Source organism: Lontra canadensis, unplaced genomic scaffold (genome assembly GCF_010015895.1).
Source record: "Lontra canadensis isolate GAN:19392208 unplaced genomic scaffold, GSC_riverotter_1.0 scaffold11, whole genome shotgun sequence".
In the NCBI taxonomy this organism is placed as follows: Eukaryota; Metazoa; Chordata; class Mammalia; order Carnivora; family Mustelidae; genus Lontra; species Lontra canadensis.
Window position 1 is genome coordinate 4,104,889 of NW_022631005.1, and position 144,179 is coordinate 4,249,067.

General features: G+C 36.1%; 1 protein-coding gene across 2 annotated transcripts; it reads right to left on the reverse strand.

Annotated features, from left to right (window-relative positions):
* Positions 1-8,713: 8,713 nt before the first annotated feature.
* On the reverse strand, positions 8,714-103,058 carry SESTD1 (SEC14 and spectrin domain containing 1). 2 transcript variants are annotated; one of them, XM_032856025.1, is made up of 17 exons: positions 102,979-103,058; positions 99,083-99,191; positions 77,499-77,589; positions 72,806-72,919; positions 58,707-58,820; positions 57,000-57,097; positions 54,710-54,765; positions 52,195-52,406; positions 39,102-39,224; positions 29,025-29,219; positions 28,383-28,497; positions 26,755-26,914; positions 18,928-19,009; positions 17,952-18,074; positions 17,002-17,193; positions 13,683-13,804; positions 8,714-10,905 (listed from the first exon to the last, which is right to left on the reverse strand). In XM_032856025.1, the coding sequence occupies exons 1-17, from the start codon at positions 103,031-103,033 to the stop codon at positions 10,773-10,775; spliced, it is 2,094 nt and encodes a 697-aa protein (XP_032711916.1). In that variant the 5' UTR covers positions 103,034-103,058; the 3' UTR covers positions 8,714-10,772. The 2 variants fall into 2 exon arrangements, with proteins under 2 accessions (XP_032711916.1, XP_032711917.1); XM_032856026.1 differs by lacking the exon at positions 72,806-72,919.
* Positions 103,059-144,179: the final 41,121 nt, after the last annotated feature.

Below are 144,179 nucleotides of genomic sequence, written 5' to 3' on the forward strand. Positions count from 1 at the left end.
AAATGAAATGCATCAAATATTAACTATATTATCTGTGTTGATGAATTATGGACAGTTTTTGCTTTATGTATTGTTCTCTATTTCCTAGGGTACTTTTTAAATATAATAGCTGTACTTCTTTCTTAAGTTTAAAAAGAATGTTTTTTTGAAAGAGGGAGAGAGAGAGATAGGCATAGGGAGAGGGAGAGAATCTTAAGAGGGCTCCATGTCCAGTATAGAATCTGACATTGGGCTCTGAGTCAAAATCAAGAATCAGATGTTTAAATGACTGAGCCTCCTAGAAACATAATTTTAAATAATAAAGCAAAAAGGCACAGTGGGGGAGCACCTGGCTGGCTCAGTGGGTTAAAGCCTCTGCCTTCGGCTCAGGTCATGATCTCGGGGTCCTGGGATTGAGCCCCGCAATGGGCTCTCCGCTCAGCGGGGAGCCTGCTTCCCTTCCTCTCTCTCTGCCTGCCTCTCTGCCTACTTGTGATCTCTGTCAAATAAATAAATAAAATCTTTAAAAAAAAGAAAGAAAGAAATAGACCTGAAGAGAGGGATATTAGCAAATTTCAGTGCACATTGTTTTCATGAGGTATTTAAACCATGATGTTATAGTCTCCATATTTCAGACATTTATGACTTCAATTGAGATTTACTTTCTATAACAGTTTAAAAATAAAAAAGGTACATTGATTTATACTTTTAAAATTGCATTGCCCCAGATTTTCTTATATATTATTTCACCTTGAGAATTCTTGTTGCAACAGGTATTTCAGGATAAGAATATACTTGGTAGGGCGCCTGGGTGGCTCAGTGAATTAAAGCCTCTGCCTTCAGCTCAGGTCATGATCCCAGGGTCCTGGGATCAAGCGCCACATCGGGCTCTCTGCTCAGCAGGGAGCCTGCTTCTCCCCTCTCACTCTGCCTGCCTCTCTGCCTACTTGTGATCTCTCTCTGTCAAATAAATAAATAAAATCTTAAAAAAAAAAAAAAAGAATATACTTGATAGGCATTTTATACTTACGAGTGTTTTTAAAACACCGATTTTAATAGGAAATTTAGAAAATAAAACAAACATAAGAAAATTACAATGATCTATTAATTCTGTATCTCAAAGGTAACTTACTAAAGTTCTGCAAATAGCTAGTTTTATCTTTAAAAATGGGTCATACAGATGCTGGTGAGGATGCGGAGAAAGGGGAAACCTCCTACACTGTTGGTGGGAATGCAAGCTGGTGCAACCATTCTGGAAAACAGCATGGAGGTTCCTCAAAATGTTGAAAATAGAACTACCCTATGACCCAGCAATTGCACTACTGGGTATTTACCCTAAAGATACAATGGTAGTGATCCGAAGGGGCACGTGCACCCGAATGTTTATAGCAGCAATGTCTACAATAGCCAAACTATGGAAAGAACCTAGATGTCCATCAACAGATGAATGGATAAAGAAGATGTGGTATATATACACAATGGAATACTATGCAGCCATCAAAAGAAATGAAATCTTGCCATTTGCGACGACGTGGATGGAACTAGAGGGTATCATGCTTAGCAAAATAAGTCAATCGGAGAAAGACAACTGTCATATGATCTCCCTTATATGAGGGAGAGGAGATGCAACATGGGGGTTTAAGGGGGTAGGAGAAGAGTAAATGAAACAAGATGGGATTGGGAGGGAGACAAACCATAAGTGACTCTTAATCTCACAAAACAAACTGAGGCTTGCTGGGGGGAGAGGTGTTGGGGGGGTGGGGTTATGGACATTGGGGAGGGTACGTGCTATGGTGAGTGCTGTGAAGTGTGTAAACCTGGCGATTCACAGACCTGTACCCCTGGGGATAAAAATATATGTTTATAACCTCGCGATTCACAGACCTGTACCCCTGGGGGAAAAAATATATATGTTTATAAAAAATAAAATTAAAAAAAAATATATATATATGTTTATAAAAAATAAAAAATATATAAAAAAAATAAAAATGGGTCATACTATCCCTATGGTTGTGAAAACTGTTTTTCACTCAACAATGTATCATGAATATCTTTTTAGTAGACTTCTACCAACTTCAATAAATAAAGTTCTATAACATTTTCAATGGTATAGTATTCTTACAGAGTATGTTTTTAAAACATTTGGGTTATTTTCAATTTTTTGTTCTTATAAACATTCAAAACTAAATCCTTTCAAGACTAGACCTTTTTTTGTTAAATAATCAAAGTAAAGTGGAAGGTAAACTTCCTATGATGTGTTGTAGTGCAAGGCTATTTAATAAGGGAATATGGCTTGTTAACCACTACATTTTATTTAATAATGGTCACAGATGAGCTTTTATGCTTATTGTTCACTTCTTTTCCAGTTTTTCCACCTTTTTTTTTGTTGTTGTTGTTAGATTCCTTTTGACTCCTATATCACGGTAATTCTTTTCCTTCTGGACTTGGCAAAAACTGGGGTATTTCTTGTGCACATATTGACTTTCACATAAGAATTTATGATTATGGGGGCACCTGGGTGGCTCAATCAGTTAAGCGTAGGACTTCAGTTCGGGTCATGATCCCAGGTTCTGAGATTGAGCCCAGTATTAAGCTCCCTGCATAGTGGAGAGCCTTTTTCTCCCTTTGCTACTTTCCATGCTTGTTCTGTGTCAAATATATATATATTTTTAAAAAGGGTTTATGATTATCAGAATACTTTTGGGTAGACTTTACACATTAGATGGAATAGCTTTGTGGATACACTAAGTCTCTAATGGGAAATCTAAAGATGTGGGTGAATAGTGCAACTAGTAAAATGAAAATATTGAAAATAAAGGTATATTCTTTTTTATATACATATTTTGATCATATGTTGAACTGTCACCCAAATGTACTTAACTTCATTGGGCAAGATACAAGGCTCACCAATTTCCAAACTTTGGCAATTTCCAATTCTAAATTCCTGGCAGCCATTCTGGAGCTGATATTATTTATAGCATAGTATGATTAATTTTGTTATCTTAAATATAGCTAAATTTGTTCCAATATGCTTTCCCCAGTCCAAATACATATTCACCTTTTAAGTCTTAATAATGGACTTCTTGGTAGGGAAAAGAGGAATTTAACCACTATCTGTTGTGGTAAGAACCTAACAATTTCACACAATGTAGGATTTAAAGGAAACCCTGAATTTCTGTGCCAAACCTGTGGGTGGGATGAGGGGCTGTTGACAGAGAATGAGAAGCACAAGGGAAGGGGTATTTAGCCTCTGTCTTCTAGGACTCCAGATTTCAGAATAAAGAGGTCACATTTTGTTTTAATCATTTTAGAAAATAATGTTAGAATAAATTTAAAGCTTTAGAGAATATAATTCAAATAGATTCAAAGATACAGAACTCATCAGATTATGTTATAGAAACCAATATGACTTAATTCTCCTTAGATTTTATGAACGATCTTTATTAACAGAAACCAAAATTATTGTCCAAAGTGATAACATATCAAAGAAATACATATCAAAATATGCTGCCATTATTAATAGTTTTTAACATCTTTATTGCATTTACAATGTGTGGAACATTATAGGGATTTACAATAGAGGCCAAATATCCCAGCCCTTAAAAACTGAATAGGAAAGACTGGGTAAACCATACATAAGTATCTTTGAACATAAGCATTAGAAACATACATATGATCATAATTTCACAGGCTTATACAAGTAATTGCTACATGTAATATAACAGGCAGGAAGGGTAAAACACAGTGAATAAGAAAGTCACTGGGGTGTGAAATAACTATAACTACATGGTAGTAAACAAAAAGACAACACAGGAAATATGATTTGTAAAGGCTAAAATGTCCTGCAAAAACATAGATATCCCCTATCACAACTGTGAGGTAGAATTCTTCCAACCCCATTTTCTGGTTTCTTGACCACTAGTTGGGGGCCTTTCCCATCCAGATGGCGTTTTCTCACATTGCTGCACTCAGGACAGACTAGTAGTACACATTTTTTACTACCCCTTCTACCCCAATTGAACAGAAGTAATCTTTTGTTTAATTGGTCTTACTTCACCTACTGAAAACGGGTGGCAAAAGTTAGTAAAATAAACCAGTGCTGTTTCTTCTAGCTAAGATATCACCATGCTTGGGAAATGCTTTAATCCTTCAAGAAGTGAAACTAATGCTAAAATTGCAGGTATAGAAACCTGTTGGGTGCTGTTTAGGGCAGACAGGTATTTCTTTCCTCAAAGAACACCAACTGCCAAGTGTTAATGCCATTTCTATCACAAACCCACTTCTAATATTTCAAATATGAATCATAAAAATAGTTTACACCTTTCTACACATCTAAAATATAGTGAAAATCCAGGACACAGTATAACCACATTGGAAAAAGTATAGCAGTGTCTTTTAAAACTACCCTATGACACAGAAACTCTAATCCTAGGTACTCACCCAAGAGAAACAAAAGCCTATCTTTACATAAGACTTACATTAAGAATAATCATAGCAGCTTTATTTATAACTACTAATGCTGGAAACAGCCCAGGTATTCATAAATAGAAAAATGGATAAATTGCAATATAGTCATACAATAGAATACTACTTGGCAATAAAAAGTAATGAACTACTGAAACACCTGACAATGTGGATATATTTTCAAACCATGGTAAGTGAAGAGGCTTCTACAAAGAGTACATGCCGTGTGGCCCTATTTACATAAAGATCTAGAAGAGAGAAATTTGATTCGTGGTAGACAAAAGAACAGTGGTTGCCTTTGGGAGGGTAGAGTGGGGTCAAGGATTGACTAGAAAGGGCCAAAGGGGAATTTTCTGATTATATATTTTGATAGCACTGTATACATTTTCCAAAACTAAGAGATGCACACTTAAGATTTATGCACTTCATTGTATGCTAATGTTACATAAAAAAAAGTGGCTAAGCACATACTGAGCTCTAGAGTTAATGACATGTATGCTGAAGTTATTAGTAGGAAGAGTGAAGATGCCTGCACTTGGATGAACTGTTGGATGGCGATGATAATGCAAGCATAGTTAATGCTAACTAGCGTACGGGTGGCTGATACACTGTAAAATTTTAACTTTTTTGTATGTTTGCAAGTTTTCATAAAATGTTGGAAGAAAAATTCCACGGTGCAACACTTACCAAGTAATGCCACTGAGAATTACATTATTGATCTCATGGCAAGATAATCATCAAATTCTTCCAATCAGTTAATTCAGAAATTTAAGAGCTTGTTTTAGATATTCCTGAGTGTGAAGGGACAAGTCAGCTCTCAAATCTATACTGGCTCAAAACTGTCAGTTACATTTGATCCCCTTACACTTTCAATATATATATATCGAATATATATGTATATATTCAATAAATTTGTTGGCTGTGTAGACTAATGTAAGAGTTAAGGTGAAGAAACATTCTTAAGAGTAAAATCTAGCACAGAAATGTTTACCTGACTTCTAAACTAAAAAAGAACTACGGCAACTATAATAAAAGATGTGTAGACCCGAAACACAGTGTAAGGTTTGGTCATACAGACAGGCCCCTATGTTTTGAGTGGAAGGACATCTGAATTATCCTGTCTCTCAAAGGAGGGACTCATTTGGGGGTGCCCTGAAGTGATGGCATGTAACTTATAAATACTTCTAAGGCTACTCCTTGAGATTCACGAAGACTGGCTCCAGACTTCATTAGCCTTTTGTCAGAAGTAGTTTTCCACATACCTGACTTAAAATCCATTAACAATACTGTGCTTATTATTTAGTGGCTGCTATCTATCTTTAGGTGTTTGCTAAGAATTTCTATAGAACTGTATAAGGTGTATACATACATACACACACACACACACACACACACACACACACAGCCTAAGGGTTCTCTAACAAAAATAATCAAATAATCTTGGTTTTTTAAAAAATTTACTCATTGCTTTCAAAATGTTTAGTCACAGTTCTCACTTTCCTTTGATCTCTAAGTGCTTCATGTTCTAGTACAGGCTCTGCTTTTCTTGAAGCACATGGACTGGTGCAGTCAAGCTTTCAAGTTTGCTTCAAAATACTGCAGTCATGTTATCCAGGATCATATCTACGAATGTTTTTAGTCTTAAAACCTTCCCCTGCATTTATGCTATTTCATGGAGCATCCCTAGTTCTAGCAGTCGACGACAGGACCAGTCTTTTTCATTATCACGGCTCAAGTTTATCAAGATTGCTCTTTTCTAACCATAACAGTACTAATGGTGGTCTCAAGCCATGCTTGTTGATTATTAGGATACTTTTTTAACAGCTTTGTGCTTTTGTTGTTTCCACTGGCTGGTGTTGACTCTCTGAAATCCACTCTGAGTATGATTTTTACTTACTTATTAATGCCACTGTGTCATGTCCTGTCACCCTCAAAGTAGATGATACTCCTCACTTGTCTTCATTTTCGCTGGTCTATCATCCTGTCATAAAAGAGTTAAATCTTTCAGATTTAAAAGTCTTGTTACTTACTGATGAGCTCATCGACTCCACCCTTAGTATTTCCAGTACGTAATTCTGAATGTAAGGGAAATGGAGCTCAGAGAGGTAAGCATAGTGCCATTTCCCTCATGACCCCATGCTCGTCATCAGAGATAAGAGCAACATTAAAGATGCTCTATTTTCTATTCTGAGAAGATAATTATATTAATAATTCCTTCCACTTTGGATAATATTGTAGTTGTCAATTTATTTTTTTAATATGATTATATTTACAGACCCAGAGAAGTTTAGCCATTTTTACAAGGGTGAGTAAATGGCAAAGCCAGATTTTGAGCCAGATATTCGAACTCCAAACTCATTCCATTATATTCACTACAGTTCTTACTTTGGCTTTTTTATGATCTTTAATATGTTTGCCATTACTTATGCTTCTTAGCTAAACATAGAGGTTTCCATAGCACACACTGAGGCCGCGTAATGTCAGATGTTAAATCAATACTTAATTTTGCCTTATCAAGGTATTTGTTGCCCTCCACAGCAGAAGTGTATTTCCCTTCTAACTGAAGATTTTTATTTTCAGAACTGAAAGTTAACAGTGCTAAGTCTACTAATTGGGTTAATTGGCTAGGTATGTTCTAGCCTATCTCCTTAATTAGGGAATTCTTCCTTTGGGGGGTTAACCAAAGATACCTCAACCATGTAACTCTTGTCACTGATGATACTTATGTTAGTTTCCCATGCCATTTTCAGTAAACTAAAGATATGGAGGACTTTCACAACCAGAGCATGTTTAGTTCTTAGGAACCATAGGATAGGAAGAGTAACACAGCAATATCCAATCTCTCTGGCAAAGAACATTACAATGCAGTAGAGAATTCTGAGTTCTCTGACTGTAGACTGTACAGTGAGTTCCGTTCAGTTAATCTCAACAGTCGTGCTGTTGGTTACAAGAGGCTTACAACAGAGAGTATGGTTAGCTCACCACTATCAGAATGTAATCGTCATGTTCACCTTAAGAGTATGCCACCAACAATAACAATGAACTCAACAGCACACCCCGTATTTCAACTGACAGGGTAATGAAACAACACATTAATACTAGTAACACTCAGGAGCACTGGCCAATTTAAATGCCTACAAAGTGATAGCAGTATTCAATCTTCCACACAGTAATGAAGCCTAGACCTGCCATCAACATCCTGGCTGGGCAGGCTGAGCAGTTTCATCACCATCATCAATGAGTCACCTTAGCAGAATAAGGTCACCAACAATGAGGACTGGGAATGAAGTTAATTATATCTGAAATAAAGTTACCATCTTTGCATCTTAGCTCTGCTGGGCGAGACGTGTGAAGAACAGATGTCAAAACTGTTATATACTAAGCCTATAGAGGAGCAAATATATAGTAAGAAGGCAAGAGAAAAAAAAATCCCCCAAACCGAAACAAACAAAAAACAAAACAAAACTAGCCCAATTAACACTTCAAGAATTCCCTGAGATGAGCCAAAGTAATGTGGAAAGTTGTGGCATATACCAACAATGGCATATACAAATGATGGTTCTTTCTCCATTTGTGGGCCAACATTAATTCATGATGAACAAAGAACTCATGCTTTCAAACAGACTTCTGTCACTTCCTTCACATGTACTCTAAGTAAATGCTATGAAAAAAAAAAACAACATTAGGACACTGTTGGGTTTTTAATCATCACTGTATGTATACATACAGATACACATATAGAAAGTAGCAGCAAATTTACAAATGAAGAGCAACAGTATTGTGTCAAAAGCATATTCAGTTTCATCTGAAATCCTCAAATTACAAATAATATTTCCAGATGATGCCTTATTTTACTCTTGCTGTAGGCTGGATAGCTTAAGGCATATTAAAAATTAACTTACTGGACAGTAAGTAGTCGAGTTGATGATAAAACTAAGAGTCTCATTACTTACAGTGCAGTTCCTTTCTAGCAAAGTCTTAATAAAAACATTCTTACTACTCTTATATTCAGTAGGATATTGAGTGTAACTAAATATCTATATTACCTAATACATAAGTATCTAAAATACCAAATGACTTCCTGATGAGTCGATTAATTCATAAGTCAGTCATAATTTTAGGAAGTATATTTAAAACACACTTCAGACTATATATATAGAGGGGACTATTACTAATGCCTACAACAGACCATTCACATACAGAGGAAGTGAGCAATTATTACATATGAGTAAAAGCCTGGGAAGAGGAAAATCCCGGGAAGAGGAAAATCCCACAAAATCCCTTCCCTCAACACAGATTATGATGCAGGAGGCAAAGGCATCAATAAATAATTGTAGCATGTGGTTAGCACCATTATGAAGACTGAAATGAAGAATCACAAAAGTTCACACTCAGAAGTTAAGTCCTAAAAGACTGAGAAGATATCAAATATAGAAGGAATTTCTAGAATGTTCTCAGAAGCAGTGGCAGCATAAGAAAAAAGGGAGCAATTAGGCATTGCTCCCAGATTTTCTGGCATGTCTGATTAGAAAAAAATTAACCAAATTGCTCAGAGAGAACAAAAGTGAAAAACAGGATGACTTCCTCCAGGCTGAAATGTCAAGTAGGTAGTTGAAAGTATGGGTCTGAAATTTTGGACCAGATATGGACCACAAAACATGGATTACACAGAAACCTAAGGATGAGATCGTTCCAGAAGCATTCTGAAAACAGAATCTGAGAGTCTATTTTAGTAGATACACTTTAAGTAGAAGTTATGTGACTGCACTCAAAGTTATGGCAGAGGATGACATCTTCAAGGGACACCATCTAGGAAAGGCTGCTCAATGGTGTAAATATTACAGAGACAGAGAAGGATAAGTAATCCAGACTGAAAGAAACAATCATTCAATTCTGTAACTGAGAGTCCACTGAGAACAGTTTCACTGAAGTGTGTAAAACCAGACTGTAAGGTGTTGAACAGTGAGTGATGAGGATGCAGAGGGAATGATACGGATTTCTCCAGGAGGTCTGGCAGTGAAGAAGGCTGGAGAAACCAGCAGGCTGAGAGGGAGTTTTTTGCTTTGGAGGATACATGAACATTTTTGTGGACATGAAAAAGGAACCAGCATACAATTCTTTGCATAATTCTGTATTGATCACAGCTAAAAAATTATTTTTAATCTTTTTCAAAAACATTTTCTGAAAAAAAAAATTAACACAAAAATACGTATTTTACCATTTAAACTTAATATAAACTTAAAAGCACTAACATTTTATAAATTTTATTTCTCTAAAAGACTTGTACAATTTTTGTTATTAGACTGCTCCAGAATTTTGCTTCATCTATCATGAGAAATTAAACTTTATTAACAATTGCTATATTCATTCCAGAAAGATTCCTCTGATATACAGGATTATACTTAAGTAATTATGTATGCCTTCTTCCCCAGCCCTCCTCCCCAAAGACAAAAGTATCTTCAGGGTTGTTAATAATTTGGATATTTTCAACTTCAAGAGAAGAACAATTAGAAATAGTATTCCATTATTTTTTAGTTAAGATCTAAATTGCTCTTCACAATTATTTTTCAGTATTAAACATGCTTATTTATTATATACACATGCTTACATATGAATTTCCTGGCTAAAACACATGCAACCAACATGAAAGAACAAATATTAAACCATCCTCACAATCCTAAGAATGCCCTTTTAAATAAGGCACTCATGTTTAGAAACAGGATATAACCACCAAATTAAATAAGATGTTTAAAAGAAGCCTTTTATTAAGCACAAACAACTTTTAATACATTATCAATACAAATAGGAAAATGTCCTTTAATGAATATGATATATCAAAGATCTGAAAGTTTTCTTCATACTGACACAATAAAAATAATCAATTTTGAAGAAGAATTACAAAGTAAAATTTTTGAGTACACCACTGTCTACTAATAACAATTTAACTACAGTCTAAATTTACTACATCACCTGGGGAGGAAGGTCAACCATTTTTTATATAGAGAATTCTTAAACTCTTATTAGCACCATTCAACGCTTATTATCAGTTGTTCATCTACAAATTGACAGGTCAGGTAAAGCTTTAAAGCAAGTTTTCAGTGCAATGTCTACAGTTCCTTCTCTTAAGATACTTGGAGTCTATGGTCTCAAAGCAAGTTAAGTAATGATGCCTTGTAGTTGCAAGGTGTTAACGTGTAGAATGAAATATAAAATGGAAAGAAATGAGGCTTATCCTGGCTGTGAAATGTATCTTAATGTATTGCGGCTAATGCTGTAGTACGCCAACAACATGCGGGACTATGAACTGCAGATTTGTGGGAAGCTGGTAGCTATGAGCTCTCTGTGGCCATGATTTCGGGATGTCTCAGCTGCTGCCTTTTGAGACTAACCAGTTTCATCCTGTCTCTGATGTGTTCTGCAGTGGAAGCCATGTCACTTGGGCTCCCAAAATATTGTTCAGTTCTAAAAATCAAAACAAACAGAAAAACCGCAATCAGATTCATACAAATCCACGGACTACAGCAAATGCAAAAGGGAGCAAAGATTACCATAAATATTATACACGTGATAAGACAGTTCACTTGCAGACCATACTGTTTACCTTTGAATAGTAATTCAGTGAGAGAAATATTTTTAAATGGCATTAAATATATTAAGACATGTTGAGAGAAAAAGCCTAGTGGCATTAAATGTTGTATCATATGTACTTATAATAATCTCAAAAAATCAAACAATGCAACCAAACAATGAAACAATAAAGGAAACAATGCAACATTGGAGATATTCTGCCTTTCAGTTTTGGGTGCATATGCATATACAAATATAAAATCTGTATGTGTTCTTCAAGGATAAGGGCTATGTACACCAAATGTGTGTCTAATATATGTCTAATATAGCTGGCAAGCGAAATATCTGTTTAATGTTAAGGGATCGTTTGAGACTTTAAAAGATAAAATCATTTAATGTTATCCTACTTAAAAAGGTACTGTATTCAGAGTCACAGAATCTTTTAGAGCTAGAAGAGTTCTTAGAAATTATTTGGTTAAGGTCTGTATTTTTTAAGATCAGAAAACTAAGGCCTAGAAAATTAAATGATTTAACTAGGATCACACAGTGGGAAAACCAACATTTGAACTGGCGTCTTCAAGCAGTGAATCCAGACAGATCATCTAATTTCTTTTATTTTTCCAGGACAGTGTTACGAAAGATACATCTGAATACGCTTGCTGTCAAACAAACTATACAGTGTCAACAAGTTATCCATTTTTATGACAGATTAACAATTTCAAATATTAAAGATGGTGGTTGTGAAATGTGAATACACAGTACTAACTTATTCCTCAATCTTAAAAACATGAGGAAATGCTATAGACTATTTGTAGAACACAGGAGGAGGAGGAGAAGGCCAAGCAAAAATCCTAGTTATAAAGGCTCCCAGGCTGACCTGAGTAGAAGAGAGATAGTGTTAACAACCGGTTGTGAAGCACAGAAATGGGGATGGGGACTCCCTGGAATAGAATAACCAGAAGGCATCCCTCCAATACTGTTGCAAGCTAAATTTATAAATTTTTAGATTTTATTCTTTTACACTGCATTGCAGATATCTAATACGAATTTAGGCTACTTCTGATGGTTTAATTTTGGCTATGACCAAAATTATTTAAATATAGACTATGAATTATATGCTTTCAAGGGAATAAAACTGTATCCTCCCAAAATCAATTTCAAAGAATCACTTGAAGTTCATGACACAGTAGTAGTGGCACTTACTATGTGTCAGATTTGGGGTTTTGTTTTTCTTTTTTTTTTTTTTTAAAGATTTTATTTATTTATTTGAGAGCGAGACAGTGAGAGAGAACATGAGCGAGGAGAAGGTCAGAGGGAGAAGCAGACTCCCCATGGAGCTGGGAGCCCGATGTGGGACTTGATCCCGGGACCCCGGGATCATGACCTGAGCCGAAGGCAGTCGTCCAACCAACTGAGCCACCCAGGCGTCCCATCTTTTTTTTTTTTAAGATTTTATTTATTATAGAGAGAACATGCAAGCAGGGGAAGGGAGAGTGGGGGAGAGAATATCTCAAACAAGCTGTGTGCCCAGCACAGACTCTGGGCTGGATCCCACAACCCCTGAAATCATGACCTGGCTGAAATGAAGAGTAAGACACTCAGTTGAATGAGCCATCCAGGAGCCCCTGTGCCAGGTTCATTGTAAGTAATTTATATACATTTAGCTCATGTAATTCCCTTGCCCCTGTAACCTGAAAAGGTTTGAATAATATATCCCTAATTTTTAGATGACAGAATTGAGGCACAGAAAGGCTGAGTGGCTTCCCCAAGGTGTTACAGCTAGTAAGTGGTGGAGCTGAAATTTAAACCCACGAAACCTGATTCCAAAGTTCACAATCCTATCAATTACTCTACACTACAGAGTAAAGATAAATACATTCAATGATGTGGTTGCTCTGTCATTTGAAGTAAATATCCTCTGGATTACCTCTAAATTATTTTCACTGAGGTCGAGAACCTCAGGGATGAAGTTCCTTCAGATTCATTTAATGGCCCATTTATTTGCATGAGATCACTTCTTTCTTTTATTAACTTTCAAAATGCAAAGCAATGTGGGAAGCAGGACCCATCATTTTACAAGTGAAGAAATTCAGATTCCATATAGCATAGAGAAAAGAGAATGTGTTCAGAGTTGGACCAACATGAGACTGTATTCAAATTCTACTTAGAAGCTGTGAAATCCTGAGCACTTCACTTAATTTTTCTAAGCTTCAGGTTTCTACATCTGTAAATCAGGACTAACCATACTGGTCTAGTACTGTTTGGTCAAAAATAACGAAGTGAAGTGTTTAACTTGATGTTTAATATATTATCAGCTAACTGAACATTACGGCCCTGCACTCCCCTTCCCTGCACTCCCCTTCCCTGCGCCAGACGCTGCCCAGAGGCATCCTACTCCCTCTCATCAGGGCCATGGCTAGAACCCAGGTTATCAGCCTTCTGCAATAAGCTGTCAAGAAGCACCACATTTGATAGTGTCGAGTACCAACTGCTACTGTTGCTAAGAGCTAAGTTTATATTTCTTTTCATTACAAACCAATTTATTGTGAAACAGAACGTATGAGCCAAAGCTAATTTACTTGGCTTTTTAAAAAACAGATATTCCTCTCTTGATGATTTCACTTTAAGACTTCACCAATAAAAAGACAAAATTATAAGAACATGTATCATACCCATCAGGATAAACTACAGGAACAGTTAATCTATCCAAAAGTGATTTCCCAACTGCTTCAATCTCATCAAATTGCTCCTCATCATTAATAGCTTCAGGCTCTTCTGGACAGTCTTGCAAAATCTGTAACAAGTAAAATGGCAACCTCGATCAAGAGATAGAGAAAGGCAATCAAGCTCATGTGAATTCAGTAGATTGAAGCTGTTTTTGTTTCGTTCTTAGCATCCCCATGTACAACGCCATTGCGCAAGACTGATTACTAGCGAAGTTGGCTCAAAAAATTCAAATAAAATGAAACACATAATCCTTAATCATAATAAATAATTGGAGTAAAAAAAGTCTATAGTGATTTCTAAGAAAAAAATAATACTAGACTATTATTCGGAAAGTAAGTTTAAACTGTGCTTGAGAAATACCCTTCATTCATTCATTACTTATTGTACTAAATGTTTATTTAGCAGCTTTGGATGTGACTGAAATACAGATTGTGACCTCAAATAGCTTACAGACTTCGAAAATGAGAGGAAAATATAAATCCAAAACAACATACGCTTACACTACAAATAACTGATGGGATGACCTACATAGGCACAGTTATTTTAAAAACTGATCTGCTGACTTACCTGATATAAACTGGTAAGGTTATGATTCAAATACAGGAAGTTCTACAGTTCTTGATAAAATACTATTTTCCTTAACTATTAACATTTAAATTTAACAAGGGGAGAAGAAGAAGGAAGAAACTGCTATAATTTATAATAGCTAAGTCTATAGGTACTGATCCACACTAGTCAATCCATTAGCAAAAAGCCTAGTGAACACTTGAACAGTGGCTAGTCCAAACTGAGATGTGTTGTAAGTCCAAGATATACACTACATTATAAGAAAAAACTGCAAAATGTGGGGAAGAGAGAAGAAAAAGAAGTATTCATTTTTGCAACTGTTTTTGCATTATACTTAATCTAATCTGTTTATTTCAGCACTACTCATAAATAACTTTATATAAAATCCTAGATTCAACTTAAAATATCTTTGCAGTCATTATACTATACAAGTTGTTTATAGTTATGGTTATATTTATGCTTACCAGTATAAAATAAAACACAGTCAAGAAGAAAATTATACCTGATAACAAAAAGCTTTACAAAGGTTTGAGTAGTAAAGAACCTTAAATTGTGCTTGCTTTAAGTATGATAAAGGCAATGGAAGAGAATAGTCTATGCAAAAAAATCTCTCAACCATTTACATTCTTATATTGCCTCATAAAGAAGTCTAGATCTTCATGTCCTTGCAGATACATTTTAAGTTTTTAATGAAATTCCATTCAGTTAACATAGAATGTTATTAGTTTCAAGTGTACAATACAGTGGTTCATCACTTACATATAACACCTGGTGCTCAAAAGTGCCCTCCCTAATCCAATCACCTATTAACCCATCGCCCACTCACCTCCCCTGTGATAACATCTCTGTTCTCTATAGTTGAGTCTGTTTTCTTGGTTTGCCTCTCTTTTTTTCCCCTTTCCTCATTTGTTTGGTTTCTTAAATTCCACATGAGTGAAATCATATGGTATGTGTCTTTCTCTGACTTCTTTCGCTTAGCATAATCCTCTCTAATTCCATCCACGTAGTGGCAAAGGGCAAGATTTCATTCTCGGCTAAGTGATACTCCATTGTGTGTACACTCCACATCCTCTTAACCTATTCATCTATGAATGAATACTTGGGCTGCTTCTATAACTTGGGTTATTGCAGATAACGCTGTTATTAACATCACGGTACATGTATACTTTAAATTAGTATTTTTGTATATTGTATTCTTTGGGTAAATCCCTAACAGTGGGATTGCTGGGTTGAAGGGCCGTTCTATTTTTAACTTTCTGAGGAACCTTGTACTGTTTTCCGGAGTGGCCTTGCAGATAACTTTTTAAGATACTGCTTTCAAAATGTATCAGTAGTGTTAGATATTGGGCCAGTAGTCACCCTTGGACAGGAGGCAGGGGCAGCGGGAACAATGTGACTAAAAGAACTTCTGAGGTGCTGGTAATGTCTGTTGTTTGAATAGTGCAGTGATTTCACAGGCATGCTCACTTTGTGAAAATTCATTGAACAGACTGAATTCAACAAACATTTATGATCTGTACACTTTTCTGTGTTAATATACTTAAATAAAAACTTTTCATTAAAACAATCAGTAGGGGCACCTGGGTGGCTCAGGTTGTTAAGCATGTGCCTTTGGCTCAAGCCCTGCATCAGGCTCCCTGCTCAGCGGGGAGTCTGCTTCTCCCTCTCCTTTTGCCCCTCCCCCAGCTTGTGTGCATTCTCTCTAATAAATAAATAAAATCTTTTTTAAAAAATGAAATAATCAGTAGATAAATAGGTGAAGCCATTTATATACTTTCACCTTCATTATTGTTAGGCCTATTTTAAACCAAAACACTGACCTGTGGAGTTCTGTGACCAGCTCAGCAAGAGTTAACTATAAACACTTCCCTACAGAGGTACAGTAGAACACTGCGCAATTCCTGAATTCCTGGTCACATCTCTTCTGTTCTACAGACTAGGCTATATCACATTTACGCCTTCAGTTTCTCACGTTTCATATTGTACTGAACATCCCCTACACATAAACTTCCATTGTGAGAGATCAAAACAAAGTTAACTACATAACAAAGCTCCTCTTCAGAGTGGAGATGTAAGGGTTGAGTGCTATAAAGTTTCTCTGCGCAGAGTTATGAGAAGGGCTCTAATGAAAATCTGCCCAACTAACACTACATATTGCATTTCTGGTTTCCAGGACTAATGAATTCATGAAATAATAAATTCTAGAATGAATCTTTAAAGATAACAAATGAAGAAAAGGTTTTATTTTTATCTTTATTCTCATTATTTTTAGCTGGGTAGTCTATACTTTAAACCTTATAAAATTACAAAGTGCCCTTTTAAAAAATTTATGACAATTAGTTGTAGTTGCTGAGGCAAAATGTCCTTTCCTTGCATAATGAAAGCAATGGGAGTTGTGACACCCTAAAGCTAGCTCATTTTGGGGGTCAAATTTGGTAAGAAGAGAAGCACTGCTGAGAGAAGACTCTAGATGGTTTTGGATTTCTCAAACCACAGTAAGCCAGCATTGGTATAGATTATACTACAAGAATTTGATTTGAACTCTCTAAGACAATATATTATATCTAAAACTTTAAACAATGGGATTAAAACAAGGTGGAAAAAAAACAAAGGCTAATCACATAATTATAATATTACAATTAATGTATTTTAAACATACAAAGTATTACTGAGACTACAATTTTTAAAAAAGCGAACCTTTTCAGCATTTGAGTGAAATGCAATAGCCATTTCCAGCCTATGCACTCTCTCTTCAGATGCTATTGTAAATTGTTTCCATACTCTGTTCAGTCGAGGAAGTGTGTCTCCAGATGACCGAGATGTGCAGCGCAGAGACTGACACAACACCACCGTGGCCTGTAGCAACTGTCTGCCGTAGTCATAAGTACTCTAGAAAAGAAAAAGTAAACGTGAACTTATAGTATAAGAATTCTGAAAAGAGAGACAGGGAAGTGTGCAGGAAGGATTGTGGTTGCAAATAATAACACTACTGGGAATCAGTACTGAATGACTCCACTGACACTTACTACTACAAATTAACTGCAGGCATAAAAAAGGATGGGAAGACAATACTTTGAATTTTTAGTAAGTTTCTTTCTTGTTAGCTTTTGCTCTCTTCTTATGTTTTCCCCATCTCATTCTTATCAATTCCACAATCCAAAAATAATGGCTGATCTCATTAACCAAAACAAATGGGTAAAGATGGGCTCTTCATAGGGCACTTTATATCCCATACAGAAAACTCAATTATTAGGGAAAATAAATAAAGATACTTTTAACACACACACAAAATCTGCATTTTTATACTAACACTGGTGAAATAGAGAAACTGGGGTTTCTACTATACCGCTATTAACTCTTCTATTTCTTATTCACTTTCGTGAGTGAACAGATGGATTGCCTAAAAAATGGCATAATCTAAAACAAATCAGAGGGAGCATACATAACCTGTATTCAGGAAAACATAAACCCTCTCAAGTTTATGCAGCCTACTTTTGATGCACCAGCTGACATTTTCTTAGTTCTGTGATATTTCTGGAATAATATAACTAACCTTCTTGGGCTTGGAGGGTTAAGTTACATTATAATCATGCAGAAAGCTATTCAAACACTGAGTTTGTAGAAAAGGAAGATAACCAGTTCTGCACCTGTGCAACATCAACAAATTTTCTATGCTTTTCTAGTAAAACTTTCGTTTCCTGAGCATCATCACCCAATCTGATGTGGGTCTTAAGCAGGGCATCCAGAAGTTCGCTTAGCCATTCTACTGCCTAAATAAAAAAATAAAGAAGAGTGACGCTGGATCCATAACTCTTATTATATCAAAACAACATGTTTATCAAAAGAAAAATTACTACCATATGATTAATTAATCTATTAGTTATAACCCAAGTCCTTAATAGCTTATTTCATTTAAGAAAGCTATATGAATTAATGATCTTTCCACCCCCTCAAAATTTTTAAAATCTAAGGACAAGATATATTAAAGAGAAGCACTTTTTAAAAATTAATAGCACATGATTCATATTAATAGATTGTGTGTTTTCCTTAATGTCCAAGCACTGGTATTACAGAAGACTGATGAATCACTGAACTCTACCTCTGAAACTAATAATATACTATATATTAATTAATTGAATTTAAATTAAAAAAAAAAGATAGTGTGTTTATGTAATATGGATCTTACCAGAATCTCATTACAGATTTATGTTGTTACTTAAAATCATAAAGTTCCTCTAGGTCAAGCTGCAATGATATTCTCTGATGCTAATTACACAAGGACAGCATATAGTTTTTCTAGTTGAAAAACCCTCTTGCAAGTTAAAAAAGCCATGTGCTAAACCAGCCTTAATCTTAGCATGTAACTAACAAGTCAATAATAATAAATAATAAATAATCCCAATTTCTCACTTAATAGAGAATTTCATTAAGAAGATAAGTCATATGAGACCAGTAAAATAACTGGAAACTAAAAAACACTTTGTTATTTTAATAAGATAAACTAGAATTTGACTTAACACATTTACTTTCTTAGGACCATGAAAAGTACACTTTTTTAACAGTTAGGTGAAATCAATCTTTTAAGAAAAGACAACTACATCATGTGTCTGACTGATCTTTTACCTGGGCAGCATCTTCTTCACATTTAAACAACTGCACCATTTGAAGCATCTTTAACCTTCGCACATCCACCATGTCTTCACATCTAATAAACACAAACATAAGGCAGAACATCATTTCAGTTTCATTAATAATTATTTTAACATCATCTGGCATGGATGTTTTATAGTATACTAAAATACTTAATCCTATACACCACGGAGACTTCCAACTACTTTGTATTGATTTGTAAGAATTTTAAGGATATCTATGTTACATCAAAATACTTCAAAACTTCAAAATACCTGAAAGATTCCTAATTACAAACCCCTGAGGACAGAATGGATTCTGTGAAATACTGAAGCAAAGCATCAACAAAGTAGTACACTAAAACCCAAAGAAATCTCCACTGCCAGTTAGCATAAACAAGCCTCAAAGATAAACATATGAAGTTTCTTAAATAATAATTTTGACAATGATACACCAAGGAAATAAAATAAAAACATTCTGAGGAAAGATACTATATCATAATTAAAGGATTTATACAACAAGAATATCTAACAATTATATAAGTATTTATGCTACTAACTTGAGAGCAGCTAATTACATAAACCAATAACAAAATTAAAGAAACACATTGATAATAATACAATAATATTAGGGGACTTCAACAGCCCACTCATTGCAATGGACAGATTATTTAAGCAGAAGATCAACAAGGAAACAAGGGCTTTGAATGACACACTGGAACAGGTGGATTCACAGATATATTTAGAACATTCCATCCTAAAGCAACAACTTACACATTCTTCTCGAGTGCACATGGAACATTCTCCAGAACAGATCACATCCTGGGTCACAAATCAGGTCTCAACAGGTACCAAAAGACTGGGATTATTCTCTGCATATTTTCAGACCATAATGCTTTGAAACTTGAACTCAATTACAAGAGGAAATTTAGAAAGAATTCAAATACACAGAGGTTAAAGAGCATCCTACTAAAGAATGAATGGGTCAACCAGGATTGAAGAATTCAAAAAATTCATGGAAATAAATGAAAATGAAAACACTACTGTTTAAAACCTTTGGGATGCAGCAAAGGCTGTCCTAAGAGAAATATATAGCAATACAAGCCCTTCTCAAGAAACAAGAAAGGTCTCAAAACACAACCTAACCTTACAATTAAAGAGCTGGAGAAATAACAGCAAATAAAGCCTAAACCCAACAGGAGAAGAAAATTAATAAAGATTAGAGTAGAAATCAATGAAATAGAAACCAAAAGAATAGTAGGACAGAGCAACAAAACTAGGAGCTGGTACTTTGAAAGAATTAGTAGGATCAATAAGCCCCTGGCCAGACTTATCAAAAAGAAAAAAGACCCAAATTAATAAAATCATGAATGAAAGAGGAGAGATCACAACCTACACCAAAGAAATACAAACAATTATAAGAACATATTATGAGCAACTATACGACAACAAATTGGGCATTCCGGAAGAAACAGATGTATTCCTAAATGTATAAACTACCAAAACTGAAACAGTAAGAAAGAGAAAACCTGAACAGACCCATAACCAGCAAGGAAATTGAAGCAATAATCAAAAATCTCCCAACAAACAGGAGTCCAGGGCTGGATGGTTTCCCTGGGGAATTCTACCAAACTTTTAAAGAAAAATACTTACTCTTCTGAAGTTGTTTCAAAAAACAGCAATGGAAGGAAAACTTCCAAACTCTTTCTATGAGGCCGGCAACCTTGATCCTAAAACCAGACAAAGAGTCCACCAAAAAGGAGAATTACAGACCAATGTCCCTGATGAACATGGATGCCAAAATTCTCACCAAGATACTAGCCAATAGGATCCAACAGTACATTAAAAGGATCATTCCAGGCTATCTGGGTGGCTCAGCAGGTTAAGTGTCTGCCTTCAGCTCACGTAATGATCCCAGGAACCTGGAATTGAGCCCCACGTTTGGTTCCCTGCCCAACAGGGAGTCTGCCTCTTCCCAGCTCATGCTCTCTCTCATGCGTACTCTCTCTTGCAAAAATAAATAAACAAAATCTTTAAAAAAATAAAAGAATCATTCACCACAACCAAGTGGAATTTATTCCTGGGCTGCAAGTTGGTTCAACGTCCACAAATCAATCAACGTGATACACTACATTAATAAAAGAAAGGACAGGAACCATATGAGCCTCTCAATAGAGGCAGAAAAAGTATTTGAATAAATACAATATTTTTTCTTGATTAAAACTCTTCACAGTGTAGAGATAGTGGCAACATACTAAATATCATAAAAGCCATCTATGAAAAGCCCATAGTGAATATCATCCTAAACAGGGAAAAACTGAGAGCCTTTCCCTTAAGGTCAGGAACACAATTGGGATGTCCACTCTCACCACTGCTGTTCAACATAGTACTAGAAGTTCTAGCCTCAGCAATCAGACAACAAAAAGAAATAAAAGGCTTCTGACACGGCAAAGAAGTCAAACTCTGACTCTGCAGATGACATGATACTCTATGTGGAAAACCCTAGACTCCATCCCCCAAATTGCTAGAACTCATATAGGAATTCAGCAAAGTGGCAAGATATAAAACCAATGCACAGAAATCAGTTGTATTTCTATACACTAACAATGAGACAGAAGAAAGAGAATTAAGGAGTCAATCCCATTTAAAATTGCACCAAAAACCATAAGACGTAGGAATAAACCAAAGAGGCAAAGGATCTATACTAAGAAAACTATAGAAATGTCATGAAAAAAATTGAGGAAGACTCAAAGAAATGGAAAAACATACCATGTTCATGGATTGGAAGAAAAAATATTGTTAAAATGTCTATCCTACCTAGAAGAATGTATATATCCAAAGCAATCACTATCAAAATACCATCAACATTTTTCACAGAGCGGGAACAAATAATCCTAAAATTTGTATGGAACCAGAAAAGACCCCAAATGGCCAAAGAAACACTGAAAAAGAAAACCAAAGCTGGCGGCATCACAATTCCACTTCAACCTCTATTACAAAGTTATAGTCATCAAGATAGTATGATATTGGCACAAAAGCAGACACATAGATCATTGGAAAGAATAGATAACCCAGAAATGGACCCTCAACTCTATGGTCAATTCATCTTCAACAAAGCAGGAAAGAATGTCCAATGGAAAAAAGACAGTCTCTTCAACAAATGGTGCTGGGAAAATTGGAAAGCCACATGCAGAAGAATGAAACTGGACCATTTCTTTAAACCATACACAAAAATAGACTCAAAATGGATGAAAGACCTAAATGTGAGACAGGAATCCATTAAAAATCCTAAAGAACACAGGTAGCAACCTTTTCGACCTTGGCTGCAGCAACTTCTTGCTAGTCACCTCTCCAAAGGCAAGGGAAACAAAAGCAAAAATGAACTTTTGGGACTTTATTAAGATAAAAAGCTTCTGTACAGGAAAGAAAACAGTTGACAAAACCAAAAGGCAACCTATGGAATGGGAGAAGATAAATGCAAAAGACAGATCAGATAAAGGGCTATATCCAAAATCTATAAAGAACTTAGCAAACTCAACACCCAAAGAACATATAATCCAGTTAAGAAATGGGCAGAATCAGCGGTGAGCCTGCTTCCTCCTCTCTCTGCCTGCCTCTCTGCCTACTTTTGATCTCTCTCTCTCTCTCTGTCAAATAAATAAAATCTTTAAAAAAAACAAAAAAAAAGAAATGGGCAGAAGACATTAATAGGCATTTCTCCAAAGAAGACATCCAAATGTCCAACAGACACGTGAAAAGATGCTCAACATCACTCATCATCAGGGAAATACAAATCAAAACCACAATGAGATACCACCCTCACACTGGTAGAATGGCTAAAATTAACAAGTCAGGAAATGACTGATGTTGTCCAGGATGCGGAGAAAGGGGAGCCCTCTTACACAGCTGGTAGGGATGCAAGCTGGTATAGCCACTTTGGAGAATAGTATGGAGGTTCCTCAAAAAGTTGAAAATAGATCTACCCTATGACCCAGCAACTATACTACTAGGTACTTACCCCAAAGATACAAATGTAGTGATATGAAGGGACACCTGCACTTCAATATTTATTGAAGCAGCAATGTGCACAATAGCCAAACTATGGAAAGAGCCCAAATGTCCATTGACAGTTGAATGGATAAATAGGATATGGTATCTATATAGAATGGACAATGAATCTTGGAACACCGCGTCAAAAACTAATGATGTACTTTATGGTGACTAACCTAACACAATTAAAAAAAAAAAGAATACAAAAAAAGGAATGGACTACTACTTAGCCATCAAAAAATGAAATCTTGCCATTTAGAATGATGTAAATGGAACTAAAGGGCATTATGCTAAGCAAAATAAGTCAGTCAGAGAAAGACAAGTGTCATATGACCTCACTCATATGTGGAACTTAAGAAACAAAACAGAGGATCATAGGAGAGGGAAGGGAAAAATTAAGATGAAATCAGGGAGGGAGATAAGCTAGAAGAGAGTCTTAATCATAGGAAACAAAATGAGAGTTCGCTGGAGGATGGGAGGTGATGGGATGGCATAATTGGGTGTTAAGGAAGGCACAGGATATAATAAGCACTTGGTATTATATATGTTGGATGAATCACTGACCTCTACCTCTCAAACTAATAATACCCCATGTTAATTAACTGAATTTAAATTTTAAAAAGACAGCCAACAATGTAAGTGTACAATAGAAAAATAAAAAATTATGGAATATTCATGGAAAACATATCTTTTATAGCAGTGTAAAGACTGACCTGCAATACATGAATTATTGGTATTGAATCTCTCAAACATAATCTGAGTTTTTTATGAAAGGGCATTTTAATAAATCTTGAAAATAAGAAAAAAAAGTTAACACTTTTCATTATATTTCATCACCCAAAGTAATATCTAATTTTGAATTAAAAACAAACAAACAAACAAACAAACAAGAAAAAACCACCACTCCATCTATGTTCCAAAGAAGAAAAAAAAACCTCTTGATCTCTGGGTATAGAGAGACACAATTCAGAGTACTTAAAAATTTTAGTGTTGTCTGTCCTATATAATATACGACTGAACTTTCAAGGTGACTTTAGCTACCTCAGTTCTGATCTATTCGCTTTGTCCTCATGCAATTTCATGTATTTTTAGAGGAAGAGTGAACTCACTACAATCTCAAACACTAATGGCCAGTTACCCAGAAGGCACTGAGCTCCATGACGGTCAGTGTTCTTAAAGAAGGTGAATAATAATACAGAAACCATTGTCACAAGGCTATTTTTTATAAAGAACGCCCTTTATAAAAGCTTATAACATAGTACTAAAATGAATCTGGTTACAGTTATCCTACAAGGGACTAAAAGGAAGTGATGATTAGAAGTATTTTTAAAATCTGAAGCTAAACAATGTAAGACATTTTAATGATGAAGATGATATCATAGATATATTTAATGCATACTGTCAGGTGTCAGATAATGTGCTCCATGGTCTCAACTATTATGTTGGTCCCATTTTGGGCAGCAGAGTTCTAAACAAACAATGTGGTGAGGGCTACTGTGGAGCTATGTAAAGAGTTCTATGGGAGCAGAGAGGAACAAGTAACTAATATGTCCTACGAATCTAAAAAGCCTTCCAAAAATAAGTATCCCCAAGTCTTTAAGAATCCAGCAAGTAGAAAATGAAGAAGTAGTCTAAATCATAGATTCATGAAACAGCACGATGCATTCAAGAAAGTGAACAACTGTGTCTGTAAAAGTTGCAGGAGATAAGATTATACAGGACTGAATTATGAAGAATCTCCTACACTATTTCAAGGAGACTGAACTTCATCTGAGAAAACAGGAAATCACGGAGTGGGGTCTTATGATTAGATATGCACTTTACAATGATGATTCTCATGTACAACAGACTAGAGAGGATCAAGACCAGAGGCAGATAAAAGAGAAGATTTTAAATAGAAAATTTCAGGACTCAGAGATAGCAGAACTTAAAATATTTGATCGGGCTATACGGGGTGAGGAAGAGTATGGATTTTAGGATAAATCCCAAATTTGGTAACTGATACTAACTTTAACCTAGATAAGATATTAAAAGAGAAGATCAAGGGGCCCCTGGGTGGCTCAGTGGGTTAAAGCCTCTGCTTTCGGCTCAGGTCATGATCCCAGGGTCCTGGGATTGAGCCCCGTATCAGGCTCTCTGCTTAGCGGGGAGCCTGCTTTCCCCTCTCTCTCTGCCTGCCTCTCTGCCTACTTGTGATCTCTGTCTGACTTGTGATCTCTGTGAAATAAATGAATAAAAGAGAAGATCAAGTACCTGGACATACTAGGTTTGAGGAATGTGTGTAGCACCTACCTAGAGATACTAAGTAGGCCAAGTATAGTTATGGGTCCAAAGCATAGAACAGGAGTCTGGGTCAGAACCATAGATACTCAATCACAATCAAATAAAAGAAAGTCATTCAAGTAGTGAAACCATCCAGGGAGAACACATAGAATAAGACAACTGGGCCTCAAACCCTGAAAGCAGAGAAATTAAATTAGCTAGAGGACAAGAAACCAGTGAAGAAGACTAAGAAGAAACAGATTGTTGGGATCATGAGGGTGTTTTCAGAAGACGACAAGGCTGTCAGAAAGTTTCAAGAAGAAAAAAGTCAGCTGTGTCCAATGCTATTCAGCGTGATCAAGCAATGTGAAGACCAAAAATACTCCCTGGATTTTGAGCAAGATCAAGCATTTATTACATGATAATTACAAAGTCACTGGTGATATCAGTAAGAGCAAGTTCAGTGAAATAGTGAGGGTAGAAGTCAGACTGAGGAGGGTTGAAAAGTTAATGGGAGGCAGTTAGGAAATAGTATGAGTGTAGATTATACCTTCAAATGACTTAGCTGTCAGGAAGGAGAATTCTAGGGCTAGAAGAGACAAAGAAAGAGTTGAGGAGGAAAGTATATGCATGTGTGTGATTTTTTTTTTTTTTAATGAGAGATTTAAGCATTTAAATGAGAGGCAGAGATCAGAGTAGAGAATGAGTAGACAGGGAAGACATGAGGGTACGTGACCTATTAAATACAGAGCTACAGCATCCTTTGTGATTAGAATAAAATAATGAAATGGATAAGTTTGCATGTGAGGCTAGAAGGAATTCCTCACTAATGAGTATTTTCTCTGTAATGTAGAAATAGTTTCTGTGAGGTTTTGTTGATATCCTAAAATTTTTAAGTGTCCAAAAATTTCATAAACCATGCTACACCGTATATATTTTCATATATTAATTTAATCCTTTACTTTGTAATGTTCTCTCAGGTGCTACTGCAAATTGAATATTCAAAGAATCCTTTAAATTCCTGCCTTTATATGAAATAAAACTAAATAGCCTCTTGCCCAGAGTCCAATATCTAATCCTTTCAGAGCACATCTGAGTACAATGGTAGTGTGACAATTTGTGAGAACTGTAGATGAAGAAACTGATGAAAGTAGATGACATATTTAATAGCAACTCTAAACCAAATAAAAACAGAAAATCAAAATTCTCCAAAAAGGGTTTTCTTAAAAGATGAAAAGGTCATAGGCTATATTAGAGATATGGAATGCAAAGTACTTGGGTGTAACTAAAATTTTACCACTGAATTAAAAAGGGGAAAAGTACCATTAGTTGAACAAATTGTCACAATTTGTTATTACAATTATATACAACAATTACATTCACCAAAACTTACTACATGCCTTCTATATTAACAGGTTAGAACTTCTATTTTGTATGGAAAATAAATTATATCACTTCTCTTTTTATTATGTCATTTTAGCAAAAATTAACATTAACAGTCAAACTTTGCCTTTGTTTCCTAAGCTGCATATCTTCCATCACTCCTTGTATGTGGTCCACATTTTCTTTATTTTCAATGGTTACATCCTTTCCATAGGCCCAGGATGCCTGATTGGAGATCTGATCCAGAAGTCCTTGACCTTTTTCACGCAAACCTTGTAATCCTACATCTAAAACAAAAGTTCCTAGATTTAATCTCTTAAACAAAGGAGGTGCTTTCCCTCCCTCAAGGAAATCCCCTCAGCAGATACTGTACTCGGATTCTATGCACTGATAGCTTTGTATGTTAAACTACCTTGGGAGGGGGTTCTCTGAACACTTCAAGGAATAAACCCATTTAAAGGTGGTTCAAATTGAGCTCCCTCTCATGCCAAATTCTGCCTAAAGATAATTTCCAAAAGGTAAATTTGATACTTATTTTTGAAAACTGAAAGCAGGAAGAAAATGTGAGAAGTTCTATTTTGATTAGTAATATTTTTCAATTTGTTTCCTTTGTGCTTCTATGTAGTCCAATTTTTAAGAGAACATGCCAAACATTTTGTTCAAGATGATGTTTAAGAGTTACAAGACTTCAAAGCATTCAAGCAATGCAATATCACTGAAAAAGGATGCTGAATATTTTGAGTTCAGGCATCTTCCAGCTTACATCTAATGAAAGGGAACATTTAGGATAGCTTACACCTAATGAGAGGGAACATTTAGGATAGATTTACAGTACTCCAAACCAACAAGCACACAGGAATTCCTTTCTTTTTTAAAGGAGAAGTATGGTTCTAGAAAGCTTCTGATCCTTTGAAATAAATTGCATTTGGCAAATTAAATACAAAATATGTATTATGCCTATCATGTGTTAAAATAACAAAGGCTGCAAACAAATGCCCATACAAACATGATTTTTCAAACGCATTCCCTCAAATCCTTTTCAATAATTAATTAATTTGGTTCAATCATGTGTCACCATTTTCTACTAAGTCTGTCTTAGGTTTCTGCTTCCTCACCTCCATTCATTCCCCTTTGCTCTCCTATCCCACCCAGAACAACCCTTTCTTCCCTTTTGTACATCCACTATCTCCTCTCCAGTCATGACCTAGGGAAATTCACTGTACTTCCTTCCTACTGTAGTAAAATGTAAAGTGTCAAGTGAAATGGGATCATCCTCCCCTTGGGAGAGTAGGTAACCTTGGCAATATTCCCAATTTGGAGAAACAAATGCACAGAACCAAACCAACTATTTATTCACAAGGTTAGGATATAGCAACAACCAAAATCATTGCATAAAACACAGTTTTGGGGCATACAGGATTTACCACAGAACACTTCACAGCTAATTACAGCTTATGCATGCACTACAAATTAACTGTTCGTAGTATATGCAAGACATAGCACCTATAGATATAGCTGGGTAAAGAATAAAGGCTAAAGGCCCAATGAAGGAAGGGTGACAGACCATCAATGAAAAATAGGGATTTTAGCATGTATTACACCCTTCAAGGGAATAAAACCTATTTTATACTAATTTTTCCTGTGTTTCCTATAAATAATTATAATTAGCTCAGTGTAAGTTGACTTCTCTAACCATAGTAATGATATTTCTTAAAAAAAGAACCTTATGTTTCAGCATTTTTAAAATCTGCTTACCAACACTTTTCAGCTTCTCTTCAAGCAGTTTTAAAGTCTGCTGAATCGATGCTCCATCAGCTGGTGCTACATCTACGCACAACATCCCTAATAAGCCATCCAACTGCTGAGACAACTAAAGCAGAGGGACACCAAAGAGATAACCCTGATGTGATCAGCATCTAAAGTGTTTAATGATTAATGAGGTTTATATCTAATGAGGTTATCACAATTACACTTGAAAAAGTCTATGCTGTTAAAAGACAAGGATGAATAATTAGAATACATGTTATCTGAAAAGACAGAACACACAGAGGCATGCACCAGGAAGACAAAGATTTATATCCAGGTAAGCAGAATGTAGGAAAGTACCCAAACGTCCATTGCAATCTATGTTATAAAGCATAAGCAGAGAAATGATCAAAATGAAATATATCTAAGTTCAAACAGTATTTAGACAAAAGATGTTTAGTTGCATGCAAAATGACTTAAAAATGAAAAGAAAATTTTTAAAAAATCAAAGACTTTTATCATCAACCCACGACTAAATTATCTTATTTTTCCAGAAAAATAATTAGGAGACATGCAAACCTGCAAAATTTATGTGCAGATAAGTGTTCAGATCATTTGAAGAACAGAAAAGCAATCAGAGTAGACACTTACATCTTGGGCAACACCATGAAATTCAAGAGCTGCTTGTAAGAGATTCTGCCTAAATTCCAGTTGACTGGCCTGTCGATAGCAAACATCACTAAGTTGTTGCTGCAGTGACTTCAGTTCCACAAGATCTTCCTCGTCCCCAGCATTTAAGAGTGCTGCAATTTGCTGATTAAGTTCCACATACACTGCAAACCATTCCTGTAACACACATGTTGTAAATTAAGGATCAAATTGGTCCCTAAAGAACCACACCACATTTTATAATTCTTCCAGATAAACTAAGTAACATATATGATAATTCTGTAAGGCAGAATTACTTAAAGTGAGGATGAGAAGTCCCCAACCCCCAAATCCTTCCACATGACTCCCGGAATTCACTCTTATCAACGTCAGTATCTATCCTGTATCTTCATCCTTGTATCTAAATGGTTCCTTTGTTGTTCTACCTGAAACCTGTCCATCCTCAGAGAAAATTATTACCAGACCATTTCTTCTCTCTTTCTCTTAAAACCTACATCTCCTTTAAAGTGCATGCTGTTGGATAACATCCTTCCAAACCTTTCCCATTAAGCACCTTCTTCCAGGGAATTTGGCAATGGTCACGGCCCTCCGCTCTGGGTCAGCGTTTCGACGGACTCCCACCATGTACAATCCATGCAGCACTCTTAACTCTGTCTCCTGATTCCCTCCCTCACTTGCAGCCATCCTGTCCCTACCCCAAATCAGCTACCTACTCCAACACATGTAAATTCTTGTCGTAATCATATATTACCATACAGCTCCCAAAGCTTCAAGAATCTCATTCTCTAACCACCAGCTACTGACTCTCTTGGTCACACTCTTTAGGACACTCACTCCTACAGCTCCATGAGACTGCCCAATCCACTGACCTACTTGTTTCATGGCCCAGCACGAAAGAGTCTCACATCCTCACTTCTGTTTTTGGTCAGAGGCTATAATCACCTCCCGAAGCATAACCCATACTCATGCCCTGCTCTCTTCCTTCCTTCCAATCCACCTGTCAAGACCTCAGACCTGGTATGTCTGCCTACTGTATACCTACACCAGAGCAGCAATATGGCTGGATAATAACAATGATGTGAACAGGTGTCTTTTTAAAGTTATAGTGTATATAAATATATAGACTCTCTCCATATAAAAATATATAAAGTATATAAATAACCTCAAATAGACCTTCAGCAATCCTATTACATTTCTCTAGTCAATGCATTTCCCCACTCTCATGATTATTTGCTTTTTTCACTCCCTTAAATCTCCAACTCCCTTTCCCCCTCTTCGTTCCCAGCCAAAATTCTAACTTCATTTTCTCTCCGACAAACCTATGACCCTCCCTCTTTTCTGCAGCCCTATGCTTAGCCCTCCCCACTAAAATAGCAGATGAACTGTCCCTGGTTCTAAAGAAGCCACTTAACCTGAACTCTCTGTCCTCTATTGCCTATACAAGGCTTTGCCCTTGCACTTATCTTTTCCCTCCCATCATCAATTCATTCTTCTTAATTGGATTATTTCTACCAGCATACAAATAAGGTGCAGTATCTTATATTTAAAAACAGAATTGCACTCAAGACCAAGGCTGTCCCTTAAAGGAATACTCTATACTCATTCTATCTCCTATTTCCCATTCCCTTTTTAACCCATTCTCATCAGGATTTTGTCCTTCCTGCTCTTAGCAAATTCTCAGTCTTTATCTAATTTGGGTCACTCAGTTGCATTTTACATAGGCAACCACTTCCTTCTTGAAATGCCTTTTTCTATTCTTTCCTCAGACACAACAGTTCTGCTGCCCTCCTTCTGCCTCTTGCTCTCTAAATTCAGTAGTGACCTGGGGTTCAGTTTTCCAAAGGCTCTTTTCTTCTAAATTAGTACTCTTTGGGCTTGGATGAGTTCGTCTGGTCCCATGCCTTTAAATAACATCTATATGCTGATAATTCCCACATTAATATCCTCACCTTGTCCCCTTCCCTGAACCCGACAGCGATCCTCAAGTGTCCACCAACTATCTCCATTTGGATGAGTATTAGACATCTAAAATTTAACCTGCCCCTGAAGCTACTAATTCTGTAGAATCCCAACCTGCTTCTCTCACAGTCTTCCCCAACTTAAGAGTAGCTAAGGCCAAACACCTAATTCTTCCAAGAGCAAGACTTGCTGGCTCAACCTCAGCAATGTGACAACTGCTTACTACATCTACTGCCTCCATGCTATTAGTCTCCAGTCTATTAGTCTCCAGTCTTCCTGTTTTGTTGTTTGTTCCTAGTCCTTATTTTCCACATGTTAGCCAGAGATCTTTTTATTTATTTATTTTTAAATATTTTATTTATTTATCTGACAGACAGAAATCACAAGTAAGCAGAGAGGCAGGCAGAGAGAGAGGCGGGGAAGCAAGCTCCCTGTTGAGCAGAAAGCCCGATGCGGGGCTTGATCCCAAGATCCTAGGATCATGACCTGAGCCGAAAGTAGAGGCTTTAACCTACTGAGCCACCCAGGTGCCCCCAGAGATCTTTTTTTTTTTTTCTTTAAAGATTTTTGTTTATTTATTTGACAGACAGAGGCAGAGAGGCAGGCAGAAAGAGAGGAAGGGAAGCAGGCTCCCTACTGAGCAGAGAGCCTGTGCGGGGCTCGATCCCAGAACCCTGGGATCATGACTTGAGCTGAAGGCAGAGGCTTTAACCCACTGAGGCACCAGGTGCCCCTCCCAGAGATCTTTTTAAAAACATGTATCACACAGACCTGTACCCCTGGGGCTAATAATACATTATATGTTAATAAAAAAGAAAAGAAAAAAAAAAACATGTATCAGTTCTCTGCTCAAAAATCCCTCCAATGATTTCATGTAACATTTAAAATAAATGTCAAGGGGCGCCTGGGTGGCTCAGTGGGTTAAAGCCTCTGCCTTCGGCTCAGGTCATGATCCCAGCGGCCTGGGATCGAGCCCCGCGTCGGGCTCTCTGCTTAGCGGGGAGCCTGCTTCCTCCTCTCTCTCTCTCTCTGTCTGCTTCTCTGCCTACTTGTGATCTGTCTGTCAAATAAATAAATGAAATATTTAAAAAAATAAAATAAAATAAAATAAAATAAAATAAAATAAAATAAAATAAATGTCAAGGGGCACTTGGGTGACTCAGTGGGTCCTGGGATCGAGCCCTGCATCAGGCTCTCTGCTCAGCAGGGAGCCTGCTTCCCTTCCTCTCTCTCTGCCTGCCTCTCTGCCTACTTGTGATCTCTGTCAAATAAATAAAATCTTAAAAAATAAAATAAATGACAAGGGGTGCACGGGTGGCTTAGTCGTTTAAGCATCTGCCCCAGCTCAGGTCATGATACTAGGGTCGTGGGATCAAGCTCCATGTCCGGCTCTCTGCTCAGTGGGGAGTCTGCTTCTCCCTCTCCCTCTGCCTGCTGCTCCCCCTGCTTGTGTTCTCTCCCTCCCCCTCAAATAAATAAATAAAATCCTTAAAAAGAAATAAAATAAATGTCAAGTTCCCTTTTGTGGGCGAAATGGACATGATTTGGCTCCGGACTCCCTTAGAAACATTGTTTTGTGTGACTCCTTACCTTGCTCACTGCACTGCAACACCACCAACATAACTTGCTGTTCCATTACAATGTAAGGAAGCACCTACCTACAGTATTTTTACTTCTGTGTCCTCAATCTGAACTGCCTTTTGCTTGAATTACTCCTCACATCATTTCAAGGTTTCTGATTAAATGTGATCTCAGAGAGGCCTTTCCTAAAAGCCTTGCCTTACCTTCTCTCCATTCCCTTTTTTCCAATATGAATTTAAATTCCATATTATAAGACAGTGCTATATAGCCAAGAGTCTAGAACATGTGACATTTACTATGTGTTCAGTTAACATGTAGTGAATGAACATATAAAGCACTTCATATCAGATACTGTAGATTAGCTGACATTAAATTAAGTAGGTAATAGGTACTGCTCTAAATGTGGTCTACTCTTGTGCCCTGTACCTAAAACTTGGGTTTCTCTATTTTTTCGTGTTGTTTTATTGCTTGAACTACTATGAAATTTCTGAATATTATTATATAGACAATGTAGTCAGATGTAGAGAAAAGAACAATGGATCTGAAAGACAAACTCAAGGTCTTTTTTCCTTATAAAGGGTATCATCTTCATTAACTCACTTATCTCTCAGAACCTGTTTTTTTGTTTGTTTTTCCTTTCGAGCAGTGATTTTCAACTGGGGGCTATTTTGCTTCAGAGGGAATATTTTGCAATATCCAGAGACATTTTTGGCTGTCACAACGGAGAGGGCGCAATGCTGATGCATCCAGTGAGTACAGGCCAGTGATGCGGCTAAATGACCCGATAATGCACAGGATAGCCACTACAACAAAGATCCATCTGCCCAAAGTGTCATAGGGCCAAGACTGAGAAACCCTATTCTGTACAACAGTGATGATATCATCTGTCTTACCTACCATATTGGTTATTGTATAAATTAATTACATAATACTATGTGTAAAATACTTTTGGAACCATAGAGTGATTATAAAGGCTAACAGAGGTGGATTAAAGCAGAAAATACAACTTGAGAAAAATATCACAGTAGTGTTCTAAAATAAAAAGGGATTTCACAGTATTCTCTATAGTACTTGTAAATTTAGTTAATATTCTAAACAAATAATCCAATTCTTTGAAGATGTAAGGGTCATGATTCAAAGAAAAATAGTAAGCTAAAGGATTAGCATCCTGGGTCACCATGTCTTACAGTGAGAACTATCTATACCATATTACCAGGGTGCTACTAAAAATACCAAAGTTCCACCCCTGTCCTACTAAGTCAGAGTCTGTGGGCATATGGCTCTCTGACAGGCAGTTTAACAGTCACTTCAGGTGACTCCTAGGACCACTAAGGTTTAAGAACAACCATCCTGGTTCTCAGACTTTTTTCCTAGTCTGAACCTATAAAATAAAGGCCCTAATAACTAGAACAAGGAGGTAAACAATTTAAGAACTAGTATTTTTCTTGAAATTAACACTTGAAATTAAAGAAACTCACATTAGGAACTGAGGTTTCCCTAAAGAAATAATCAGTCTCTCTGGGATGTAAGGGAATAAAATCTAGAATGCACAGGCACACACACACTCTCTCTCTTCAAATTAATCAAAATGTTTTTTCCTAGGAAATAGGAGAATATAAAATGTATAGAACCTTAGCTGAACAGGCTGCATTCAGTTCAGCTTTGGCCATCCTCTGGCCTACCTTTTATGAACATTTAACTGCGCAGGAAAAAAATCAATTCCAAGACATGCAGTTTGTATTTAGACGGTAGGTAAGAAATGAGCTTGAATGCTCACATAGTAGGACAGAGGTAGTCATCAGGATTGACACTAGAATTGTGCAGGAACTGGTGATGATGCACAGCTGCTGAAATAATGGGTATTTATGCTTAAACCAAGACACAGGAATTCTAATCTAGAAGAAACACTGCCAGCTCACTTGATTAAGGTCAGTATGTTCATGAGAGATGGGTGTTGACCCTTCATGCACATCTGTTTTGCTGCTTCCTATTAGGCATGACACAACAATGTTCTCTTTGAAGACCAAAAGTCAGCATTGTGAGATGGGAGATACGAACGGAATCCTAAAGCTTCAGAGATGTGCTTTCCCTAACAACCACCTACCTTAGCCCAAAAGATAAAATCTGATTACTGAACTAAAACATGTTAAAATGTATTTTAAGTTACTATTATCATTTTTCTTATATCTTGTTATATTTTGTTGTGCTTACCTACTTCATATTAAAAAAGCAAACTTCCTTTTGACACTCCTTGACAAAGAACTACATATTTGTAATATTTTCATTTTCTGTATATTAAAACTAAATATTCTAATAAATTTGGGTTTATTTTTAGCTTTAAGATTACGCTTTTATAAGAATCTAAAATTTAATACTCAACAGAGTGATTTAACACAAAATGGTATGTAATTTCTATCCCTATTAACCAATCAATATACCAGAAATTTGTCATAATTTCATTAAGACCTGAACAACTCCAACATATGCTCTAAAGTGTTCCTCTTATTACAAAGAGAAAAGCTTTTAATAAAAATACTGGAACATCATAAGCTAATGTACTCATCCTGAATCAACCTATTCTTAAGGTGATAATGTAGTGCCACCTATTGGTTAAAACAGTGCAGTTCTCATTTGTAAACCTTGGAGAATGAAAAATTTCAAACTATTCAAAAGTGGAAAGAACAGTATAATGAACCCCATGTGCCATCCATCTTCAATAACTATCAACTCCTGACCAATTCTGTTTCTTTTACACTCCCAGTCAATTTGTCCCCATCTCCCAGTTTTGAAACTGACATACATCATTTAAAGAAATGAAATCCATAAACCATCAGTGTTTCTTTTCTCTGAGCATCAGGTCCATGAATGCAAACAACAATATATGTGCATATGTCCTCAAATACTAAGAGTATAGGAATGAAAAAAAAAATGCTATTATCTTAAGCACGTCCATGAGTAGCTTTCATTGCGAGCTAGCCAGTAAGCAAGTGAGAGAGACCGACAGAGACAGAAAAATATAGAAAGGGAGAAAGAGAGAGAGAAATACAGAGAAACAGAGAGAGGAAAAAGAACTTCATGAGTATGAAGAGACTGGTGTTTCAACCGAGTCTAGCTACCCAGTGATTAAAAAATGTTCTCTCCCAGTTTATCCATATAAAAATAAGGTGATGACATTAGAAGAATCTGTAAGATCCTCTCCAATTCAAAAGTTCTGAAATTTTATTCACATTATAAGTAAACCTGAACACACAGAGCTATCCATAAGCAATTTTTTCATTTAAATTAATTTTTAGGGGCACCTGGGTGGCCCAGTTGGTTAAGTGTCAGCCTTTGGCTGCAGGCATGATTTTGGGGTACGGGGATGGAGCTCCACATCGAGCAGGGAGTCTACTTCTCCCTCTCCCTCTGTCCCATCCCCAGCTCATGCTGTATTTCTCTCTTACAGAGATCTCTCTCAAATAAATAAAATCTTTTAAAAAAATAAGTAAAATAAATTGATTTTTAAACTTTATAAATAAAAATACAAAAATAAAAATCTAAACATAAGAATCTCTATGTATACTATTTATAATTTCATCCATACTGTATGCAACATAAAATGTGTTTTTCAATTCCTTTTGTGAACTTCTTTATAATAGGTACATAATCTAACTTCAAAGTATAATTATTCCTCTTGCATCTTTAAAAAAATAATAAAATATAGATAAATCCTGTCTTTAGGGCCCTCAAGTGTCACGTATCTTTACATAAAGGACTCTGGGGATACTTTCATAACCAAATCCTCTAGATGAAGTCTACAATGTTTTACAGCAAATACTGTTTTCAAGAACCAAAAATGGTGGGATGCCTGGGTATCCTCAGTCGGTTAAGTGTGGGCCTTCAGCTCAGGTCATGATCCCAGGGTCCTGGAATCGAGTTCTGCATCAGTGTCCTTGCTCAGCATGGAGCCTGCTTCTCCCTCTGCCTGCCACTCCCATTCTTGTGCACACATGCTCATGCTCTCTCTCTCTGATAAATAATTAAATACATACAATCTTTTAAGAAAGGGAGGGGTACAAACTATAGGATATAGTTACCCTATAGTAACATGCTCCAGAACAATCCACAGGGTTCAAATAAGTCACGGTCAGTATCAAAAATATCAAAAGAATTACATTATTTAGAAAGTACCAAGAGAGGCGCCTGGGTTAAGCTCCAGCTCTCAGTTTGGGGTCAGGTTATGATCTCAGGATTGTGAAATCCGGCCCTGTGGCAGGCTGAGTGTGGGGTCCGCTTAAGATCCTTTCCCTCTGCTCCTCTCTACTCACCTTGTGAGCATGTGTGTGCACTCTCTCTCAAATAAGTACAATCTTTAAAGATTTTTTTAAAATTTATTTGACACAGAGAGAGAGACAGAGAGAGAGGGGCAAGCAGAAGAAGAAGCAGGCTCCCCACTCAGCAGAGAGCCTGACATGGGGCTCAATCCCATGACCTGAGCTCACGGCAGACGTTTAACCGAATGAGCCACCCAGGCATCACTTAAATAAAATCTTAAAAATAAATAAAATTTTAAAAAATAATTAAAAAAGTACCAAGAACATTAAAAGATTATAACCTCAGGAACAGGAGTTATAAGTTAAATACAAACTACTCAGTATATTTTATTAGCATAAAAGGAAAAAGCATTATGTTGGACCCTGTGAAGTGAATAAAATATAAGGATTTTTTTCAATTATAGGATAAGATTTCATTTCAATCTTTTATAAGTACTGGGGTGAGCGGGTGGCTCAGTCAGTTAAACACCTGACTCTTAATTTTTGGCTCGGGTTAGGGTTGTGAAATCAAGAACGGCATAGGGCTCTGCAGTCGGCATGGAGCCTGCTTAAGATTCTCTCTCCCTTTCCCTTTTCCCTTCCCCCTTCCCCTTCCCTCTCTATCCATTAATCAATCTCTTAAGAATACTAATTAGGAAAACTGCAGACAATATACAATCTTTAGAGGATTCCAAATCCAAATCTTGTGATATCTTTTCCATATTATTCTCTCAGCTAGATTACAAATCCTACAGAGTACAGTACATATTTTATCTGCCAATACAATAGATTATTAAAGCTGATTTGGGGAATATTACAAAGAAAACAATATAAAGAACTAAACAGAACTGTATATATTAAAGAGGAAAATAATGTCAAATATTGTTAAAATACATCTTTAGTAAACAGTACAAGACACATGGTCAACAATTCAAATTTATTCCTGAGAAACAGAGGTTCAACATTTCTTCTTTAATCTCATTTAGTTAAAATATACATTTATTAATACTACTCAACTTTTAACTACCACTTCAATTGGGGAAGTTAAAGGGAAAAGAAAAACTTAGATGTTCACATAATCCATAAATTTCATCTGGGCCCAGAACTTAAAATTGTTATTGAACAATTTTTTTTAGTTCTCTATTATTGTGCATTTAGAGCCTAGTGATCGGGATGCATGTTATATTCATCCCTGAACACATGACTTTTTTTCCCAATTAACACATAAATCCAATCAGAGTGTCTTCTGAGCATTTGGATTTGTTTTTGCTTTTGTTTTGGAGGGGAAGGCTAACTTCTTTTATTACCTATTTATGGGAAAGATGTTTTATTCTTCATATTAAATGCAAGGTTGAATGGTGTGTGTGTGTGTGTGTGTGTGTGTGTGTGTGTGTGTGTGTAAACTGATCAATTTTTTTAAGCCAGATAATCTAAGGAGATAGAAATTAATGAATCTGTTTATTTTTCTACTTTTCTAGTCAACTTATTTAAATTGCTATCAGAAATAATATGACTGGGGGGAGAAAAAGGATGAACTAATTGATCCACAAAGCAGATGATCACTTTCTCAATAATGAAGAGTTAACTTTAACAGAGCAAGAGCTTAATCTATATCAACTTCCTCCATACACAAGTTGTTAAATTTTAAGCCCTCCTGAATGATTATCTATAATCTGCCTATAGATCATTTTCTAATTTCATAACTGATTTGTTTGATCATCTCCTTCAGAATTACAAGTGGGAGCCCCTAAATGCACAAAGAATGGAAAGATATCCTGCACCCTCTGCACTCACTCTCCATTAGTTGTGATTAATGCACCAGTTCTGCAATTATTCTCAGGCATTAACTGTATGTACTCTCCCTAATAAAGCAGGGACATCCCAGGCCTCCCTCTGAGGATTTAAGGATTATAATTTCTGTCTCTGGACTGCAGACGAAGGTTCTATTTTTGCACTATCACTCTTTATTCTGTCATGGTAATTTTTAAAAATTTCATATGGATTTGTTTCTATAGAATTTATAAACTATACTGGAGGCAAAGCAAAACCAAACTTCCAATAAATACATACTAAATGGTCAAAATGTTCTTTATGGTCTCTAAATATTAAACATACTATACTTTATGTCCTATTCCAAAGTTTATAGCACCTTATCCCTTAGCACCACACAGGCTCCTAATTATGCCCAGTAACAACAGCCTATAACCTGCAGAGGAGAGGGACTCACACTGTGCTGGCTCTCAATCTCTTCATGCTTCTGCTGTAGGGCCTGGGAGGCTCGGATGGAGTCTCCAATCCCCCACTGGGCTCGTAGCTGTTCTGATCCAGGACCTTCAAGCCAGTTCACAACCTATAAATGAAAGTTGAGACCAAAATCTTAAAATAATCAAAAGCTTTTCAAACATTCAATGTTTTCTCCTCCCAAAGCTCCTCAAATATTTTTTTTAATTTTTATGTTTATTTATTTGAAAGAAAGAAAGCACAAGTAGGGGAGCAGCAGGCAGAAGGAGAAAGAGAAGCAGGCCTGCTGCCTTTGACTCAGGTCATGATCTCAGGGTTCTGGGATCGAGTCCCACATCAGGCTCTCTGATCAATTTTTTTAAGCCGAGGGAGTCTGCTTCCCTCTCTCTCTCCCCGCCTGCATCTCTGCCTACTTGAGTCAAAGGCAGATGCTTAACCGACTGAGCCATCCAGGCACCCCCGTTCCTCAAGTATTTTTAAATTCTTTAAATTCTACTGTAAAGGCAGTAAATGTTTCTTTTCTAATTACGTGGCTATAATCTGACAACTTTTCCAAAAGCAAAATTTGAAAGAATGCACATTGAGGCACCTTAGGCTTTCAGCTCTCTGATCATCTGCCAGGCTAAAAGAAATCTGGAATGCTCTCCATAAAAGAAGATTAAAAATTAACTTACAATGAAAGAAAGTAAAAGAACTATAGGATTTTGCATTGGAAGAGACACCAGAAAGGACATTGGTCAAATTTCTTACCTAACACTTAAGAAAATTTAATTTCAGAGATTAACTGACCTGCCCAAGGTAATATAATCCATTATTAAAAACCTAGGACTAAAATCCCTGTCTCCAGACTCGTAGTCAAATGTTCTTCTCAAAGTACTGATAAAACTAAATGAACTAAGTAATTAACTAATATGAAGTTAAAATGCTACTTTTGTCACTTTGAAAATTACAAACTAACTGTAGAATTACACTACAGCAATACCCTCTAGGGGTCTTAGGATGAACTAAAACCTGCAGACCCACATACCGTCTGAGGTCCCACTGGCACCACTCAGCAGGATGTGAGGTAAGGAGCTACAGTTTGCGAAAGCAGCATGAGGCATTCTTCTTCTGCCAAGTCAGTTTAGGCATGAGTTGATGAGATCCATATGGGAGAAATTTGGGGAAGACTCTGGTATCAAAACTCCAGAGCCCACAGTGCTCATGCATGCTACAGAAGTTCTGAATTCAAGGATGCTCAAAATTATGCCTTCCATCAAGTACTAACAGTTCTCCCAGTCCAGACCCAGAATAATTTTTACTGTAAAAGCAGTAGTTGACATTCCAAGTTTTATAGGTTTTCAAGGAAACAGAGCTAGACATCTAAGCAAAGATCAAAGTCTCATGCAGAAAGAGTTTTTCTAACTCTTTACACACACACACACACATACACACACACACACTACAAAACTACATGGACACAGTGAAGTAATTTTAACAGAAAAAAATATTATCAAATTTTACTTGTTACTGAATAAAAATAAGGAATTCAACAACAGATGTATGGTTATGCCCTAAAATGTAAACTTAGGATAGCTGGTAAGAAGCGAATGAGGGTGTGTCCATAGCATAATGTTATAACCCAGTGGATACACAGGCTTACCTCAGAACTTTATAACAGACCCATGCTGCATTTTTTATTATTATCAGGTTAAAATATATTCCTTTAAAAATCTAATAGTTATGGAATTTTTAGTAGTTATATAAAAGTACCACATCATAGGGAAAAATCATGTCTATTTCTTTCCATTATTTTTTCACATGCGTTGCATTTTCACATTACTCCAGATTTAAGCACTACAGCCAATTCTTAGAGTACAGTTATTTCTATCCTGTGTTTTTCACTTAACATTACACTATAAAACTATAATGATTTTCTATGTGGCTACAGTTATAATTTATAATAGTTACAAACCTCTTTTTTAAGAAGGCAGAACTTGGCTGCCTTCTTCTCTCCCTCTCATCTGTCTAACCAACTAATCAACCAACCTATATACATATATATTCATATATGTACATATATATTTGTATATCTACAGCAGCTACTTTATATATACAATATATATACATATATACAAATACAACCACACACACCCTAAATATAAACTTAGGATATACAGAGAGACAGAGAAGTTCATATGTAGTTTTTTTTTTTTCTCTAATTCTGTATTGTTTCCCTAGGAAAGATTTTCAATAGAGATCTTGAATTCAATGACAATATAATGTTAGTATATATAAAAAAATTGCTCTCTAAAACACCTTTTTCGGGACGCCTGGGTGGCTCAGTGGGTTAAAGCCTCTGCCTTCAGCTCAGGCCATGATCCCAGGGTCCTGGGATCGAGCCCCACATCAGGCTCTCTGCTCAGCAGGGAGCCTGCTTTCCCCCCACCCCCGCCGCCCGCCTCTCTGCCTACTTGTGATCTCTGTCAAATAAATAAATAAAATCTTTAAAAAAAAAAAGATTAAAAAAAAAAAACACCTTTTTCTATATGAACATCCAAGCAATGAAAGTTTTAACTGAGAAACCTCTGCAAAGTATACAAACTGCCTACTGCTTTTAAAAAACTTCTGCCAAAGGGATGGAGTAAGATAAATAAAGCTAATATGGAATGTAATATGATATTTTGTTTGGAATCATGAAAAGAAAAATAGCATTAAGTAAAAACTAAGGAAGTCTGAATAAAGTATAAAGACTGTTTAAAAAAATAAAAAACCACCTTCTGCCAAATTGAAAAACAGAAACCTCTGCAGGTGGTTTTCAATATTAGTATACCGAATGCATTGCAAATGTTTAGTTACTGAAAGTATAAGATCTTTCGTAAATTATCCCTTCAAGTTAGTTCCCCACTTATCTTCTACGTTCTTAACTATTAATATATTCTCAGCTTCCACTTTCTCTTTACAAGGTTTTAATAATACAGTGCAAAAACTTAAAAACAAAAAGTTTTTAAGTATTATTTTGGATTCACTGGAATAGACTTAAGTGCTTTAATTTTCTTGGCTGTTTTCACAGTCCTAAATTAATCTGCAACCCCTTGTTGTCAAGTGTTCTTTGAAATACAAAGGTTGGCTCCTCAACATCTCTAGTCTTCCCCTTTAAACTTTGTATTAGCTATCTTTGGAGGGGCAGAGTGCTAGGATTCTGTTTCTGTTAGCCCGTGGAAAGGATCACTCTTTCACAGTCATGAGAAAGCACTGGGCATGAGTCCCAATTCTAAATTCTGGTTCTGCTCCTACCAGTTGAAAGACTGGTCTGTCCATCTTTAAAATGGTATTAACGCTACCTACCACACAAAGGTGCTGGGAGGATTATACCAGTCATTATATGTAAGACACTTAGCACAGTAGATAAATACTAGTATTTGTTAGTCTCTTTGCTTTTCCCACTTTCTTGAAGAGAAAATCATAGCTCCTTCTATCTATTCACTCAGTATTAAGCTTTTTATTTTAATTCCAGTATAGTTAACATGCAGTGTCATATTAGTTACAAGTGAACAATCTAGTGATTAAACACTTCTATACATTACTCACTGCTCATCATGATAAGTATGCCACTTAATTCCCATCAACTATTTTACCCACCCACCTCCCTTCTCCCTTCTGGTAACCATCGGTTTGTTCTTTATAGTTAAGAGTCTGTTTCTTGACTTGTCTTTTTTCTCCTATGTTCATTTGTTTTATTTCTTAAATTTCACATATAAGTGAAATCATATCATATTTGTCTTTCTCTGACTTATTGCACTTAGCATTACACTCTCTAGCTCTATCCATGTTGTTGCAAATGTCAAGAGTTCATTTTTTTGATGGATGACTAATAGTCTATTGTATATATATATATACACCCCACACCTTCTTTATACATTCATCAGTTGATGTACATTGGGTTCTTTCCATAATTTGGCTATTGTAAATAAAGCTGCAATAAACATAGGGATGTATGTATCGCTCTGAATTAGCATTTTCATATTCTTTGGATAAATACCCAATAGTCTGATTGTTGGACCATTGGGGTTTCTGATCTTAGGGGAAAAGCACTCATACTTAACTATGATGTTTACTGTTGAGTTTTTGATATGCAGCCTTTATTATGTTGAGGTATGTTTCCTCTAGACCTACTTTGTTGAGGATTTTTATCATGAATGGATACTGTACTTTGTCAAATGCTTTTTCTGCATCTACTTAAATGACCATTTGGTTTTTATTCTTTTTCTTACTGATGTGTGTCCATTCATTCTTTATAAAGTTTGTCTCACACCTGCATTTTACAGTAAGATCCTGAGCTTCTTAAGGAAGTCCCTGGACTGTTTTATTCAACATTTTTTCAAATGGAAATAGAAAGTGGGGGCTCCCATGTGGCTCAGGTTGGGATCCCTGCTCAGGTTGTGATCTTGGGGTCCTGGAATTGAGCCCCTTGTCAAGCTCACTGGGGAATGTGCTTCTCCCTCTCCCTCTGCCCCTGCCCACTCTGGCTTATGCTCTCTCTCTTTCTCTGTCTCTCAAATAAATAAGATCTTTAAGGGGAAAAATGGAAATAAAAAGTGTAAGTTTTAAGGAAGCTTATGTAAACATTTTGAAACCATTTTCCATTTCCTTTATGCAACTCAAGCCTCATCTATTGCTATTTATTATGACTACAGATATAAAGACAAATATACAATGGCTTTCAAGAGTTCTATTTCTTTTAAAGATTTACTGATTTACATATTTGAGAGAGAGAGCATGACCGTTTGTGGGGAGGGGCGGGGGACAAGGTAGAGAAAGTCTTAAGCAGACACTGGCTCAGCATGGTGCCTGACATCTCACAAACCGAAGATCAGGACCTGAGCTGAAAGCAAGAGTCAGAAACTTAACAGACTGCGCCACCAAGGAGTGCTGGCTTGTAAGTATTTTAAATAATATAATTATTTCACTAGAAATATCTAAATTCTAAAACTAAGGATGAATAAGAGCATCTCAAAAGTTTTTTAATTAATTAATAATGTGTTATATGTTATTTTTTAAAACCTAAAATGCTATTTAAACATTTAAGCTTTGACTTCAGAATATTCTACAAGCAAAAGAAGCAGGCTAATATAAATCATGATACCTGAGGAAAAACAACTCATTAGCATGGAACTTTCAAAGAGCCATAAATTTAAAAATAAACTTTCAATAAAGCAAAGGCATACTCTTGGTGCAAAAAACCACTCTCATAGTCAAGTACACATATAGTTTTAATGTATGCTGAAAGTAATTTTTCCTTAGTGTGCAACATCAGTAATGTAGATACAGTAAATGTATGACTATTTCTAACAAAAATGATGCAAATTGAGGTTGACGCCCCAGTAAACAAGTCTATTTAAATGCATTAATGATGGTAGTTTGCCAAACTCGGCTATAAAACTTAATTTTAATCAGGACATCTTGCTCAGTCAATCTGAATATTAACTTACAGCAAGAGCAGTTTCATGCCCAATCCATATCAATGTGACCCCTCAAATGCCTACATTTATATGCAAAGTATAACCTTGGAGATGTGCTATTAAAATCTACCATGACAAATATTTGCAGAGGCCAAAAATGCATGTGACTATACAACATTCTTTCCTAGCCAGGCTAATTTCTAAAGACTTCATGAGAGAATATCTGGAAGAATGTTGGGTCAAACAAGGCAGAAGGGCATGTTAAGCAATGTCAAGCATCTGAGCTGAAGAAAGAATTGGGGGAACTAGAAGCATAGCCTCCAGCTGTATTCTTATGCAGCTATTAGTGTATCCTATTTTGCATCTATGATTCCTTTCTACAAAGGAAGAAAAGCACATGGGTGACTCTAGAAATAACATTTGTAATGCTGGCTATAATTACTGCCTCAGTAAATAATGAGAATAACAACGGCATATTTCATTGAAGTAGCATCGTCTCCCACTTAAAAGTTGATGAAAATCTAATTTTTTTTAAATATAGCAGCAGCAGCATGGAGAACCTCTGCATACCACATAAACTCTAATACCACTGATTTAAACTGTGGGAAATAAATGATAATTTTAACGGTTATTACTTATCATATAGCTTATCTATTAGAGCTATTGATTTCTTTTTTTTTTTTTTTCCTAACATTTATTTCTTTAAGACAAAGAGAGAGAAAATGGAAGCAGAGAGCAGGAGCAGATGGAGAGAGAGAATCCTCAAGGAGACTCCCCACTGAGTATGGAGCCCAACTCGGGGATCTATCCCAGGACCCTGAGATCATGACCTGAACTGAAATCAAGAGTGTGATGCCTAAGTGAATGAGCCACCCAGACACATCTGATTTCTTTCATTATGCTTTCAGTGATAAGACAGTAAAGAAGAAATATGGAAAAATTCAGTTTTCACTAATTTAACATAAGTCGTGATAATCAACTTCATGATTATCTTTATATAAACAATTTTTTTTATTTTCCCCAAATTTGTAAGACGAAAGATGAAAAATAGTACATTTTATGCTCTGTGGATGCTGACATGATCAATACACATTTACTATATAGGGAAGTTTAAGTAATCATTCTGGCAAGGGAAAGAGATCTTTGCCTAAAAAGTGACCTGTGAAAAAGAGAGGAGGAACCATTACATGATGCAGATTAATGTTCTAACCAACTAATGTGAAACACTCAGACAATAACCTTATAATAAAGGTTATTTGTTTTAACAATAATCTCGTTACCATCATCACCATCATAAATATCATCATCATCACCTCCCTTCTCTAGTTTCTTTATTCAACTGAGCTGGTCTATCATTTCAAAAATGCATTTGCCCATATATTAACTCTTTTGCCAATTTTTTTTTTTTTTCTAAATCATACCCACTGATCCCATTTAGCAAGGCACAAATGCTGAATGAATCCCATCACCCACATTCTCTGTACCTGCACTTCAACATCCAGCCATGAATTGATAAGGTCACACAACAAACCAGAAAGGTTCCACCATAAATGCAAGATCAATACTACCTAAAAATACAACTACATGTCTGTGGTATTTTACACGTCCAATCCCCACAGAGAAAACATTGAAACCTCTTATTCATTGTAACATCATCCTCTTCAACCACCACCACCCACCTCACCTTCAAATCTGTACCACTAAGCAGATGACCTTTTCTCTTATGTTATTGAAAAAAAGAACACATTGCATTGGAACCCCTTCATCTTCACATCTGACTCACACATGGAGACATCTCTGGATACATCCTACCCATCATTCCTCCTGTTACAATGGAGTTCTCCCTATTCCATGCGAACACTAATCCTTTCAACACTGTCTTTTGGAAATGATTCACTTCTACCTTGTAAGGAACTTGATAGTACTAAATATCTTTTCTCTTCTGTATATTCAACACCTCTTTCCACATAGATACTCCCCACTGGTCTTTACAGCTTTGAGAGTTTTCCATATTACTTTAAAAAGAAAAACAGAACAAAATTATATCTGACCCCTGTTGTGGACTAAGTTTTGTTGTCCTCCCCCAAATCCATATGTTAAAATGCTAATAAGCCTCAGTACTCCAGAATGTACCCCTATTTATCTGAAGATAGGGTCTTTTAAGAGGCAATTAAATTGAAGTTGAAAATACATACATACTTACTTACATACATAAAATGAGGTTGTTAAGCTGGTGCAGCCACTCTGGAAAACAGTACAGAGGTTCCACATGTAGTGATCCAAAGGGGCACATGCACCCCAATGCTTACAGCAGCAATGTCCACAATAGCCAAACTATGGAAAGAGCCTAGATGTCCATCAACAGATGAATGGATAAAGAAGATGTAATATATATATATGTATGTGTGTATATATATATACACACATACATATATATAATGGAATATTATAGAACCATCAAAAAGGGAAATCTAATCATTTGCATGACATGGATGGAACTAGAGGGTATTATGCTAAGCAAAATAAGTCAATCAGAAAAAGATAATTATCATATGATCTCTCTGCTATGAGGAATTTGTGAGGCAGGGCAGGGGTTAGTCGAGGGCAGGGCAGGGGTTGGGGAGGGACGGGCAATGAAACAAGATGGGACCGGGGAAGGAGATAAACCATAAGAGAGTCAATCTCAGGAAACAAACAGGATTCTTAGAGGGGAAGTGGGAAGAAGGGATGGGGTGGCTGAGGGATGGACAATGGGGAGGGTATGTGCTATGGTGAGTGCTGTGAATTACGTAAGACTGATGATGCAAAGACCGTACCCCTAAAATAAATAATACACTATATGTTAATTTAAAAAAAGAGGTTGTTACAGTGGACCCTAATCTGGTGTCCTTAAAAGGAGAGGAAATTTGGACACAGGAAGGTACAGAGTTAAGATAATGTAAAGATACAGAAATAAGACAGAGCATCAACAAGCCAAGAGTCTGGAACAGATTCTTTCCTCAATGCCTTTAGAAGGAATCAACCTTCCCAACACCCTGATCTTAGACTTTTACCCTTTAGAACCATGGGGAAATAAGTTTCTGTTGTTTAAGCCACCCAGGTTGTGGTACTTGGTTACAGCAGACTTAGTAACTAATACCACCCTTTTTCTACCGCTTTTAGGCATCACTATTTCTCATCTTTCCTTCAGAGACAAATTCTCAATGAGTTGCCCATACTCTGTGTCTCCCTCACTACACTTCACTGTCATTCCAAAATCACTCCAGTGTGCTTTACTCCATGTTCAAGGGTCACCAAGTGGCCTCAATCTTATACATTATAATGGACATGTTAAGTTGTCCTTTTATTTGATCTTTCAGCAGCATTCTACAAGGATCCCAATTCCATCCTGAAATGCTTCCCCTGGCTTCCATGACACAGAACTCTTCACACTTTTCTCCTCCATCTCTGGCCAATCCTTCCCTTCTTTTCAGAAGTATGCTCCTCTATCTTGTCATCAAATGCTGGAGTTTCTCAAAGCTCAGTCAGAAAGCCCTCTTTTCACAAACTCTTAGGACTTTCCTTGATCAACTCTCACCCACATCAATGCTTTTAATTGCCATTCATACACGACAAACAACTAAGTCACCAGCCCAGACCTCTATGGGGCTACCCTTCCATATTTTCTCTTAGTGTCTCAAAGTCACCTCAAATTCAACAAGTCTAAGCAACATCAAAAGAATGAAACTAGACCATTTTCTTATACCATACACAAAAATAAATTCAAAATGGATGAAAAACCTTAATGTGACACAGGAAACCATCAAAATCCTAGAGAACACAGGCAGAAACCTCTTTGACCTTGGACATAGAAATTTCTTACCAGACTTATCACCACAGGCAAGGCATACAAAAGCAAAAATGAACTACTGGGACTTCATCAAGATAAAAGGCTTCTATAGCAAAGGAAACAACAAATCTAAAAGGTGGTCTACAGAATGGGAGAAGATATTCACAAATGACATATCTGATAAAGTGTTAGTATCCAAAATTTACAAAGAACTTAGCAAACTCAACACCCAAAGAACAAATAATCCAATCAAGAAATGGGCAGAAGACATGAATAGACACTTTTCCAAAAAAGGTAATAGACACATGAAAAGACGCTCGACACCACTCATCATCAGGGAAATACAAAACAAAACCATGATGAGATACAATCTCACACCCCTTAGAAATACAAAACAAAACCATGATGAGATACCATCTCACACCCCTTATATTAATTATAACCACCCCTTAGGATGGTTATAATTAATATAAGAAATAACAGGTGTTGGCAACGATGCAGAGAAAGGGGAACCCTCTTGCACTGTTGGTGGGAATGAAAACTGGTACAGCCACTCTGAAGAACAGTATGGAGGTTCCTCAAAAAGTTAAAAATAGAACTACCCTATGAGCAAGCAACTGCCCTACTAGGTATTTACCCAAAGGATACAGTGATCTGAAGGGGTACACACACACCAATGTTTATAGAAGCATTATCAACAATAGCCAACTATGAAGAGAGCCCAAATGTCCATCCACAGATGAATAGATAAAGAAGATATCGTATAGGGGTGTCTGGGTGGCTCAGTTCAATTAAGTGTCTGTCTTTGTCTCAGGTCATGATCCCAGGGTCCTCAGCAGGGAATCTGCTTCTTCCTCTCCCTCCAGCCTTCCCCTGCCCCCATCCCCCTGCTGCTCATGCTCCCACATGCTCTCTCTCTCTCTGCTCTCTCTTAAATAAATAAAATCTTAAAAAAAAAAGATGTGGTATATATATATATATATATTATGTATATATATACATTATATATACATAATATATATATATGGAGTATTATTCAGTCATCAAAAAGAATGAAATCTTGCCATTTGCAACAACATGGATGGAACTAGAGTGTATTGTGCTAAGTGAAAGAAGTCAGAGAAAGACAAATACTCATATATGGAATTTAAGAAACAAAACAGATGAACATATTGGAAGGCAGAGGGGAAAGGAGAGAAGGATACAAGCCATAAGAGACTCTTAACCATAGAGAACAAACTAAGGGTTGATGAAGGGAAGTAGGGTATGGGATGGACTAGACGGGTAATGGTTATTAAGGCAGGCACTCATTATAATGAGCAATGGGTGTTGTATGTAAGAGATGAATCACTGAATTCTACTCCAGAAACCAAAATGGCACTGTATGTTCATTACTTAAAATTAAAAAAAATAAAAAAATAAAAAACCAACATGTCTAAAACCAAACTTATGATTCTCTATACCCTTTTTCACCCACACCTAAACCCAAATCCTGTCCAGTGTTTTCTAACTGAACAACAAGACCACCCATCAAGTCTTACAAATCAGAAAAATGATTCATCTCTGATATTTTCTTCTTACCATTACTCCCACCACTTTCCTTATTGGGACTTGGCACAATTACAATTTTACAACTATTTGTGTAATTATGTAATCATGCACCATAAAAGTGGGAATGCAGTCTATTCTTACTCACCATTATATTCTACCTAGCATGAAGTCACACTATTGTAGACATTCATTTTTTGAATGAGTGAGCAAATATCAGGTATTATTTATAGAAAATTCATTATATGATAAGTACTAAATATTTTATAAATATTATTTTCTTTAATCTTTGTAGCAGTCCTATTAAGTTGGTATCATTACTGTTGTTGTCGCTGTCATCCTCAGTTTACTGAGGAGGAAGCTAGGGCACTGAGAAGTTACATTTCTTTCCTGAGAAAGTAAATAACTTGGAAGTAGTAGAAAAAGGTGGACCCAGATCATGTGAGAGATTTGTACACCATTACATTATTCTGTATTTATGGTTTTCAAAGATACTCTCAAGCTACTTGGCTGAAGTTTATCTACCTATACTATCTATACTATCTGTAAGCTATAAATCCTATCTATAAGTTATAAATATATTACAAAGAAAAAGCTATCTACAATTAATGTATGCTTGGAAATCTTCAGTGTATACATGGCTATCACAAGAAAGATTAAATCTCTTTGCCTGGAATTCAAGATCTTCCATGATCATCTTCTTCCTTTCAAGCCTTTTCTACTCTAACACCCTGATGTTCTAGTCAGGGGTCAGCAAACTACTGCCTGCAGGCCAATTCTGACTACCCATTATGTTTGTAAATAAAATGTTATTTTAGCACAGACAACACATTTGTTTATATGATGTCTACACACTACAACAGCAGGGCTTCACAGCCATAGCTCTAAGAACTGTACAGTCCACACAGCATAAACATTTACTATTTGGCCCTATTTTATAGGAAAAGTTTGCCAACAATGGGACCAGACTTACAGACTAGAGCCTCGTACGATGGAAATAAATGTAATAGATACCATTAATCCAGCACTGGATTCTTTCAACAAACCTTTCAAAAGAGGTCTTGTTACCCTTGTTTCAGTTAATGAAAGAAGGAAGGAAGGGAAAGAAGAGAGGGATGTTAAAAAAGAAGGAAGTCTGAGTTTGAGGCACAAGTTGGTGAATAATGTGACCATGATCACATTAAGTACATGGAGGAACTGGGATTTAAATCATACTTGCTGACCATGCTTTATGATTCAAAGGCCAAAAACTTCCCACGGTGCCTGACTGCTTGCTTTTTCCTCCACAGAACTTGGGATTTCATGCACTGGTGTTTATTTATGCTATGCTTTCTCTTGCATATAATGCCAATTCTTCTTTAAAACTTAAAGGAGATGCCTAGCGAAATCTTTACACATTCTTGGAGAAAAAGCTCAACTACTACCTCCTCTGCTAAATCTTCCCAGATCCCCTGCAGTCAGGGGAATAGTCCCTCTTATAGATGCCCACAACACTTCTGTCTTCAGCTTTAACACTTAAGATTTTATCCCTTTAGCTTAATTTTAGCAAAAACCAAAACTATCTCTATATTCTATAGAAAACCCAGCACAATGTCTTCTACATTTCATTGCTGGATTTTTCAGGTAAAACATTTAACATTTATTTCTTAATTCAACAGAGGAAAATCAGAATGTGGTCTAAGTAACAGAAATGTCTTAGTATTGAGTTTCAGTATTTTTAACCTACTGTTTTTATAAAAATCAACTCTCAAAGAAACTAATAAAAATTCCTAAGTATTAAATACATTAAAGGTTTCTAGCAGCATCAAAAAATAATGAAATCTATTATTAAAATTCCTTACATTTTATGTCATCATTTTGCTAGGAAAGAAAACCTCTTCATAATGCCTAAATTAAAAAAATAACACTAACAAGTCATTAGAAATTAAGGATAACTTGATCATCATTAATAAAGTGTTACTTATTGCAAGAATGTAGAGATCATAGGTGATATTTTCCAACAACCAGTTACTTTTAAAGTTTATAATGATAGAGTAAAATGAATATTCAATGTCATCACTGTAGAAATAATATAGTTTTAATGCAAATATTATTTGTAAAAATGTACACAAAATAGTTTTAGTCTGTTTGATAGGATTCAGGTTCTCTACACAGTATAATAAGACCTAATATAAAATCAGTCACACAGTAGAAATTGTTTTTTAAAAACCTTAACATTTAGATTTTTAAAAATTAAATATATTCACAAATCAGACACTTACCTGCATCACCTTCTGCTGAATCTCCTCTAACTGTGTACGCTTACTACGTTGTCTACAAACTTCCTGGTATCGAGTATATTGTTCTCTCAGAGAATCTAATAATTTCATAACCTGTGGCTGGGCCAGCAGTTCATCATCCATCGGAGACCATGAGACCCCTCCATCTGAGCCATTAAATCGACGCTGCTGTAATTCGGACAACAATTCATGCCCTTTACAAATGAAAGATACTTATAATTAATATCCTAAAGAAATACAATTCTTACTTCTCAATCTCCTCAATTTTAGGCCCTTATTTTTAGAATCTATCTGCCTATATGTCTGCCTAACTAATAGGTCATAATTACTGAAATGCAATTTTTAAATTTATATAGAAATGGGAAATAGCATATTTTAGTATATAACTACATAGTATATTTATGTGCTATATATCATATATATCATGAAGTATACACTATATATGCTACACTATTTAGTAAATATATGGCTTTTTTTTTTTCTATATCTATCTGTCATCACATTCTTGTTATTGGTGGACTCATTATTCAGGAAACTGTGCCAACCAATCCTCTTCCTCTGTAGAGCACAATTACATTCTGGGATTTCTGTCTAGTATGGTACTAACTAGTATGTTCTATTTGATAGTACTAATCAATACTAAGCAATATGTTGTAGGATTTCAGTATCAATCCATACCTTTAATCCTACTATCTAAAATAAAAGTTGACAGGGTAACAAATAAATATATGATTAAAGGGAGAAAGATTTATTACTGGTACAAAATAAAATTTAAATAGTTTCTATTTAAGGAATCTCTACAACATATTAACTGTGAATCATGAGGGACTATACTAGTATAAGAAATTCATTCAATGTTATCCAATTATATCAATTTCATGTAAAAATCCATTCATGCATGAGAAATTAAAATTGCAGAATATCCAACATCAAAATTAGAATTTTAAAAGTGAATAAATCGCAAACTGTTTTTCCAGGTTAACACTATTCCAATTATTACTTAAGGACCAAAAATAAATGCAAATACTTAAATTCTCTTCATCTTTATTCAGAAAAATGTCCTATATTTAAATGGCTTTCAATACTTAGAAAAAGAATTTTTATCATGATTTGAAGGTATTACCAATTTCTAAAAAATACCCCAAATTGTTCTAAACCTCTCCATTTGTATATTCTCTTTTTATCCCTACTCTAAGAGTCAAAAGCATCTAAAAAAAGATCTTAGTGGCATATAAAGCTAATTTCAAAACACAAATTTGAAAAGCTTCTTAATTCAAGGGCTTCAGTAGCTTTCAAAACATTAAATATAACAGTGGAATTAAAATTTAAACCTAAAGCAAGCCATATTTTTATTAACAGTCTACTGTACCTGCTCAACATGTAGGAATTCATAGATTACAATTATTTCCTTATTCTCTAAGGAAGATCAGTATCATACTGAAAACACTTGCCTCAATGGTATCAATACAATGAAGATACTCAATTTACTTTCTTTACTCTTCATTACAGGTTATAATTAGAAAAACAACTGTTTTAAAGACTTTTAAACAAAGTCTCTATATATATTCACATACATTTTTATATACATATACACACACACATATAAAGCCATTAAGATCAGAAGCCATTTATTTTTTTCTTTTACAATTGTTATTACTCTTAATGTTTTCCATATAGAAACATTTCCATCAGAGAAGCAGCACCGTATAATGATTTCAAAGACCATACTTTGAAACCAAACTGCCTTCGTTCAAGTCCCAACTCTAGCATTACTAGTTGTGTAACTTGCATAAGTTACTGAGCTTTTTTTGGCCTCAGTTTCCCCATCTTAAACTTGGGATGATAATAGTACCTGTTTTTAGTAGTATGGTGACAGAGTTTAATAATTACTCCATCATGAGCAAGTTTTTTCATTATCTCTAAGCTTGAGCTTCCTCAAGTACAAAATAGGGAAAGTGATACTATGTCAAGAGGTCATTAAGGAGGTACCTGGGTGGCTCAGTGGGTTAAAGCCTCTGCCTTTGGCTCAGGTTATGATCCCAGGGAGCCTGCTTCCCCCTCTCTCTCTCTCTGCCTGCCTCTCTGCCTACTTGTGATGTCTCTCTCTCTGTCAAATAAATAAATAAAATCTTAAAAAAAAAAAGAGGTCATTAAGGAGAATGGAATATAAAAACACAATCTTAGAACCCAAGGAGTATTCAATAATCCTCATAGCGATCCAATGAAATTGAAACTTATCTCCATTTCATAGACAAGGAAACAAATACAAATATTTCAAGGGAGAAATAATTTAACAATTTGTCATTATTAATACTTTCTAAAAATATTGTAAGGTATATTAACACACTGTTAGGTTAAACCAAAGGCCAGTTTTTAAATTCCCCTTGAGTTTTTGTCACATAATATATGCTTAATCAATGTTTATTTCATGAACCAATCAATATATGATTGGTTTATTGGATTTGACTATCACCAATAAACACATTTTTTATCTTACCTGTCTGAAGAACTGTTTCAGGATCAACTGATGGAAGAAAGTTTAAATCCACAGACCTGGCAAACACCATAAGAATAACTTTTAAAAACTTTATTTTTATCTATACGACCAAAGAAAATCCTTTATGTATGCATATCAAACAGAAGTATATGGTGTTGAAATCTGAAGTATACTATTCTTCCAGGCTAATGCTCTTAAGCATTAAGAAACCAATTAGAGATAATTAAATACTAGTAGCAAAAAAAACCAAAAACAAAAACAAAAAACTGTGTGATAAATCATAGAATATACTACTTGAAAAAAAGTTTATTATCATTATAGTATTATTTCAAATACATCGAAGGAATGCATTTTAGTATTTTCCCAATGCATATTTATTCCAAAATGAAATGTGTAACTATATAACAACCCAGAAATGTGAACATTAAAAATGCATGAAGCCATCTTCCAATTGAGCATTTACTTATCTACAGCAACCTTTGAGAGCTACAAAGAGTCTCTGATATTCATGTGCATGTGCATCCCCCAAGCGGTTGAACTCTCTTCCCTGTACTAATAGTGCTTAATTTGCAATTGGACCATGCTCTGTATTTTCTTAAACACATATAGGAAGTAGAAGTTGAAGGAAATATAGGATACACAGAAAATCAAAGCCTAGGACCTTGCTGCTGTAAATGACAGGTCCTACTTTAAATCTTCCACTTTTGTCAATTAATCTGGGCCCTTGCCTCTTGTGTAGCCTGGACGTTTCTGGAGTAATAACATTAAAAAGGTGATGAAAATTTCAAGTGGAGGGACTATATTATCTGGGATTTAGTGGAGGTACTTTATTATCGAGATTTAAAAAAGACTATGTAGCAACACTTGAGTTCCTTGGGGAGGAAATGGAAATACAAGATTTTATTTGATACTTCATGTAGTCACGCAAACTAGCACTTCCCAAAGTGTTTCCCAAAACACTGAACAAGATATTATTAGATGGAGAAAAGGGGGTCCCACTGGCATGTAAGTACAGGAAACAGGTTTCTTTACTGCAATGCTTTCTCAGGACCTGTAATCTATAAATGTTCACAGTCATTCTCAGAGAGGGAATACGGTAAACAGCATTAAGTTGTGACCATGAACTTGTTTTCTACAGGGACCCTCTTAGGACATCTTTCCTGAGGAAAATGACTTTAAGAAGCATCAAACTTACTCTGCTGGGCTACTCAGAAAGCAAAAAGTTTGGCTAATTTTTGTCAACCAACTTATGCGATGTTTTCAATTCCTAAGCCATAGCATGGAGTGTATGTGTTATCTATATACACACATTTATGTGTATGTCAAAATTTTACATTTTATACTTTTATATGATATCTACAGGACAATAATGTTCCTAAATGCTTCCTGTGACTTTAACTACATTTCCATTCAAACCATTTGTTTTCACATTTTCACTTTGTTTTAATCAAGAATGGGTGTTAAACTCTGACCTTCTCACATCCCACCTCCCTTATTATCTCAGTTAACTGGTATGTTGACTATATTTGTAGTCAAGGAATAATAAGATTCATATTATCAAGGTTTCATTACATTTTTAAGATCAGATTCAAAAGACATAGACAAGGATGAATGTTGATCCTTTCCAATTTCCTAATGAAAAATTATTGTTCTAGTAACCACTTTGTTGAGAGACCAGAAAGAATTAATTTGCTTCCTAAAAAGCTTTTAAGCTGGGGAGAGGAATTTGGCTTATCAACAAAAAAATGAAAATTGTTAAGCCTATAAAATTCAATGGAAATCTGTTAAAATGATAAATCTAGATAGTTATATTTAGATAATACAGCTGAACAATTACTTCATCCAGAGTCAAAAACACTAAATTCTTCAAACTGAACTTATAAATACCACATATTTTATAAGGACCTAGGAGTTCTAGAAGGTAGGCATTTAAGAGGTATTTAAATAAGGTTATAATAAATTTACTTCAAGCCACAACCTTTTCCTTTATAAGCAAAGTAGAACTCAGAAAATGGTTTCATTTTGAGAACATGTTCTTGCAGATGAATTTTTAAGGTAAATACATTTTATTCATCAAAAAGCCTTTAGAGAGAAACTCTGATTCAAATCAAGAAATTTTACATATAAAGCAAATTCTCATGAATAAATAAATTTAATACAACTTTTGTATGTCAATTTTGACTGGAGAATTGCTACACCTTACCTCTTTTAGCTTGCATTAATAGAGATATTCTTCTTCAGGTTAATCACAGCTTTGCAAAGGTATAATTGCAAGACACCAGCCACCTACCTTTCTTTCTCTTGCTGATTTCCTTTATCACTTCCATTGTTAATCAAAGCAAGTTCATCTAGTAATGATGTAGATTCCTTTGTAAACTTCTCAAAAACCTACAATAAGATTTTGTTAACATATTAAGAATAATCTTGAAAGTTAATTTACATAAGGATTTTCAGTTAAGATGAATAGAATTAGCCAGGCAGAATTCCCTTTTCCTCTGTTGACGTCACTTAGTACAATTCAAGGACCACTGCACAACAACTTAAAAAAGAGAAAACAAAATCCCCCTTCCAGAGGTGCCTGGGTGGCTCAGTGGATTAAAGCCTCTGCCTTAGGCTCAGGTCATGATCCCAGGGTCCTGGGATGAAGCCCCGCATGGGGCTTTCTGCTTAGCGGGGAGCCTGCTTCCCCCCTCTCTCTCTACCTGCCTCTCTGCCTGCTTGTGATCTCTGTCTGTCAAATAAATAAAATCTTAAAAAAAAAAAAAAAAAAAAAAAAAAAACCCTTCCAGAACAATGAATAGTTTCAATGTAAGAAATTTTTAAAATTAAAAAAAGAAATATTTATAAAGATTTTATTTACTTATTTGACAGAGATCACAAGTAGGCAGAGAGACAGGCAGAAGGGGGTGGGGGAGGAAGCAGGCTCCCTGCTGAGCAGAGAGTTGATGTGGGGCTCCATCCCAGAACCCTGGATCATGACCTGAGCGGAAAGCAGAGGCTTTAACCCACTGAGCTGCCCAGGCACCCCTAAAGAAATTATTTTTATTCCTCAGACAAGTTTATTTTTATTCCTTTGTTTTGTGAAGAAACATCTACACTAGTAACAGTTTTAACTACATGAACATGTTTTGGGCCACTATTAATCTTCTAATACCAGATACAGAACTTTTCTTTATGTTTTCCTATCACCAATCCATACTGGTTGCATATACTGAAGACTTTTACATATAAGCAAGCATGTAGCATAAAAATAAATTAGTTATAACTTTAACATGGTTTCTTAAAATATTTCTAAAAACGGATTTGGGCAAGTCTGTTTATAATAAAGGGGACACTCATTTGTCTGATATAACTGTCCAAATATGATCGAAATCAAGTTATCCATTCTGAAATATCCCAGTTTATTATTCTCCAACAAAATTAAGCTTATACAGTTGACCCTTGACCATGTTTTTGGGAAGTCAAAACTTATACACAAATTTTCAACTCTGGAGAGGGTTAGGGTCCCCAATTCCCATGTCATTCAAAGAATAACTGTAATCTAAACTGAGTTGGTTAAAAGTTGTTCTTTTAGTCCCCAGTAGTTTGTTAAACAATGCCATAGCAAGCAAAGGAGTTGACTTCAGTATGGCCAAAGATACATTTTCAGAAATGAAAACCTTAACCTGTCAAACTGCTTTTCCAGTCAAACTGATGTTTAAATATCCTCTCTGAAAATGGTACACCAATTAGATTACCTCTCAAAGAAATTATGCTACTGTCATTCAACTAAAATATTCAAAATTTTGATAGTAATACTGCTACAAATGACAACAAAAGCAAGCACTTACAAGACTGACTGTAGACTATTTGCCTTCAAGCATTATGCTATCAAGTGGTATGCACTATATTTTATTTTTATAACAAAGAACAATCTACATGCTAGTTAATTAAAATGATAAAGTCACCAAAATATGCCTATTTGTATGTAATAACAATCTCACTATAATATACCAACCAGTCTCTTATTTAACCAGTCCATGTGATCATAGGTGAGACTCCCGCCAAAATCTTCTGTTAACTGGCATGGTTCTATGTAACGAGTCAATTTATTGGCAGACACTAAAATAACCTATAGAAGTAAAAAGAAAAGAACCATTTAGCAAGCCAGTGTTAATGGCAATGAAAGCAATAAGGAGGTAAAATCAGGTTAAAATATACAATACTGTTTCCAAAATGATGATATTATCATGTATTTGATCAATACAATATTTAATACATTAGTAGAAGCATTTAAAATCAATTCAAAAATTGTGGATATCTGCTAAGAATAAGTTATTATAAACCATATATAATACCACATTTTAAAAAATGAGATGCAGCTGAGATGAAATATTTTCAAAATTTTATCAATATTAATAACTTCTTGGTAATAAAAATCAGTTCCTTTGATATAATGTATTCAACAAAAAAGTTTGCATATGGCCTTAAAATTAGCTAATTACAATAAGATGATAAACACAAATAATGATAAATCTGGCAATCAAAAAATTATATACATTAAAGTTTCTATAACATTTTTTGATTATGTATTAACAAAACATGTCCTGTTATAGTAAAGTAAAACTCAGGATAATATATATTAATATTTAATTTGAAAATCAGAACTAAAAAGCAAGGAGAAGTTCAGAGAATTCATAAACTTGAAATTTACATATTAACTTCGTAATCTTTTAATGCTGAACTTTAAAATGTTAAAATATTTTAAGTACAAATTATAGAATGACCTAAGAGATCATTGTGTGCTAAATAAAATTTCAATGAGGATATACAGGAATACAAAAGAAAATGTGTGAGAGAAAGAAATTCAAATGGTAGTGTCAATGCAAAATGATACATGGACATTTTAATACCCACCCCCAAAATGTGCAAGTGAAACAACGTGTTTAATGTGCTCAGCTGGAAAAAGTACCATTTACACCTTAACAATAACAAAAGCCAGATAATCAATAAAATTATAACTTCTGTGGTACTTTCTCAGAGAGCCATGATCACAGAAAAACCACCTATTCTGAAAACAAAGACAAGACAGCACCATAGAGAGAATGGTGGAAGGGGAGCCCTACAAAGTGGCATGAGCAAAGTTTTGGAGGATGTTGGAATTCTTCGGTATCTTGACTGTGGTGAAGGATTTATAACTATATGTATTGGTCAAATCTCATAACTACATGAACATTACTGCTCAGTAAAGCTCATTTTTAAAAAAAATTTTTTAAAAGACAACAACAAAAACACCATAAGAAGGACTTATGGGCAAACTACTAGAGAAAGAAAGAAGGAAAAGAAAAATTTAGAAATATATGCAATATGCAAAACTGGGTACATCTGTAATATATCTATATATGAAATTATAATATAAACACTAAATGAAGAGAAATTACCAAAACTGTAAACTGCTTTGGCTAAAGGGGGGAGAGATAAATCATCTTAGTAAGATACCAACAACATGGTATTAAAAGTTCAAAAAAATATCAAGGAAAAATGGATCCTATCATAATAATTAAACTTTGTAACAAACTGCTAGTGATAATAATATATTAAGTATAAACCAAAAGTCTTAAATGTTTATATGAGAAAAGAAGGGATAATGAATAATGAATTAAGTGACCTACTTATGAAGTTGGGATCAGAAAGTAGTGCAAGAACAGAATAATTCCAAACAAAATAGAAGGAAGAAGGTAAAAAAAAAATTAATAAAGCCAAAGTTGTTCCTCAAAAAAACTAAAATAAAATTGACAAATTTCTGAGACAATAAAGAAGGAAAGCATAAATAAATAAATAATAGTAAGAAAGAAAAGAACACAGCTACATTGACAGCTGTGGTTTAAAAGATAATACAGACACAGAACAATCTTGTATAAATAATTATGTAAATTTAGAAGAAATGGACAAATTCCTATAAAAAATCATTTAACAAAACTGACGTAAGAAAAAACAAAACACTTACACCAATGAAGTAAAGTGAATCACTAGACTCTTTACATTTTCAGTAATCATACTATTATTGATAATTTTAGTATTGCTATTCTGAGATCATTTGATGAGGAAGAAAGCAAATGACTAATATAAGACATTTTAACTCTGCCATTCCTGAGGGCATTAAGAAAATGGAATTATTGAGAAGGAAGATGTAACAGGGAAAAAGTTACCCTTATGCTCTTCAATTTGAGTTGGAAGTATCAATTTAAACTCATGATGTATTTCATTTTGAATAAAAACATACACACTATTCTCACACACAAATCTAGTTCTGACCATTGAGAAGTTTAGAAAGGATGACAAGTTCTGTAGAAATGCACACCTCTAGTACCCAGACTGTTACCTCCAAATACCATTTCCCTCTAAAGGCAATCAGGGCTCCTTAGAGAAATGTCCAATTTCAGGTCTTGGGACTAGAAACGTTCATGATGAGCTTAAATCATCTTCTTATCCAGATATCAACAGAGGTATAAAGCCTACTTGGGTTGTGCCAAAAGGCTGGAAAAGTCTTCCAATGGCCGAAGATGGAACAATTTGCATACCAATAAAAATAATAAATGCCATATTTTGAAACATTAAGTATGGTTAATTCAATGAGCTCATACTGATACAAAAGAAATTATTATTGGACTATACTGGGGAAAATTTTAATTTATTGAAAGCTAGCAAATATAGGGAAACAGGCATTTATTTCACCTTTCATATACAAACTGTACCACTGGGTAAACAATCAGTGAAGGTAAGTTTCTCATTACTGATGTGTTCCAGCTAGTGAATGAAAAAAGAATAGAACTCGAATATTATCATTTTAAATCTTTACTAAATCAAGGCACTAAACATAAAGGGACATTGGCATCACAAAAAAGATAACCATTGTGAGTTTCATGATCAAGGAACACATTAGCACTAATGGATGACCTTGAAAAAGAAAAAAAATCAAACATGAATCTAATCAACTGTCTAAATCCAATTATCAATTTATAGAAATAAAGAGATTCAAAAAGGCAGAAGAATATATTAAACTACACCACAGAGATGCTTGCTGCAATGAAAAACTGTAAGGCAACAATGTGGTCTTGTCAAGAAAAAAAAATACGTAAGAAAGGAGAAAGAAAAATTAACATTAAAAAGCTTTATTTAATGAATTAATACAGAATCCCACAACCAATAATAAGAGAATTATGTATCCTTTTCAAGCAGGCATTAAATATTTAAAAACTTGACTATGTATCAGACCATAAAGAAAGCCGTGGTATATTTCAAAGGAAATAAGTGATAATATTCTATCACCACAATGAAATTAATTAGAAATCAATAATTATTCAAATCAGAAATCATTAATAAGATTTTAAGATCATATCTACTTGGAAAGGGATCTCAACCAATTACAATACGTCAACACTATTTGGATGCTGATTCAAATCAATCAATCAATCTGTGTATATGCATAATTTATACATAAACTTAAAAATGCGTTTTAAAATATATTATTTATATATTTATATATAGCTCAACCCTTTTATTATATTAGATAATTATAAAATTGAAACCAACTAACTCTTTAATACTAAGGAATTGTTTCTTTTAAGGTATAATAACAGTATTGGGTTTTTTTTTTTTTTAAGAATCTTTATGTTTTAGAGACACATAGTAAAATATTTACAAATAAATTCAAATGCCTTCAATTTCATTCACTGTAATATCCCCAGTCTTCTTTGAGGGAAGTGGATAAGGGTAAGGATGGAGCAGGATGGATCATGATTTTACAGATGCTGGAACTGGGTTTAGGAATGCCTGGAGTTAAATGTAATATCTTGTTTACTTTTTTATGTGTTCATAATTCTTTATAATAAAAATACTAAAAACCTAAAATACATATATATAGACTCTCTTTTAGAAGAGTCTTTTCAGAAAGAATATGCCCAGCCAGTTTATAAGTTTTAAAAATCAAAGAACAAATCATTTCAATCTTTTTTCTTTAGAGGTTTTTTTTTTTTTTAAGATTTTATTTATTTATCTGACAGAGAGAGAGAGCACACGAGCACAAGCAGGATCAGCAGCAGAGGGAGAGAGAGAAGCAGACTCCCCGCTGAGGAGGGAGCCCAATGTGGGGTTTGATCCCAGGACCCTGGAATCATGACCTGAGCCGAAGATAGATCCTTAACTGACTGAGCCACTCCGGTACCCCCAGATCATTTCAACCTTAAATAAATGTTTCCAGAGAACAGAAATGTAGGGAACACTCCCAACTTATTTTATGAGACGAACATTGATACCAAAGGACAATGTGAAGAAAGAAAAGACCGTATGACTTGCAAATATCAAGTATTAGCCAATATCAAGCTAGGGTGTGAAGCAGTGAAAATTTTATATACTACAAGTGGATAGATATATTAGAATGCTTTTTTGGAAAGCAGTTGGGCATTATCTTAAAAATCTGAACACTTGTATAACCTGGGCCTAGATAATCAGCAAACAGAGAAAACCTCATACATTTTTTATCTGGAGACATGTACAAGAATGTTTGTAGCATATCTTCATAATGGCAAAAAATTGGAAACAACCCAAATGTCCATGAACAGGAGAATAAGTGCATTATTTTTATTCACACAGCAGACTAACACTCAGCAATGAGAATGAATCAACTACATCTACTGCAAGAATATGCATGAACCTCAAACATACAATGAGTGAGAAAAAGCAGGTCAGTGAACACTAAAGTCATACCATTTTTAAAAAGCTCAAAAACAAGTAAAACTAAAATAATACTTAATAATAAATAGTATCTTTAAATGGCAATTCTACAGATATAAATGTAAAATAATAAAAGATAAACACTCCCTATTTTCTTCTGAAGATTTTGTCCTTCACATTTAAGTTTTTAATATGTACATACATGTATACACACAAACACACACACAGAATGAGAAAATGAACAAAAGATGGATAAATACAAATAAATATCTTTATTTCAAGACACTGATAGCTAGGTCTTAGGCTGGATCGTGGGTATCCAAGTGTTTTAATTTTGTTTTTTATATACATACATTTTTAAAGAATATATACCAAGGGACGCCTGGATGGCTCAGTGGGTTAAGCCGCTGCCTTTGGCTCAGGTCATGATCCCAGGGTCCTGGGATCCAGTCCTGCATCAGGCTCCTTGCTCAGCAGGGAGCCTGCCTCTCTCTCTGCCTCTGCCTGCCTCTCTGCCTGCTTGTGCGCTTTCTCTCTCTTTCTGACAAATAAATAAATAAATAAAATTAAAAAAAAAAAAAGAATATATACCAAATACGGTGTTAAAAAACTGAAACAGGGCGGCTGGGTGGCTCAGTTGGTTAAGCCAATGCCTTCAGCCCAGGTCATGATCCCAGAGCCCTGGGACTGAGTCCCATATCCGGCTTCCCCTGCTCTGCAAGGAACCTGCTTCTCCCTCCCCTCTGCCTACCATCCCCACTTCTTGTGTGCGCTCTCTCTCTCTCTCTCTCTGTGTGTGTCAAATAAATAAATAAATGAAAACTTAAAAAAAAAAAAACAAAACAAAACCTGAAAACAGAAAGACTCAAGAAAGAATCAAGAGAAGGGACCGACTAACAGCAGGAGCACAATGAAATCTCATGCACCAACTGAAGAAAGTAAATTCTCGGAGCACCTGGGTGGCTCAGTTGGGGTGGCTCAGTCGTTAAGTATCTGCCTTTGGCTCAAGTCAAGATCCCAGGACCGTGGGGTCGAGCCCCACAATGGGCACTCTGTTCAGCGGGAAGCCTGCTTCTCCCTTTCCCACTCCCTTGCTTGTGTTTACTCTCTCGCTGTGTCCCTCTCTGTCAAATAAATAAATAAAATCTCTCTTTTTTTTTAAAGATTTTATTTATTTATTTGACAGACAGAGATCACAAGTAGGCAGAGAGGCAGGCAGAGAGAGAGGAGGAAGCAGGCTCCCCACTTAGCAGAGGGCCCAACGCGGGGGCAATACCAGGACCCTGGGATCATGACCTGAGCTGAAGGCAGAGGCTTTAACCCACTGAGCCACCCAGGCGCCCCAATAAATAAAATCTTAAAAAAAAAAAGTAACTTCTCTGAGGCAGCTTTCAGGGAGGTTACAGTGAGAACAAAGAAAAATCTAGAGATGGTGGTAAGAGAAAAGCTGAGGGAGTTTATATGCCTTTTTTCCCCATTTAAAAAGTAAAAGAAAGATAAAGAACTTCAAATTACATTTTTGACTAGTTTAGAAACAGCAAACTATATTATGTGTAAATGGCAATTAATGTAATCTCTCTTTTACGAGTTTAGCATATCTCAATTTCACTGTTTTCCTGTTTAGTTAACAATAAGAGCTAATTTAAAATAAATATCTTAACATTTTTTTAAATAAAATAAACATCTTAGAATAAAAAGAACACAGAAAAATATTACTCTTTTATTGAAAAACTTGTCACAGACAGCTTTATCCTTTTGTTCCAAAGAAGCTTATTTAGACTAGCTCTTAGAAACCGGCATGATGTTAAACTGTCACTAGAAGTGGAGTAAGACCACAGGAACAATCTCATCAGCCAGCAAGCCCTTCTGGGATCTAGGCAGATACTTCCACACAGTCACCTCCTACGAAGGGGGCTTTTCCTTTCTAGGAAGTGCCTAGTAATCAATTAACTAGATATACACCAACAATGAAACAGAAACATGTATTTATGAGGAAATAACTACTTTGCTAAATTGAGCACCAATTTGCATCTGAAAGATACCCCCACAATGCTCTCTCCTGGAAAGACCACTGAATAGAAAATGTAACAAATATAAAATATAATGAATGATCTCTCTGCTCTTCTACTGTGCCCTATTTGGCACAGTGGTCTATTCAAACACTGAAATAATATCTCTTGAAAAATCTATCATGTCCCTTATAATTGAACTTTTAGTGATGTGTCATTTGTTTGTTCAACATTTTTTACTTAATATGAGTTAAATTTATTTATTAGAAGTATTATTTAGTAGAAGCTACGTGTTCTACTGCTGAGAATAGGATAAACTAAGATATGTTTCTACAAAGGAAATGAGCTTTTATTTCTGCAGTATTCCAGAGAGAGTTGTGCAATGCTTTCACAAAAAGAAATAGATTAAAGTTTTCTGGTTTATTTCTACAGCCTTAGTAAAAAATACTCTAAATCTAAATGTTGTTGTCCCTTTGATATAATAGAACAGAGGGACAAAGTTTTTACTAGAATATGCCAAATGATTTTCAAATTCCTGTCTTAGGTTAAGCACCAATATAACTGAAAGGATACTAGGCACTAGGAGCCAATCACTCCAGGTTTGTACCCTAGCTCTGCCACAAATTCACTGGCCTTGTAAGAAGTCAACCTAAAGGAACTCACTCCAGGTTTATTTCCCCAAACTGCCAAAGAAGGCACCTACATTAAACGATCTGTGATGTGAGCTCTACGGGCTCTTTCAGCTCCGTAGAGGATTCTAATAAGGTGTCATCCTATACATTTAATTTGGGCCATTCTCTCTTATATATGACCTATCTTGCACAATGAAGAGCATTTGTCACTTTCTACACACACGGGTCTTGGATCATTAATTAGGCCTCAAAAAACAAAACAAAAACAACAAAACAAAAAAACAAAAAACAAAAACCAGAATCAGATGCAGTATTAAGAAGAGATAAGAAAACAATTTAGAATGGTGGCTGATTATCACTGCCAATAAATAACACTTTCACTCTCATGAGTGACAATACAGAATAAGGTAGAGATCCTTTTGATTATTAGTCTCCCAATTTGAGGATAAGATTAATACCAGTACTGCTTCAATTTTATCTTGTCATTTGATAGACTACAGATACTATCATCTAAGCAACAAAAGCTTTCAGAGTCACTAGGTATAATATTGCTGAAGATAAAAGTACATGAATCTCTGAATTGCTAAAAGGGAAACTGGACAGGTAGATAATTATTTCAGAGATAAGACAATACATAAGGAAATATTTAGGTGAGCAACAAGAGAAGAATATTCAATAGCTAATGAAAAACAATAGAGAAGTGAGGAGGAAGAAAGTCATCTAGAAGAAAAATTAAGATGACGAGGAAGGAAATGTGAAATCATGTGAGAAGAACAAGGTGTCATGAAAACAACTACTATGTGTTTATTTGATCAATGTTGTCGACAACTGGTAATAAATCCTTCTTATGGATAATTCTATGAAGTAAAACATACTCTTGCTTCTAGGAACAGCAGTATTTATACCAAAGTTATACTTTAAAAATACTTAGGATAGGCATGCCTGGGTGGCTCAGTCGATTAAGTGTCTGCCTTCAGCTCAGGTCATGATTCCAGGGTCCTGAGATGGAGCCCTGTGTTAGGCTTCCTACTCAGTCTGCTGCTCCCTCTCCCTTTGCCCCTCCTCCCCAACTTGTGCTCTCTCTCACCTCTCCCTCTGTCAAATGAATAAATAAAATAAAATAAAAAATAATAAAATATAAAAATATTTAGAATATAAACAAAAACACAAGCTTAATTACAACAGCCCAAATGATCCAAATAACACCAAGGAAAATAATTTTTAATTAAACAAACATCTACACTGGATTTAATTATATATAGCTCTAAATATCAAAAATGGCTATGTTGAACTGCACCGTAAAGTCGAATATGTTTGTCAGTGCATTAGCCAGCATTTGAAATGACTTACTCTCACCTCATTAGGGATATTACAGGCTTTTTATTTTATTTTATTTTTTTTTAAGATTTTATTTATTTATTTATTTGACAGAGAGAGAGAGAGAGCACAAGTAGACAGAGAGGCAGGCAGAGAGAGGGGGAAGCAGGCTCACTGCCGAGCAGAGAACCCGATGCGGGGCTCGATCCCAGGACCCTGAGATCATGACCCGAGCCGAAGGCAGAGGCTTAACCCACTGAGCCACCCAGGTGCCCCTATTACAGGCTTTTTAATAAGTGCCTAGTGCTTATTTACTTGGGAAGATACTCTAGCTGAATCTTCAGAGTCTAAAAGAAAACAATATGGAGATAACGAGAAACTTCATAGTTGAGTTTTAAACATCAATCTATGACATTAGATCCAAGCAGACATGAAATGTGTCTTCTATTTAACCCTCTAAGATGCAAGGTGTTTAGCCACTATGAATTCATATATATCATGAGACCAACAAAGCAAAGCATTTCTGAGCAGATGCCTATGCTTAAGCAGGATGTGACGGGCTCTTCATAAAAGGGATCTTTTCTCCTACTGAGTGTTCGCAGCTTTAGGTTCTACACCACTTGCCTCTGCTCACTTTGCATGATCTCAGAGCAACATTTCCTGTGCGCTTTGGCATGAACAGCACACCTCCCACCAGTCAAAAGTACTCACTCACCATGGCAACATTCAGGCCTCCCACTTTCAAACTTTACTTTACTCTCTTCCCTCGCTATACTTTTGTTTCTCCTCTTTGGGATGCAGTTTCCCATTCAACTATCAGGGTAACACCTTTCCTAATGGAACCCAGCAGCCCAGACTGCTTTCCCCTACAACGCTAGCACAGCTTTCCACTAAGTCTATACCATAGTCAAGTTAACCAATGATTAAAGCGTAAAAGATAAAAGCAGGGGGGAAATGCAACTCATTTCTGCTTAGGATGTAGAACGCTAGAAAGAACAATGCTCCAACCCTTACACCACCATCTCCACCATCAAAATGATGCAAGTTAATGTGAAAAACGAAAACTTTTCTTGAACCCATGAGGGTTAACAGGACAACCAACTAACTTGAAATCTAAGGATAGACCAGTGCCTTCGAAAAAAGATGGGGCTGGAGCACTTGTTTACCTGGGAAAAAATGCCTGACACTATACAAGCCAGGAAAGAATTCAGCTAACATTTTTAATGAATTGCTAAAGGCCGAATGTGAACTAATGTGAAAATAGAGAACCTGTGGGAAGCATGGACACGAAGAACTCCACCACTCAAGGGCTCTTCTCCACAGACCTCCTGGGAATCATGAGAAAGACTGGGATAATAAAGATCAGTAACTTCAACAAAACAGCCTCTCTCAGAGTACAGGCCTGGGGGATGCAAATAGTAGCCACCACTGGAAAGGCATGAAGCTGAAGAATGGCAGAGATTCTTCAACTCTATCTCTTCTAGAGAATAAAAATCTTCATGACCTGAGGGAAAAGCAACAAAGCCAGATGACCTTAGAGCACAAATACAGCCCCACTGTAGCTAGAGGAAAGGAAAAGAAAAGCCCTCTATCCTACTAGAGACAAGAATATATGATGAGCCCAGGGTATCATAGGCTTTCTAAACCTGAGTTGAGGGCCGTATTCCCTAGACTCAGTGTCACAAAGCCAGCCTAAGACTGAGGGTGACCAGAACAACAGAAAATGCCCCTCTGACAAATATTGAATAACAAGGAACAGCAGTCTTCTGCTAATGGAGTGTCAAAATTGCAAAGAGATCTTTTCTGAGGCAAGGTGCAAAGGAAAGACCTATAGTTAAGGGTGGTATAAACACAACCTAAGCCTGTGGTGCACTGAAGAAAATAATAGCAACAACAAGTCAAAGTCAATTCAACTCCTGGCTAGGCTAATTCTCCTGCCCCATTAAAACCCTAGCAAAAGCCAAGATGGACCCATGTGTAGGTACAATACTATTTACCTCAGTCCTAAACAAGATGTTCAACATCCAACAAAAGACAAGGAATGCAAAAAGCAAGAAAAAAACCAACCCACTGTCAGGAAACAAAGCAAAAGATATAACTAGAGTAAGACCCAGAATAGAAGAAGTATCAAGTAGGGAATTTAAGATAATATAATACATGCTGAAAGTTCTCATGGAAAAAGTGCAAGACAACATGCAAGAAGAAATGGGGAATTTCAATAGAGATAGAAATTTAAAAAATAGAAATGTTACAAACAGGGAATGCAAGCTGGTGCAGCCACTCTGAAAACAGTATGGAGATTCCTCAAAAAAGTTGAAAATAGGTCTACCCTATGACCCAGTTATTGCACTACTGAGTATTTACCCCAAAGATACAAATGTAGTGATCCAAAGAGGCACCTGTGCCCCAGTGTTTATAGCTGCAATGCAACACCAAAACTATGGAAAGAGCCCAGATATCCACTGACAGATAAATGGATAAAGAAGATGTGGTGTATATATACACTGGATATTATGCAGCCATCAAAAAGAGCAATCTTGCCATTTGCAACAACATGGATGGAACTAGAAGGGATAATGCCAAGTGAAATAAGTCAATCAGAGAAAGACAATTATATGAACTCACTGATAGGTGGAATTTAAGTAACAAGGCAGGGGATCATAGGGGAAGAGAGGAAAAAATGAAACAAGACAAAACCAGAGAGGGAGAAAAACCATAAGAGACTCTTAATTTTAGGAAACAAACTAAGGGTTGCTGGAGGGAAGGAGGGTGAGGGGAATGAGGCAGTTGGGTGATGGACACTGGGAAGAGCATGTGTTGTGGTGAGCACTGGGTGTTGTGTTAAGACTAATGAATCACACACCTATAACCCTGAAACAAATAATACATTATATGCTAATTTAAAAAAAATTGGGGTACCTGGGTGGCTCAGTTGTTAAACATCTGCCTTCAGCTCAGGTGATGATCCCAGGGTCCTGGGATTGAGCCCCACATCAGGCTCCCTGCTCAGCAGAAAGCCTGCTTCTACCCTCTCCCACTCTACCTGCTTGTGTTCCCTCTCTCACTGTCCCTCCCTCCCTCCCTCTCTCTCTCTAATAAATAAATAAAATCTTTAAAAAAAAAAAAAAAAAAAGGAAAAAAAAATGTCACAAACCGAAAACATGGTAACATAAAGTAATTTACAATGAATGGGTCTCAACAAACTCAATAAAGACAAACAAACAGTAACTTGAAAATGGATCAACAGAAAATACCCAAACTGAAACATAAAGAGATAAAACAGAAAAAAAATAAATAAATAAATAAATAAATAAGAACAACAACCCAGAATGGTGAGAAATTTTCAAATAGTCTAAGATACATATAATCGGACTTCTAGAAGAAATAGAAAAAGAAAATGGGGCGAAGAAAATATTTGGAAAAAAAAATCTAAGAATTTTCCAAAATTGATGGCTGACATCAAACCAGAGAGCCAACAAATGCAGAGAACACCAAAGAGAACAAATACCAAATAAAATACATCTAGGCATTATATAATAAAAATGCTGAAAACCCAAAAATAAAGTGAAAATCTTTTTTTTTTAAAGATTTTATTCATTTGTTTGACAGAGAGAGAGATCACAAGTAGGCAGAGCAGCAGGCAGAGAGAAAGGGGGAAGCAGGCTCCCCACCGAGCAGAGAGCCTGACACAGGGCCATCCAAGAGCCCCTAAAGTGAAAATCTTAAAGGTGGCCAACAGGGAAAAAAGATATATGGCACACAGCAGGCCACGGATGCAAATAATAGAACTCTCCTTAGAAGCTATGGGAATGAGGGGAGCCTGTGTGGCTCAGTGGATGAAGCCTCTGCCTTCAGCTCAGGTTATGATCTCAGGGTCCTGGGATCAAGCCCCACATCGGGCGCTCTGCTTGACAGGGAACCTGCTTCACCCTCTCTCTCTGCCTGCCTGCTTTTGATCTCTCTCTGTCAAATAAACAAATAAAATCTTAAAAAAAAAGAAGATATGGGAATGAGAAGTCAATGGTGTTATATAGTTAATGTGCTAAAAGAAAAAAACAATGAAACAAAATTCCATACCCATTGAAAATATCTTTCAAAACCATAACAGAAACAATAGGTTTTTTTAAGGAAAACAAAAGCTAAAAAAACTCAAAGCCAACAGACCTGCTCTGCAAGATACGTTAAAGGAAGTCCTTTAGGCAGAAGGAACATATCAAACAAAAAGATGAATCTCCAAAAAGAAATGAAGAACACCATAAGTGGCATAAAGAAAGATAAAATTCATTTTTTTCTTATTTTAATTGCTGTAAATAAACTATCAGTGGCAAAAATAGTAACCATATTGTGTGTTTATAGAACAGGAGAAGTAAAATGTATGACTACAATGGAAGTGCTGGATATATACTGTTTTAAGTAATTTCTACTACATATTAAGTGCTATATTATTTAGGTAATTAAAGATATACATTGTAAACTTAGGGCATGCACATAAAAAAATTTTCTTAATAAGGGATATAAACTACAATGGAGATAAAATGTAATAATACAAAATAATCCAAAAGAAGGCAAAAAAAGAACCAAAAAGTACCTAAAATCTAGCAAGATGATAGATTTTAATCCACCTGTATCAATAATTACACTGAATATAAACGGTTTTATGAAACACTGTAAAGGACATATTGTCAGAATGGATATGAAAGCAACACCCAAGGATACTATAAGAAGCCCACTTTAAATACAAAGAAATAGGTAAATAGATGATAAGTAAAAAGGTATTATGGAAAAAGATATAACATGCCAACACCAGTCAAAAGTAAGCTGAATAGCTATTTTAATGTCAAACAAGGTACAGTTCAGAACCAGATATAGTATCAAGGATAAAAAAAAACTTTTAACAGGTTGTGGCAGGAAAAATATGACAGAATTGTTTAAATTTGTCTTCCATCTGGAACTTCTTTCTGATCTACAATAAGATGTACTTTTTACACAAGACAGATGAAGACAGAGCGTCCATAGGAAAGGACAGATAACTTTTTTCATGGATGAAAACCAAACCAGATACTAAAAATAATTATGACATATCACACAAAATATACTCCAATTTCAAAATGTCCAGGGTTTCCTAGTATTAGCTAAATGTCCTCTCAGTAATACAGTATTTTTTGTTTAAATAAAAAGTTCTACTTACTCAAAGTTTATAAAGAGTGATACAAATGAAAACAAGAAAAAAATTTATAGTCTTTGAAAAAGAATCATAATATATTCCACAAGTATCTGAATGTCAATTACATACTATTCATTGCTTAGGCACTGACTCATCACTGCACAAGCTCAGCTTAGTTTCCAACGATGTGCAAATAAAATACCAGCAACATACTATTTTTAAAGATACAACACATTTCTGCTTTTTAATAGAGTTTATTTACCTCAAAGCCAAGTCTATCCTTCTCTTTCCAAAAACAAAAATGTGTTACTTTCTTATCCCAGAATTCATCAGGCTTCACTACACAAACAAGGGACACCTCAGCTGGAACAACATTCTATAAAATACAAAAAAAAAAAAAAATCATAAATTATACATGTAAAATGAATAATTTATTAAAGTTATAAATTACTAGGTTTTCATGGTTGGGCTGAGTAATTAAAAGACCCTTGGAAAAGAATTAAAATAAGAAGAAATACTCCAAGCTTCAAAACATACATGGCAATAAAGAAATACTTGGAAAGGCAAGTCGATTCAGAAAAGATTTCAATGTAATATACACAGTACATGTAAATTATTTTTGTGTTGTACCGAATCTAATAGGTATATATTCAGATTAAACTGTAAGACAATTTTTAATTGGCAAACTACTACATTTGGTTTTTCTACTATATGAAAAAAAAATTTTTTAACAATCACCTTGGGAGAATTTCTTCAAAAGTGTAAAATCAATTTTCTCGTAAAATAAATTTCTTACTGGCCATTATACAAAAAAGCCCAGATTCTGCTGGATTATTAACTGGAAGAACAGGACTAGCTAATCTCTGACAAATACAATTTCACATTTAATAGATATGGTTATTCATATTACCTAAAGAAGAATGGAAGTTAAAATTTACTGAGTTAATAAAATATTCCATGTATATTCTATCAGCAAACCCCATACAGTCTATCTTTAAATACGATCTTAAACCTATCCATTTCTACCACCCACACTGCTAACATCCCCAAACGAGTCAGCTTTAAAAAAAAACAAAACAAAACAAAAAAAAAAACAAAAACAAAAACAGGCCGCCTTCCTTCCTTCACATTTTTTCATGCTCACAGTAAAATTCAAACTCCTTTCCAAAGCCTAGAAAGCCCTCCAGGCTCAGGGCCCCACTGACCCTCAAACCTTAGCTCATACCCTCCCCTCTTAGCTCATACCCCCACCATAGCCATACTAAGTTTCCTGCTGTTGCTGGAATATAACAAGTCTGTTTCCACCTGAGGCTTATACCCTTGACGTTTCCTCTGTCTGTAGTGTTTTTTGCCCTATACACCTAGGAAGAATGCTCCCTCCATTAAGATTCTACTCAAACACTCCCTTTACAGAGAGACCTTCCCTGACCACCCTATCTAAAGTTGCACCATCTGATTCAGTCATCTTCTACTACTGTATGTTGCCTCATAGCACTTATCACTGTCTGCTGTTACATTAATTAGTAGTTAGCCTAATTACTTACTGACTCCTTAAGTAGAACATTAGCTTCCCAATGGCAATTACCTTATCTATCATGTCACCCCTATATCTCCAGCCTATGACAGTGCCTGGCATATAGAAAACACTCCATAAATATCTGTTGAATAAATGAATTCACATCAGCAAGGAAATCTCATTCTCCCAATTTTACAGGAGAGTAAACTGAGTTTCAAAGAAGCTTTTCCAATATAACAGAGTTGTTTACTGATGGTACTAAAACAGAAACCAGGTCTGACTCTAAAGTTCTACCACACCATTTCAAATGTTCTACACCAGGAGTCAGTAAATTCTTTCCAAAAGTGTAGATAATAAATATTTTAGGCTTTGCAGGCTATGCAAAGTCTCTACTGCAACTACTTCAAGTCTGTCATTGTAGTATGAAAGTAACTATAAAAAATATAAATGAATAGACATAGCTGAGTTTCAATAAAACATTATTTACAAACTCTAGGGGTCAAATATCATTTAAGACGATAAATGGCACAACTGAATAATAATAAATTATGGTCACAATTAATTATTATTAATTAGGAGAAAATAGAAATCTTTCAATTTAAACACATTTTTGGGCACATAACAAATCTGGTGCCCTCTGCAATGACTGGGTTATGAGTAAGATAAATAAATTCAACAGTATCAAAAGTTATCAGAGTTTGGAAAATCTAGGCTAGACTGAGGTTTATTTATATATTGACTAGAGGAAGGCTATTACTTCAAAATGATTGAATATTAAAGTAGTGACAGACAAGAAAAACCAAACTACTCATTTTAGAGAATATTAGTTACAAACAAAGCCAACACTAAGCTCTGGGATCCCAAATAACTGGTACTAGTACCTTCTGAAATAAAAGCAATGAATGATTATGTATGTAAAAACTGTGTGAATAGGAGTAAACAAAAGGCCATTGCAACTTCTGAAAATGTTAACTATTAATAAATCCAAAAGTTGTTAAAATACCTATCAGAAAAGAAATCGCAAGAGGGGATTAAATCATCCACTGATTGTTCTTCAAAACTGCCACTGATCAAAGTCCAGTTCATACAGCAAGTCCCAAAGAGGTCATCTGTGACACAGTTGAATGACAGGATGAAAGGAAGAACACAAGGTCATAATTAATGGATTTCTCACCTAATAGTTATTTTAACAACTTTTACAAGAAAAGTTCATCTTTAGGGTTGGGATATAAAAGTACTGGGAATACACCAGACAAAAAAAGTGATGGAATACCAATCTGTGCTCCCTTAAAAAACTGATCCTCTGTGGGCTATATCCTTTCCAACCCAAAGGAGTAATTCTAATGATAAAGGTTTAGGCCACACATTTAAGAAGGTAATGGAAAGATAATTTGGATAGACCTCCAATACCCCCCACATTGGTAAATATACCCTTTGTAAAGGATAAAGCCAAGACTTGGGGGTTCCAACTGCAGCTCTTTCCCACGTTCATTATAAGAACCTAGTTATTTAAAATCTTTAAGCATGGGGTGTGTGGGTGCCTCAGTAGGTTAAGCATCTGCCTTCAGCTCAGGTCATGATCTCAGGGTCCTAGGATCAAGCCTGGCATCAGGTTCCCTGCTCAGCAGGAAGTCTGCTTCTCACTCTCCTCTGCTCATGCTTTCTCTCTCTCAAATAAATAAATAAAATCTTTTTAATAAGTGAAATGAAATGAAATAAAATAAAATAAAATAAAAACTCTGAGCCTCAGCTGATCTTTGGGATAATAGAACCTGCCTCCCAAGGTAGTGAGGATAAAGTTAAATGTGATTAATTTATAGAAAGTTTAGTACACTACCCGAACCATACTGAGCACTGAAATTACTAGTTCCCACCCCCCAAAATCCCTTTTTTCTAATCCCAAATAAAAAATAAAACATTAAGAACCATTCTTCTGGGGCACCTGGGTGGCTCAGTGGGTTAAAGCCTCTGCCTTCGGCTCAGGTCATGATCCCAGGGTCCTGGGATCAAGCCCCGCATCGGGCTCTCTGCTCTGCGGGGAGCCTGCTTCCTCCTCTCTCTCTGCCTGCCTCTCTGCCTACTTGTGATCTCTGTCTGTCAAATAAATAAATAAAATATTTAAAAAAAAAAAAAAGAGCCATTCTTCTTAGTTATCATTTAAAATTCTAAATTATGGAGCACCTGGGTGGCTCAGTCAGTTAAGTATCTGGCTTCAGCTTGGATCATGATCTCAGGGTCCTAGGATGGAGTCAGCAGAGGATTCCCTGCTCAGCAGGAAGCCTCCTTCTCCCTCTCCCTCTGCCACTCCTGTTTGTGCTCTTCCTCTCTCCCTCTCAAATAAATAAATAAAATCTTTAAAAAAAATGAAAATGAAATAAAATTTGAAATTATACTTCTTTCCACAGAACCCAAAAGCAGTTACTAATTATTTCTCAATTCATTTAAAATACTTGATCTTTCTTTCAATGTCACTGATATTTCCCTAACTGAATATTCACTATCCCATATAACTGTCAACTTCTATTTTCCCCAAACTGACCTGCCATCAAATCCCTTCATTATATTTATCTCTGAGCTATCACTAAGTTAGTGTTCCTTTTCACTTTCTTTCATCTAAATTAGATAATCTCTTTTATTTAACTCACTTAATTTCTACACTCTTGAAGACTTTCTAAGGAAACACAGATACATTAGAGCAATCTGCCACCTTTAAATCACTCAAATGGTTTATTTTTCCATTTCAGATCACAACATCCTCAATAACCTAATAATAAAGCAAAGAATGTTTACTAGGTAGGTAGGTACCTAGTTCAAGCAAACATCGTGAAATCTTCCTGTGAGGAACACAAGGAAATACAAAAACTAGTATCAGACCAAAGACTTTGCAACTGCAGCTGTTTATTAAATGCTGATTTGTGGGCTGCTCAAGTTCCCAAGGACACAGCTGTCAAGTACATTTCTTCCAGGAAGTACCACAAATCCTGGTACTCTTTAGAGGAAAGTACGGAACAGAAGGAAAAGACTGCTCAGAACCACATGAGAAGCTCTTCCAGACTAGACTTACCCAGTCCTGCTGCCACCTACAGTATCAGAATGGAGGAGACAGGGGACAATGTAGATATCACAGCACACAGAAACTCCCAGGTAAGTCTGACAATATCTTACACTTTTGGACTCACTGGCCTACTTACTAAATTATTTAAACACAACATACTATTTTTTATCATTTACAAATCTTTAGAATAGGTCTCAAATTTATTTTACTATTCAAATCAAACCTCTCAGAAATGAATTTTAAAAATCCAGTAGTGTGCATTTCAGAACTCAGTCACTGCTGAGAAGGTTGGGCACAGTGAAATAAATGAAATGCATTTGCCATTATCACTTTATCTGCTGCTATAAAATAAAACCATTTCCTAATAGTCAAAAATAAAATTACCTGTAGCATTAAGACTACTGTTTTCACCACATTCCACTGTGATTTTCTGCCATCCACAATCACGGTAAATCCTCTAGCCTTACACTTTTCACTGAAACAAACAAACAAACAAAATTACAAAGTATTAAAACAGGCTTCATACTTTATAATCCCAGATAAAGTCTATAGCTTAATCATATATGGCACAGAATTAATCTCACTTGGTTTGGTTTACACTGTCTTTAATAAAATTCTCAGAGTATCCTTTCAGTTTTTCAAGCAATTTGAGTTTTCTCCTTTTAGGAAAGACTGACAATTTACAAACTAATTTGGCAAGAAAATTACTCTAAAAGTACAGGGAAAATGTCCTAAAAAGAGAAGAAATCAGAACAACATTCAGTCTCAAGAGCCTTTCAATTTTTTCATTTATAAAATGGGATCCTAGTGAAGTATTTAACTAATGACTACCAAGTGCATACACACTTCTTGCCTCTCCTTCCTGCCAGAAGTAAAAGTGATAGTTTAAAACAGGTAGAAAATAGGGGCACCTGGGTGGCTCAGATGGTTAGGCAGCTGCCTTCCACTCAGGGCAGGATGCCATCAAGCCCCACATCGGGCTCTCTGCACAACAGTGAGTCTGCTTCTCCCTCTCCCTCCATAATCTCTCTCGCTTTCACTCCCTCTCAAATAAATAAATAAATAATTTTAAAAAGGGCGGGGGGCGCCTGGCTGGTTCAGTGCGTTAAGCCTCTGCCTTTGGCTCAGGTCATGATCCCAGGGTCCTGGGATCGAGCCTCACATCCGGCTCCCTACTCAGCAGGGAACCTGCTTCTCTCTCTCTCTCTGCCTCTCTGCCTACTTGTGATCTCTGTCAAATAAATAAATAAAATCTTTAAAAGTGGGGGCTGAAAATAGAGTAAGCTATTATTAAACCACTGGAAATGGATTTTTTGGTGTTCTTTTGGGAAAATTTAATGAAATGAGTGTGGGAGGCCGCAATAAGGCTTGAGACAAGGACCAAACCAGGCCCTGACTTGTGCCTCCTTTAAAGCCCAAATAACCTAACAAAAGGTTTAGGACGGGAAAAGTTGAGTCGCACTGAGAAAGGGTCTGTGCTATGTGTTGTGCGCTCACCTACGTGACTTCCCACAGGCTTGCTAAACAAATGAGAACAATTCGGTTGGGGTCGTAAGTTCACGGCTGGTCCTTGCTGCCCTAGTACAGCCCATAAATTACTTTCAGGTTTGCTGTATCAATACAGAACAATTGTACTGGCATCAGCCGTTTGGCATCACGAGGTCTGCTTATAGTCAATTGTGAAACTTATTATGGGAAATCGTGGTTGTTTAACTAGACACAGGTGTATTGCTTCTCCTATTGTAATATCACTATATATATGGCCTTAATGCTTTGAATAAACTTAGCACTGTTGGACATACTCCTCAGTGCTCCTCCCGCCCCCACCTCTCTGCTTCTCGAGTTCTTTTCTTCATCCTCTTACCCTCACGTTCCTGGTCGATTTGTCGCTCCGGCCACGATAAATGAGGTAGTATCTGGTCTACATAGTAGTTGAAAACTTGACTACACCATGTCTGAACATACACCCCCTTCACCTTTGCATTCTCAATTACTTGACCAGCAAAATATTCTCTTGAGTGTTAGAATATGTTACTGCTATATATTACATTCAATTATTCCAGTAATATCTAAAAACTTCTCAGAAGCCTACCCTAGTAAAATACAACTACACTAAAAAACTCCAAACCCCATAGCTACTTCATGATTATTATTTTTTTACTTATAAAATGAATTCAGTGCGAGGATCTCAACTGCTCTCTCTCCAATAGTGGAAGAAACTGCAGTTTTGCTTAGCAGAGCAAGGATTTGGTAGTGAAACCTCTCCACACTCAAAGTCCTATCAATCACATACATTATAGAAAAGGTAATTGGCAAATCCTTTCCTAAGATTTAAATCCAGCAATCCAGGGGATTTTACTAATCCTGCCTTACTTCCTCCAAGTTTTCACATTAGACTCAAGAGGTTTCTTAGAGAAGTAATGTCTAAATCTACCAAGCAACAGTAAGGTTAGAAGTATGAGGATGTTACTGCTAAAGATTTATAAGAACAGGGGCTTGGGGCACCTGGGTGGCTCAGTGGGTTAAGCCTCTGCCTTCGGCTCAGGTCATGATCTCAGGGTTCTGGGATCGAGCCCCGCATCGGGCTCTCTGCTCAGCAGGGAGCCTGCTTCCTCCTCTCTCTCTCTCTGCCTGCCTCTCTGCCTACTTGTGATCTGTCAAATAAATAAATAAAATCTTTAAAAAAAAAAAAAAAAAAGAACAGGGGCCTCTGTAGGCAGGGACAGAAGCTGAGCTTCCAAAGAACAAGCAACGGTTCAAAAGATAAACTGAAATATATGTCTGTACAAAAAACATGCACACAAGTGTTCACAGCAGCGTAATTCCTAACAGCCAAAAGTAGAATCAAATGTCCAAGAGTGATGAACAGAAAAACAAAACATGGTAATCTATATAACAGAGTATTATCCACTATAAAAATGAATGAAGTACTGGGGCACCTAGGTGGCTCAATCAGTTAAGTCTTCAGCTCAGGCCATCTCAGGATCCTGGGACTGGATCCTGAGATGTCCTGTGGTACTTTCTTCTCAGTTGGCATGTGCTTCTCAGAAATACAGGTTACATGACCATTTTGTTAAAGAAGTTTTACACGGTAACACATTTTTATTTCAGACAGAGTCTACTTCTCCCCCTCTTCCTCCCCCTGTGCTGGTGCTCTCTCTTTCTCAAATAAAATCTTAAAAAAAAAAAAAAGGGGGGGGGATTAAGTACTGATACATGCTACAACATGGATAAACCTTGAAAACATCAAGCTAAGTGAAAGCAGCCAGAAACCAAAACCCACATATTGTACAATTCCATTTATATGAAATGTTCAGAATAAACAAATATACAGAGACAGAAAGCAGATCAGTAGCTGCCAAGGGCTAGGAGGAGGAGAGAATGGGGAGTGACTGCTAATGGTGCAGCATTTCTTTTCGGGCCAATGAATGAGTGTGTGTAATGGTCACACAACCTTGCCAATACACTGAAAAACACTAAATTGTATACTTTAAAAGGCTGATGTTTAAGGTATGTGAATTACAACTCAATAAAAAAAATGGTGAAGTACTCCATTTTTGGATTTTGCATTTTAAAATAAATGACTCACTAAGTATTCTTTGGCGGGGGGGAATGTGATGCAATACAGTAATCACTTTGGATTAGCAAAAACATATAAAAAACTTGGTTGGGGAAGCAAATCTGACATCTAATTGCTAGTTGTAGGATCAAGTAAGGAGGAAATTCTTAGAGTTCCACCAACAAGCCATCTAGGAAAACCACTATAACTCAAATAGGATCCAAGTAACTTAGGTAAGGATACTTCACCAAAAGAGACCGACCTTGATAAGGCAGCTGGCTATTGAGCGGTCTTCAGAAAAGTAAATGCAACTCAGGGTCTCTACCAATGCCTTATGGAAATCTGCAAGCAGGAGAGATAAGACACAGAGTTGTCCAGTAGGAGGCCTTCCCTTGTTGGTACTACAGCCAAGAGAAGTGTGCCATCCTTATAATGTGGTAATTTCTTCTCAACTGGCATGTGCTTCTGAAGAGATGTAGGTTACATGACCATTTTGTTAGAGAAGTTTTACACGAATAACATTTTTATTTCAAAGCACACTCTAATCCGTATAGTAAGAGAAAAAATATTGACACTTGCAAATATCATCTGCAGTGATCTTAAGGGCATAAAGTACTCTAAATTTAATTTCTTAGGATACTTAAAAATAGACTTAATCATAATTTTCTCACATTTTGCTAATATAATGAAAATTCATACAACTGAAAGACACTATTTGAAAACTGCAAAACCAAGTGATGTTTCAAATACATGAAAGGATTGTTTTTCTTTTTCTTTTCTTCATTCCTACAAGTGAAGTGATAGTTTCAAGTGTTTTTTAACATACTTCAGAAGCATGTTCTGTCCTTTATAAAAGGGTATGTCAGAGGAGCTGCAGTACTAGTATTAATAAACTCTTACTGCTTTTAACATGGGTGGCTCAGTGGGTTAAACCTCTGCCTTCAGCTCAGGTCATGATCTCAGGGTCCTGGGATGGAGCCCCACATCCGGCTCTCTGCTCAGCAGGGAGCCTGCTTCCGCCTCTCTCTCTGCCTACTTGTGATCTCTCTGTGTTAAATAAATAAAATATTAAAAAAAAAAAAGAACAATGACAAAGAAATCTCTTAACACTATCTCCTTGTTCTTCTCCCATTAGAGCTTTTTGAGGGTGAGGTGGCTGAGTTAAAACTTCGGTTAAGAGGAGAGGCTCCTTAACAAGCCTACTCACTTTGATTAGAAACAGACGGTCAATTGATTTCTCGGGTCCAGTAGCTCCTCACTAATTTCTGTGATTACAATTAAGGGTTCCTTCTTTTTCACTCATACAGCTCTGCTTACATTTATATTATGGCAACTAATTTCACTTGTGCTTTTATTGTAATTACTTATTTACAATTTATCTTCATTAGATAACATGCTTCCAGAAAGCAAGGGTATTCTCTTACTGATACCCTGGCAGCTTTTAGCACAGTGCTTTAAACACAAACAGCCTTCAAAGATGTTAGAGGGTGCACTACACATCACTCCCTAGTCAGAAAGCAGTAATGGCTTTCCTTCTTCAGAACTGAAGCCTTTACCATGGCCTACAACGTCCTCTATGATCTGATTCTAGCTTTTCTCATCTGACCACAGTTCTAAAACTCTGAACCTCTCTAACTGCTCCCACCATACCACCTCCTTTTTGATCCCACATTGTGCTGATCCTGTTCTGCCTCAGGGTCTTTGCACTAACTCTGTCATAAATGTTCTTTCTTAAATGCTCTTCCATTAGATACCTGTACAGCTTGTCCCTCACTCCCATCATCTCTGCTAAAACATTATCCTATCATTTTATAAAATATTGCCACACATGCCATCTTCTCTTCTTTTCATGCTTTGTTTTCATAGCATTTATGAACATCCAATATATTGTGAATTTATTTGTAATATTCATTGGATCATCACATATAAGGCCCATAATAAGGGTGGGACTGGGTCTCCTTTGTTCACCCATTTTCTTAGCATCTAGAACAATGAGAAGCTTATTTTAGGGTCTTACATATTTACTGAGTGACTTGAAGACTTATGATCTTAACACCTATGTGATTTTTGGTAAATCATTAAACCTCTGCATTCTGATCTTTATTCTGTAACACAAATGAGTTTTTCTACAATTAGGAAGAACTGACCTTAAGATCCAAGTTTGAATTTTTAAAAAAATCAAAACTTGAAAAAAATGGAAAGGTAAATTTTATAGATTTTGAATCACTACAGAATCAATAGTAATCTGATAAAGATTAATCTGGGCAAGTACTTGGCAGTATTTCTACAAAAGATTTAAGAATAGAAAAGGTGGTAGTCTAGATGATTGTTAAGGTACTTTCCAACCCTAATGAGGTTCCATGATTCTACAATTAGATGATCAACAAGTTCCCTTTACACTAGAAAAATACTGATTTTTAAATACAGGTATTTTATTTTTTTTAATTGTTTTTCCACATTCTTTTTTTTGTTAGGACTTTATTTACTTGAGAGAGATTTAAGATTTTATTTATTTATTTAAGAGAGAGAATGAGAAAAAGAGAGAGAGAGAGAGAGCATGGTCAGAGGGAGAAGGAGACTCCCTGCTAAGCAGGGAGCCAGATTTGAGACTCAATCCTGGGAACCCCAGGATCATGACCTGAGCTGAAGGCAGTCACTTAACCAACTGAGCCACCCAGTCGCCCCAGGTATTTTACTTTATTTTATATTTTATTTTTTAAAGAATTTATTTGATAGAGAGATCACAAGTAGGCAGAGAGGCAGGCAGAGGGAGAGGGAAGATGGCATGTGTGGCTCTGCTGAGCAGAGAGCCCAATGTGGGGCTTGATCCCAGGACCCTGAGGTCATGACCTGAGCTGAAGGCAGAGGCTGAACCCACTGAGCCACCCAGGCGCCCCCCAGGTATTTTATTTTTATTGTACTTTGCTTTACTGCACTTCAGAGATACTACATTTTTTACAAATTAAAGGTTTGTGGCAACCCTGCATCCGTCAACTCTACAGGTGCCATTTTTCCAACAGCTTTTGCTCGCTTTATGTCTCTGTGTCGTATTTTAGTAATTCCCGTAATATTTCAAACTTCAAATTATTATATTTGTTATGGTGATCTGTGATCTTTGCTGTTCCTACTGTCATTGTTTTGGGGTGCCAAAAACCATACCCTTGTAAAATGGAGAATTTACTAAGTGTTGCGTGTTCTGTTTCTATCTACTGGTTGTTCCCCTGTCTCTCCCTCTCCTTGGGCCTCCCTAGTCTCTGAGACACAATAATACTGAAATTAGTCTAATTAATTACCCTTCAGTGGCTTCTAAGTGTTTAAGTGAAGTGACAAGTCTCATGTCTTTTACTTTGAAACAAAAGCTAAATATGATTAAGCTTAGTGAGGAAGGCATGAGCTATAGGCTAAAAATAACACAGGCTAAATAAAAGCTAGGTCTCCTGCACCTGTCAGCCAAGTTATAAATACAAAAAATATTTATGGAAGGAAATTAAAAGTGCTACTCCCACCATACCACCTCAAATGAATAATAAGAAAGCAAAACATTCTTGTTACTGATATGGAGAGAGTTTGAGTGGTCTGGATAGAAAACCAAACCAGCCACAACATTCCCTTAAGTCAAAGCCTAATCCAGGGTAAGCCCCTAATTTTCTTCAATTCTAGGAAGGCTGAGAGAGGTGAGGAAGCTGCAGGATAAAGTCTGAAGCTAGCAGAGGTTGGTTCATGAGGTTTAATCACAGAAGCCATCTCTGTATTGTAAAAGTACAAGGTAAAGTTGCAAGTGCTGATATAGAAACTGCAGGAAGTTCTCCACCAAAATATCTAGCTAGGATCATTAATGGAAGTGGCTACACTCTACAAAAGATTTTCCATGTAGACAAATAGCCTTCTACTGGAAAAAGATGCCATCTAGCACTTGTACAGCTAGAGAGGAGAAGTCAATGTGGCTTCAAAGGACAGGGGCACCTGGGTAGCATAGTCAGGTAAGTGTCTGACTCTTGGCTTTGGCTCAGTTTGTGAACTCAGGGTCCTGAGACTGAGCCTCATGTCTGGCTCCATAATCAGCACAGAATCTGCTCAAGACTCTTTCCCTCTCCCTCTGCCCCCAACCACCCCAGGGCATGCTCTCTCATGTGCACTCTCCCGCTCTAAAATAATTAAATAAATCTTAAAAAAAAAAAAAAAAAATTCAAAGGACAGACTGACTCTTTCAGAGGCTGATGCAGCTGGTGACTAAATTGAAGCCAATGCTCATTTACCATTCTGTCAATCCTAGGGCACCTGGGTGGCTCAGTTAATCAATTAGTCAGTTAGACTTGATATCAGCTCAAGTCTTGATCTCAGGGTCGTGAGTTCAAGCCCCACTGGGCATAGAGACTACTTGCAAAAATTAAAAAATAAAAAGGAATTATGCCAGGGTGCCTGGGTGGCTCAATGTGTTAAGCCTCTGCCTTCAGCTCAGGTCATGATCTCAGGATCCTGGGATCGAACCCCGCACTGGGCTCTCTGCTCAGCACGGGGTCTGCTCCCCACCCACAACCTGCCTCTGACTACTTGTGTTCTCTGTCTGTTAAAAAATTATAAATAAAATCTTTAAAAAAAAAAAAGGAATTATGCTAAATCTACAATTCCTGTGCTCTATAAATGAAACAAACTCTGGATTAAAATACATCTGTTTATAACATGGTTTACTGAAAGGGTTTAAGCTCACTGTAGAAACCTACCGCTCAGGAAAATACCTTTTAAAGTATTACTGTTCGTTGACAATCCTTCTGATCACCGAAGAGCTCTGATGGAGATGTACAATGAGATTAATGTTATTTTCATGCTTGCTAACATGACATCCATTCTCCAGCCTATGGACCAAGGAGTAACTCTGACTTTCAAGTTTTATTATTTGAGAATATTTCATTAATCCATAGCTGCCAGAGATAGTGATTCCTTTAATGGATCTGGGCAAAGTAAACTGAAAGCCTTCTGGAAAAGATTCACCATTCTAGATCCTATTAAAGAACATTCATTGATTGATGGGAAGAGGTTAAAATATCAACATTAACAAAAGTTTGGAAGAAGTTGATTCCAACCCTCATGAATGACTTAGGGATTCAAGACTTCAGTGGAGGAAGTAAATGCAAATAATGCTTTTCTGTCATATTCATTCACTGCAGTGGTCTAGACTTGAACCTGCAATTATCTCCAAGATTCGCCTGTATACACTGAATATACTGTTGAAAGAAAATGTTAAGACAAAAATGTTTTCAATATTTCTTTTATAATACTGTATTATTTCATTTGTTAATTATCAACTGTGATAGATCTAGATTAAATGTGACTAAATACTGACACTTATCAATAGGTACTGCACTATGATTACAGCAGAGGTGGCTGTAGGGCAGTAATTAGGAACACAGGCTAGCAGCCAAACTGCCAGGTTCAAATACCCCTTTTACCCCTGATTTACCACATGCTCTTGGTCAAGATACCTAAAATTGCCCACTCTTTCTATGTCTCAGATCCCTCATACACAAGACAGGGATAATGATGACTATATTCATCATAAGTTTGTTATGAGAATTAAATGACTTAATGTTATCTGTTATTTCCTTAAATATAAGATATTCTTTTCACATATGCCTCCCAATCATCCATAAGTAAATCCTCAGGTCCATTTGAATTTAAAGTCCTAAAAAGGAAAGCAAGACCATCCTAGAAAATCTTCTTATCCATCAAAATAGTTTCTACTGAGCCACCAACTTCAGTATGCTTATTTGATTTTCCAACAATGTAAGATGTGCTGAGAATGGTCAGTTACTAGGTCCAATCAGCCCACACTTGAGAAACCGAACTAGTAAAATAAAATAAAAAGTACCCATAAGCCATACTGACCACTGACTAAGAATGAGGTACTACACTGACTTATGAAAAATACAAATTATAAGATAGAATTTCTCCCCTCAAGGAGCTCAGAATCCCTTAGTGTCTACTCTATATTCATTGACATTACATTATTTAATGTTACTAGGGAAACAATATATGCTTTTGAAATTTAAAAAAAAAAGACAAATAATAAATGTAAAAATAAAATAAAAATTTGGGCACCTGGGTGGCTCAATCAGTTAAGCATCTGCCTTTGGCTCAGGTCATGATCCCAGGGTCCTGGGATTGTACCCCACATTGGGTTCCCTGCTCAGCAGGGAGCCTGCTTCTCCCTCTCCCTCTGCCCCTGCTCATGTTCTCTCTCTTGCTACCTCAAATTAATAAAATCTTTACAAATAAATAAATAAATACTTAAGAATCATCATTAAACATATCATGGCTTACTTAACTCCTAAAGAATCAGAAGCAGCAAGGACTATAAGTGTGGATAACAGCAGAATCTGGAAGAGATCTACATAAAGAAGCTAATAAAATTTAATGTCAAAGGAGGATGTATTAAAGGACATAAAGAATATAGAACATAAAGAATATGATCAAAGGCACCAAATACTAATTTGATAAAGTTTCTTAATTTCTCTGCCCTTTTTCATCTATGAAACAGAAATAATAATACTATCTTATTATTTTGAAAACTGAGTTAATACAATACTTAAAACTAAGTGCTTTGCATAATAAGTGTTTAAGAAATATTAACTGAAAAGATGAGTCGAATCATATAAGGTCTTGGCACAGCATTTAAGAAGGCTGAAAGACTGCTTTTGAGAGCAAAGACCTAGTCTTTCCTGCCTTCACAATGCAAGGCATACAAAATAAGTGGCTACTGAACTGAATTCACTGTGCAGTAAGAAAAAGAGGAGGTCAGAGAAAACTGGGAAGGAGGAAACTATCGCATCAGTGAAATTAATCCTGTTTTTGTGCACAAAGTGGAAAGAGAATAGGGACAGAGAAGTTAGCTTGGCTATTGTACTAGTCTAGCTTGACAACTCAGTCATCCCTTGATGTGAACTGAAGCATATATGAAAAGGAAAGAGAAAGTAGAGAAAAATAAAAACTACATGACAAATAAAGCAAATACTGGCTTAGTAGTCTAGTATTGGACTGGTTTTGAAATTGCGCATTATAAATTTTCAATACATATGTGTTGTATGAAGTGAGATGATTATTAAAAACAACAACACTACTCATCAAGAGCATAAAGAATGCTCAGGAGAGCCAGGGTGGCTCAGTCAGTTAAATGCCCTACTCTTGATTTCAGTCCAGGTCAAGATCTCAGGGTCAGAGATCTTGAGATTGAGACCTGTGTCAGATTCTATGCTGCATGTGGAGTCTTCTGAAGATTCTCTCTCCCTCGACCCCTCCCCATCCCATGCTTGCTTGCTCTCCCTCTATAAAAAATTTAAAAAATCTAAAAATTAAAACAAAACAAAAAGCATGTTCAAAGCACTTAACCACAGTGTTTTGAAGTAACTCTAAGGTCAAGGCAATTATAACCCCATTTGCTAAAAGTACATTTCTTAAGGAGGAAAAAGGAAGGTGCTGTGGCTCAAACTTCCTTGGTCCTACAAGTCTCATTAAAAAAAAAAAAAGAGGAACGCCTTCCCATACTCTTACAGACTATACTGAAACTTCCAAAGTCTAAGAAGACAAATCAATGATCAATTAAGGGTGTTAGATTCATATTCAAACTATCTTCTAATTGCTCCGCAGAGTCCTATACACTCCAAGAAGGCTCCTTAAAAGTGTGAGGGGGGGCACAGCAGTGGAAGTGGAGTTTGAGAAGGGAAGATGATAATGAGCAGAAATGGCTATGGCCCTCCATTTCTATATGTTTTATAAATTTGGCTTCCGTGTCAGATTTTCACTGAAGAAAAATGTCCATAGGTAGATTTTTTTTTTAATTCTGAACATACAGAATATATATCTTACAGAATACTAGTAGCTACACAGTCCAGAAGGGAATGGCATGATATATTTCAAGTGCTCAAAGAAAACAAAACAAAACAAACAAACAAGAACCTTCAACCAAGAATACCCTACCTAGCAAGATCATCACTTAGAATTGAAAGATAAAGAGGTTCCCGAACAGGAGTTTAAAGGAGTTCATCACCACCAAAACAGTCCTATGAGAAATGTGAAAGGGCATTCTTTAGTGGAAAACAAGAGAACATAACTAGAAGAAAATTATGAGAAAAGTTCACAGGTAAAAGTAAACACAGATTAATTACTTATAAAGCCAATATCAAGGTTAAAGCACAAAAGGAGTAAAGTCAATTATATCCAAAAAATTCCAAGGGATACACAAAATAAAAAGATAAAAAATATGAAACATATACATAAAATGGAGGGGTAGTAAAAATTTAGTGATTTTTTTTTATGATTTTATTTATTTGACTGAGAGAGACAAAGCGAGAAAGGGAACACAAGCAGGGGAAGCAAGTGAGGGAGAAGCAGGCTTCCCACTGAGCAGGGAGCCCGATGCAGGGCTCGATTGCAGAACCCTGGGATCATGACCTGAGGCAAGGCAGATGCTTAACAACTGAGCCATCCAGGTGCCCCAAATGTAGTGCTTTTAGAATGTGTTCCAACTTAAGCAACTATTGACATAGACTGCTATACATATAGGATATTACACATAAATCTAACAATAACCACAAATCAAAAACCTATAATAGATACACAAAAAAATAAAGAGAAAGGATTCCACACAGAACACTAAAAAAAGCTATCAAGTCATAAGAGAGCAGGAGAAGAACAGACAAGAACTACAAAAACCAGAAAACAATTAACAAAATGGCAGTAAGTACATACCTATCAAAAATTACTCTAAATATAAATTGACTAAATGCTCCAATCAAAAGACATGGGGTGACTGAATGGATTAAAAAAAAAAAAAAAAAAGAGCTGCCTACAAAAGACTTATTTCTAACCAAGAAACACACAGAAGGAAAGTGAAGGGATGGAAAAAGATACTCTAGGCAGAAGGACGCAAAAAAGAAAAAATGTTGGGCTAGCAATACTTATATCAGACAAAACAGACTTTTAAAAGGAAGACTGTAGCAAAAGACAAACACTGGGCATTACATAGTGATAAAAGGATCCACCAAACAAGAGAATGTAACAATTGTAAATATCTAGGCACACAACATAAAAGCACCTAAGTACATATAACAAATTTTAATAGACATAAAAGGAAAAACTGACAGTGATATAATAGTAGAGGACTTTAACACCCCACTTACATCAGTGGATAGATCAGCTGAACAGAATTATTAACAAGGAAACAATGGCTTTGAATGACACACTAGGCTAGATGGACCTAAAAAATACAAAAAGTAAATACAGAACAACCCAACCAAAAAGAGCAGAATAAATATATCTTCAAATGCACATGGAACATTCCAGGATAGATAACATGTTAGGTCACAACATAAGTCTTAGTAAATTTAAGGGACGCCTGGGTGGCTCAGTTGGTTAAGCAGCTGCCTTCGGCTCAGGTCATGATCCCAGCGTCCTGGGATCGAGTTCCGAATCGGGCTCCTTGCTCTGCAGGGAGCCTGCTTCTCCCTCTGCCACTCTGTCTGCCTGTACTCACTCCCTCCCTCTCTCTGACAAATAAATAAATAAAATCTTAAAAAAAAAGTCTCAGTAAATTTAAGAAGACTGACATCATATAAAGCATCTTTTCCTATCACAACACTATGAAACTAGAAATCAATTACAAGAAAAAGAACTAGAAAAAACACAAACAAAATGGAAGACGAACATGCCACTAAACAACCAACAGGTCAATGAAGAAACCAGAAAAAAAAAAAAAATACATGTATACAAAACCAAAAACAAAGAGTATAAAATCTTTGGGATGCAGCAAAAGCAGTTCTGCAACAGAAGTTTTTAATGATACAAACCTACCTCAAGAAACATGAAAAATCTCAAATAAACAATCTAATCTTACACCAAAAGGAACTAGAAAAAGAACAAAAAACAAAACCCAATGTCAGAAGGAAGGAAATGATAAAGATGAGGGTGGAGATAAATAAAATAGAGACTATAAAAAAATTAGAAAAGTTCAAAGAAATGAAGAGTTGATTCTTTAAAAAGACAAAACTGATAAACCTTTAGCTGAACTAATCAACAAAAAACAGAATTCAAATAAAGTCAGAAAGGATGAAGGACACTGATACCACAGAAATATAAAGAATTAGGAGATAATGCTATAAAAAATATGCCAACAAATTAAACAACCTGGATGAAATGAATCAAATCCTAGAAACACAATCTTCTAAAAGTGCATCAGGAAGAAATAGAAAATTTGGACCGACTGATTTCTAGTAACAAAACTGAACTAGTAATCAAAAATCTCCCAAACAAAAGTCCAGGACAAGATGGCTTTGCAGGTAAATTCTACCAAATATTTAAAGAATTAATACCTATTCTTATTCTAGAATAGAATAAGAAAAATTGCTTATTCTAAAAAGTAGAAGAGGAAGGAAAACTTCCAAATTCATTCTATAAGGCCGACATTATCCTGATACCAAAACCAAAGATAACACAGAAAAAGAAAAATACAGGCCATATGCCTAAAGAACATGGATGCAAAAATCCTCAACAAAAGGTAAGCAAAGCACATTTTTTAAAGGGATCATTCACCTTGACCAAGTAAGATTTATTCCAAGGTTGAAAGGATGGTCTGATATTTGCAAATCAATCAATGTGATGCCATGACATTAACAAGAGAAAAGATAAAAACTGCATGATTATGTCAATGGATGCAGAAAACCATCTAACAAAACACAACATCTGTTCATGATAAACATATCAACAAAGTGAGTTTAGAAGGAACATACCTCAACACAATAAAGGCCATATAAGAAAAACCCACAGCTAACATCATACCCAATGGTGAAAATGGAAAGCATTTCCTTTAAGATCAGGAACAAGACAAGGAGGTCCACTCTCACCACTTTTATTCAACATAGTACTGGAAGTCCTAGCCACCTGTCATTATCTGAAGATGACATACACAGAAAACTCTTAAGATGCCATCAAAAAACTATTTAAAGTAATAAATGAAATCAGTAAAGTTGTAAGATACAAAATTAAAGAAATCTGTTGCTTTTCTATACTCTAGTAACAACATAGCAGAAAGAGAAATTTTAAAAATCTCGGAGCACCTGGGTGGTTCAGTCAGTTGGGCATCTGCCTTGGGCTCAGGTCATGGTCCCAGAGTCCCAGGATCAAGCCCCAAGTTGGGCTCCCTGCTCAGTGGGGAGTCTGCTTCTGCCCCTACCCCTACTCCTCCTTCGCTCTTTCTCCCTCTATACCTCAAATAAACAAATAAATCTTAAAAAAAAAAAGAAAGAAAGAAAGAAAGAAAACAATCTCATTTACAATTGCACCAAAAAGAATAAAACACCTAGGAATAAATTTAACCAAGGAGATAAAATCCTATACTCTGAAAACTATGACTGATGAAAGAAACTGAAGACAACACAAACAAATGAAAGATAGAACATGTTCACAGACTGGAAGAATTAATGTTAAAATGTCCACACTACCCAAAGCAATACTGATTCAATTCAATCCCTATCAAAATTTTTCACAGAACTAGAACAAATAATCCTAAAGTTTATATGAAACCACAAATGCCCTTGAATAGCCAAATCAATTTTAAGAAAGAACAACAAAGGGCGCCTGGGTGGCTCAGTGGTTTGGGCCTCTGCCTTTGGCTCGGGTCCTGGGATCGAGTTCCGCATCGGGCTTTCTGCTCAGCAAGAAGCCTGCTTACCTCTCTCTCTCTCTCTCTGCCTCTCTACCTACTTGTAATCTCTCTCCCTCTTTCTGTCAAATAAATAAGTAAAATATTTAAAAAAAAAAAAAAAAGAACAACAAAGCTGGAGGTATCACAATCCCAGATTTCAAGATATACTACAGTATCAAAACAGTATGGCCTTGCACAGGGACAGACACAAGATTAGCAGAGCAGAACAGAGAGCCCAGAACTAAACCCACACTTGTATGGTCAATTAATCTCTTACAAAGGAGGCAAGAATATACATACAATGTGGAAATGAGTCTTTTCAAAAAATGGTTTTGGGAAAACTAGAGAGCTACATGCAAAAGAATGAAACTGGACCACTTTCTTACACCATACACAAAAATAAAGTCAAAATGGATTAAAGACCTAAATGTGAGAAATGAAACCATAAAAATCCAAACAAAACACAGACAGTAATCTCTTGGACATTGGCTTTAACAACGTATTTATGGATATGTCTTCTCGGGCCAGGGAAACAAGAGCAAAAATAAACTATCAGGAGTACACAAAAATAAAATGCTTTTGCACAGCAAAGGAATCATCAACAAAACAAAAAGGCAACCTAGGAGAAGCTGTTTGCAAGTGACATACACAATAAGGGGCTACTATCTAAAATATATAAAGAACTTCTACAACTCAACACCAAAAGACAGTAATAGGATTTTAAAAATGGGCAGAAGACCTGAAAAGACATTTTTCCAAAGAAGAGATACAGATGACTAATACACACATAAAAAGTCGCTCAGGGCGCCTGGGTGGCTCAGTGGGTTAAGCCGCTGCCTTCGGCTCAGGTCATGATCTCAGGATCCTGGGATCGAGTCCCACATCGGGCTCTCTGCTCAGCAGGGAGCCTGCTTCCCTTCCTCTCTCTCTGCCTGCTGCCTACTTGTGATCTCTGTCAAATAAATTAAAAAAAAAAAAAAAGTCACTCAATATCACTAATAGGAAAATGCAAATCAAAATCACAAGGAGAAGACACTCCACACCAGTAAGAATAATTAGTATCAAAAAGAGAAGAAATAACAAGTACTGACAAAGATGTAGAGAAAAGAGAACCCTCATGGTCTATTGATAAGAACATAAAATGGTACCAGGACTATGGAAAACAGTATGGAGGTTCCTCAAAAAATTAAAAATAGAAATACCATACAGTCCTGTAATTTACTAAGGGGTATTTACTCAAAGAAAACAAAAATACTAATTCAAAAAGATATATACACTCTTATGTTTATTGCGGTATTATACACAAGTGCCAAGATATGGAGGCACCTGGGTGGCTCAGTGGGTTAAAGCCTCTGCCTTCAGCTCAGGTCATGATCCCGGGGGTCCTGGGATCAAGCCCCGCATCAGGCTCTCTGCTCAGCAGGGAGCCTGCTTCCTCTCTCTCTCTCTCTCTGTCTGCCTACTTGTGATCTCTGTCTGTCAAATAAATAAATAAATAAGTCTTTAAAAAGGGGTGGGGGGTGCTGAGTGGCTTAGTGGGTTAAGCTTCTGCCTTCCGCTCAGGTCATGATCTCAGGGTCCTGGGATGGAGCCCCACATCCGGCTTTCTGCTCGGTGGGGAGCCTGCTTCCTCCTCTCTCTCTCTCTCTCTCTCTCTACTTGTGTTCTCTGTCAAATAAATAAATAAAATCTTAAAAAAAAAAAAAAAAGAGCCAAGATATGGAAACAACCCACTGTTCAGTGATAGATGAATGGATAAAGAAGGTGTGTGTGTGTATGTATACACACATATATATAATTAAATATTACTTAACCATTAAAAAAAGGATGAAATCTTGCCATTTGCAACAACACAGATTGACAACAATGCATGGACAACATGGAAAGGTTATTATGCTAAGTAAAATAACTCAAAAAAGAATGACAAACGCCATATGATTAACTTCTATGTGGAATAAAAAAAAAAGAACAAACAATAACAATAACAACAAAAAAAAAACCAGACTATTAAATACAGAGAACAAACCAATGTTGCCAGAAAGATGTGGGTGGGGATATAGGCTAAATAAGTGAAGGAGATTAAGAGGTACAAACTTCCAGTTATAAAATAAATGTCATGAGGTAAAAAGTACAGCAGAAGGAATATAGTCAATAATATTGTAATAACGTTGTGTAGTGACCACATTTATCATAGCACTGAATACAGAATTTTCAAATCATTATGTTACAAACCTGCAACTAATATAACACTGCATGTCAATTACACTTAAAAAATATTAGCAGTTGCAAAATGAGTTATAGGATTCAAATAATAATTTTACCATTTTAAAGAATTACAGAACTAAACACGGCGGTTCTACTCCCCTTCATAATGTATGTTAGGTCATTTCTATGACTTTGTTGTTAAGTCTGGTTGGTTCCTTCAATTTGCATATAATGAACACCTGACTCTTCAAAACATTTTTATTGACGTTGTGAATATGGAGATAAATAAAACATTGTTCTGCAAATATTTAAGGACCTCACAATCTGCTAACAGACTGTAATTTGACTACAAACTACTATGACACCAAGCAGAAGTAAATATAAAAAACAATCTAAAAGCGTTACCTGAACTTAAACTTAGTATTCAGGTTAGGATACAAGTATCCTGATCCTCTCTTTTCTTCTAAGCCCCCTAATCAAGGATCTGAAATAAAAGCAAGCTTAGGGACAATCTGTGTGAAAAAGAATCAGGAAATGCCTCCATTGTCAAATGTGCTGGGCTACCTGTTTAAAATAAATATATATCGGAGAGCCTGGGTGGCTCCGTGGGTTAAAGCCTCTGCCTTCAGCTCAGGTCATGATCCCAGGGTCCTAAGATCGAGCCCCACATCGAGCTCTCTGTCCAGCAGGGGAGCCTGCTTCTCCCTCTCTCTCTCTCTGCCTGCCTCTCTACCTACTTGTGATCTCTTTGTCAAATAAATAAAATATTTTTTAAAAATAAAATAAAATAGATATGTATCAAATAAAATATGCATGAAGTATAGATAAGAAGCTGAATAGTTTCTTTTCATTTTTACAAAACTTTTTAAAATCTAAAGTTACCTTCAAAATATTAACGTGTTCATTGCAAAAAGAGACCACTTTGGGGCATGTGCTCTAAGGAAGGGACCAGACAAGCATCACTGCTGGACCTGTCCTGAGACAGTCACAGCTTGGGAGGTGTCAAACTTTAACAGCAGAAGACTGGGAGACACAGCAGGGTCCCACAAATAAAATGAAGACATACTACTAAAATGAACAACTTTTGAGGCTGAGCACAGTCTAACAGGGTAAACTTAAAAACAGTTCCGGGATGGAAAGAGAGATGGATAAATGAATACATATGTGATCAAGTCCAATTTTGGTTGGAAATTTCTAAGTGAGGGGCATAATAGTGTTTACTATACAATCCATTAACCTTCTCAGTGCATTTGAAATTTTTCACAATAAAATGCTGGGGCAATTATAATTGAAAAGTAGTTTGGTGGGCACCTGGGTGGCTCATTCAGTTAGGTGTCCAACTCTTGATTTCAGCTGGTGTCATGATCTGAGTCGTGAGTCGGGCTCTGCATTGTGCGTGGGGCCTGTTTGAGATTCTTTCTCTCTCTCTCCCTCTCCCCATCCCTGCTCTAAAAAAATAAATAAAATAAAAAATAAAGTAAATGCACTTTTGAGTGGTAGACATTTTGAAGGAGAAAAATCAGTTTTTCAGGTTACACCTAATAAACTGTTCTCCAGAGTTGCAAAGAAGAGCTCAAAAACACTCCAGCGCTCTAAGGAAATAGAAAGTACTGATATAAAGAGCTACCAAAGTTATAGGAGGCTACTGCAAGAAAACAGAAGGTTAACAATTCAAATTAACAAATATTTGAGGGCTAAAACCTTGCAAAACAATTTTCAAAAATAAAGTATCCAGGTATCTATTCTGCCTTGCTAAAATAAGTTCTTTCATCTTGCTTCAATTCATATCTTCTCTATTAGCTGGCAGGTATGTGTAGATATGCAGAAACTGATTCATAATTTACACTGGAATAGCATATTATGTATATTTATCTAAAAAAAAAATAATTTCAATAGCGTACACTATTTTGCCCTCCATTGTACTTGCTGCTCATACACCCAGAATGAACAGACAAAAGAGGTGAGTGAAACTATTGGTCTCTTAGCCTGCCTCAGTCACCCAGTGCCCCTTATAATAGGAGCAACCTGCTGGGCTGAGTGTGAGTCTCAAATATACAAGCATGCATTTTCTTTTTTTTTTTTAATTTTTTTAAAGATTTTATTCATTTATTTGAGAGAGAGAGAGAGAACATAAGTGAGGGGAGGGGTAGAGGGAAAAGTAGATTCCCTGCTGAGCAGAGCCCAGGACCCTGGGATCATGACCTGAGCCAAAGGGAAACTTAACCAACTGAGCCACCCAGGCACCCCGTAAGCATGCACTTTTTTATTACAAACTTTATCACAAGCTGAATGTGTCTTCTGGAACGTAACCTCAGTGACACATTTCTCCAGTGTCCATGCTAGGAAAACTAGCATGTTCATGAAAAAACAGTTTGTAAGTCTCTAATCTCTAATCCTTACTTAGGCATTTTTCATGGATAATTTTGACTATCAGTAATTTGTATAGTACATTCCAACTTCAGAACCTAACCTCACCTCACCTAAGATTCAACTATACTAAATTCTATTCATTTGAAATATTAAGAGCTCTGGATTGGTGTCAGCAATGATAGATTCTAGTCCCAGCTCTACTACTAATTAGCTGTGTAATCCTGGGCAAGTAACTCTAACCTGAGTCTCAATTCCCTCGTCTACATAATAAGACAGTTGGTTCAGATGGCCTCTAAGTTCACTAACCACATGTAACCATCTATGAATCATGCATACTTTTTTAGAATTTGTTAGCTGTACTCCAGCTGGTATCATTTACCTAGAAACAGTTTGTTATTTAATGGTGAATAATACAAATCAGCATTCAGCTCAGAGTTATTGAAGGTTATTCAATACTAACACACTGTCAGTTCTGCTAACTTTCCTTTCCAGAAAGTAAAAAAAAAAAAAATTGAAAATTCTCACTTGAAGACATCTATTTCCCCAATACAGAAAAACCAATCAGCAAGAGAATCATTAAATTACAGGCCAATACTGGAAGCAGGTATGATTAAAGTCAGTGGTTCTAAAATATAGTTTTAACCCTGTTCTCGGCAAAGTGGCTTAAAATGAAATAATCTATTATGCCAATAATGCAAATACGGGAAGAATACAAAGAACTGTTCTGACTAAAATGTTTAAAATTCATTAGCTGGAGCTTAAGAGCATTATATAAGAGAGTTTTGTTCCTTTTACCACCTCTATATATATTTTACAAACAAAAAAATCTGTCCTCATTCTCATTCTTTTTTTTTTTTTTTGAAAGATTTTATTTACTTATTTGACAGACAGAGACCACAAGTATGCAGAGAGGCAGGTAGAGAGAGAGAGGAGGAGGAAGAAGCAGGCTCCCTGCTGAGCAGAGAGCCCGATGCGGGGCTCGATCCCAGGATCCTGAGATTACGACCTGAGCCGAAGGCGGAGGCTTAACCCACTGAGCCACCCAGGCGCCCCCTCATTCTCATTCTTTATTGCAGTGGCTTGCAAATCTGATTGTAAATAAGAATTATCTGGGAAGCTTAAAGGTTTGTGAAGGATTTTTTTAAAAGATTTTATTCAAAATGAGCGGGGGGATGAGGGAGTGCAGAGGGAGAAAGAGAATCCCAACCAGACTCCACACTTAGCGTGGAGCCCAACACAGGGCCTGATCCCAGGACCCTGAGATTATGACCCAAGCCAAAATCAAGAGTCAGATACTTAAATCAACTGAGGGTCCCAGGAGCCCCAAGGAATTTTTTTTTTAAAGATCTTAAGTAATATCTACACCCAATGTCGGGCTTGAACTCACAACCCCAAGATCCAGAGTTATATGTTCCACCAACTAAGCCAGCCAGGCACCCCATTAAACAATTTTTTTTTTTAAACATCTGATGAGCAGACTTCCCAGGAACAATTCAATCAGAGTCTCTCAAGAGCATTAGAATTTTGAAAAAAAAAAAATCTCCAGATGATTTTAACACGTAGTCAGACTTCAGCCTCCAAATATCACATATAGAAGAGGAAGTTGGGGAGGGAGCTTATTTTTGTTTTTGAAGTGATGGGGAAGCTCAAGCAAAAAGAAAAGTTTGTCTGTCTTCACCCAAGAAATACAAAATCCAAGGATCTTTGATTAAAACATACACATTTTTTGCATTTTTTAAAATAAAAATGCTTTGAACTCCTAATAGCCTTTACTCAGTATATTAAAACTTACAGATTTATATCTATATAGTGAAATAGCTATTTAAATAAAAGATGCTTTCTGCCAAATTCACTTCTCTGTGTTTTCTTAAGTCGCATGGTACATAGATGCTCAGTCTTTGTGTTCCTTAAAAGTTGACAGCGCATACATTTTGGAAATCTGTATCACATTATCCAGTGCCTTAAAAGCATACAATAATTCTTTTATTTGGTGTTGTATCAGAAAAGACTGATTCTAGTGTTTTTAATTATAATTTCACTAATAAAAGCAGGTGACATAGCAACATACACCTTAATAACAGAAAACATTAGTAAGTGAATGACAACATATCAAGATTTTTTAAAAAACACCTATAGAGTCACCTTGGAATGCTGAGTAGGTAGTCTAAGGTAACACTCAGCTCGTCCATATTTGTCTGTTCCAGGCATAATGGAATTGTCAGAATGAGGCCACTCCGTCTGTCCTTTCCTCCTATTAGGAAAAAAAAGACATAAATACAACATGTAATAGGTATTAAAGCACTAAATAAATATGTTTGGGTCCAATGCTACTAAAACAAATAGTATTTAAGATATAAGTAAATAGAACTATCTAATAGCTGCTTATTTTATACATTGTAAATGTTTATAGTAGTATAGAAAAATTATACCAAATTTAGAAAGAATAAGAGAAAAAAATTCATCCATGAAAACTTCACTTAAACACAGCAATTATCATTCTGTTTAATTTTCTTCAGGCTGCTTCTTAATGTAATGAATTCATTGAGCTCCTACTGTACACCTAGCACTATAAGCATTTACAAGTAAAGTAAATTTCCAATCAACCCAGGAAGAAAGGCTTTACATCATAAGAAATAACAGTATGAAATATAAGTTTATCTGCTAGACTGTGTTGTATAATACATATAAAGTATTATAAAAAAGGATTTAGAAAATGAGAAAATGATAAGAGCTATGATAAAGGTGAAAAGCTTCGTAGAAAAGTTAAGACTTAAGAAAAATGGGCAGAATTTATAAACCAAGTTAAGAGTATTAGAATATTCTGTGATGAGGAATGATCTGAGTGAACTCACAGAGGTCAGACAGGACTTCTGCATTCATGAGGCAAGAAAGAAAGTTCTGCCCAGCAGTGAAGAGCACATGGGACCTGGCTGTGGAAGCCTGAAAGCCAGGCAGTGGAACATACTTGCATTTTGTGGATGCTCAAGCCCTCTCCAATCTTCCATAGGCATTAAAATCTAACTAATACTTTTATACACGCATATCTTCTGTGAAAATTCCCCATGTGACTAATTTTGACACTGATGTCCATTCTCTGACCCAACTGACATTTCTGGCAATTTCAGAAGCTTAAAAAACAGTAAATACTAAAGGTAAAAATTTTATATGATCTCTGGAAATCTATCACTAAAAACTGAAAGCTGTGAAGTAAAAAAAACAAATCCTTTGAGTGACATGAGGGCAATTCATGATGGACCAACCACAAATAATCTTCTTTTTATTAGGCTAACCTTATAAATTAATGACATTCAACCAGTCTAAGATGAATAAATGTAATTTTAAATGGTTCAACTTAATAGATATTCAATAGTGACTTCAACTACCTATGGTTTTTGTTCAAGTTTTGTTTTGTTTTGTTTTTTAAATGGATTGCACCCATGGTTTTCAAGCTGAATCCTTGAAATGATTTTGGTTTGAAAAGTTTTTCTCTATTATTAAAAAAGGCAAAAATTATTGGTTGACATAATAGTCAATAAAGAAAGTCAAGAAGTATGGGCTAAGGGAAATTTCATTTGCTAGTCAAAAATTGCTAAGCTTTACGCCTGCATTAAACTAAATGTGCAAAAAAGGTTCATATCTGTACTGCAGCATCCTGACCCACTGTGCATTTGTCTTCAGAGGACAGTTCTAACATACAGAACTACATTTAACCTCATGTCCTCAGCCTTCACTAAGGAACAATAAAATAATTACTAGAGTAAAAGAAAAAGCCAAGAGAAAAAAGATCTTCAAGGTAGATATGGCTGGGGTGCTTTGGTGGCTCAGTCAGTTAAGCAACTGACTCTTGGTTTCAGCTCAGGTCATGATCTCAGGATCTTAAGATCTAGCCCCGAGACTGGCTCCATGCTCAGCAGGGGGTCTGCTCAAGGACTCTCTCCCCCCACCCTTGCACATGTGCACACGCACCCACACCCTCTAAATAAATATTTTTTTAAAAAAGTAGATATGGGGGCGCCTGAGTGGCTCAGTGGGGTGAGCCTCTGCCTTCGGCTACCACGGTCTCAAGGTCCTGGGATCAAGCCCCGCACTGGGCTCTCTGCTCAGCGGGGAGCCTGCTTCCCTCTCTCTTTCTGCCAGCCTCGCTGCCTACTTGTGATCTCTGTCCAATAAATAAATAAAATCTTAAAAAAAAAAAGTAGATATGACAATGGAATACCACGCAGCTGTCAAAAGAAATGAAATCTTGCCATTTGCAACGATGTGGATAGAACTAGAGAGTATTATGCTTAGCGAAATAAGTTAATCAGAGAAAGAATTATCATACGATCTTCCAGATATGAGGAAGTTGAGGGGCAACGTGGGGGATCTGAGGGTAGGAAAAGAATACACGAAACAAGATGGGATCACGAGGGACACAAACCATAAACGAGGGACACAAACCATAAAAGAGACTCTTAATCTCACAAAACAAACTGAGGGTTGCCGGGGGGAGGGGGGGGACTGAGGAAGGTATGTGCTATGGTGAGTGCTGTGAAGTGTGTAAACCTGGCGATTCACAGACCTGTACCCCTGGGGCTAATAATACATTATATGTTAATAAAAATTTTTTTTTAAAAAGTAGATATGTCCAACAGAGTGAAATGCTGCACATAGATAAGTGTCATAAAGATGAAAATATGTCAATGATAAAGACTACAGAAGAATAATATCCACATAGCAACAGTGTGGGCAAAAAGGCATTTTCTTAAACTGGTGGGAGAAAGAGAAATTGAAATACTCTTAGAGGGTAATCTGACAAAACCTAACATAAATTTAAATGTAAATTCTCTTTAACAGCTCCACTTACATGGGAATTTATACTGCTAAACTTGTACAAAGTGCATGAACGATGAATAAGAATGTTTCCTGTAACACCATTAATATCAGAAAAGAATGGAGAAAACATCAGCATCAACTGGTAAGGAAAGAAGTTGTTCTTTAAAAAAGCAAATACAGGGACGCCTGGGTGGCTCTGTCAGTAAGCATATGCCTTCAGCTCAGGTCATGATCCCAGGGTACTAGGATTGAGCCCTGCATCTGGCTCCCTGCTCAGCAGGAAGCATGCTTCTCCCTCTCTCACTCCCCCTGCTTTTGTTCCCTCTCTCACTGTGTCTCTCTCTGTCAAATAATAAATAAAATCTTAAGAAAGAAAAAAGAAAATACATTAAATAAGGAAACAAGAATTCTAGTGGAATTCAATATCTTATTTTGTCCTTTATAATCTGCACTAGAAAAACATAGCAATTCAAAGAGAGATACAATATACTTTTTAAAAAAGACTGTTGGTAGCATAATGATCAAGACAATTATGATAGGATCTAAAGTAAAAGGGAAATAAAAAGCAAGATAAAAAAAAGTCCAAGTAACTCTAAACAGGCAGGCCATATAACCTATTCTAAAGCATACGCAAATTTACTCAATGATCCTTAATTCCAGATAATCAATATACCTGAAGTACCCTGCAACTAATAAAGTATCTTTCAGCTTCTCTCCAATTCTTAGCTGATACACACTTTAGGTTAATAGCCAGAGAAAAATTCAAGCCTGTATAAACCAATTTGAAGAGTAAAAAGTGAAAACCATGTAACTGGTATTTCCTAACAACTCCTACTGCACTGAAACTATCTCACAGGAAGATGGAAGACAAAAGTTATGATGCAGGATATCATAAAAACTAATTCTATATTTCAAAAACAATTATTTAGGTGCTGGTTAGTCAATTATTCTTGGCCCGTATTATTTCATTTTTATATAAAAAGATATGACATCTACCTTGCAGAGGTCATTTTAATCAATTATAGAGTAAATATTGGCCTGCCAAGTACCAACAGTGACAGAGGTGGCTCGCGCACAGCTATCCACTCTGATTAAAAGAGGTCTCAGCAATATCTCTGAAATGAAACCTTCACAGAAAAATGCATTTCTGTTGAACTTACCAAAGGAAAAAGTTTAAACAAATTTATATATCAAACACTTCCAGTTTTAAGAAGAAAGCATACCTGAAAGGAACGCAAGTTTTTTCTTCAGAATGGGTAGTATTACTGAGGCCTCCATTTTACTCCAGTAAACGTCCTCACTTCTGAAAACAAAGAAAGGTAAATGTTAACTACAAGAAAATAATTATTCTGTGAAATACATACTTATGATGGCTTATCCCAGGGGGTCTCAATTTCAGCATTATTAACATTTTGAGTCAGATTTTTTTTTTTTTTTTTTGGTAAGAATTGTTCTGGGCATTGTGTTTAGCAGCATCCCTGGCCTCTACTCATTAGAATACAAATAACACTCTCCCTTCCAGGCTGTGACAACCAAAATGTCTCTATAGACATTGCCAAATATTCTCTGGTAGGCAAAAATCACAGCCAGTTGAGAATCACTGGCTTCACTCTTTTTGTTATTGTTTTTTGTTTTTTTGTTTTTTTTAAAGCAGGCTCCATACCCAACATGGGGCTCTAACTCAGGTCCCTGAGATCAAAAGGCACATGCTCAACCGACCAGCAAGGTGCCCCACTGACTTAACTCTTCTCCGGAGCAGTACTCTTGGGGTAGAACAGTAGTAATTCAATAAATTCTTGCTGAATAAAGGAATGAATCAATTACTCAAAGAGGCAATCTTTTCTCTATTGCTCTCCTCCTTAATTATACAGCTTAATTCCAAATATCTGACTCTCCATTCCACTATTAAATAGCTATTCCTAAGATAAACCATAAGTGACTCTTAATCTCACAAACAAACTGAGGGTTGCTGGGGGGAGGGGGGTTGGGGGTGGGGTTATTATGGACACTGGGGAGGGTATGTGCTATGGTGAGTGCTGTGAAGTGTGTAAACCTGGCGATTCACAGACCTGTACCCCTGGGGAAAAAAAATATATGTTTATAAAAAATAAAATTAAAAAAAATAAATAAAAAAATAAAAAAAAATAGCTATTCCTAATTTCTCATATTTTTGCTTCTCCATATCACTTCTTATCCTGTTTACCTCAAGATATTTCCTAATATACTGTTTCAACTTTTGTCCCCACTGTTAACTGTCTCCATCTCTCCACAACCTGAATTTTTTTTTTAAATCTCCAGGGAAAGATCTGATTAACCCAGCTGATCTCCTCCTATCAAGCTATAATTCACTGTTCTTGGTTTCGTTTTCTAGTATTCACTTGGCCACAGCAAAGGGTTATGCCTAAATACAAAATGGGACTATCCATACAGCAAGGCCTAAGGACAAGACAGTTTCCCTTGAAAGGGAGCTTTAACAGTGTAGGCATCTGGAGGCTTGGCCAGCCCCATATACTATTAAAATAGGATTTTGAGGAGAGCAGGACATTTAAAACAAAGCAAAAAAAATCAAAGGTTCAATTATATTATCCACCTATACTTAACTACACGTCTGAGATATATTCTCCAGCACATTTTATTCTTCCTTCCCCATCCCACCTCACACCCACCCACCATCACAATATAGTGACAGCTCCCTGCAACACCCCATGAATTTGCTTTGTATTTAGTGAATTTTAACAGCCTCCTTTTTTAAAATTGAGATATAACTGACATATAACATTATATTAATTTCAAGTGGACAATATGATTCACTATTTACATATATTGCAAAGTTATCACAATAAGTCTAGTTAACATCAGTCACCATAAATAGTTTCAAAATTTTTTTTCTTATGACAACTTTTAAGACCTATTCTCTTAGCAATTTCAAATATGCAGTATAGTATTATAAACCACAGTCACCACAAAGCACACTCTCTTGAAAATAATTTTCAAGCAGACTAGAAAATGTGACTCCACATGAAAATATATTACTTATTCAGCAAAAATTTGTTATGAACTTATGCCATTACAGATACAGCTGCAGCTAAAAACTCAAGTCATAGCCCTACCCTAGGGAAAAAAAAAAGTCTTTTAAGGAAAAAAACCTCAGATATTAACAAAAAAAGATGTGATCCTAATATTTGTCAAATAATCACTAATTAAACAAGATTACTTAAAGAAATATATTATTTTACAGCTTCTATTATATACAACAACAAAAAAATCACCATTATTTGTACCTGTCTACAAAGAAAAAAATCGCTATCAAACTAAATAGGATATATTTTTCTCAAGTTTTATTCTTGAATATTTGTTTGCAATTTGTTCATTTTTGTACTACATTGGCTGCTGCTGACATACAACTAGTAGGAAACGTGATGGAAAAGCTCACATTATACATTTTAAATCTAAAACCAGTAGCAGGAGCACCTGGGTGATTCAGTCGGTTGAGCATCTGCCTTTGGCTCAAGTCACGATCCCACAGTCCTGGGATCAAGCCCTACATCAGGGTCCCTGCTCAATGGAGAGCCTGCTTTTCCCCCTCCCATTACCCCTCTCCCAACTTGTGCTCTCTCACTCTTTCTCTCTCACTCTATCTCAAATAAATAAAATCTTTTTAAAAAATAAAAATTAAATTAAATTAAACCAGTAGTTCATACTTGCAGGTCAATACCCTAACCTGAGGAGTCAGTTACCCAGCTCTACAAAAACCAGAGAGCTCAGATTCATATCTATGGTCCCTTCTCTTGTGACCACCTTATCAGAGACCAGATTTGAAAATGAGATAATGTGGGGGTTCAGAGTGAGTTACTTGCCCCCAGATATGTCACTGGGACATTCAGATATTTTTGAGTTAAAAACAAAAATAATCAAGGCTCAAAAGACATAATTAGAAACTCTGACCTTCCCCCTAACTGCCTAAGAGAACTCAAATAAAGGACTTGCTCCAGGGAGAGCTATCAATCACTGCAGATAAATCACATTAAAGTATGAACTCAGGGCAGTAGACCTTGAGGAACTTAAGCAATTTTGATCTTTGATTAAAGTCCTCTCTATAGCGTATTGTTCCTACTATTTCTATAGGGCCTAACATTTGTTTACCAAACATTTACTCTTTTTCGTCTTCCTGTGAATTGTTTTCCTACCCCTTTCTCCTAAATTCAGGATGACATATATATCTCATTTTGCCTGGCTGTCTTTAGAATCTCATAATTATGTGGATTCCCTATAGGTAATTAATTTGATTTTCTTTTGTCAATCTGTCTCATGTCAATTTAATTCTCAGACCAGCTCCAGGGCGCCTGTGTGGCTCAGTCGGTTAAACATCTGCCTTTGGTTCAAGTCATGATATCAGGGTCTGGGATCAAGACCCACCTGGGCTCCCTGCTCAGCAGGGAGCCTGCTTCTCCCTCTTTCTCTGCCACTCCCCCTGCTTGTGCTCTCTTTCTCTCAAATAAATAAATAAAATCTTAAAAACAAAAAAAAACTTAGAGCAGAAGAACCTTCAAAGGCAGAGAAAAATTTTTCTTCCCCCAAAATAATCAAAATGATAATGAAAATTAATATTCACCTAATATTTACATAAACCATGCATTGTTCTAAATAATATATTTGTATTAACTTATTTAATCCTCACAATTTTTCTATGCGGTAAGTATCATCATCCCCATTTTACAGAAGAAGTAACTGGGGCTTAGACAACTTAAACGTTGCCCAGCATCTCACAGCTAGTTAAGTGCGGAAGTTAGGATTCACACCCAGGCAATATATTCCATAATGATATCCTCACATTACATTATCAACTTACTGGTAAAATAGCTCTGAAAATATCCAGTGACATTTGGTCAAATGAGAAAGATGGAGCTCTAGACTATATACAAAATTAATACACTCTGACACAATATATAACATATGTGTATCATATATATATATAGGATATATACATATGTGCTGTCTTAATTCATGCTAGGTGCTATAACTTTTGCCTACCATTGCTTCCATAATCAACAGTGCAAATGCCAAGTGATACAAGAATTGTTACAAAAAGTTTTGACCCAAGAGAATAAGCTGGAAACAAGAGAACTACTGCTCTAGGTAGTCAGTGGGATGCAGCCACAAAGTAATTTCAACCTTGAAGGGGTAATACAGATGCAGGAACAACTCAGTCATAGAAACAGAGCGGGCTTTCTAATCAAACTTTCTCTTTGGCATAAGCACAAACCAATTCTCAACTGTCTTTGGTTCCTTCCTATTTTCTGAGTCTATTTCTCCATGATTCTTATCAATTCTGTGAATTATATAACATCCTTCCAATAAATCCCTTTTCTGCTTAAGTTAGCTGGAATACCCTTCTCATTTAGTCAACAGAGAAACTTGCTTGGTATAGGAAGCAAAACTGTAAATCAAAGTTTAGTAGTATCTGCCATCATTTAATGCTTTTTTAAAAATCTTTTGCCATTTATTCTGACTGAAAATGTCCATCAACACTAAGGTTTAAACCATTGCCACAATAAAACCTAATTAACCAGTACCCAAGAGAAAAGAATATATGGAATTCCTAGGATCCCAAGAGGCATAAGAAATTATACCTGCAGCTGACCTTTAAAGTAGTATTTATGTTATCCAAGCTTTGCAAGTCAGGTTATTGATTGTATGCAGACAAGGCCAAATTTTTCACCATTGTATTATTCTCCATATACTTAAAGTGAAAAAGATAGATGGTCTTAGTCTCCAGTCTAGATTTACCTTGACACACTACAATATCCAGAAGCAATCTTATTTTTTGTCACTGTCTACTGAGAGATGGATGTTTTATCCAAACTTTCCATTACTTTGTAGAACCATCCCATTTTGACAAAATACAAAGAATTTTCTTTTTTCCTAAGAACATGTTGATAGTGATGAAAAAGTAGCTTAATGAGAAATAAAGGCTTTTGGGTGTGTAGGCCACTTCAAATGACCTCATGGATAAAATGTAAAGCAGCCAAGAAATGAAAGCCAATGGAGCACCTACCCAGATGGCTAAGCTGGTTAAGTGTCTGACTCTTGATTTTGGGTCAGGCCATGATCTCAGGGTCGTGAGATCAAGCCCTACACTGGGCTCCACACTGGGTGTGGAGCCTGCTTAAGATTCTCTCTTACGCCTAACAGACACATGAAAAAATGTTCCACATCACTCATCATCAGAGAAATACAAATCAAAACCACAATGAGATACCGCCTCACTCCAGTCAGAATGGCTAAAATTAGTAAGTCAGGAAACAACAAATGTTGGCAAGGATGGGGAATAAAGGGAACCCTTTTACAGACCTGGTGAGAATGCCAACTGGTACAGCCACTCTGGAAAACAGTATGGAGGTTCTTCTAAAAGTTAAAAATAGAACTACCCTATAACCTAGCAATTGAGCTACTAGGGATTTATCCAAAGGATACAAACATAGTGATTCTAAGGGTCATGTGCACCCCAATGTTTACAGCAGTAATGTCCACAACAGCCAAACTATGGAAAGAGCCCAGATGTCCTTCGACACATGAATGGATAAAGATGCGTTATCTATCTATCTATCTATCTAGATATGCAATGGAATATTACTCAGCCATCAAAAAGAAAGAAATCTTGCCATTTGCAATGACATGGATAGAACTAGAAGGTATTATGTTAAGTGAAATAAGTCAGTCAGAAAACAACAAATACCATATGATTTCACTTATATGTGGAACTTAAAACAGATCAACGTAGGGGAAGGGAAGGAAAAATAAAATAAAATAAAAACAGAGAGGGAGGAAAACCACAAGAGATTCTGAACTGTAGTTAACAAACTGAGGGTTGCTGGAGGGAAGGTGGATGGGGGGATGGGGTAATTGGATAATGCACATTAATGAAGGACTTGATAGGGTGAGCACTGGGTGTTGTATGCAACTGATGAATCACTAATACCCCTGAAACAAATAATACAGTATACCTTACCTAAATTGAATTTAAATAAAACAATTTTAAAAAAGATTCTCTCACTCCCTCTCCCTCTACCCTTCCAACTACTTCCACCCATTCTCTCTCTCCCTTAAAAAAAAAAAAACTTTAAAAAATGGAAAAATTAAAAAAAAAGAAAGCTGTGATGTTTATCCTTCTAGAATCTGCTTTCCACCAATTTTTCATTGTCCCCATCACAAAGGAGATGGGTAATGAAAATAATTACTGTACTACTAGTTCCAATTAAATAGTAAATACTTGTTTTAGATTTTTCAACTCATTAGCACAGCCATTAAAAAAAAAATTGCCTATCTCTGGTTATCTTCTATCTCACAAAACAGTTAAAGTGCAAAACACAAAAAATAAAGGAAAATCTTGCAAAATACAATCACCCAATACCATCACCACAATAAAATGTTATATAACACAAAGGTATCTGTTCATGCTCTTCACCAATAAGATAAATACAGACCATTATTTTTCACAACTTTAATATATATTATATATACTATATATATATATATATATATATATATATATATATAGTTAATGTATTAACTCAGATAAATATACCTGAGTGGATCATATTCTCAAACAAGAAAAGAAGCAACCATTCTCTTCTCTGTCTCTATGAATTTCACTACTCTAAGCACATCATATGAGTGGGAAAATAAATAAACAAAGCAAGCAAATTAAACAGAGCCCTTTACAATTAGAGATGATGAATTCTGAGAATTAGATATGTAAAGGAGACTAAGTTTCAACTATTATTTGTATCCATCTTCTACTTAGAACATCTCTCCCAAGATCTTGGAGCATTAAAAGAGGAAAATTGGGACAGCCAAATAGGTAAATTGGTATCTTGTCTCCCCAAGGCCAGAGATCTCTGATTTATCTTTGTATTACTCACTCATTCATTCCTCATTTAACAAAACTATAATGAGCACCTAATAGATCTAGGCAACGCTAGGTGCTAGTCAGACCTGGCATTCAAAAAAATATCTAATAAATGAATGTATAAATAAATGAACAAATAAAGAAATATATAAAACAAACACTCTACAAATCTTAACATCACCCCAAGTGTGGGGCAATCATCGGATCATATGTGCATGTTTTTCCTTCAAAGAAGCTCTTCCCAGTTTCTCTCTACTGGGACAGTCTCTCACAGATCCAGGAGGCGTATAATTGCTAGACGCTAGAGAAAGGCAGGTCCGTGATGGTGGTTAGAGGGACAACAATGATGCTACCAATGGGCAGCCATTAGAGGGCAGCAGAGGATGTGCTGAGTGTCAGGAAAAGAGACTTGCAAGCCTTTTAATCAAGACTGGGCAAATTACACTTCATAACAGATTGTAATTGATGATATGAGTGGGTGCACTGGAACTCCTCTCTCAATAAATATAAATCAACCAGTTTATTTGGAAAATTTAGTTAGATTCTTCAAAGAGCTTTAACAACCAGTGAAAACCCATTAGATAGCCTAAGGCTAACTAAATCATCTCTAATAAGTCTACATCATGTAGACACATAATGGCGATGAACAAAATCAGAATGTTGGCTCCTTAGCCTGCATTTCCAGAAGAAATATTGCAGCTGTCCTTAAATTCAGATTAGAAATACCTTCAACTGCTGTTATGAAGTAAGAGCAATCTTGGGAATGAAAATAAGCAAGCACACATATAGATACTAGATACATCACTCTACATATCCATATACGAAATTATACAGAAGTAAACATTATCCAGATTTACAATAATACAACAGTGAAGCAGATAAAGAGTTAAAAATTTATGTAATTTTTCATTATGCCAGTATATGATTATTAATCTGGTTTTGCAATAATATTGACAATTCTAAATGAAAGAATAACCCTTTTTAATAGATTTTAAACAAAAGTGATTAAATAATTATCATTAATTTTATTATACATATACTACATAATATATATTAATTATATTAATTATTACCATAATTAATATAAACATTATTATATTATTAACAATAAATTTGCACCGTAATGCACATCTAGCCAAAACTATAATTTCTATAATAAAACTGCATCAGGACCTAGTTTATTCAGTAAGGGAGGAAAAAAGGAAGAAAGGTTAGAGAAATATTTTGAGTTTGCTATGAAAATATCAGAAGGTCAAGAAACATAGGGAAGTCAGTTCCTTAAAGATTTCTCCACAACTCTAGCTATTCTACCAAACCCTTAGCAACTGCAAACCTCCATTTTTTGAAAGTCCAACTTTAAAATTCCTCAACTGCATAAATTTTTCAAATCTTTGGTTCTTCTTGTCTGTGTAGTGATACACTCAGGAGTCTGGCTGCTTCTTCACTAAAAGTGGGGGAGCAGGAAAAGGGAATATTGTTTTAGTGAAATGAATCAGGATTGAAGAATCCCAGGAAGGTAAAGATATTTCTTTAGAGTAGAGTAGCTATATTATAGAGTAGCCCATGGCTAAAGCCTCTTTATCTGTTTCCAAAGATCTCAGATAAGCTCTCTACCAGCACAGTTTCTGCATCTCAGTCTTCCTGAGCTTCAAGAAGCCTGGACCACTTCCTTCACCAGGACAATGAATATGTCCATCGAGTTCACCTGCTAGGTCTCCCTCCATCACCAAAGGAAAAAGCACATCCAGCCATAATAACTTCACAAACTCTCATTTCTAGATTTCAAACCCTCTTTACCTGCTATAGGTATCTCTTGCCTTTCTCTTCATCTCAGAATTTCTTTGGGTAATCACCAAACTTCTCTCTTAACCTTTACCCTAGAAAAAAGTGGTTTTCCTCTATCCTTGGCAAAGACATACATGCCTTTCATAGAGATGATCTCAGACAAAATCCAATATCCCAGATATTAACAGTCTAATGAATCTGAACAAAGGTTCACATGTATCATCAGATTCCTAATTCCAAAGAATTGGCATAAAAATTAATTTTAGTATCCAATCATTTATATGTTGGATACCACACATTCACAAGAGAACTTTTGTTCAGCTGAAATATACATAAAACATGAACTGAGATTTTGGCACTACCACATTCTGTTGTTTATATGTTGTCAATTTAAGACACATACCAAACACCACACTGGGAAAAAGTAAAAAAAATACTAAAAAATGTTTAAAAGTATTTAAGTTAACTAATACAATGGAAAACTACTCAAAAATGGAATTACAGTATTACCTGGCAGAAAGAAGCCAGTGGAACATGTAAAAGAGTTGTTTTCCATCATACTAAACATCTCGTTTAAAAAAACAATGTATAATGTAACGTATTTTTTTGAAGTAAAACTACAAAACTACAAATGCAATACTGAACATACTGCAAACCCTTTAACTTGTCCACTAACTGAAATGTCACTTCACCATCAATGGAACAAAGTAATATAAGACACATGAAAAACTATTTATAAAATGATCACCTCTTTTTTACCTCATTAGGACTGTTAATACTAGCTACCTTTTCCCAAGCAAAGACTTCCCCCACTGAAAACTTCTCTGCCATGGGATTCTGTTCCAAAGAGCTATTCTTTCCAAAAGGCAGTTCAGTGCAATGGTAAAGATCATGGCCTTGGGGACAAGGTGTGACTTCAAAGCAGCCATTTACGAAGTAGGTGGCTTAGGCAATTACTTCAATTTCTCTTATGAGTATAATCAATGAACTAACTCACAGGACTGAGGATTAGGTGAGCTAAAAAAAAAAAAAAATAGCATTTAATATACTCCAGGATGGTAGGTACTCAATAAATCTATCAGCAGGTAAATTTTCCTTCCTCCACTAATTACTGACTTACTACCACTGATTCATCACAGGCCATGGCCAATGCATTCCCTCCCAAGGCTAAAATGGCCACATCTTTAAGTAACTCAATACATCCTGTTACTTTTTTTTTATGCTCAAGAATATTATTTCATCCTCACAACAACATACTACTTTGTTAGCATGTCTATTTTTTTGATAAGTGAGGCACAGAGAATTTCCCCAAGATCATACAGAAATTAACAGATTTGTAAATCACAGAATCATAGACAGCATCCACTCCAACTTTTTCATTTTATTGATAAGGAAACTGTCTTAGTCTGCCTGAGATGCCATAACAAAAATACCAGACTGAGTGGCTTATTAACAACAGAAATTTATTTCTCACAGTTCTAGTTAAGCTGCTATAACAAAATACCATAGAGTGGGTATCTTACAAATAACAGATATTTCTTACATTTCTGGAAGCTGAGAAGCCCAAGATCAATACACAGGTATGTAGTGAAGACCCACTTCCTGACCCACAAGAGGACCATCCTCTATGTGTGTCCTCGCATGGTAAGAAGGGCAAGGGAGCATTCTGGGGTCTTGTTTATGAGAGCACTAGTCACCTCCCAAGGCCCACCTCCAAATATCATCACATCAGGGATTATCTTTCAACATATAAATTTTGGGGGGACACAAACATCCAATCTAGAGCATCATCATGTTTTAAAACAAATCAAGACTGCTTTTGAGAAAAGTATAAAAATGTGCCTTTGAACTAAAACAATACTAAGACTGTTCTGTAGGCCCTAAATATCAAAGGCTTAAAATTGAATGCAAGTCACTTTAAAATAACACCTATCCTAAAAGGTAGAATCTTCATTACTTACCTGTGTATTTCCTTATACCTCCAAATAAAAAGTAACAATGAGTAACATTACTAGAATGTTTTACAAAACAGTATCCTAATCACTTTGCAACACTGCTTCATTTATAACTCGCAACAATCCCGTTAGAAATAATGTTGTCACTATTTAAGAGCTGAGGAAACTAGGCTTAGTGAAATAAAGAAAAGTTCCCCTGCCCAACGTCATGTAGCTCACAAATAGCAAAACTAGCATTTAAACCTAAAGTTGGGTCCAAGGCCTAAGAACATTATTTCTCATGCTCTTGTTTAATGTAGTAACCTTCATTATAATGTGAATAAAGGTCTTTAAAAGCTCTTGAACAGAACTGCTCATGTTTAAAATATAATGACATGAAGGTTATATTTGTTAAGAGCCTCTTATCTTCTAATAACATACTTCGATATCTGCAAATGGAATATGTCTGGCATTTATGTCAATAATTGGAGAGGCATACGTGGAATAAAACTGGCCATGTGTTGATAACTGTCAAAAGCAGAAGATACGTAAACATTGGTTCATTTTATTATTCTCTCTGTTTTCGTATGTTTGAAAATGCCTACGATAAAATTAAAAAGACTCACTCTTAAATACACCAATACCGTAAAAGAGGAAGCTACAATTCTTAAAATTTTTTTTGCATTTAGCAATATTTTATTTCAAAATCAAGAAGACACAGGAAGTAGACTACACATAATTTTAAAATATTCACATATTCACTATCATATTCTAAAACCCTTTATGGAAAAAGATCTGAATATTTGATCCTCATGTAAAACTGCTGAGGAGGAGGAGACCAATTCTGTCAGAGGCAGAAACCAGAAGATAAAGAGAAGCAGGCAGGCAGGCAGGATCCTTTTTCTGCTGTTCTTTTGGCACTAGAGAACTTGGTTTCCAGTCTCTTCAGGTTGTTCTTTGTGACTGGGGTCATTTCCTCAGCAGTTTCTCCCTCCCTCTACGATCATCACCATACCATACTCTTTTTTAAGTGAATAAATTACTAAGAAAAGCAATATGTCCACAACAGGCATTCACTGTAATATGTGAAGAGCAGTGGTTGGTCCAAGACAGGCAGATCTCTTAGGTGAAGAATCAATATCATATTGTTTAATCCTAAAACAGTCCAAAGGTTTTACATGCAACACATTTCAACAGGTGAGAACACAGTTCCAAATTTAATATCAATTTATTTTAGCTACATAGTCAACAGAACCAAAAAGATTATTTCTGAAATCTAAAGTAGGTGATGGAGTTCAATTTGTTTGAATATGTGTGTTTGCCTAGGACAACACTTGGCACATGACCAGTGCACAATACTTGCTGAATTAACTCCCTTCTCATGATCCCACCATGGCTTTCTCATTTAGGAGTCACTGGGCAGAATAATTAGGAAACAGGACAAAGAGTAAGAGAAAACAAGCTTAGGTAATTTTAAACTTGGCAAAGCACTATGAATAGAGCATGCATTTACTTTGAGCAGAATATTAAATTACATAGTTCAGGAACCTTTACTGAAACATCTTGGGACCTGGCGCATCAGGATCTCTCCATGAATGGAGAGAGGCACTTTATAAAGCCTTCTTTATGCTGTAACCCATTCTAACTTCTGGCTTTTAGAACTGGCTTATTTAACTTTTTACTACCTTTAGAGCCTAAGTGAGTTTTCATTATCTATATTTCAACACTTGGGAAAAAAAATCACTAAATATAACATGAATATTTTTCCATTTTCTGAATTATATCTTCAATTTTACTGTAATATTCACCATCATCCCCTCCCCCAACTAACTCATTTTCTCACTTTAGTATCTATAAATACTTCCCAGCTCCTGTTTCTTTCTTGCAATATTTAGATGGCTTCCGATTCTAGCACTCACATCTCACTGGGCAGATTACCTGATCTATAAAATTCACAAAAGAAACATAGAGGAAACTCTGGGATTCCTCTAGACAGTCAAAAAGAAGTTTTTGCTAGCAAAAAAAAAAAAATTCCTTCCTTCCTTCCTTCGTTTCTTTTTAAGATTCCATTTATTTAGAAAGAGAGAACGCACAAGCAGGCGGGAAGAGCAGAGGGCAAAGAATCTCAGTCTCCACAATGAGTGCAGAGCCCTGCGTGGGGCTCAATCCCACAGACTGAGCTGAAACCAAAAATCGGACACTTTTTAACCGACTAAGTCACCCAGGCGCCCCTTCACTAGCAAATATTTCTAATAATCGAGGCAATGTAATTTCTGCCATCACCCAATATTATACTCTAGATGTGAGATTGTGACAACAGCAATTAAACAAATCAAAATATTTTTAAAAGAGAAGAAATGGCGACTGTTTAAAAAAATGATTGAAGTTTAAAAGGGCCTTCTCGATGTGACCAGTGCTTCTAGTACAAAGCATACCACTTTAGGTAGGAGGCACAAAGCAGCACTTCTCACTTTTAATGACTTCAATACTGTTTATGGAACTCCTGAAAACAAGTAGAGGCAGCAGCGGGTCATGATTAAGAGGAAAGTCAGACAAGGGGTCAAATCCTGACTCTGCCCCTTATTAGCTGTGACAAATTGCTTTACATCTCACCCTGGTTTTCAGTACCTCAAGAAGGCCCAGCTGCAGTTCTGTGTTGGGTGGGTGATATGCCAGAATTGTCTCTTTAAATCCCCCTTTTAACTTAAGCTCATTATACCAGCTTCAACGCTTAAAATTAAAGGGACCACACCTATCACCCGTCCAGAGCCCCTTCCTAGGACTGATTCTTACACCTCCCAGCAATCTACCATGAATCTACCACTGAGGCAAACTGAGAGACTCAATCCTTTCCCCTACAAGAAGAAATAAAGATGCCTAACAAACTATATTTTGCTACAGTGACAGAGAGGGTACTCTTGATTTAGTATTCTTTTTATAAGGCCCCCCCCAAAACATCAGCCTTGCTCACAGAAATACAGAGGAATAAGCAATCTTTATATAATACTACTATAAAAAATGAAATCAGAAAAATTAAGCTGATGAAACGTACCCCCCAAACAACAATGAAGCAGAAACTTTAATAAACATCCCAAACTGAATTATATCTCTTCAAATGGGCATTTGGAATATAAAAAAACACTGTGAATCAAAAATTTGTAAAAACCTAGGGGTGTCTGGGTGGCTCAGCGGGTTAAGCCTCTGCCTTCAGCTCAGGTCATAATCTTAGGGTCTTAGGATCGAATCCTGCATCAGGCTCTCTGCTCAGCAGGGAGCCTGCCTCCCCCTCTCTCTCTGCCTGCCTCTCTGCCTACTTGTGATCTCTGTCTGTCAAATAAATAAATCTTTAAAAAAAAATTGTAAAAACCTAAAAATGACAAAAGCAAAAAGATATGAAAAAAAGAGATGACTAACCTCAATTAAGAAATAAAAGAAAAAGGGGTCCCTGGGTGGCTTAATCAATTAAGCATCTACCTTCAGGTCAGGCATGATCCCAGTGTCCTGAGATGGAGCCCCACATCAGGCTCCCTATTCAGCAGGGAGTCTGCTTCTCCCTCTACCTCTCTCCCTGCTCATGTGTACATGCTTTCTTTCTCTCTCTCTTTCTCTCTCCCCGCTTCTCAAACAAATAAAACCTTAAAAAAATAAAAATAAAAATAAAAATCACATCAGGATTGAAGACAAAATTATATGCTGCTTCACAATAAATTCAAGTAAGAATTTAATAAAACACACTGAAGGAAACAGTAAAAGAAGAGAATGAAAATGAGATAATAAAGTAAAAATAGAAAGTTTTTGATATGGAAGGGAGACAAAGAAGATATAATTATGTGTAAGTGAAGCCCCTAAAGAAAAACAACACACTGGAATAGAACTAATATTTAAAACTATAATCCAAAAAACTTCAGAAACAAAAGACCCACTAGATGGCAGGGAAAACTGAACTGCTACAATAAACTCTAAGACAAATTCCAGTAAGACTATTAGACTTTAAAATTAAAAAAGAAAGGAAGGGGCACATGAGTGGCTCAGTCAGTTTAGCATCCAAAAGTCTTGATTTTGGCTCAGGTCATAATCTCAAGGTCCTGAAACACAGCTCATATTGGACTCTGCACTAAGCATGGAGCCTGCTTGAGATTCTCTCTACTTCTCTCCCTCTGCCCCTACCCCCATTCTTGCTCTCATAAGCGTGCATGCTCTAAATAAATAAATCTTAAAAAAATAAAAGGAAAAATAAGTAAGACCAGGTATTCCAAGCAAAGAGATGAAATAATTTAAAAGAACAAGAAAATTAAGACTGGTAGGGGCCCAGGTGTGGTTCAGTTGATTAAGCATCTGACTCTTGATCTGAGCCCCAGTCTTATCTCAAGGTTATGAGTTCAAGCCCCACATTGGACTCCACACTGAGCACTGGATCCACCACATTGAGTGTGAAGTCTATATTTAAAAAAAAAAAAAAAAAAAAAAGGAAAAGGAAAATTAAGGCTGGCAAAAGGGTTCTCATAAACAATATATACTTCAGGGGCATCTGGGTGGCTCAGTGGGTTAAGCCTCTGCCTTAGGCTCGGGTATGGTCTCGGGGTCCTGGGATTGAGCCCCGCATCGGGCTCTCTGCTCGGCAGGGAGCCTGCTTCCCCCTCCCCATCGGTCTGCCTCTCTGCCAAATAAATAAATAAAATCTTAAAAAAAAAAAAAAAATATATATATATACACATATATACATATATATACATACATACATACACTTCAAGACCACATTGTAAACGTGGTAAGTGTGAACCAAGGATTTTATTTCTGGCCAAGCTGTCTTTCTAGTAGCAAGGCTACCAAAATACTTTAAATATCCAAGAACTAGGGAAAACTGTGCCCTGAGCTCTTCTTCAGAAATCTACTAGAAATTGAGCTATATCTAACCAGTGGGTGACTAGGAAACTTAAGCAAAGAACTGATGGTGAGGGTTTAATATATTTATTTGTAAACCTAAAAGCAAAACAAAGTTTTGAAGACAAAGTAGATAAAATGCAACTAAAAATGGCAGAGAAAAAAAATGTAAAATAAACTCACTGTTGAAATAAGAATAAGAATCAAATCATACCATTAAAAACTAACAAAGAATAGCAGAAAAAAAACAAGAAAATAAGCAAATACTTAAGTAGCTTCTGTACCAACAAAAAAAATTCATTATATGCAAAGAATTTCTTTAAATGAAAGCACATCATAAACAAAGAAAAACATAACATAATGTAAAGTTTTTATAACATAAAATAATTTGACAATTGAGATCATATTCAAGTCATTAAAAGAAAATGATTTTTAATGAGTCATTAAAAAAGATCTCACTAATTGCTATGTAAAGAGATAACTGATAACCTAAAACAAAGCAAATCAGAAAGACTAAAAAATAAAAGGATAGGCAAAGGCATATCAAGCAAATAGAAACAATAAGAAACCAGGAACAGTGATCTTGATACTAAGGAATTCGAGCCAAAAAGCAATAAATATAACAGAGAAATTTTGTTAAAAGCCACAATATCCAAGGAAGATGCATAACAAGTAAGAATATGTATGCATCAAAAAACAACTTCCTTTACAAAGCAGAAACTACAGGGACACAAAGATACAGAAAACAACTTTAATAATACATAAAACCAACACACACACAGGAAGTTAACTTAAAATATAAGAATTACTAAGAATATAAACTTATATAACATAAATAAGGTACCTCTTATAGGTATATATCAAATTTTACAGCCTGATAATAAAAACTCTACCTCCTTCCCACCAAAAAAAAAAAAAAAAAAAAAAAAAAAAAAAAGTGGTCATATTGTAGGTCTTAGAGAAAGCAACAGTATATTTCATGATATAAACACTGATTACAATTCTAAAAAAACTGGACATTACTAACAAAATCAAAAACAATCACGGTATTCTACTTCAAAAATTTAGAATTTTCTACTACCAAGCAAATCTTGAGTAAAACGAAAACTAGATTTTCAAAACTAATATCAAAATGATACATCTAATGCACTGAAGAGAGGAAAATCTGGAACTGTGAACATTTATATCAATAGTAAAAATAGTAAGTTCCTCGTTCAAAATGAACACAGTAAATCAGAGTAAAACACAAGGATGGAAATGATAAAAAAGGAATTAATGAGGTAGAGAATTAGAAAAAAAAAGTATATCTAATTCATAAATTGAAGTCCTAGGGAATTTTTAAATTAAGAAAATACACAAGGTTAATTCAGGGAAAAAAAGAGAAAGCACAGATATGCAAAATAAGAAATATATAAGGGGGAAGATATGCTTTCAAAAATATAAAAATACAAAAAAAAATACATGTTACACAAGATTATTCACTACAGTACATACAGAGTTGGAAAATACAATTGTAAATAACCTGCACGTCCAGAAGTAATAGAGTATTTTAATAAAGAATGGGTATAGCCACACAATGGAGTACTATGCAGCTCTAAAAAAGAATGAAGAGCTCTATGAACTAACAAGCGTATCTAGTAGACTGTTAAGTGAAAAAAAGTAAAACAAGTTTTTACAGTGTGTTACTTTTTAGGTAATAAAGAGAAAAAAGAATATATACATTTATCTGTTCATTGTGTGCAGAGAAACAAAGGATAAATGAGAAACTAGAGTAGTTGCCTACAGAAAACAGGGGAGATTGTGTGCCAAACATAGGAGGCTGGAAAAGGAGAAGACCTGATTCATGTAGTTCTGACTTTTGAAACCATGCTAATGTTTCACATACTAAAAAAAAATAACAAGAACAAAAATGAGAGAAAAAATAAAACCCAAAATGAAATCAAAAAGAAAAAAATATCTCTAGTAGCATTTCAAATGACAAACATACTACACTAAATGTGGAAAAGGGGAAAAACTAACAAGTAACTTCTGAATACCATATTTTTACTACATACCCTCAGGCTGTAAACAAAACAAAACTGTAAATACTGAACACCAGTAAATGGGTTTGTTTGGTTTTTACAACATTACGGAGTAGCAATTCTGAATTACTTTCTGTTTTTTCTAGGATTAAGCAAATGAAAAAGTAATGAGAGTCAGATTTCTCATTGTCAAATGGAGTTACAAATATGGAAGCAGGGAGGGAGCCTAGAATGCACCCCATAATAATGGCTGGAATACAAAACCTTAATATGTAATCACAGCTTTTAAAACATTTAGATATAGAGCTGTGTGTGTGAGTTTGTATACATGTTCCTTAGCTCTGTCCACTGAGAGGGTTCTGATGATTAATTTTATGTGTCAATCTGACTTGACCACAGAGTGCCCAGATATTTGATTAAATATTATTCTGAATGTTTCTGCAAGGGTGTTTTTGATGATAGTAACACTTCAGTCATAAAGCAGATTGCCCTCTGTGTTGTGTGTGAACTTCATCCAATCAGTTGAAGGCCTAAATAAAACAAATAGACTGATCCTTCCCTAACAGGAGAGAATTCCCTAATAGACTGCCTTCAGACTTAGTCTGCAACATCAACTCTTCCTGCCTGATGGCTTTTGAACTGGATCATTCTTCTCCCTTGGTCTCCAGAGCCTGCCATCCTACCAGCAAACTATGCCTGAAGCCTCCATAGTCACAGGAGCCAATTTCTAATGATAAATCTCTTTATGCATATGTCCTACTGGTTCTGTTTCTCTGGAGAACCCTAATACAAGGGTCTAAAATCAATAACATCTCAGTAGCAATGAGCATAGGTGCCTGGATCATGATTTCTAACTATTATTACCATTAAAAAAAATCAGGACTCCTTGAAAAAATGGCATATTCTAAGGCCAGTGGAGAATATGTAAACTGACTCTGGAAAATCTTGTTGCTAGAACATAAAGTTACTCAAAGATTTATAGGTACATGTCAGAAGAACACAGAATAATTCAGATAAGAATTATTGTATGATAAAACACATAGGTAAAAAAGTTATGAAAAATCAAATATTTTGAGATTCTCAAGGCATCTCCCCTAAAGACACTTATTAGTTACAAAGGGGAAAAAAAAAAAAAAAAAAGTAAGTTTACAGTGGGGAAACATGGAGGACACCACCATATCCACATGATAAGAATTTACATCACCAGTACTGGAAAAACAATAGCATGGGCCTCCAGATAAGATATACAGATAACACTTCTGTAGTATTCCAGCCAAAACCGTATAACCTAAACCTAATCAAGAGGAAATGTCAGACAAATCCAAATGGTGCAATATTTCTACAAATCAACTGACATATATTCTTCAAAAATGTCCTATCATGAAACAAAGAAAGACCAACGAAGTGTTCTAAATGAAAGATTTAAAAGGTATGACATGAGAAAATAATATACACTCTTAGACTGGAATCTATGCCAGGAAAAAAAAAGTTTCTTCTTTACTCAAAGGATGTTATAAAATTCAGCAAAATCTGAATAAAACCAGTACACTGTTTTATCAAAGTTAATTTTCTTTCTTTCCTTTTTTTTTTTTTAAGATTTTATTTATTCATTTGACAGAGATCACAAGTAGGCAGAGAGGCAGGCAGAGAGAGGAGAAAGCAGGCTCCCCGCCGAGCAGCGAGCCCGATGTGGGGCTCCATCCCAGGACCCTGAGATCATGACCCGAGCCGAAGGCAGAGGCTTTAACCCACTGAGCCATCCAGGCGCCCCTCAAAGTTAATTTTCTGACTTTGGTTATAGTACTGTGGTTATATAAAAAAATATCTTAAAAAAAAAAAAAAAAAAAGAAAAAGAAAAGAAAACATCCTTGGTTTTTAGGAATGCATCCTGAAGTATTTAGGAGAGAAAGGACATAATGTCCGCAACTGCTCTCAAATGGTTCAGAAAATATATATATATATATTTACTGCTTTATAAAAAGCAAATGTGATAAAAAGTCAACATTTAGTGAATTGGGGCTGAGGAATATATAGAATTCTTTGAATTATTTTTGCAATCTTTCTGTATGTCTGAAGTTACTTCAAAATTTAAAAACTGGGTAAAATTAAGTATTTGATAATAAGCCTTTCTACATCATTCCCCAACATGTGTGCACCCACACACACATTATTATAAAAACTGAAACCAAAAACCAAAGAGAGACCTTCAAGTTATTCTTTTCCTGAAACCTCTATATAAATGGTCACATAACCTGCCAGCTCTACCTTCTCTTCAACAGCACTATAGGTTCAATTACTGTATAACCTCTGAAAGATTCCCTACTTCAGAATCTCGTCTTTTGCACGCTTGCAAAATTAATCACCTCACTACTCTACTAGAAAATCCTGAACAGTCCCTTCATGGTCAACTCTGGAGTCAGCCTTCAGTCCTTCCAGAACATGCCCCTGACTCTCTTTACCTAATGTTCTTCTCATCAGCAAGAAACCAAGTCCAGTTCTCTGAACTTGCAATGCTATTTAACTGTTTGTGTTCTAGCATGTGCAGCTCTCTCTGTTGAAATACCCTTCTCTATCTAGTCAAAGAAATTCTCATTTATTCTTTAAAACTTATCTTAGCTTCACCTTGTCCGTGAAAGCTTCCCTGACACAATACTCAATGTTAGGATAAGTAACTGTTCTCTCCCTTCCTAGTATTACTATTTTATCTTCTGCCATCTCTTTTATCTTGTCACACAGCATAACTATCTCCCATTCTAAGATGAACGGGGACTCAGTGACAGACAGGATTAAGTTATGCTCATTTGCTGAATTAACTTAGAATACAATAATAGGTCCTCAAGTAGTGTTTATTAACATGAGTAATTACATTTACAAATACACAAATTATGAGAATACAGGTTTAAAAAAAAAGTTAAGAAAGCCTCAATCTATATGTTGAAAAGTAAAAGTTGAGAAAATAAAAAAAATCATAAAACTAATAAATATTTCACAGGGGAGATGACCTGTGCTTTTGCTTGTTATTTAATATAAATTAGAACAAGCCCTAAATGTAAGGGTTTTTTGCATTTATCTCTGAAAAACAATCCGATGTCATTTTTTAATTTTTATTTTCTACGGTTTGATGATTAAGAACACTTTGTTTTTCATAGGCCTTTAATTTTTTTTAAGATTGTATTTATTTATTTGACAGACAGCAATCACAAGTAGGCAGAGAGGCAGGCAGAGAGAGAGAGGAAGGGAAGCAGGTTCCCCACTGAGCAGAGAGCCTGATGTGGGGCTCGATCCCAGGAGCCTGGAATCATGACCCAAGCTGAAGGCAGAGGCTTTAACCCACTGAGCCACTCAGGAGCCCCTTTCATAGGCCTTTAAATCATGAAATGAAACTAAAGTAAATTTATGTAAATGAAATAATAGGAAACCAAAAGGAATTTTACTTCCTAATAATTAGTACAAGAATCACTGTTTTGGCTAAAGTAATTTAAAAGCAGTTAACTCCTGATTTAAATTCAACCCTATAAAAATCTAAAAACCTCTTAATCTTGTTTTCTCTATCTAAAACTAAACTGATTATATAATCTATCACAAAGAAGTTTAAAGAAAAATACTACAATCATTACAGTTGCACTACTTCATGATATACACATTTTAGGGATAAATTAAACTGCTTTCTAATTTTCAGAGAGAGATGCTCAATTATCAATGCTCAAATTATCAATAATCCATGTTAAAGCTTCCATATTTACAAATATGCAAAATCATAACTATATATATGTAATCACAGTTATATATATATCATAACTATGTTGTTGACATCCTTGATATCTCCTTCTGGTCTTGATAAAAACCTTCTGGTTTTTCCAATGGTCACTCTGTCTTAGCATTTTGAGGACCAGGCATGATCTGACCTTTGCTTACCTGGCCCTTCCTTCTTGTTTCTATCACAGCCTATATTTCCAAGTACAAACTTTAGCATCTGTTATTAACAGTATATGTTCCAGAAGTTCAGAGACTGGGCCAATTTTACTTTACTTTGACGTCTATCCTATGACAAGCGCAGCGTGTGGAGCATAAAAGGAACTCAATAATTTTTTTAAAAGGGGGAGGAGCGTGTGGGTGGCCAACCGGGTTAAGCCTCTGCCTTCAGCTCAGGTCATGATCTCAGAGTCCTGGGATAGAGCCCACAATCGGGGGGGGGGCGGTCCTCTGCTCAGCAGGGAGCCAGCTTCCCCCCTCTCTCTCTGCCTGACTCTCTGCCTACTTGTGATCTCTCTGTGTGTCAAATAAATAAACTAAATCTTTTTTAAAAAAGAGAGAAATGGCTGAACTAGTTGGAAGACATTTATGTGGTAATTTTCATAAAGATACAGTTTATTTTCTTTAGGAATAAGGAAGGTGATTATTTTCCAGAATAAGCACTAATAATCAGACATGTGTGCCCAAGTAGGCCTTTAGACGTACCTTTAGTAGGTCTAAAGGCCTACTTTCAGTAGCAATAAAGGGTACTTCAAAATCTCCCCTCATTGTCTGTAGAACCTCTTCTACAACTGTTCACCAAAGACAAAGAGTCCACGGGCATTGGTACCTTTATTGCTTATTAGAAGGACAGAGATACAACACTGGCAACAAATTTTGAAATGATTCTGTAAGTATAATGACACTAATACACCCACAGGAAACTGCTGGCATACTGAAAACAAATGCCTTCTCTTGAACTTCCCTCAAGAGTCCTATGACCATGCAGTGCCTAGGTGACTCAATGGGTTGAGCATCCAACTCTTGATTTCAACTCAGATCATGATCTCAAGGTAGTGGGATCAAGTCCCACATCAGGCTCCACATTGAGCATGCACTATGCTTATACCTCTCTCTCTGCTTCTACTCCTGCTCATGTGCACATGTTTTCTCTCTCTAATAAGTAAATAAGACCTTAAAAAAAATAAAAGTTTGATGATCATGAATTAAATTCCTTTAAAACTTTTATATTCCATAATATACATTAAATAAAACATTATATCTATAGCATATACTATATTTAGAAAAACAAAAAATCTAACAATTGACAGTAATCTAATAACATTCTCATAATGCATTAAAATTTTCTTAATATAAACTACAACTCTTTTGAAATAGTCCCCTCAGTCATGCCAGTTTCCATATGAAACCAGAAATTAGAAAATTACTAACTATAGAACAAAGTCAGTGTCATCTTATAATTCTTTGTGTATCTTGCTTATAAAGGTCATATATAACAAAGCAAACCGAGTAAGTGTCCCAAAAATAAAGAACAAACTAGAGCACCTAATTTCTTCTTCCTCAGAGGAAAGGCTTTGTTGTCATAAAAGTTAATTGAGGGCACCTGGGTGGCTCAGTGGGTTAAGCCTCTGCCTTTGGCTCAGGTCATGATCTCAAGGTCCTGGGATCGAGTCCCGCATCAGGCTCTCTGCTCAGCAGGAGCCTGCTTCCCTCTCTCTCTCTGCCTGCCTCTCTGTCTACTTGTGATCTTTCTCTGTCAAATAAATAAATAAAATCTTTAAAAAAAAAAAGTTAATTGAATTCTTGTCTTTGATCCTATTTTTTTTTCTCTAGTGTTCTCTACTGACCTCTTTTCTTTCTTCCTCCTCTAACTTGTGTTTTTTTTCCTTAGCCCTAACTGCTTTTATTATTGAAACTTAAAGTCCTGTCTACCTCTGAAGTTAAATACACTACTTAGATGATACATGTCTACCAATTTTATCATAAGACATTTAAGAGTGCCTCATTTACTAATCACTGCCAATGTCTGATTGCTCTGGTAGCACATTGCTTTTTTACAACTAGTTAAGTTATTATATTTTTACTGTGTATTTCAGTGCTTGACAAAAAATAAATACTCAAAATTAGATTATATAAAAGAATGCTACATTATCTGCAGTGTCCCTACAACTATCTTGCAAAAAAAAACCACAATTTTTTAGTAATTTTAAGTTATCTAAAGAAATACTTTTTTCATTAAATGCCTTCTCTTTGCAAATCAGATCATATTTCATGCAATGCTTTATACTACAATCACACAGGTGTCATATGTAGGATGGACAATAGGGTTTTTAAAAGTCTGCTATGGTAAAAACAATGAAAGACAAAGTTCAAAACTGCACAGCTAGAAGAATTTCAGAATAGAACCTTAAAAGTAACTGAAACCACTGATACTCACTTGTATTTTCTTTTTTTAAAGATTTTATTTATTTATTTATTTGACAGACAGAGATCACAGGTAGGTAGAAAGAGAGGAGGAAGCAGGCTCCCCGCAGAGCAGAGAGCCCGATGCGGGACTCGATCCCAGGACCCTGGGATCATGACCTGAGCTGAAGGCAGAGGCTTTAACCCACTTAGCCACCCAGGCGCCCCTCTCACTTGTATTTTTTGATAGTATCATTCTAGACCTGTGGTTCTCAATCTGGCTATACATGAGAATCACTTGGGGAACTTTGAAAAAATATCCACTACAGGTCAACTGAATCAGAATCTCTAGGGTTTGAACCTGGACATGAGAACGGTTTCAAACTCCCCAGGTGACTATATGTTCAATTAGAATTCAAAACCATTAGGACTCCATAATTATTAACTGAATAAAATATTAAGGTATCATTTAGCACAAACAACATTTTATTCTTAAAGAACTGCTATTCAACTAATTTAAGTCTTTAAATTAATCTAGCAGTATGACAACACTTAAGACCATTACTCAACAAAAATGAGGTCCTCCACTATCATTTGCTGGTGATGCAGAAATATCAACAATTAAAACTATTTAGAAGGAATATGGGGCTACTATAATACAAATATGTTATTTCAGTATTTTTCAGTAATTTGAGGTTCAAATTCTCCAGAACAGTTGATGAGATGCAATGAAATACCTAATAGCCTGCAAGTTACAGGGTGATAGGAAATACCTTGAGAGGAAGAACTGAGGCATCTCAGGCAGAAGAATAAATTGATCAAGGCCATGTTATAAAGACAGTACAAGTGTAGAATCTGTATAGAACAGAGGCAGAAGTTCAGTGTGATGGAGTCAAACAGGAATACTCAGATACGGGAAGAAAAGCTAAGACTGTGTACAGACTGAGAAGTCTCAGAATGACAGACTCATTAGTCTGTCCTACTTGCACTAACTAAAAATGAATGACAGGGTGTTCCACTTCTGACAAGATGGAATACTTTTCTTATTCCTCTCACTAGGTAAAACTGAACACCCTCAAACATAAAACAAACCTAAGAACTCTGTGAAAGGTGGAAAGAGGAAGGCAAACTGGCTAGGGACCTCAGGACCCAAGGAACAAGTCAGTGGTAAATTCCCTGGGTTTTCTTTTGTCTTCATGTATCTCACAGCTGGAGTTAAAATGCTGACCACCTGCAAACACCAACAGATCAAAATTAGAAAGACCCCAACAAAAGCTTGCTCTCCTTAGCCAAAAGACCAGGAAAGGGCAGTCTAGCAAGATACAAAACTTTTAGATAATGACTGCGCTATTCTAGCTAAACAATACACAAAAAAGTGACCCCACTCTTATCCATGTCACCAAAGCCTGAGTGAGGAGACCAGACTTCCACCCTCAGGAGTATGTAATGAGGTGCTCTTAGACCCCCAAGCAGGATGGTGTCACAGATAGCCAAGAAGGGATCCCAGACTCTCATCTGAGAATGAGCCCTCACCCTCCAGTACCTGCCATCCCTGTATGTAAGTGAAAACCACATAGAAAGCTGTTAGAATTATCTGATAAAGGTTTTAAAGCAGCCATAATAAAAATATTTCAACGAGCAATTGTAAACATACTTGAAACAAACAAACAAAAAAAAAAAAAAACTAGCCTCAACAAACAAAATCTCAGCAAAGAAATAGAAGATAAAAGTTCCCACATGGGAACTTGAACTAAAAGGTATAGTAACTGAATGAAAAAGCTCTTTAAATGGATTCAAAGCAGAACAGTGGGGACAGAGGAAATAATCCCTGAACTAGAAGAGAAAGAATATACATTACCCAATATTAACAACAGAATGAAAACTAACTGAAAAATAAATGAAGAGATCCTCGGGGAGCCATGAGACAACAAAAGACCTATCATTTATATCACTGGAGAGGGTGGGGGTGGTGAGGAACAACTGAAAAAGTACTTAAATTGCAAGAGACATAAACCTACATTCAAGAAGTTTAGTAAACCCGAAATTGCCCAAAGAAATCTGGCCAAGTCACATCATAATTAAACTTCTGAAAACTAAGGACAAAGAAACCATCCAGAAAAAACCAAAACCTTACCCAGAAGAGAAAAACAAGTCAAATGACAGTGATTTTTCATCAGAAACAATGAAAGCCAGAAAGAAGTAGCCCAATATTACTCAAGGGCTAAAAGAAAAGTGTCAACCCAGAATCCCATACTCAGCAAAAATATCATTCAATCAGGGGGAAATCAAGACCTTCTCAAATAAAGAAAAACTGAATAAATGTCACCCGTAAACATACTTTGATGGCCAAAAAACTCCTCTACACAGAAAAATAATGCGTTTACAATATAGGAAACAAAAATATGGGTAAATATACTTTCCTTGTCTTCTTGAGTTTTCTAAATTATGTTTGACAGTTGAAGCAAAAGTTCTATGATATGGTTCTAAATGGATGCACAGGAAACACTCTTAGACAATTATAAACAGGAAAGAATAAAGGAACATAAAAGGAGGTAAGGTTTCTACAGTTAACTCAAACTGGTAAGATGATGAAAACAATAGACTGTAGTAAGTCATGTGTTTACAACATAATACCTAGAGCAAACACCAAAAACGATACACAAAGAGATATGTCCAAAACACAACATATAAATCAAAATAGATTTCTAAAATATTCTCAAGTAATCCAGAGGGAAAAAAATGAGAAACAGAGAAACAGAAAACGAAAATTAAATGGCACACTTAAGCCCTAACACATCTACAACTACATTAAATATAAAATCTAAATACCTTCAGACATATTAGCACAGTGAATTAAAAAACATGACCCAACTATATGATGTCTATAAGAAATTCGCTTCAAGGGGCGCCTGGATGGCTCAGTCAGTTAAATGTCTGCCTTAAACTCAGTTCATGATCACTGGGTCCTGGGCCCCACAACAGGCTCCCTGCTCAGTGGGGAGTCTGCTTCTCCCTCTATCCCTCCCCCCAACTCATGCTTATGCTCTGTCTAAAATAAATAAAATCTTTAAAATCTAAAATAATATTTTGTAAAATAAAATAAAATCTTTAAAATAAATAAAAATCTTAAAAAAAAAAGAAAATTCACTTCAAATATTATAAAGCCAAGTTGAAAGTAAAAGAATGGAGAAAGATAAATTATGTAAACTAATGTTTACCCAATGTTACCAAAGGAAAGGAGTAACTATATTAATACATAAAGTAAACTTCAAAACAAAAAAATTTACCAGAGACAGAGAAGTATATTACAGAATGACAAAAGGATCAATCCATCAAAAAGACATAGCAATCCTAAATGTGCAGGTGCCAACTACACAGAAATCAGAAGGATATAGAACTCAAGAACACTATCAATCAACAGAATCCAACATTTATAGAACACTCCACCAATCAACATCAGAATACTTATTTTTCAGGGCGCCTGGGTGGCTCTGTGGGTTAAAGCTTCTGCCTTTGGCTCAGGTCATAACCCCAGGGTCCTGGGATCCAGCCCCGCATCCGGCTCTCTGCTCAGCAGGCAGCCTGCTTCACCCCTCTCTCTGCCTGCCTCTCTGACTATTTGTGATCTCTGTCTGTCAAATAAATAAATAAATAAATCTTTGGGGGGGAAAAAAAAAGAATATTTATTTTTCTCCAAATGCTCATGGAACATATACTAGCATAGACCATATATCAAGAAAGACGCTGGACCACAAGGCAAAACTGAACAAATTTAAAATAACTGAAATCATACAAAGTATCTTCTCTTACAACAACAGAAAAAATCTCAATAAGGGAAAGATAAAAGGAAAATCTTCAATCACTTAAAAACTAACACACTTCTTATCTGACCCAGGGTTTATTTAAAAGTCTCAAGGGAAATTTAAAAATACACTGACCTAACAATAATAATAATAATAATAGTAATAAATATACTGAACTGAACAGAATATAAAAGAAAAATACAGTACAGCTGGCCCTTGAACAAGGCAATAGGAAATCCACACATAACTTTTGACTCTCCAAAAACTTTATTAACAGACTACTGTTGACCAAAAACTTTACAGATAACATAAAGTCAATGAACACAGGTTTTATATCTTATATGTGTCATATGCTTTATTCTTACCATAATGTAAGCTAGAGAAAAGGTTAAGAAAATCCTAAGGAGGGGCCCCTGGATGGCTCAGTCGTTAAGCGCCTGCCTTGGGCTCAGGTCATGATCCCAGTGTCCTGGGACGGAGCCCCCCATTCGGGCTCCCTGCTCAGCAAGGAACCTGCTTCTCCCTCTTCCACTCACCCTGCTATGTTCCCTCTCTCGCTATATAGCTCTCTGTCAAATAAGTAAAATCTAAAAAAAAAGAAAGAAAATCCTAAGGAAAATACATTTACAGTACTGAACTGCATTTATCGATACTGTAAGATTACACTGTTTTTACAAGATGAATTGTTTGTACTGACAAATCTACATCAATACAGTCTTACAGGATACAAAACCATAGATAGTATGCATATTAATAACACTAGACATCAGAAATTAAGATAATGCGAAATAGAAAGTGGCTTCAAAATTATTACAGTAGGACAGTATACACTACAGTTAACTTAATGCAGAAGGGAAGGGAAAAGGGAAAGGGAAAGGAAAGAGAAGAGAAGGAAAGGAAAAGAAAAGAGAAAAGAAAAAGAAAGAAAAGGCATCCAGATTAATAAATAAGAAATGAAATTCACCCTTCTTTCAGATGACTCATTTGTCTATATAGGAAATCCTAAGGAATCTATCAAAAAACTTTAAAAATAAATGAGTTCAGCAACGTTGCAGGATAAAAAATATCATACAAAAATCAACTGTATTTCTATATACTAATAATAAGCCTGTGAACACAAAATACAACACAATTTATAATCACTCTAAATAATAGAATGCTTAGATATTAACCTAATAAAAAACATACAATACTTCCACACTGAAAACTACAAAATGCTGATGAGAGTAATCTAAAAAGACCTATAAAACATGGGGAGAGATACCATGTTCATAGATTGGAAGACACAATATAATAAAGACGTCAAATCTCCTCAAATTGATACATAGGTTTCAAGCAACTCCTGGCAAAATCCCTCTCATCAAGATCCTTTGTAGATAGAGAGATTATTCTCAAATTTACATAAAAAGACAAAAGAACAGGATGCCTGGGTGGCTCAAGTGGGTTGAGCAGCTGCCTTCAGCTCGGGTCATGATCCCAGAGTCCTGGGATCAAGCCCTGCATCAGGTTCCCTGCTCAGCGGGAAGCCTGCTTCTTCCTCTGTCTGCTACTCCCTTGCTTGTTCTCCCTCTCTCTGACAAATAAAATCTTAAAAAAAAAATAAAATAAAAAAGACAAAGGAACTAGACTAGCTAAAATAAATTTGGAAAAGAATAAGGTAGGAGGAATCAGTCCACCAGATCTCAAGACATGCTATAATCTATGGTAATCAAGACTGTGGTACTGGCAGAAGAATAACCATATAGGTCAATGGAACAGAACAAAGAACCCAGAAATAGAATTATAAACGTGCCCGTTTTTTGACAAAGGTACAAAATCAATTCAAGGCAGAAAGACTGCCTTTCCCACAAGTGGTACTAGAGCAACTGGATACACATGGGAGGAAAAAAAAGAAAATTAACAAAATTAACACAAATTAACTCAAAATGGATCAGAGTCTTAAATGTAAAAAACTCTAAAACTTTCACAAAAAGTTTTCAAAATCTCAGAAGTCAATTTTCAGGATCTACAGCTAAGCAAGATTTCACACCAAATGCACAATCCATTAAAAAAATTAAAAACTGGACTTCATCAAAATCAAAAACTATTGCTCTGTGAAAGAACATGTTAAGAGAATGAAAAAACACAAGCTACAGAGTGGAAAAAAAAAATTTTCAAACTACCTATCTGACAAAGAATTAATATCTAGATAATATAAAACAATACCTGAAATTTCCAATAGTTAAAAAAAAGTCCAAATAGAAAATGGGCAAAAAATATGAATAGAGTTTCACCAAAGAGGATGTACAGATGACAAATAAGCACATGAAAAGATGTTCAATATCATCCAGCCACCAAGACAATACAAATTACACCAACAGTGAGACCTCACAATGCACTTACCAGAATGGCTAAAATTAAAAGTCAAAAACCAAATGTTGCCAAGAATGCAGGAAAAAAAAAAAAAAAAGGATCACTCACTGTATTGGTCTGCCAGGGATGCTATAACAAAATACCATAGACTAAGTGGCTTAAACAACAGAAATTTATTTTCTCACAGTTCCAGAGGCTAGAAGTCCAAGGTCAAGGTGTCGGCAGGTTTGATTTCTTCTAAGGCCTCTTTTTTTGGCTTGCAGATAACTACCATCTCACTGCATCCTGACATGATCTTTCCTCTGTGAATGGATATCCCTCAAGGATGTGTATCCACATTTCTTCTTCTTATAAGGACATCGCTCAGATTGGATAAGGCCCACTCTAAAGTCTTCATTTCAACATATATTGCCTCTTTAAAAGCCCTACCTCCAAACACAATCATGTTGTGAGATACTGAAGTTTAGGACTTCTACATATCAATTCTGGAGGGATCAAAATCCAGTCCATAAGGGAGACAAACCATAAGAGACTCTTAATCTCACAAAACAAACTGAGGGTTGGGGGGGGAGGCGGGGTGGACATTAGGGGAGGTATGGTGAGTGCTGTGAAGTGTGTTAACTTGGTGATTCACAGACCTGTACCCCTGGGGCTAATAATGCATTATATGTTAATAAAAATTTTTTAAAAATTTTTTAAAAATTAGTAATTCATTATACCCTAAAGTAGTTATATATTAGTGGTGTATAATTAAGCATGTGCTTTGGATAGTATACTTTGTTTCCAAAAGTTAATAAAAATAATAATAAAATTCTGTTTCATCAGAAAAAAAAAAATTTCAGGCCATAATATTCATACACTGCTACTGGGAATTAAATGGTACAGCCAATGTGGAAAAGAGCTTGACAATTTCTAAAAAAAAAAACATGAAAACCATACAACCCAGCAAATGCACTCCTGATCACTTATCGCGGAAAAATGAAGACTCATGCTCACACAAAAACCTACACGGGGCACCTGGATGGCTCAGTCCTTAAGTGTCTGCCTTCAGCTCAGGTCATGATACCAGCATCCTGGGATCAAGACTCACTTTAGGCTCCCTGCTCAGCCAGAAGCCTGCTTTCCCTCTCCCACTCCCCCTGCTTGTGTTCCTGCTCTTCGCTGTCTCTCTGTCTCTGCCAAATAAATAAATAAAATCTTCAAAAAAAAAAAAAAAAACTACACAAAAATGTATGTAGCAGCTTTAGTCATAATAACCAATAACTTAAAACAATCAAGATGCCCTTCAATGGGTGAATGTTTAAATAAACTGTGGTACATTCATAGTGTGAAAAAGTACTCAGCAATTAAAAAGGAACAAACTATTAAAACACAAAGTAACTTAAATGAATATCCAGAGGATTATAAAAATGAAAAAAAGCCAATCCCAAAGGTTTACATAATGCAGATTTCATTTACATAGCATTTTTGAAAGACAAAATTATAAAAAGAGAGAACAGATGAATAGTTGACAGGTATTAAAGAAAAAGGGGGTAAGTAAGAAGGAAGTTAGGTATGGATGAAAAAACAAAACAAAACTCTTTGTATCTTACTACAAACGGGTGGGAAGTTTCACTGAAACCTTTGCACTTTCTGATATTTAAATGATGTGCTCTGAAAGTAAATTATAAGAATAATAATGATCAAATAGCAGTGGATGGGTAGATATTAGTTACCATATGTGGATGATTAAGGAGGGCCAGGCTCTGTGCTAAGCCAGACTTATCCTGGTTCTAACACCTATTCTTCCTTCACCAGGCTATGCTCAATTCTCCAACATCATGGAAAATTAAAAACTAGTGTCCAGGGGCGCCTGGGTGGCTCAGTGGGTTAAAGCCTCTGCCTTCGGCTCAGGTCATGATCCTAGGGTCCTGGGATCGAGCCCCGCATCGGGCTCTCTGCTCGGCGGGGAGCCTGCTTCCCCTCTCTCTCTCTCTCTGCCTGCCTCTCTGCCAGTATACTTGTGATCTCTGTCAAATAAATAAATAAAATCTTTAAAAAAAATAAAAAATAAAAATAAATAAATAAAAAATAAAAAATAAAAACTAGTGTCCAGCATGACCCTGAACAAAAGATTTAAGTTATAAAATTACCTCTCCTCTTCTATCAACATTATTTCCTTAATACCTTATCTCAGACAAGTATTAAGGAGAAAAGCAGTAATTATCTGCTTAAATGATTCACACTAAGATAGTAACTGATAGACTTAAATAGTCTCACAATTTACAAAAGCAAGTTAATTTGAATGGCATTTTTAAAAATTTTTTTAAAGATTTTTATTTATTCATGGACAGAGAGAGATCACAAGTAGGCAGAGAAGCAGGCAGAGAGAGGGGCGGGGGGGGAGCAGGCTCCCTGCTGAGCAGAGCGCCCGATGTAGGACTTGATCCCAGGACCCTGAGATCATGACCTGAGCTGAAGGCAGAGGCTTAACCCACTGAGCCACCCAGGTGCCCCAATTCAAATGGTATTTAAACAGAAACTGTATGGGGGCACCTGGGTGGCTCAGTCATTAAGTATCTGTGTTCAGCTCGCCTCATGATCCCAGGGTCCTGGGATTGAGTCCCACATCAGGCTCCCTGCTCAGCGGGAGGCCTGCTTCTCCCTCTCCCTCCACTGCTCCCCCTGCTCCTATTATCCTCTTTCATGCGTACACTCTTTCTCTGTCAAATAAATAAATAAATCTTAAAAAAAAAAAAAAAAAAAACGGAAACTGTATGTTTAAGAAAGAATTAACTGGGGATGCCCGGGTGGCTCAGTCAGTTAAGCGTCTGCCTTCAGCTCAGGTAATGATCCCAGGGTCCTGGGATTCAGTCCTGCATCCAGCTCCCTGCTCTGCAGGGAGTCTGCTTCTCCCACTGCCAGCTGCTCCCCCTGCTTGTGCTCTCTCTCTCTCTGACAAATAAATAAATAAACTCTTAAATTAAAAAAAAAAAAAATAGAATTAACTGTATTTCAAGTGTTGTCATCTGTTCAATTCAGGTGCCCCAAAGCATCCATTCTAAATTTCTGATCTTGGAGTTCTAGCTTTTTTTTAAAGTAAAGTTGATACAAAGGCCAAATTACAAAGCAGCAGTAATAGTTTCCATCATACTGCAATTCAAGATGTCTTTCTGGTTTGCTGCCTGTCCTGCAGAGAGGAAATATTTGAAGCAGAGCTTTTATTTGTCTGAGTAAAGATAACCCAGAATCTGGTGAAAATTGCAAAAATCCACATTTGTCTTCTCTGCTGCCTATGAGCTTCCCCTTCCCCTGCCTTCTGGGTTTTCTACCACCCTCAGGACATCCTTCATGCTTCTGACCCCCAGGAGGGAGCTTTCTTCCAGCTTAATCTATCAAAACAGAAAAGGACTTATAAAGGACTGAACTCCATCTTTTAACAGACTTGTTTCAGACTTGTTTTGTAGTTTAAGGCATCTAGGAGAAATGTTCTCCTTTTGGTTTGATTTGATTTGAGGGAGTAGGAGATGTTTGTTTTTATTTTGCTGAGTCCTCTAGAAATGCTTTCATACCGCTTTCTGCTTCGGGGAACTGGGTCAAAAGAGTTCACAGGTTACAAGAGCTCTACTTTGCCCTCTCCACTCTTTTAATCTTATTCGGAAGCCAAGAATCTCAAATTCTAAGGACCCAGATTCCAATTTCATGGTGACTACTTCCTTCTCCTCGTTTGGTATCTCTTTATCTTTCTTTCTTTCTTTCTCTCAGAATGGTGGTCATTTTGTACCTCTTCCTCCCCTCCAATCCCCCCTAATCTGTTCTCATATTTCAGAGTTCTTAGAGCCTCCAGTGTGTAACGGGGACTGTCTGGGGGAAAGGGTCTGTGTCCTTCAAGATGGGCTAGGTTAAGCTCATGAACTCCAAATATGAAACTCAACAAAGGAAAAGAGCAAAGGGCCATCAAGCCCACTACCGTGCCCATCCAGGTTACGTAAAGTAAGATTCAGCACTTTTGTTTTTTACACTGTAGTCAGTGGTGGGGTTGGGGGATTAGAGGGGGGCAGTTAACCATAACCACTTAATAGTACACAATATATGATATCAGAGGGGCCCCTGGGTGGGGCTCAGTCAGTTAAGCAGCTACCTTCAGTTCAGGTCATGTTCGTATGGTCTTGGGATAGAGTCCCGAGTCAGGCTCCCTTCTCAGTGGGAAGTCCACTTGCCTTCTCCCTCTGCCTATCACTCTGCCTACTTGTACTCCCTCTCTCTGTGTGTGAAATAAATAAAAACCTTTAAAAAAAATACATGATATCAGAAAAAGAACTACAAACTGGCCATGATTATACATACCGGAAAATGCAATAGTAAAGAAAAACTCATAAAACTGGACGTTAAAATTAATTACAGGGGCGCCTGGATGGCCCAGTTGTTAAGCGTCTGTCTTTGGCTCAGGTCATGATTCCAGGGTCCAGGGATCGATCCCTGCATCCGGCTCCTTGCTTAGCAGGAAGCCTGCCTCTCCCTCTCCCACTCCCCCTGCTTGTGTTCCCTCTCTGTGTATCCCTCTGTCAAATAAACAAATAAAATCTAAAAAAAAAATTTAATTATAAATATATATACAACTAATTACAATATATTTTAATTTCTGCCTAATTATGCAACATAAAAATAAGTATCATAAAAAATGTGTCAGGTTGATTAACTTTCAGTCTTACTTTAATGCAACTGCAGCCTTTCCTTCCAACCTGCACCCCTACAGCTTCCTTCATTTCTGGCTACAAATGTAGGATGGTGGCAACCCTTCTTAAAACTCTTTAAAAGGGTGCCGCAGTTGGTTAAGCCTCTGCCTTCGGCTCAGGTCACGATCCCAGGGTCCTGGGATCGAGCCCCGTGAAGGGCTCTCTGCTCAGCTGGGAGTCTGCTTCTCTCTTTATGCTCTCCCCAACCCTCAAATAAATAAATAAAATCTTTAAAAAAAAAAAAAAAAAAAAAAAGCTTTTTAAAAAACAATTACAAAGACACCCCACTATCACACCAGAAGAGAGGCCAGCAACTTAATGACCCACTAATGACCCACTTCTTGCAACCATAGTCTTTCCTAGGTCCAAACTATTCCTTACCTAGTTATTATAATTATTTCCCCCAACAACATTTTTTATCATTTCCCAGCTGATGAAGTCCAGGTTACATCAGAAGCAGCATCAAAATCTAAACTCTTAAATGGCTCAATAAAAAGATGATCGGGGCACCTGGGTGGTTCAGTGGGTTAAAGCCTCTGCCTCAGCTCAGGTCAGGATCCTGGGATCAAGCCCTACATCGGGGTCTCTGTTCAGCAGGGAGCCTGTTTCCTCCTCTCTCTCTGCCTGCCTCCCTGACTACTTGTGATCTCTGTCTGTCAAATAAATAGAATCTTAAAAAAAAAAAAAGATGCTCAAATTAATTCATAATAAAAATAGGCACCAATCGATTGGCAAAGATCAAATAATTTGATAACATGGATACAGAAACACAGATGCTCTCATATCTTTTTTTGTTGTTAGAACAACTCAGCGTTCTCATATATCTGATGAATATGCAAAATACTATAACCTCTATGGGAGGCAAATTTGGCAATATCTATCAAAATTACAAAGGCAAGTAAGCATTTCTAGAAATTTATCATATGGTACACTCACCTGCCCCACCACTGTGTATAAAATAACATATACAAACTTACTCATTGCAGTATTATCATAAGGACAAAAAAGTGAATAATAGTAAACACTTATCTAGCACTTAATATAGCAGCAGACACTATTTTAAGCACTTTGCATATTTTCTCATTAAATTCTCCCAACAGTACTATAAGGTATGTGCTATTAACAACCCCATTTTAAAGATGAAGAAACTGAGAGGCCAAGTAAAAGTAGCCCAAGATCACATAACTAATGTGGAGCCAAGATTTGATCACTGGTAGTGTTAGCTCTGGAGCCCGTTTTCTTAACTGTTACGTTAAATCATCTAAATATAGATCAACAGGAAAATAACTGAATAAAATATATGGTACATCCATCTTAAGGAGTATTACTTTTTTTTTTTTTTAAGATTTTATTATTTCTTTTTCAGAGAAAGAGAGGGGAAAATCGCAAGCAAGGAGAGCAGCAGGCAGAGGGAAAAGGAGGCTCTCTGTTGAGCAAGGAGCCAAACGCAGGACTTGATCCCATGACCCTGGGATCATGACCTGAACTGAAGGCAGATGCTTCACTGACTGAGCCACCCAGGTGCCCCAGGAGTATTATATTTTAATCTCTACACACAACTTGGAGCTTGAACTCACCACCCAGAGTTGTGTGCTCTTCTCAGAGTCAACCAGGCGCCCCCAAGGGTATTACATTTTTAAAAAGAAAATCCTTTAGTTCTCCCTCCTACTTTGAAGGCAGACTGAATTCAGTGACTCACTTTTAAAAATGAAGTACAAAAAGGGAAAAATAGTAACATTACATTGAAGAAAACTGGCAAACACTACCTTAACCAAGTGATCCAGGTTAACATCACCAGTAAGGTCACAGAAATATCAAGTATTCCCTCACATGACATGATGAGAAGAGCAACTCAACTTTGTGTATTATTTCCAGAAAGCCATAGCCCTATTCGAATCATGAGGAAAACATCAGACAAACCCAATTTGAGAGAGATTCTGTAGGCTATCTGACCAGCACTCCTCAAGACAGTTTAAAAAAAAAAAAAAAGGACTGAGAAAGTGTCAGAGGAGACTAGGGAGACAAGATAAATAAATGCAATGTGGTATTCTGGATGAAATCCTGTAACAGAAAGAGGACATTAATGGAAAAACTGGTGATATCCATATAAAGTCTACAGTGTAGTTAACAATAAGGTACTGATGTTCAGTTTCCCAGTTTTGATAAATGTACCACAGTAAGATAATAACATTTGAGGAAACAAAATGGGTGAGTTATATATAAGAACTTTTTGTACTGTTTTGTGCAACTTTCCTGTAAATCTGAAATTATTCCAAAGCAAAAGGTTTTTGGTTTTAAGATTTATTTATTTTAGAAAAAGAGAGCTGGGGTGGGGGGTGGAGACGGGCAGAGAGAGAGAGTCCTAAGCAGACCCTGATCTGAGCATGGAGCCTGACTGACGGCTCAACCCCACAACCCTGAGATCACAACCTGAGCTGAAACTAAGGGTTGGAGGCTTAATCAACTGTGCCACCCAGGTACCCCAAAAGGTTTTTTTTTTTTTTTACAAAGAAGAAAATTCCTTGTGTACTGATATGAAAAAAATCTCTAAGAAATGAAAACTGTAAGATACAGAATATTGTATATAGTATGGAAGAAACAGTTCCATATATAGGTACAGAAATATTTATTTGTGTAAAATGGACAGGAAAACACAAATGTATACATAAAATATTTCTGGAAAGATACTTATAAATCTGATAATACTGGATGATCCTATGGAGGAGAAAACTCAGTAGCTGAGAAACAGGAATAAAAGGAAGACTTTTTAATGTGTCCTTTTGTACCTTTTTAATTTTGAAATATATGAATGCATTAGCTACTCAAAAAATAATTTAACTTTTAAAATGAAAAGGATGACAAAGACCTGAACTAAAGCAAAACCACTGGAAATAATATAAGGAATTAATTAGAATTTTAGGAGATAAAAAAGTCTAATCACCTCCATCTACCTGTTAAGGCTATCACATTCCATTCCTCAATTTTTCCACTGACCTAATTTTTCCTTAATGCACTAGAGACATTATATTCTAGATGAACCAATCTGACTGCCAGTTTCAACAATTCACCAACTTGTTCCTCAAATCTACATCTTTTCCAGCCAAACCTAGCTCTAAACGTAAAAATCCACCTACTTATTGTACTATTCAGTATGCTCTATGTTCTTTCTATAAAAGGGATGGCAAATACAGGCACCCGTGCTATCACTACTCCCACACCCATAACAACAAAACTGCTCAGTGATCAGAGTGGTCTTTCCCACTAAATCTGCATGCTGCCTCCAACTACTCCATAATGCAATGTGCCACAAAGCCACCATCAATCAAAGCTAGCCCATGAATAAAACCTATTTGCCACATCTGGTCTCTACCAAATTAATGTGTTTGCCTTGATATGTTCTTCCATGGATTTCATGTATATTTATTTACATATACACCACTATTTTGTTCTGAAAATGATTAATGAGACTTACAAGAATACGTGAACTATAAAAAGTTAATAAATTTTTAAAATAAAAGCAAAAGAATAAAGAAAACACTAAAAATGGTGCCAAGAAAAAGACAAAAAAAAAAAAAAATGTAGAGCACAAAATCACTGGAGTGTGCCACAAATCTGGCTTTGGCTTTCTAGTAGCCATCACAAAAAGGAAAACCCAGTCCACAGTCCTGGAGATAAAACAGAAAGGTACTCCGATGAGGAACTTCTATCTACTTAGACCAAAGAGTAATTTTTATAAAACAAAGAGAACAGGACGCCTGGGTGGCTAAGTCGGTTGGGCAGCTGCCTTCAGCTCAGGTCATGATCCCAGCATCCTGGGATCGAGTCCCTCATTGGGCTCCTTGCTCAGCGGGGAGCCCTCTCCCTCTACCTGCCACTCTGCCTGTGCTCACTCGCTCCCTCTCTTTCTTTCTGAGACAAATAAATAAATAAAATCTTTTAAAAAAGAGAGAGAGAACACTATAGAATGAACAAGATATACAAGATAAACAACTACCAGTTTTCAAAGAATTGGGATGTTTGTGATAGTGCCCATCAGGCGATACATACGGTATCTTACAAAAGCCCAATGCAGCAAAATTGATTTTCCAAAGAGCAGGCACAAGCTTTAAGAACTCACTCTGTCCTTTGTTTCTTCCTTCAGTGCCTCCCTAAGAGTATAAACTCTTTGAAGATGAGAACCATATTTTCCAACACATATAGCTCATGACACTTTGTACTGTATTCTGCCAAAAGGAAAAATTCAGTATCGGTGAGAATTTACATAATACAACTCAAACCTAACTCTGATAAAAATTCTCTAACTTAAACATAGGAATTCCCACTCCTACCAAATAGAATAAAAATGATAAATGAAGCTTCAGCAGACAGAATTTTGTGAACTTCTATACTATTATTCAATCACAAATTAATTTGTAATGTCCTAACAGCATTTTTTTTTAGTATCCCTAGCACAAAGCTAGCAAAAAAGCCAAATCAATATCATTGCCTCTGATGAAATAAAATGAAACTCAGAGCAAAAGCTTTGGCAAACCCTATCAAAGGAAATACAATACGACTACCTTTCAAGAACATAATCAATAGTTCTTTATACACCAGCTGACAAAGGCAGGTTCATTTTTTAAATGACTCTGCAAGTCTGCAAATAGACAATGAATTATAATGCAGATTTTCTCTACTCCTTTCCAAGAATCTGTAGTTTCTGTAAATGAACAACACAAGTACTTAAAAACTTAAATTATGGGCGCCTGGGTGGCTCAGGGTTAAGGCCTGTGCCTTCAGCTCAGGTCATGATCCCAGGGTCCTGGGATCGAGCCCCACATCGGGCTCTCTGCTCAGCGGGGATCCTGCTTCCTCCAATCTCTCTGCCTGCCTCCCCACCTACTTGTGATCTCTGTCTGTCAAATAAATTTTAAAAAATAATAATAATAAAAACAAATTATTACTCTCAAGTATAAGCATTAGGATACATTAACCATCCTATATTTGTATTTTATTAATGGGAATCATTAATAAATAAGTAGTCTCATCCTATATTGGTTCAGTTTGGGGTTTTGTTTTGTTTTTTTTAATATATTTGGTATTTCAGTTTGCAGTATGCTCATCTGGAATTCCCTGTACACAGAGGCACACCCTATCATCCCCAAGAGAGGATAGCTGTACCGACTAGACTGAACGAACATGGACAGGCGTAGAGGGTAGGGAGTACCTTTAAATGGATGTCAGAAAATCCAATTCCTGCACCTTTGTTTCGACTGTTAAGATGGGAAATAAACGTCATCTCTATTTGATAGAGTTATTAAAAGGATTAAATGAGGTTAAGACTTGTAAACTGTCTACTAAATGCATATAGAATAGATGCTCAACAAGTGTTAGTTTTCTTACTGTTTTTTTTATAGGTAAGGAAACAGAAGCTGAGCAGACTTGTCCAAAGCCAGTGGTTAGTAACCGTGAGACACAGGCTAAAACTCCAAGGTCTTAATGCTCTTTCCAGTACACCAAGCAGCATGCAAATAGCAGAACCCAACACCTCATGTTTGTCAAAGATGACCATACAAAGAAAAAAATTAAAAGTCTGAACACCTATTAGATGCTGAACATATATTAATCTCTTTCCTAATACCTACCCTATAAAGTGAGTATATTTATCCCATTTTACTGAGAGAAATTATTAACCTGTCCAAAGTCACAAAGCTAGTAAGTCATAAGGCGGATTAAATCAAGTGTTTACACCACTAATTTCCCTACTAAGCTGCCTCAAAACCGTGTAAGTATTTACAAATCATGGTCTACTAAACTCAAACTCTAAATGGCCTAGAAATTTTTAAAGGATTCTTTCACCAAAAATGTAACAGAAAATAAGAACCAAAACTTAATAGACCAAATAAAAACAAGAAAAATTTAAAAGGTTGCCTCAGAGCTCTTCCCTCTCCCAAGGTTATCCAGGAATTTCTAATAAATGCTTACAGGGCAGATATTTTTACACTATCCTAAAACACAGGGGAATAAAGGAATATTTCTCAATTCATTCTTAGACGTAAGCTTAATCCTGATACCAAATCCAGGCAATAGTAATAAATATTACATTTATCATTTGTGACTATAAATGCTTAAGTCTTAATATATTTAATTTAAAAGCTAAGGAAATGTGTAGTATGATCCTATTTGTAAAGGAAAAACAATTATGAATGTATGTATATAATATGGCCAGATTTGTAAATGCATATTTATACATATGCACACATAAACCAAAGACACAAGTGGAAATATAAACCCTAAACTGTTAACAATTGTTACCTGGGACAGGAATGATCTTGGGGGTGAAGGAAGGGAAGGGGACAAGAAGTAAAGGAAGATTTTCAGCTTTTATTGAATATACCCACATATTATTTGAATTTTTATAATGAACATGTATCATGTTTGCTATTAAAATATACAAATGAAAAGCACAGCCTAAATACTCATTTGCTATTATCTCTTCTACATGCTACAATAAAAACTAATCCTTTTATTCACTCATTGGACATTCACTTATTTAACCAACATTCAGGGTGTAGTTCCTATGTATGGGCACTGAGCTAATAAACACTTGTGCCAGCCACCAGGTACTTAGAGCCTTTTTTTTTTTTTTTTTAAGTAAACTCTATGCCCAACATGGGGCTTGAATTCAGGACCCGGAGATCAAGAGTCACATGCTCTACCAACAGGGCCAGCCAGGCATCCCTAGAGTCTATTTTTTTTTTTCCTTCAAAGATTTATTTATTTATTTGAGAGAGAGAGAGAGACAAAAAGAGGGTGTGTCTACAGGGCGAGGGGCAGGGGCAGAAGGAGAGCTAGAATCTTTTTTTTTTTAATTTTTTTTAAATATTTT

Coding starts and splice junctions, on each gene's coding strand:
- SESTD1 (XM_032856025.1), bottom strand. CDS start 103,033: ATGGAGGCCTCAGTAATACTACCCATTCTGAAGAAAAAACTTGCGTTC. Junction 18,075..18,927: donor GTGAAGAAGATGCTGCCCAG/GTAAAAGATCAG, acceptor TTTTTTATTTAG/GCAGTAGAATGGCTAAGCGA. Junction 13,805..17,001: donor TTCACTCAAATGCTGAAAAG/GTTCGCTTTTTT, acceptor TACTTGTTACAG/ATTTTGCAAGACTGTCCAGA.